This window comes from Microtus pennsylvanicus, chromosome 1 (assembly GCF_037038515.1).
Source record: "Microtus pennsylvanicus isolate mMicPen1 chromosome 1, mMicPen1.hap1, whole genome shotgun sequence".
Lineage (NCBI taxonomy): Eukaryota > Metazoa > Chordata > Mammalia > Rodentia > Cricetidae > Microtus > Microtus pennsylvanicus.
In genome coordinates, this window is record NC_134579.1 from 114,800,091 (window position 1) to 114,931,721 (window position 131,631).

The 131,631-nt window shown below is 44.4% G+C and overlaps 1 protein-coding gene and 1 non-coding gene across 6 annotated transcripts; one reads left to right on the plus strand and one right to left on the minus strand.

Annotated features, from left to right (window-relative positions):
• The first annotated feature begins 17,147 nt into the window (after nucleotides 1-17,147).
• Nucleotides 17,148-90,419, plus strand: Ift81 (intraflagellar transport 81). Of its 5 annotated transcripts, none has more exons than XM_075979857.1 (19): nucleotides 17,148-17,171; nucleotides 21,751-21,918; nucleotides 22,776-22,879; nucleotides 23,723-23,903; nucleotides 27,549-27,638; nucleotides 31,032-31,097; nucleotides 31,403-31,513; nucleotides 33,250-33,334; nucleotides 39,059-39,222; nucleotides 40,416-40,511; nucleotides 43,028-43,174; nucleotides 66,020-66,169; nucleotides 70,149-70,277; nucleotides 71,721-71,810; nucleotides 78,925-79,011; nucleotides 79,923-79,994; nucleotides 80,424-80,509; nucleotides 85,497-85,542; nucleotides 89,694-90,419. In XM_075979857.1, exons 2-19 carry the CDS (start codon nucleotides 21,775-21,777, stop codon nucleotides 89,874-89,876), a joined length of 2,031 nt encoding a protein of 676 aa, XP_075835972.1. In that variant the 5' UTR covers nucleotides 17,148-17,171; nucleotides 21,751-21,774; the 3' UTR covers nucleotides 89,877-90,419. The 5 variants fall into 5 exon arrangements, with proteins under 5 accessions (XP_075835972.1, XP_075835991.1, XP_075835964.1 ...); XM_075979849.1 differs by lacking the exon at nucleotides 17,148-17,171 and adding an exon at nucleotides 18,084-18,164; XM_075979839.1 differs by lacking the exon at nucleotides 17,148-17,171 and adding an exon at nucleotides 18,308-18,434.
• Nucleotides 90,420-127,114: 36,695 nt separating this feature from the next.
• On the minus strand, nucleotides 127,115-127,221 carry LOC142842791 (U6 spliceosomal RNA). Its single transcript, XR_012909461.1, has one exon. It is a non-coding gene; the product is annotated as a U6 spliceosomal RNA (small nuclear RNA).
• Nucleotides 127,222-131,631: the final 4,410 nt, after the last annotated feature.

A 131,631-nucleotide genomic window follows, 5' to 3' on the forward strand; every position in this document is an offset into this window, starting at 1 on the left:
TTAACCCCAAAGCTGCACTCTCAGGGAAGGAAACACCCTTGTATTAGTGAGCACCATTAAAACCGAGCTGAAAAGACATTGATTTGATTCCAGTTAGGCATTCTACCTCATAGAACATAGGGGAAGGCAGCATGAAGTCATACTGGATAGATGACAGTTCAAGGTGGGAGGGGAGGGAGAGAATGGCAGAAAGAGGGAAGAAGAGGAAAGAGAGAGGGAGAGGCTGTGATGTAAGCAGCTACCAGCTTCCAGCTTCCATCTTCCTGAAATAACCCCAACAGAGACTTGTGCCCAAGCAAGCCTGACCTAATTGTGACTTCCCACCAAGTCCCATCCCCCACCATTCTTCCTTAGCATAATAATAAATCCTTATTGTGAGACATAGCCTTACTGTCAATTACTTAGAATCAAACCACACGAACTCATTCTGTGTAGACAGAGGGCACCGTTCTACCAATGGCTTGACTTTCTTGGGCCTGTGCTGTGAGCCTTCATCAGGGAAGTCTCAAGACCAAAGGGACCAGGCTGCAGCTAGGAGTGAGTTCCCAGACCATGGTACTATAGGAAAAGGCAGGGTCAGCAGACAGGAAGCAAGATGAGAGCCAAGGAACAGGTCAGGGAGCTAAGCTCAGGATTTTTTCTGGGGGGGTGGGCGGAGTAAGAAGGGGGAGAGAACTCCTTGTTTCTCCCCATGCTGAAAAGAGGAAGGCGTGGCTGCAGAGCCCAGGATTCAGGCTCTCCTGTCCAACTCATTGCTCTCATTAAAACTTTTCTTCTCGCCGGGCGGTGGTGGCTCACGCCTTTAATCCCAGCACTCGGGAGGCAGAGGCAGGCGGATCTCTGTGAGTTCGAGACCAGCCTGGTCTACAAGAGCTAGTTCCAGGACAGGCTCCAAAATCACAGAGAAACCCTGTCTCGAAAAACCAAAAAAAAAAAAAAAACCACAAAAAACAAAAAAAACCAAACTTTTCTTCTCATTGCCCATCTTATCAAGTCAAGTCATTCTCCTGGTGCTTACACTCCCCCCCCCAACAGTCCCCCACTTAGCATCTACATGCCCCTGCCCCTTGCCTTCCCTTAAGCTCCACCTACCACGTCTCTGGTTAAGTGCCCCCTGGGGCTGTCATTCAGGAAGAAAGAGCTCTGATTGCCTGATTCTCATTAAGGGAATTGTGAGCTTGTTAAGAATAAGCACCATGCTTGAAGTCCAATGAACCACAACTGTTAACATGATGATGGTGGCGGTGGGGATGATGGGGATGATGGGGAAGATGAGGATGATAATGGGGAAGATGGGGATGATGATGATGGGGAAGATGGGGATGGGGATGATGGGGATAATGATGATGATGGGGATAATGATGATGATGGGGATGATGATGATGATGGGGATGATGATGATGATGGGGATGATGATGATGATGGTGGTGGGGATGATGGGGATGATGATGATGGTGGGGATGATGGGGAAGATGAGGATGATAATGGGGAAGATGGGGATGATGATGGGGAAGATGGGGATGGGGATGATGGGGATAATGATGATGATGGGGATAATGATGATGATGGGGATGATGTTGATGATGGGGATGATGATGATGATGGGGATGATGATGAAGATGGGGATAATGATGATGATGGGGATGATGATGATGATGGTGGTGGGGATGATGGGGATGATGATGATGGTGGGGATGATGGGGAAGATGAGGATGATAATGGGGAAGATGGGGATGATGATGATGGGGAAGATGGGGATGGGGATGATGGGGATAATGATGATGATGGGGATGATGATGAAGATGGGGATGATGATGATGATGGGGATGATGATGATGGTGACAGACTGTAAGTTCTTAGAAGACAAGGATAGTGGCCACTCTATATCCAGGTTCAGAGCCACAATATTTAACTGTTTAATTGTTGCAACGATTATTATTTTTTTTCACGATGAATGCCTATGGTGGTTTGAATAAGGATGACCCCTTATAGACTCATATATTTGAATGCTTAGTCACCAAGGAGTAGAACTCTTTGATAGTATTAGAAGGATTAGGAGTGGCCTTGTTGGAGGAAGTGTGCCACTGGAGTGGGTTTTGAGGTTTCAAGAGCCCATACCAGGTCCAGTCTCACTCCCCCATCTCTGCTTTGGGATCAGGATGTAGCTCTCAGCTACTTCTCCAGCACCACACCTGCCTGCCACCATGCTTCTCTGTCATGATGATAATCGTCTAAGCCTCTGAAACTCTAAGTGAGCCTCTAATTAAATGCTTTCTTCTTCCTTCCTTCCTTCCTTCCTTTCTTTCTTTCTTTCTTTCTTTCTTTCTTTCTTTCTTTCTTTCTTTCTTTTTCAAGACAAGGTTCCAATATAGCTTTAGAGCCTATCCTGGAACTAGCTATTGTAGACCAGGCTAACCTCGAACTCAGAGATCCACCTGTCTCTGCCTCCCAAGTGCTGGGATTAAAGGTGTGCGCTACCACTGGCTGGTGCTTTTTTTTTTTCAATAAGAGTTGACTTGGGCTAGGTGGTGGTGGCGCACACCTTTAATCCCAGCACTCGGGAGGCAGAGGCAGGCAGATCTCTGTGAGTTTGAGTCCAGTCTGATCTACAACAGCTAGTTCCAGGACAGGCTCCAAAGCTACAGAGAAACCCTATCTTGAAAAATGAACCCCCCCCCCAAAAAAAAGAGTTGACTTGGAATTTGAGGCCAGCCTGGTCTACACAGCTAGTTCCAGGACAGCTAGTGTGGTTACACAGAGAAACCTTGTCTTGAAAAACAAACAAACAAAAAAAAAATTGACTTGGTCATGCTGTCTCTTCACCACAAAAGCAGTGACAAAGGCAACGCCCTGCTTCCCTTTCTAGCTTTATTCTGAAGTCAACGGCCCTTTGTGCCCTTAGCTGTAGCTCATTGGATCAAGGAAGAACTCTAGCCAGGAGAGTCAGACTGTTGGCTGGCTAGTGGCTAGTCATGACTTCTTTATCAAGAATATGAATAAGGGCGTCAGAAGGATGACCCAGTGCTTAAGAGTACTGGCTCCATCTCTGGGTCATCGGGCACTGCGCTGCTCTAGGCAAGTTCCCTTTTGCAAGGACTTGAGTGCCTGCTTTCAATTCTTTGGAGGTAAAAAAAAAATTCTAAGAGCAGAATTGTTGCACCGTAATGTCACCAGTACACAGTAGGTTTTCTAAAGACCTTCTCTCCGTCAAAGCTTCATCACAGTTTGCCCAGCAAATACCATTTTGAGTATGTAGACATTCAAATCATATTAGTTTAAATCATATTTTTCTTTATTTGATTTATTTATATTATTTGATTTTTGGAGACAGGGTTTCTCTGTGTAACAATCCTGGCTGTCATGGAACTTCAAACTCACAGAGATCCATCTGCCTCTGTCTCCCAAGTGCTAGGATTAAAGGCGTGCGCCACCACTGCCTGGCTTATTTATTCATTTTTGAGACAGGATCTCCCCATGTAGCTCTGGCTGTCCTGGAACTTGCTGTATAGACCAGGCTGATTTTTCTTCATCTAAAAAGAATTACCACATTTATTCATGTGAGTGTATGTGGCATGTGTGCCATGGTGTGCAAGTGAAGGTCAGAGAATAATGTGTGGGGACCTGGGGATTGAACTCAGGTCTTCGGGCTTGCTAGCATATACCTTTCGTCACTGAGCTGTATCAACCGGTTCTTGTATAATATTTTCAAGACAAGTCACCATAATGGCGTGCTTTTATAGCACAATGTTTACTCTAGGGTGGAACCCAAGTCTGGCATCTGCATTTATTGGTTTTTGGATCCCAGACACGTGTTTTAACCTCTCTGAGCTTTGGTTCTTAGCCTACCTTACAAAAGATCCCAGATAAATAGGTACCCAAAACTCAACAGACCTTAGGGCCTCCCTCTGGTCCATAGGCACCTACTATATGAGTAAAATGAGAAGAATGTCAGTTGGTCTGGGGGCTTCCCTTTCTCTAAGAAAAGCAGCTCTGGGGAGAAAGGGTTTATTCGGGTTCATAATTCAAAGTCCACTGCGGCAGAGAAAGACAAGACGTCACATTCAGAAAGCGGAGTGAGAAGAATGAATGTGCCTAGCTCCCTTTCTTTTTACATGGACTATGAGCCCAGCCCTGGGAATAGGTGACACCCACAGCGGGAGAGTGTTCCCACATCAGGGAGCCCAATCAAGAAAATCCCTCCCTCAGCCCCTGGGGATGTGTGCAAATACATCTCTTCCAGGTGATTCTAGATTCTGTCAAATTGACAGTTAACACATTAACACAGGCTGCAAAGGAGAGAGAGAGAGAGAGAGAGAGAGAGAGAGAGAGAGAGAGAGAGAGAGAGAGAGAGATTGATTCCAGGTTGTTTGGAAAGCCTTGAGAGCCCGAGAGGACTATAATGTATAGGTTTCCGGTCCTTTACTCTCTCTTTACTCAGATCGGAGGAGTCAGTAGTCCCCAAGTCCACCGTCTGTCCAAGGATAGCTCTGTGACCTCAGACAGTCCCTTCCCCTTTGATGTGCCTGTTGGCCAGCGGCCAGGGATGTGACCAGCAGAGGGCAGCAGTGCACCAACATTCACTATGGAGTCTGCGCTGCTTTTGTCTGACCCTGGCCTGGAAAACTGCTGAGATGAAATACGTCACTCTTTTCGAAGAAGGTTATTTTGCTCTCAGTGCACAGTTAGAACAAGGTCTTCCCACTGTGTACGGATGAAAATGGTGAGTCTCCAACGCGTAAGAAATGTAACAAGGCTACGTATAAACAGTGGACTAACAGTCGGGGTCACAAGTGTCCTACATTTAGACCGTTGGGAGGTGCTACTGCTGTGTCTGGGCCACTGAGCACTGAAGACCTTTCACCCGCTTTGTTTCATGAAGGTCTTTCTGAGACTCGATATGAGAGAATTCTCATCTTAATTCCCCAGTTTACAGCTGAGCAAACTGAGGCCTCTAAAACTCATTTGGTTTGGCACTTGGCTTAATCTTATAGGTTATTGTAGAACTCGGGACTAGGAGCCCAGTAACAACGCAGTCTAGGCACTCTGCAGCGTTGCTGTTTTTAAATTTAACTTTGCAGGTGTGCATACCTGTGTAAGTTTGTGTGCACTGTGTCTGTGTACCATGTCTGAGCAGGTGCTGGGAATCCAGAGAGCATAAGATCCCCTGGAACTGAAGTTGTAGATGGCTGTGGATTGCCTGATGTGGGTGCTGGATATTGAACTTAGGTTGTCTGCAAGAACAGAGAGCTTTTAACTACTCTCCAGACTGTTTGTTTTTACTCGTACGTGTGTGAGTGTGTGTGTGTCCATTTATGCATGTGTGAGTGCAGGTATCCTCCGAGGCCAGAAGGTGTGGGATCCCCTAGAGCTGGAGTTACAGGCAGCGGCCACCCAGTGCGGGTACTGGGAACTGCTCTCAGGTCCCCTGTAAGAGCAGTAAGCGTTTTTTTACCCACTGAGTGGTCTCGGCCCCCTCTGCAGTTTTGATGCCACGATGCAGCATGACTTCTAGTTCACGTTCTCAGTCCTGACTTCAGACAGTAAGGCGAGCTGCTTCTTTGGCTTAGCACCTGCACCAGGGGTTGGCCAGCCTTCTAGAACTGGAATGGCTTTTGATCAACAACGGTCCTTAAAGGACTATCAGAGGAACCCGGCAGCAGGTGCCGCTCCCCACCCTCTGCGGCCCACTCCCTTACTGATGGCTGTTGAGCCAGTTTGCGTGTGCAATGTCTTCAACAGACGCTTGGGCTGGACAAGATGATGTAATACGAAAGCACGACTCAAATTAGCTTCAACAGAAGGAACATGTAACTTGGGTTTAACAAGCAAATTGCAAGATGGTGCGGGCAGACGCTCACCAATCTTCGAGGGTCTCTAATTTCTTAATACCGTCCCTTGCCCTCGTCTGAGCGTTCTTCCTTGCCAGGTCCTGGGAACAAAGGACTGCAAGACCCTGAGAACAGTGACTCTGAGCCACCATTTGTCTCCTTCGAAAAGAAATCACCCTCCACCCATTTGCTCTCATTTCATTGGCTAGAAGTGGGTCACATGGGCTCACCTAACCCAATCCCAAAGTGGAGCAGTGAGATTGTCATAAAGGCTTAGACCAGGTTACCAGTTTGAGATTTGGCTTTGTGGGAAGGTAATTAGCAGTGTCTGTGGTAATCCCCGGTGTAGTTACTCTGGCTCACAGGGAACAATATCCAGCTCAGACACTGTGGTGCCTGCCTTTAGGAGTGAGGAACTGCGAGGGAACCTCGTCTGGGTCCTGGTCTCCCATGGCCCAGCCCGGGGTGTTTATACCACTTCCTTCTGTCTTCTACTCATGGTGGAAAATATGACACGGGATAAAAAAAAAAAAGCACAATCCCGATTGCCCAGACCCCACCCCTCAGATTGCGGCTACCTCCGGTTTCCCTCCCAACCCCGGACTAAAGTCCTAAAGACTGAAGTTCAAGTGCAGTGTCTCCACAGACTTCCTTTCAGCCCCAGTGCTGCGGTGTGCGGCTCGGGTTCTCTGCATCCCGGGACTTCTCAAACAGTTTCGATGAGCCCAGGGAGGTTGAATATAGGAGGTTCAACTTGGACACCAAAATCTAGTTAAGTGGAGGAAGGATACAGGTTTAAAAAGGGCGGCCTTGCCCAAAAAGACGGCGGGCAAGCTTCAGGAACACTGCAGGTGGGGCAAACATCTTTTTTGCATGGGAGGAGAGGTCACCCAGCACTCAGTCCCCTTTTCTGCTAACAGCACCCAACTGTCCTTGAGATGAGTCACTGTTAATCCTCCGTCCTTTCCTCCAGTTCCACTCTGCTCCCTGAGTCGCAGTGATTGGTTCGCGGAAGGATGGGCACATGACTAGATCAGGCCAATGAGGCTCAATTCCTGTTGTTAGGACAGCCCCGTTGGATTCCACAGCTGAATTTACCTTGCCCTTATGAATATAGAGGTGGTTTAAAATAGAGCCAAGGACATGGAGGTGTGGTTCAGTTAGTAGAGCGCTTGCCTAGCGTGCACAGGGCCTGGATTTGTCCCCTCGCATGCAATAAACCCGGTGTGGTGGTACATGCCTGTAATTCAATACAGGAAGTAAAAAAAGTACAGAAAGGGGTACCGGAAGTTCAAGGTTGTACTCAGCTACATAGCAAATTCAACACCTGCCCATATGAGGTCCTGCCTTACAATGAAATAAAGCCAATATGGTAAAGAGTAGACGTAAGAGACAGAGAGGAGACCACAACCAAGGGCAACTTTGCAACTCCTCCATTTATGTTGAAATCCATGGCCTCTTTGGATTTTAAATTACATAAAGTCAATTGCTGTTTATCTATATATGTGTGGAATTTTTAAATAGGTGCTTGCCATGTAGCTCATATGTCACTGAACTCATGAGCCTCTTGCCTCAGCCTGCTGAGTGCTGGGATTATATATGTGCCCTGATGACTAACTAGTCAATTGCCTATCTTCGCATAAGCGAGTTTTAGTGAATTTCTGTCATGTGGGTTGCAAGGTGCTCTGTAGATAAAAGTGCTTGCTGCACAGTCCCCTTGGCTCCATCCCCCCAAACCCACAGCGGGAGGACAGAGCTGACTCCCAAAAGTTAGGCTCTGGCCCCACGCACATGTTGTGGCATGCGTGTTCCTGTACACAACCCCCCCCCACACACACACGGTAATTACAAGTGAACTAAACATTTCTGCCTCGCGCAACAAAAGCTCGAATCCATTTTGTTGCTAAAGGGAAAGGAGAAAATGTCAGGCCTGAGGGTCGGGGGGCTTCGCTGTGCCACAATGCCATCCTGCTTGGGATGTGGGTTAATTCTGCTCACCTCTCCCTACGCAAGTAGAGATGATCTGTCCCTTTTGGGGGAGGGGTAGGAGATGTGATTGACTCTGTAGCTGACAGAGCTTCATGGAAGCCCTGAGGAGTGAAAATGAAATGTCAGGATAATTTTAGCAATCCCAGAAGGGCTTAGACGGGTGGAGAATTGAGAAGTAAACACATATGCTGTAGGAGCTAAATGGCCTCGGGAAGGGATGAGGTGACGATAGGGATGAGAGCTGGAGCTGGGCACGCTGGTGGCACATGCCTGGCACACACCTGTAACCCCAGCACAGAGGCAGAGGCAGGTGGATGGCTGAGAGTTCAAGGCCAGCCTGGTCTACATAGGGAGTTCCTGGCTAGCGAGAGAAGCCCTGTCTCAAAAACAAAAGCAAAGAGGAAGGAAAGATCCTGGGCTTTCTGGTCTACCCTATCCTTCCCTTTTTGATAGACAGGAGAGACAAAGGGCTATTACCTTAAGAAAATGCCAGCAAACTGGAGATGTGGCTCAGCTGAAAAAGTACTTGTATAGCATACAGGAGACCCTGGGTTCAATCCCTAGCGCCATATAAACCAGATGTGTGGTGCATGCCTCTAAGCTCATCGCTTGAGAAGTAGAGGCAGAGCGATTAGAAGTTCAAGGCTATCCTCAGCTGCATATGGAGATTGGTGACAAGTGGGATGTATGAAGCCCTGTCTAAAAAAGGGTAGGAGGAAGCTGGGCAGACGGCTCAGTCAGGAAATTGCCTGTGATGCAGGGGTGGGGACCTGTATTCTTATCTTCAGGACCCACACGAGAGCCTCCCCTGTAACCTCAGTGCTGGTGCTGGGGTGAGCCGGGCAGAGACAAGTGATCTCTGGAGCTCACTGGCCAGCAGCCTAGACAAATCATTGCGCTCCGGGCTCAGTGTGAGGCATAGCCCAGATGGTAGAGCGCTTGCCTAGCATGTGGGATGCCCCGGGTTCAAGTCTCAGTACCACAAAAACCAAACCTTTGAGAGCCAATTAGAATCTGCCATACCGCCGGGCGATGGTGGCGCACGCCTTTAATCCCAGCACTCGGGAGGCAGAGGCAGGCGGATCTCTGTGAGTTCGAGACCAGCCTGGTCTACAGAGCTAGTTCCAGGACAGGCTCCAAAGCCACAGAGAAACCCTGTCTTGAAAAACTAAAAAAAAAAAAAAAAAAAAGAATCTGCCATACCCTTCAGAAAGGACTTCACAGAAGTTAGCGTGGGCTTCTCCATCCCTCTGCCCTCCTGCCCATTTCACCCACTTGCGTTGCTGATATCTTGGTGCTGGGAACCAAACCTAGGGCTGCCTGCACACACTCTGCTTGCCCATGCCCCTACCTCCTTATGGTACCTTTTTGATCTCTTTCCCTTACAGTGACTGTAACCACTGGGCAATGCTAAATGACACGTTGGTTGTGTTTCCTCCTGAAATTCTGTTTCTGAGAGTACCTCTGCCTCTAAGTTCATACTGAGGCCAACCTTCGTCCCCCTTGGGGACCAACCATAGTGGCATCCCTGTGCCAGCTCTTCTGCTGACAGATAGTTGATACCTTTTCCCGCCTTATGCAGGCACCCCTAGCAAGGAGGCCGAATGTCTTTGGCCAATGTGACTGAGGCCCCACTCACCCTGCCCTTGCACTGCCCACAGCCCCATCCTTCTTGGTTTCCTGTGTTTGAGCACTTGGTCCCCACGCTGGAACATCTAAGAGTCGGAGCATGCCTTGAGGAAGTGTATCAATGGAGGCAGGCTCCCCTCTAGCCTCGCTCTTCCTGATTGCAGGTGCAATGTGACCAGCTGCCTCCCCAAGTGGCTTCTCGTCAGGTATTTTGGTCACGGTGACAAGAAAAAGAAAGAATACAGCGTCTATCCCGTCACTGCTCACTTTCAAGTTTGCTCCTTCCTTGGGGTTTGCTTCTCAGAGGATCGAAATGTCCAAAGCTCTTTGGGAAGTGAACTCATGGGGGTTTCACCCAAACTCATGACCATCTATTGTTAAGGAGACAGGGTTCCACTCCGTAGTGGTTAGGACCACAGGCTTAGGATCGGGTGAGCCAACTTTCTCATGACTGTTCAAAAAAAGAGGTAGTTGCTACTGGCATCTAGCAGAGGTCTGAGATACTGCTGGATGTCAACAGTATAGACACAGGCCTCTACAACAGACTATCCAGCCCCGATGTTTACCATGGCAAGGTTAAGCAGAGATACTCATGGGACCACTCAAAGAGCTGTCTTTAGAACCTGGGGGTCAACAGTATGTCACTTCTGCTGGCTTTTAGCCTCCCGAGTCCACAGTGGCAGAGGCCAGAGGACTCCCAACCAGTGTTCTGTGTCATCAGGGGTGAAAAGAGCACAGTGAAGAGAACAGTTATTAATTGTTGAAACCTTAGTCAAGTCTTTCCAGCCCCTGGTGCAATGGCTGCAGCACAAATGAATTCTGGTGTTTGTTGAATGGCTGAATGATCAATGCAAGGCTTTTAAAACTCATTACCCACTAATTTATGTGCATTGAGGGAGTCACTGGAGACTCTTAAGAGACAGGCCTGGTCTCCTCCTTGTGCTCTGCGACAAGGACTATGATTCGTCAAAGAAATGACTTCAAAAGATTGGGACCTCTGTCGCCAACCACGGAGCAGGGAGCCAGAAGCAAAGTCATGGGAAGTTTTGGATGAAAGTCGCGCTCCATTTAGGCAAGAAAAAAAAAAGAAAGACAGAAAGAAAGAAACCCAGCCAGGCTTTGTGCAGCCTCGCTGTGGAACAAGAGCTGTTTTCTGGGCCCAGAACCTGCTATGTCCATGTTTAATTTCTTCCATCTGTCTGGTATCTGACCTCTGCTGCCCTCCAAACCATTGCCACATATTGTCTGCCTATGTTCCCATATAAGGCGATCTCTCTCTCTCCCTCCCCCTAGTCCTCTCCCTCTCTCCCTCTCTTTCTCAGGGTTGGTTAACAACACAAGCTCGCTTCCTCCGCCCTGCTCCCCCCTCCTTCCCTGGCATCCTGCGCTGCCAGGATGGAGGGCTGAGCGGGAAGGGGCAGGGGGCTGCCAAGGAATGCGGCAGGTTTATTTTTACTCAAGCTGCATTCTTCGCCTGCCCTGCAGGCCTCAGCCACTTGGGGATGTCACATGCCGATAAGCTGGGGGGTGGTGGTGTGTGAGTGAGATCTGTGGCTCAAATCTACAACACCCCAGGTGTGAGCCATCGTCATGGAGTTGGGGTGGAGGGGAGGGGGCAGGCAGGGACACCGAGGTCATGGGATTCGCCTGTTCCAATTGCTCTGGCACCAGTTCCCAGAAGTTTGGTCTTTTTGAGAAGCAATGGCAGGGACTGAGATCTGTTACCACCAAGGCCCCCCTCTGGTACAAACTCAACACCTGCTAGGACATGGGGTGGATTTAGGTATCTGAGGGAACTGAATAGCCTTGTGACCCTTTGTGACCCCGCTGTCACTTTCCTTCTCTATCAAAATAGTAACATCTGTTGGATACTATTCCATTGTCCTAGAGAAAACCACACTCTACCCGGCAGGGTTTTCAGTCTCTCTCGTTCCCGATCGTGGCAGTGGCAGTTGTACTAGTGCCCGGCACACAGGAGGTGCCAAATATGTGTAGAGCAACTGGGTGTAACAATACTTTTCAGTTTGCATCAGCCACGAAATGATAGCAGATTTGCCTGTAGCCTATTGCGTGCCCACAGGCATGTGAGAGACACTAGTTAAGAGTCAGGTCAAAATATGACAGTGAACAAGGCAGAGAGAACTGGGGGGAGGCTCACTGGTTAGAATGCTTGTTAGAATGTTTGCCTGTTCAGGATGTGTTCTTTGGGATGGATTCTGCTTTGTGCACCCTGTCCTCCAGGCTCATTCACGGCGCAGCGTGTATCAGTGCTCCACTTACATTTCTCTGTGTGTGCATGCGTGTGTGTGTGTACAGATTGTGCAGGTTCATCCATGGTACAGCACTATTTTATTTCTCTGTGTGTGTGTGTGTGTGTAGACAGATGTATGCAGGTTCATATGTGTGCCCATGCTAATGGAAGCCAGAGGTCAATGTCCGGTGTCTTTCTCAATGACTTTCCACCTTATTATTAATTTTAATATGGTCTCTCACCGAACCTGGTGCTCACTATTCTGACCTGGACTGACTAACCAATGAGCTCCAAGTGTCCTCCTGACTCTGCCTCCTGATGCTCCCTCGCATGCCTGGCATTTTCACAAGGATTCTGAGGATCTAAATTGGGTCCTCATGCCTGTACAACCAGCACTTTACTGACTGAGCCATCCCTCCAGCCCCTAAGTGCTTTGCTTCTTTTTAAGCCAGACTCACATTTGACTGCACACAGACACCCTGGCTTCCTTGTCCGTTTGTCAGCTAACCCATTGTTTGGTTCCATCATTCCATCTGTGACTCTATCAAAGACCTTGACTTGACATCATCACTTCATGGGGCTAAGAAGGTCTCAGGCACGTGTGCTCTTGGCCTTCTCTCACCCACTCCCACCCTCCCTCCAACCTTTTCCTGCATGGTTCTGCGCTTTCTGATGGCCCCAAATGCAGCTCTATTGCTGGCTACCCTTAAATACTCCCCCTGAATTCTATAAATACACCAAACATTCAGCTCAGGCAAAGAAGATGAGGAGAAAAAAAATCATCCAAAACAAAAATACACTTTTTCTTTCCCATCAATGGCCGAGGGTTTCTGATTCACATTTTCTGCGTTGACTCCGAGGTTTGTGCTTGGATTATTTTTCAACCATTAGCTCTGTATGGGTAGGAGACTAGGCCACTCGGCTGGGCCTAGCAACACACACCTGTCCTCAACTACTCAAGAAGAAGATCATGAGTTCAAGTTCAGCCTGGATTCTGGGGTTCTATCTCCGAAAAGGAGGGGAAGCTGGGCAGGTTAAAGTGCTTGTCACACAGGCCTGATGACCTGCGTTCAGTTCTCAGAACCTACAAAAAGTTGGATGTGGTGGTTCTTATCTGTAGTCCCAGGACTCCTGCTTTGGGATGGGAGGGGGAGACAAGAGAGTTGCCCCAAAGTCCACAGGTCAAGTAGCCTGGAGCGTGGAACAATAAGAGACACTGCCTCACAAGGTGGAAGGGAGGAACAGACTTCTCAGTGTTGGTGTCTGACCTCCACATGGTGCCCATATATGTGTACACATGAAGTAATATCAATAAAAGTTAGAATAAAAGACAGAGTGAGAGATTGCTGCTTAGAGACCCCCAGAGCCAAAGAAAGTCCCGCAATGAGTTCATGTCAACCCTTGTAGAGACCTTTGACTACCTACCTTAGTAGTCTGACTGTGGCCCTTTCTTCTGTCTATTCTAGGCCAGTGTGAGGCAGTTTAGTGGACCGGTGAAGATGGCTTTGGGATCGGATAGATTGGTGTCTGAATTTTGGCTTCATCAGCCATCAGCGACATGGTTGTGGGCTCTCCGTTAGCTCAGCAGGCCTCAATATCCTTCATCATAGAATGGCATGAGGGTGAACGACTGGCCTCCAAAAGCCTCTTTGCTCATCATTTGGTTTCAGAATTCAATCTACAGAGAACCAGTCTGCCTGTCCAGGTCCCCCTCTACAATCCATGGAGGATGAGTTACATGGTTATGAGAACCTTTACCCTTTGGCTACCTGTTGGGGTCAGCCTGCTGGGAGATCAGGCAGGAGACGAGGGGTTGGAAGAAGATGGAGCTGGGACCGTCTGCCTACAGACACTGCTGGATTAGCAGCTCCTACTAGTAGCCCTCTGATCCTTTCTTGAACTTCCTGCTTTTGACTCAGGGACTCTGCGACACCTTTGTTGCTGGTCCTCTGTAGGGCCACTTAAATCCTGCTCGGACCTTTGTGTACAGTCCTGTGTGGTACTCTAGTTGCGCAGGGTGAGCTGTTTCTATTGATGGACTTGCCCACTGACAGAAGTCCTTAGTCCGTGACTCAGATCTGACAGAATTACTTTATTTTGTATCCGGTGAAGTCTGACCTTGAGCCCCTCTCTGTTAGGTTGGAAGGCAATGCAATCTCATGGTTGAGTGTCCTCCCATCGGCACACACGCCGAGGGGTACCAGCTCCCGGGGCTTTTCTGGGGTAATGAGGCTTTGGGGCATCACATGATTGCTCACTCACTCATCACCCCACCCTGCAGCTCTGTTCTCTTACAATGGCGCTGCTGCCTCTGTGCGACAGACTCCTTGTAAAGCCCAGGACAAGGAAAATGTCACTGACCATTGGTGTGTCCTCCGTAGAGTATGATCACCTCCTCTTGGGCTCTACGGCTGGCCTGGGTACCTCAGAGCACCTCTTGTGCCTGCTGATCCCCCTGAAGGAGGTGTCATTGTTGTCTGTGTCCTCCCCTCCAAAGACTTCACAGCTTATGTAGCAAATGCAGGTTTACTTTGGAAGCGCAGCTTGCTAGTAACAATTGGGATTGCTTCTGGAGGAAGGGAAACAGACCACATCACACATGTTAATATCAGGGTCAGTTCTGACCCATTTGTATTTCTCAAGGCTGCTCAGAAACAGTAAGCTCTCAGCAAGGGATGACTTGATGGCAGCTTGAGCTGCTGGGAGAATGTCCGGCGAGGACTATGTTTCAATCCAAGTGGATTACCCAGGAGTCTATATAAATTGTAATAGAAATTTGGCTACTTTATATAGCCCATTAATCTCATTGGTGATTTTCAGAGTTTGAAAACTGTAGTCCATTTGGAAGCAAAATCCATTACCAGGAAAGCCTGAGAAAAATGTAGTACCAGGCATGCATTTAATTAGGCCTCTGGAATCTCATCCATTTAGCTGAATGTTTCACAGGATATTTATCTTTCTGCCTTTTAAGAAAGCACATCCTGCTACCAAATGTGCCCACAAGATCCAACTGCCAGATCAGAGCGAGCTTGGGGTATCTCCAAACCTCAAACCTCAATTCAGGTTTCTATTTAAACCTAATGGCTTTCATCTCAACATAGCCTAAATGGCAAGGGGGTTAAATGACAATTAATGGGTAATGAAATGACCCACTTGTGAGCACATTCCGGTGTCTGGGTCATTTTCCCCCTGTTTTCAAAGGCTGAGATAATGTGGGCAGCGTGCAGAGCTACCCCAGATGGGATGGCATCTTGGAAACTGGCGTTCACTGAATGCTCGCTCAGGATCCAGAAATATCTCCTGGTCAGGATGATAGGTCTAAATTTAATACCCCAAACAGAAAATTAGCTTGGATTCCTTAGATTCTGCACAGGAAAGTTTTTGTTTGGAAGTTCTGAACTGAAAGGGGCTGGGGACATTGTGTTTGTGGCGTCCCTCTGATGGCTGTGAGGATCTCTCCTGGCCCATAGTAAGAGCCTGCACTAGAGACAAATGATTTGTTGGGAGGAAGCAAAGGAGCAAGTTCCCATCGACACAGACACTCCACACAACGAATATCTGTTTGTTTCTTTTTTTAAAAAAATCATTTTACATTTATTTGTGTATTTATGTGTGTATGTGTGCATGTGCACTCGTGTCCATGTGTGACGGTCAGAGGACAAGTTTCACCCCCCTTCTACTCTGAGGATTCTGGGATCCAAGCTCAGGTCATCAGGCGTGGCAGTGTCTTTACTACCGAGTCATCTTGCCCTACCCCCATTTTTTTTTTAAGATAATGTTATACCTAGCACAGGCTGACCTCAAACTTACTATGTAGCTAACGATGACCTAGAACTTCTAGTCCTCTTGTGTCTGCCTCCCAATCTGAGATAACAGGCATGTACTACCAGGTAAACATGTACCACATGGGTTTTATGCGGTACTGGGGATCAAACCCAGTGCTTTGTGTGTGCTAGGCAAGCCCTCGACTAACGGAACCACATGCACAGCTTTAAGACATAGCAGTCTTTCCGGCCACAACTGCCCTGTGTGGCTCCCGTTGGCACAGCATCTCCCCCACTGCCAACAGGCCCAGCCCCTCCTTCTGGAGCATCCTCGCCACTATTACTGCTGCTAGAAGAAAAGAACCGGAAGATTCAAGAATGGTTTGAAGTGGGTGTGGTGCACATACGTGAGGTGGAGACAAGGCAGAGTTTGAGGCCAGCCTGGGCCACACAGTGAGTTCCTATATACTAAATACCCTGTTTCAAAAAAAACCAAGCACACAGGATGGAGTGTGGCTTGGTGGTGCACACTTGTAATCCCAGCTACTCAGCATGCCCGAGACAGGAGGACTGAAAATTCAAGGCTAGCACAGGTGATTTAGCAAAATAAAATATGGCCAAAGAATTTTTTAAAAATTTAAAAAGAAATTGTCTAGGAGCTGGAGAGATGGCTCAGCAGTTAAGAACACTTGCTGCTCTCCCAGAGAACCCAAGTTTGATTCCCATCACACAATCTCACACACACACACACACACACACACACACACACACACACACACGTTACAACCATCTGTAACTCCATTTCCACGAATCTGATGCCCCTTATGGCCTCCATGGGCACTGCATGCACGTGGCGTACACACGCAGGCGGAAACACCTGTACATGTAAACCAAACACGAAAGTGAGAGTGTGCAGCCCGTCTGACGGACTTTGTGCTGACAAGAGTCTGCTCTGGGACCGTTCTGAAACATGAGGCTGTCACTTCTAGCAGCACATTCAGAGCAAAGTGGAGAGGAGCCAGAGAGGTGGAGGGAGGAAATCAAGCTGACAGTGAGCGCTTACAATAAGTCACACCCGAAGGTAGTGTTATCCTTGAACTTCACAAGTACACAGTATCTAACCACCTGCTCTAATTTGCTTCTCTGTGACTGTGATGAAATACCACAACCAAAAACAAACCGGAGAGAAAGGGGTTTGCTTGGTTTAGAGATCACAGTCCATTGTCAGGAAGTAAAGGCAGGAGTTTAAGGCCAGAGCTTGAAGCAGGAATCGCAAAGGGATACTTCTTACTGGCTTGCTTCTCCTGGCCCACATGCCCAGGGATGGCCTTGCCCGCAGTGAGGTGGGCCCTCCTACACACAATAAATAAATGATATAATAAAAATTAAAAGAAAGGGTGACGATGTACCTTCCTAGCATGCGCAAGGTTAACAGCAAGAGGTAGAGGAAGAAGAGGAGGCGGAGTGGGAGGAGAGGAGGTAGAGGAAGGGAGGGGTGACGTAGAAGTGACAAGCCTTCAGAACTACTGTCACATAGGGTTAGAATCTATTAAAAATCTCAAATATAGTTCAGTTAAAAGGTGCCACTGGGAGATTACATGCAAGACTTGACCTGGCATCTGGGGAGTGGGGTGGGAGGGGCTAGCTTGCTTCAGACAGAATCAGCAATGCCTGCCTGTTGTGAATCTGTTATCGGGAATGTCTTCCTAGGTGAGTCCCACCAAGGTTTTATCTTGCGTCCCAGAGAGGAATCCGTTTTCTCTTAGGTCTGTCGACAGGCAGTCTGTCTGCATTATTGTGGTTCCCGCCAAGCACCTTTTACCAGCTGAGCCGTCTCACCAGATTCTTTTACTGGGCCTTAATATGGCTCTTTCGGGTGGAGGTTTGACAATATGGCTCCTTCAGCCCTCCCTGTCCCCCAGTAAGCGCGGGGCTTGTCTTCTGGGCTTCATCATCACCGGAACATTTTGCTACATGTCTCTCAGTCCTGGCCTAATTTGCCGTCTGTCTTACCCCCTCACTCCTACGGGGACAGAACCCCGCTGGGTCTTGTTCTCTATTGAATTCTCTAATAGTCAGCAGTATGGGGCATATAAGAAAGGTCTAATTTATCATTTGTTAGTTTTAGGTTGTGGTAAGTTTCTCCAAAGATGGCTGATCAACTAACCCAGTTTTCAGAGTGGGGCTCCATTTGTCGGTCTGTCTGTCTGTCTCTCCCTCCATGCGTCTCTTAATCTATACTCTATAATTGTTCCCATGCATGGTTTAATCTGGAGATACTTACATCGAAAACCTAAACTTGAAAACCATGCCCAGTGCTTCCTGACCCCAAACCCCATCTAGCCCTGCTTCAAAGAAGTTGTCGCCTCAAGTTTGGTAAGTAAATAAATGTATGAAACAGCACACGCAAATAGCACAGGTTAAGTACTTTGTCAAGTGTGAACTGTAGAGGGTTCGCGACGGCGATTATCGCCCAAAGTGGGACCGGCAGCCCGGGACACTCCAGGCTTTCTGCAGTGATTCAGAACTGCAGGCAACAGGTCCAGCTTTCAAGCCCGAGGCCCCGCCCCCGGTGCGCGCCCTGAACCATGGGAAGTGACGTCACCGCATGGCAACCGTTGCCAAGGAGCAGTCTCTAGGAACCCGCTAGCGCCCGGGTGCCTCCGGAGGGGTGGGGAAGTGGTTTCGTGAGGAGAATTTGAGGTAACCCCGCCAACTCGCGGTCGGAAACTCGGAGAACCCCCAGTCCCCTCGAACTGCGCCCGCTCCCGGCCGGTGGCGGCGCCAGGGCCTGGTCGGGGGTCGGCCGCGTGGGGACCGGCGGGAGCGGGGTCCCTGGCCCCCCTCGGCCCCGGACTCTGTTCCTGGGACTCGCGGGAGCCAGTGGGCCTGCGCACGCCGCCCCGACTTGTGCCAGATAAAACGCGCGTCCTGGTTTTAATTCTTGCCCCGGCCCCCTGGGTGCTGCTGTGGGTGAGTGCTGGTGAATTAGCGCGGCCAGTTGCGCTGGAAGAGGGATAGTAATTGCTTTTGCTAATTTTAGCGCGCAGCGCCCGCCGGGCACCTACAGCCTACCTGTTCAAGAACATCCTTGTCCTCTGAAAGCTGGTGGGCGACCTGGGGTGCGGGAACCCCGACCGATTTCTTTCTTTAAAAAAAGTTTTTTGGTTGCCATATATTAGTTATGCATAATGGGTGCCATTATGCTATCTTCATCTTCATACATGCATACAGTGTCTTTTGATTATACTGCTCCGACTTCCCACTCCCCTGATTCCCTTTCCATTTCCCAACTCATCTCCCTTCTACTTTAATGATCCCCCCCTTCTTTTTTGGTGGTCCTGTGAGTTTAATTATGGTTTCTTTCAGGAGCATGGGTTACTTATCAGTGGCACACCATAGAAGAAAATATAGATCCCTCCCTTAGCAACCATTACCTGTCTATAAATACTCATGAGCCCCCAGAACCCTGCTTTTCTTCTCTCTTTTTAGCAACATTTTACTCATTTATTCAGATATTTGGTTTGATTTCGTGTTTCTGAAAGAGAAAAAAAGACCTGATAATTTCAAAATTGTTTTAAATTAAATATATGTGGATATGAAGATGTGTATTAATATATTTTTACAGCTGAAAACTTGAAGCTCCACAGTTTTAAAAAATAAAGATAATTACTTTTATTTATTTTTGGTTTGTGTTTTGAGACACGGCTTCTCTGTGTGGGTTTCTCTGTGTAGCCCTGGTTGTCCAGGAATTCACTCTGTAGACCAAGTTGGGCTCCAACTCAGAGATCTGCTTGCCTCTGCCTCCTAGCACTGAGATTAAAAGTGCAAACCACACTTCCTGGCTAAGATATTTTGATATAAGCTTAAAAGAAATCTTAAATTTAGAAGCTATGCTGGTTATGCCATCCTTTTCTGACTTTTTACTGTTTTATTTACTCATAATGTATTATTATGAAATAGTAATATCTTTAGTTTTTTTAAATGTTTTCTAAACACAAGCTTCACCCACCCAATTAAGGAACCCATTTCACGCCAAGCTTGGTGGACCTTGATTTTAATCCCAGCATTTAGGGAGGTAGAGTCTTGGTCTACATAGTGGGCCTGTAGCCCAGGCCACTTAGGCCTACACAGCGAGATCTTTCAAAAGGAATTTTTTTTTTTTTTAGAGCAAGATGCTCATGGTTTCACTTTATATCTTGAGTGAAATAGTATCTATTTCATAGTTTTAACTAAGAAAGCATTAAGATAACTTTGGCTTCCTTTGTCTCACTTATCTTTCTTTAATCGGGTCTTATGTAGCCCAGGCTGGCCTCAAACTCTGGCTCCTTCTCTCTCAGCCTCTGCAGTCCTAGGGTTATAGACCAATATACAGGAGTAGCAGTTCAGTCTGGGGTGGTTTTGATAAGGTCTCAAGTGGCCTACGCTGCTTTGACCTCACTGAGTAGCCAAGGTTCACCTTGTACTTCTTTTCGTTTTATTTTTTGAGACAGAGTTTCCCAGTAGCTATGGAGCCTGTCCTGGAACTCACTCTGTAGACTGGACTGGCATTGAACTCACAGAGATCCGCCTGCCTCTGCCTCCCGAGTGCTGGGATTAAAAGCATGCGCCACCACTGCCCGGCCCACTTTGCATTCTGATTGTCCTGTTTCCATGTGCAGCCACTTCCAGTTTAGTCAGTGCTAGGAGTTGAATTCAGGGCTTCCTACATTTTAGGCAAGCCCTCGACCAACTATGCCACATCCCCAGCCCAGTTCATTTTAGTAAACAATTTCCCGTGGTAAAGCCTTTTCAGCAGTTGAATCAGATACATATTTTTTTAGTTTAGAATTTAAAAAATAATTTAAACTATTTATTTTAGGTGTATGTTTTGCCTGCATGTATGTATGTGCACCACATGCATGCTGATGCCCGTGATGTTCAGAAGAGGATGTTAGAGTCCCCGGAAATGAAGTTAGGGATGGTTGTGAGCCACCATGTGGGTGCTGGGAACCAAACTCCAGGTCCTCTACAAGAGCAACCAGTGCTCTTAACTGCCGAGTGTTCTTTCCAGTCCCAGAAACTCAGGTTTGTTTTTTTTTTTAAATAAGGTTATGGTCTTTCATAAAGTCCTTATTTCTTCTTGACTTAGGCTTCTGTGTTTTATTTTTTTTAAATTTGTTTTGTTTTTTGGCTTGAGGCCTATGAACGAGTTCATTCAGTCATTGTTTCCAGCTCAATGTGTATTCACAATGGAAATGTGATTCCTCATGGAAAGTACAGTTTTGCAAAGCAAGAAACAATGTACACCTAAGAAAGTAGAACAACATAAAAAGTAGCCTAAGGAAAGCGAGTAGCCCATATGGTGGGGGTGGGGGACAGACTCTGTTTCTTTGCTGCATAACTTGAGGGTTTCCTGAGATAACTTGAACCTGAGCTTGGTGAGAGACACCCAAACAAGGGAAGCAATCCTGCCAGGCAGAGAAAAGTAGGTGGAAGCAGGGAGTAGTGACTGGGCCGGCTTCAGAGTGAGAGGCTGAGCTAGATCATAGAGGATCAGCCCTCAGTCCATAGGAAAGAGAGCTTACAAGTGATTTGGGATGAGAGGTGGCGGCCAAATGCTGGAGACAGTTTTCTCGTTGGAGGTAAAAGGAAACCGGGGCCTGGATTACCCAGAGTTGTCTTCTCCCAGGCTAATTCAGTAATAGCAATGGGTGGAGAGCGTGTGCTGGAGACCTTAACAGCACTAGAGAACATGCCTGGGCTGTATGTGGTGTGTGGGCCCTGCTTGCACTCTGTGGGTAAGGCTAAGCACAAATAGGGGCTCCATCGCCAGATCTGCTTGCCAAAAGGAACAAGATCTAGATTGTTACCATAAAAATCTGATATTTTAATGTGAGTTACCAATTTAAAACAAAAACTAAAATTTTGCCTGTAATTATTTCTTTAACTGTGTAGCTGGACTGGAGAGGCTTTGCCTGTAATTCTTTCTTTAACCCAGGGTAAAAACTGTGTAGCTGGACTGGAGAGGCTTTAGTGTAAGTGGACTGTGTCCAGGTGACTGCTGCCAGAGCTGATGTGTGTACAAAAGCAGTCCATATTAAATGTTAACAGCATATATAGATTCCATTAGAAATTTCATAGTTTGATTTCTTCCAACAAACTGGCCTTTCCCCCACATTTTGTATGCTGTACAGACCTCTCTCTACCCCTCTGCCTACTTCCTATAATCTTAATTCTGATTCTCTCCCAACACTTTCTTTAGCTATCAAGATTAAGGAATCCCCTCCTTTTTTCCCCCACTTTTTAGTTTTAAGCTATAAAAGACTTAATCATGAGTGACCAAATCAAGTTCATCGTGGATAGCCTCAATAAGGAGCCTTTTAAGAAGAACTATAATTTAATCACATTTGATTCTCTGGGACCAATGCAACTATTACAAGTTCTCAATGATGTTCTGGCTGAGATCGACCCCAAGGTAAGTTTTCTCTTCAGTTCCATTTTTTATTAGTTTTTTTGTTTGCTTTGTTGTTGTTTTTTAATACAGCCCTGGTTGTCCTGGAACTCACTTTGTAGACCAGGCTGGCCTCACTGAGATCTGCCTGCCTCTGCCTCCTGAGTTCTGGGATTAAAGAAGTGGCTAAATTTTCTCCTTCTTTGTAAGGAAAAGTCTGTTAGGACAGCCCGCCTTTGCCTCTAACTATTGTGGGTCTGCAAAGCCCTCCTCAGGCCTTGTTTACCCTGCTTGTAAAGCAATAGTAAATGATCCCTACTAACGCACATTTCAGTTGTCTACGAAAAAAAGTTTGTTTGTTTTACATTTTATTTATTTTATGTGCTTGTGTATGGGCATGTACATGCTTATCAAACCCAAGAAAGAGGACAACTTTCAGGCATCAGTTCTCGCCTTCTACCATGTGAGTCCCTGTGATCAAATTGGGGTTGCCAGGCTTGGTGGCAGACCCCTTTACCCATTAAGCCATTTCGCTGGCCCCTCAATTTTCTATTCAAACCTTATTTAGACACTATTTCTCTACTTTTAGACACAAATAGCTTTGGTCCTGGAATAAAGATGCATTTTACAAAAGGTTTTATTGTACTGCAGGTTAGCTCATGTCTTTTATCCACTTTCTGTGAAGCTTAACTTTGTAAACGTGAATCCTGACCTGACTTGTGTGCTCCCTCACTTGGAATCTGAGCCCTGCACTTACTCTGCTTTATGAAGAGACCATTGTGCCTGTTAGCTCCACCAGAACAAGCTTGTCAATGAGTTTAAATATTTTTCTTTGTTAAATATACAACAATGACATATTTTTCAATTTATTTATTTGTTAGCAAGATGTTGATATCAGAGAGGAGATGCCAGAGCAGACAGCCAAGCGAATGTTGAACCTTCTTGGTATCCTTAAGTACAAACCTCCAGGAAATGCTACAGACATGTAAGAATCTGCTCATATATCATGTTTTCTTAAAGCTCAAACCTCCAGATGCTGTAGTTGGTCTTTTTAGATAACACCTGGCCCTCCCTCTTCTGATTGCCTTAGGACATTACAGAATTTGAAAACCATTTTAATCCTTCGAATGCTGTGTTGTCACGTAGAAAGTCGTAAGTGGGTCAGTTCTTCCCCTCTGGCCAAAAAAGTCAGGCAAATATCATTTTGTGATTTATGCCATTCTAGATAAAATAACTGGGGCTGGAAAATGGTCAGTGGTTAATAATGTTTGCTGCTCCTTCAGAGGACCTGAGTTTAGTGGTCACAATCATCTCCAGCTCCAGCTCCAGGTATCAAATTCCCTCTTCTGGCCTCTCAGGGCAGACACACACACACACATGCGTGCGCACGCACACACACACCTGCACATACAGCATGTACTTACACAAATATACACATACATATAAATAAAAATCTTAAGAAACCAAAACAACTTAAATGCTGCCCAGCCAGCATTAAGAATTAAGGCTTTGCTTTGGAAACTAGCTCTTGTAGACCAGGCTGGCCTCAAACTCACAGAGATCCGCCTGCCTCCGCCTCCGAGTGCTGGGATTAAAGGTGTGCGCCACCACTGTCCAGCTATTTAGTTTTTTTTCAACACAACTTCTTGGATACTTTAGTAATATATTGAGGATTTAGTTTTCTGACTAATGTAAGACTGACTTTAGCCTCGTATTCATATTTTAAAAGTAGTTCTGTAAAGCAATAAGGACCCTGTAAGTTACGCTGTGAGTCAAGGCTGTCTTTTCCAGTTATGCTGACTGCATCTGCGGTGTGTTTTCTTCTTAGGAGTACCTTTCGTCAAGGTTTGGTGATTGGAAGTAAACCTGTAATTTACCCAGTGCTCCACTGGCTTCTTCAGAGGAGTAATGAACTAAAGAAAAGGGCATATTTAGCTCGTTTTTTAATAAAACTGGAGGTGCCAAGTGAATTTCTACAAGATGAAACTGTGGCCGACACCAATAAACAGGTACATATAGTGAACAAAGCTGCTTGGCTTCAGTGATAATCTCTCTCTAATTGTTACTTTAGGATTCCAAGTGACACCAAAGAAAATGGTGTCCGCTGATGGTCAGCTGTGGTCATATCTTAAACAGTGACTTTCACACACAAATACTATTTGGTGATAGGAAATGGATGGTCAAGAGCTTTCTGTACTAGGTCATTCTGGGTAGATGGACTCCTGGGCTGGAGACTGCCGAGCACTGTGCTGATCAGTAAGGTAATTATGCAATTTGCCATCCAAATGAGAGAGAAGCTGCTGTCGTGATAGTACACCAGGACAAATGATAGACTTGTGGGCCCTGCAGCTGATGCAGGCTTGCAGTTCTTTCAGGATAGAGAGAGTGGATGTTTGCAGTGCATTTTTCTCACCATCATTGGCTTCTGGCCTTGAATCTTTCTTTAAGCTCTTGACTACTGAGGTCTAATTCCTGGGTCCTCTTGTCAGTACCTGGCTGACCACAGACGCAGAAACAGAGAAACCAGGCTGGATTTAAAAGAATTTTAGTTTTTTTATACTTAGATTGATTTTGGGGTCAGTTTGTTATGAAGTTTGTAATTCTGTCTTTTCCAGTAGACTATGAGGTCCATGGAGACAGGTGTGTCTGTCTTTGTTTTCTTCCAGGATTTAGTATAGTGACTTCTGTATATTGGTTGCTTAGTATTTGGGCTGAATCAAAACAACCAAATATTTTTATTTTTCATCTGTGTATTGTTATAGCTGTCATCAAAAGTAAAGATAATATTGGTCTCTTAAAGCCACGGCTGTATGTACATAGGTCAAATGCCATAGTAAGCACTTATGTGATAAAACAGGGATATGTAAGTGTGAAGTATTTCTACTCCCTTCTCACCCCTTCATAATGGGTTCATATGTATTGCATAGATCACTAGCAGTGATTTTAAAAGATTGCATTTTGGATATCTGTTTGATATGTTTTGGTAATGTCAATTCCTTTAGAGGAAGTTTATTAATAGTATCTCTTAATATACTTAGCTAATTAAGAGGATAAAAGGCAATAAAGATGTTGTTCTTGAAGCGTGTCTGAGAGGTATGTGTATTTAAAAAGAACACATTTAACAAAGATACTAATAAAAATGATGCCAGGTGGTGGTGATGTACACCTTTAATCCTAGTACTAAGGAGCAGAGGCAGGAGTATCTCTGTGAGTCTGAGGCCAGCCTGGTCTACAGAGCGAGTTCCAGGACATCCAGGGCTGTTAAACAGAGAAACAGTATCTCGAAAAACCAGTATATGTATGTGTATATATACATACATATATTATATGTATATGTATGTATATATACACATACATATACACATTATATGTATATGTATGTATATATACACATGTATATATGTGTATGTATACATATAGAGGGGAGGGAGAGGAAGAATGTTGTCTTTCTGAATGAAAAGTTTTAGAATGAATGATTTGTAGATTTATAGAATATGATCAGTCAAAAATATTAATTTCTTGATGTTATCATTTAAAAAATACTGTGGTGTGTATGTGTGTGGTGCTAGAGATTGAAACGGTCTTTTTTTTTAAAAAGTAATTTTTTATTTTATGCGCATTGGTGTTTTGCTTGCATGTATGTCTGTCTGAGGGTGTCAAATCTTGGAGTTACAGACAGTTGTGAGCTGCCATGTGGGTGCTGGGAATTGAACCCAGGTCCTCTGAAAGAGTAGTTATAAAAAAAAAAGAGTAGTTATTAGTGCTCTTAACCACCCAGCCATCTCTCCAGCACCTGAACCTAGGGTCTTATGCATGTTAGGTACATGTTCTACCACTGAGCTATACTTTCAGACCATAAACTACTGCTCATTTAAAAATTAGGGTAACAGCTATGGTATTTTTCATTAATCTAACTACTGTTTATTACACGCCTGTGAGGATTATGTCCTATAGTAAGCCCTGGGGTTCTGAAGATATTCATACCAAATGCATTCTAGCCCTCTTGGCTATTGCTGTTTCCTGGAGGGAGGCAGACAAGTAACTACTCTGTTATGACATGATCTCTACTCTGATAGACAAGGGGCCAAAGCAGGCTTCGCTGAGAACAGTGGTAGCTATGCTCAGACTGTGAATCTGTTATCCAGGTTATCAGGGATGGTGTTGCAAGTGTTCTCAGAGGGAATAGGATGGGTAACCTGCAGGTGGGAGCCAGGGCTGTTCCAGGGACAACATAGCAAGAGTTGAGATCATGAGAAAGAAAATAGCCAGAAATGGAGCCAGAGAAGTATTTAGTGAGGAGACCATGCAAATCTTGTTTTTATATGCTGTATGGATTGTAAGAATATGCAGGATTTTGTTTTTGATTTTTGATATGTAGCCCATTCTGACCTTACACCCCTGATCCTTCTGCCTCAGTCTTCAAAAGCCTAGAATTACATTATGTAATCGAGACTGCTTTTTTTTTTTTTTTTTTTTTTTTTTTTGGTTTTTCGAGACAGGGTTTCTCTGTAGCTTTGGAGCCTGTCCTGGAACTAGCTCTTGTAGACCAGGCTGGCCTCGAATTCACAGAGATCCTCCTCCCAAATGCTGGGATTAAAGGCGTGCGCCACCACCGCCTGGCTGCTTTTTGTTTTTTAAGGCAGGGTTTCTCTGTGTAACTTTGGAGCCTGTCCTAGAATTTGCTTTGTAGACCTGTAGACCAGGCTGGCCTCAAACTTACAGATCCACTACCTCCTGAGTGCTAGGATTAAACCTGTGTGCCACCACCACCTGGCAGTAACTGTTTTTTGTTTTGTTTGTTTTTTTCAAGACAGGGTTTCTCTGTAGCTTTGGAGCCTGCCCTGGAACTAGCTCTTGTAGACCAGGCTATCCTCGAACTCACAGAAATCAGCCTGCCTCTGCTTCCTGAGTACTGAGATTAAAGGTGTGTGCCACCACCGTCCGGCTCCAGTAACTGCTTTTAAGAACATGTATTTAAGCTGGGTGATGGTGGCGCACGCCTTTAATCCCAGCACTCGGGAGGCAGAGGCAGGCGGATCTCTGTGAGTTCGAGACCAGCCTGGTCTACAAGAGCTAGTTCCAGGACAGGCTCCAAAGCCACAGAGAAACCCTGTCTCAAAAAACAAGGCCAGCTGGACTGTGACTGAAAAAGCAGGGGATAAAACTGGACTCTCTGAATATGGCAGACAATGAGGGCTTCTGAGAAGCCAAGGACAATGGCACTGGGTTTTGATCCTACTTCATGTTCTGGCTTCGTGGGAGCCTAGCCAGTTTGGATGTTCACCCTCCTAGACCAGGATGGAGGGGGGAGGACTTTGGACTTTCCACAGGGCAGGGAACCCTGACTGCTCTTCAAACTTGAGAGGGAGGGGGAGAGGAGTGGGGGGAAAGGGAGAGGAGTGGGGGTACGGGGAGAGGATGGGGGGGAGGAGTGGGAGGCTGGGAGGAGGCGGAAATTTTTTTTTCTCAATAAAAAAAAAAGAAAAGAAAAAAACAAAACAAAACAAAACAAAAAAACCCCCAAAAAACCAAAACATGTATTTAATGTTATTTTTCTAAGGATTTAAGTGATTGCAGCAAGTTAGTGGGGAGCTTGATGAGAGAACACGACTGGATGTAGTCATAACTGGTAACCTGCTAACTTCCTCTTTCAGTATGAAGAGCTGATGGAAGCTTTTAAAACTCTGCATAAAGAATGTGAGCAGCTCAAAACATCTGGATTTTCTACAGCAGAAATAAGAAGGGTAAAGAAATATCCATTTGGACTTGAATGATACCTTATTCAGATTGTTTGACTTTAGTTAATCCAGGCTGAGTTTTAACTGTATGAAAACTAGTGATGATAAATGAGTGCTTTGTGGGCTTTAGTATTGGTGTGCACATCAGTTGGTGGTGTGCACATATGTGTCTGTGTGTGCACATAGAGGCCAAAGACGTCTGGAATCTTCCTTTGCTTTCTATATTAGTTTTTGCAGCAGAATCTCTCACTGACCCTGAAGCTTAGGTTAGCCTGACTGGCCAGCGATAGCTGTCTGTGTCTAACCCCAGCACTGGAATTCCAGGCACACTCAGTCATGCCCAGCTTTTCCTTTGTAGTTCTTTACTGAAAAAAATCAGCGAGGGCTGTCAGTTCATGTTTCATGTTGACAGCTAGCCGGGATTTAGAAATACTTCATTTTGACTCTTTATTTGGTATATGTTCTATATATGATATAGAAAATGCAGAAAAGAACAAAGAAGAAAAAGTTGTGTTGTGTGTATATGAGATCATGCAATACATTATTACCCGTCTTGCTTTCTTTATGAAGGCTCGAGGACTACCTTAGGTGTCATCATCAGGATGCCGTTATCCTCCTTAGAGACAGGGTTTCTCTGTAGCTTTGGAGCCTGTCCTGGAACTAGCTCTGTAGACCAGGCTGGCCTCCAACTCACAGAGATCCGCCTGCCTCTGCCTCCCGAGTGCTGGGATTAAAGGCGTGCGCCACCACCGCCCAGCTAAGGTTTGTTTTTATGATTTTTAAAATGTGTCTGTGTGTGTATCTGTGTGGGAGTATGTGCATCTGTGTGGGAGTGTGTGCATCTGTTTGGGAGTGTGTGCATCTGTGTGGGAGTGTGTGCATCTGTGTGGGAGTGTGTGCATCTGTGTGGGAGTGTGTGCATGTAAGTGCATGTGCCTGCAGAGTCCAGAGATGGATGTTGGATCCCCCAGAGCTGGAGTTACAGGCATTAAAAGCGGCCTAACATGGATGCTGGGAGCCAAACTCAGGCATACATGCTCTTAGCCCACTGGACCATCTCTCCAGCCCCTTGCTGCTTTTTAATTATTACTTTGTGAGTGTGTTTTCATTGTTAGCTTTCTATGAAATTATAGCAATGTCCAAATTAGTTTTCTATAGTACATATACATTAATCATATTTAGGTTTTGGCTTAATTTTTTTTGCTATTATAAATAATGCCATGATTATCAACATAATTTTTGTATGGCTGTGATAGTTTCTTTGCAATATTTTTTAGATATATAATTGCTTGTTAAAGCACATAAATTATTTTAGGGCTTTTAATACATGTTCTCCAGAAAATATTTTTTACTTTCTGCCCAGGCGTTTAGGTACTTTCCTAAACTTGCTATTCTGACTTGCATGAGTCTTGTATTTTTAGAATTCCTGAGTTATGAGTGCTATCTTTATATTCTCATTAAATCAGAGACATCAAAGTTTCTTCCTCAGGGAAGCCGTCCCTGACTCCCTAAATAGATCACTTTCCCTAGTTCTTTTCCTGTTATGGCATTCATTGCCCTTATAATTGCCTTAATTTCTGTCTTTCTAAATGCATGAAGCCCTAAGAAGGGAAGGGATATGCCTGTGCATCTTCACCACTGTCCTCCCAGTGCCTGACATGGGGCCTGGCATTTGGCAGGCCCTCAATAGGAGTTTGTTGATTAGAAATGGAAGGTGAGCTGAGCTCCGGTCGATAAGAAGGCCTGGTGAGAGAGCCTTTGCTGTGCTCTGGGAATGATGACTCAGAATGCAGAGTCTGATTTTAATTTCATTCATTATTACTAAGTATTCTTGAACCTCTTCTCTGTAGTAGATTTAGATAATATGGTTAAAAAAGAAATAGAAAAGAATTCACTCACAATCATGTGCTCTTGAGGTACCTATTGTTGACAATTTCCCTTGGAATTGAGCTATATATAAGTATTGTAATTTGCTTCTTTCAAGGAATGTCATTTCATGCCTTTTCCATGTCATTAAACACTCTTCTAATGACTTTCATTTTGCTACACTATAGTTAATCATTGTCAGACATTTAGATCCTTTCAAATTTGAGCTTCATCGGCATCAGTAGAATCTTTATAGAAAAGTCTGGCTTTAAGTGAACATTTTTATTACATTTATGTGTGTGTGTGTGTGTGTGCACGCACCAGCGTACATGTGGAGAGAGGTCAGAGGACGGCTTATGGGAGTTATTCTCTCCTTCTACCATGTAGGTCCTAAAATTGACCTTAGGTTTTTCAGTGCCCTTACCCACTGAGTCATCTTGCAGACCTTAGCGAACATTTTATTAGGATCCCAAGTGCAGTGTCTCTGATGCGTCTTTATTCTCACATTATCCTTTAACACAGCACTGTCAGTAGTGAGAGTGCCCATGTCCTGAAGTCCTACCAGTTCTGGCTACCATTGTTTATGTTACCTAGTATTAGTGAATAGGTTTTTGGTTTTTGTTTGTTTGTTTAGGAAGGATGTTAGTTTTTCTGTTTTCATTACCAACTATTGTAGAGCTGATTTAAGAAAGAAGGCAGTTTATTTTTAAATTTTTTTTTCAGAGAGAAAATTGGTTGACAAACCCATATACAATTTTACTTTTTTGGTTTTTAGACACAGGGTTTCTCTGTAGCTTTGGAGCCTGTCCTGGAACTAACTCTTGTGGACCAGGCTGGCCTCGAACTCACAGAGACTCACCTGCTTCTGCCTCCTGAGTGCTGGGATTAAAGGTATGCGCCCCCACCGCTTGGCTCAATTTTGCATTTTAAGAACACCAAATGGGTCAGACATGGCTGTGCATGCCTTTAGTCCCAGCACTCGGGAGGCAGAGACAGGTGGATTTCTGGGAGTTCGAGGCCAGCCTGGTCTACAAGAGCTAGTTCCGGGACGGGCACTAAAGCTACAGAGAAACCCTGTCTCGAAAAACAAACAAACAAAAAGAAACAAAAGCCCACCATAACCTTAAAAGTAATTTTGATGGGAAATCAGCAAGATATATGGTTTGTTATTTAACAAAGTAGATGGGATGTCAGCAGCTGTTCATGTATTTAGGCCTATATACATTTCATTATGGAAGATTTTTGAAGAATCATGTAGCCGTATTTGGAATCAGAACACAAGTGTGCTGGCTGGCAGCTTTACCTTGCTGTGCTATCACCTGCTTTAGTTGCTTTTCTAGATGAATGCCAAGCTGCCAAAAAAAATTCTCTTGCATAAAGCCCGGGGGGAAATGGAGATGCCCTTAAATCAAAAGAGGATCTTTGTTTCTTGCTGCTCTGGTTGTGATGGGATAGTAGAGCGGGGCTTGTGCAAAACCCACCTCAAACCTGTAGACTGAGAGTGTTTTTAATGGCCTCTTTACTACTGTTTAGGACATCAGCGCAATGGAAGAAGAAAAAGACCAACTCATGAAGAGAGTTGAGCGTTTGAAGAAAAGGGTAAGTCAGGAATTAGCCCCATAGACTTCAGTGAGTCCCAAGGACTGGCAGAGATTTAGGAATGCAAATAAAGATTAAGTCAGGCATGGGCATCCAGGGGAGGATGGACTCAAGTAACACTGGGGAAAGGGAATCTCCCAGGCAGTAGCCCAAAACTTTCAAGGACCTGGAGTTGAAAGCTTGGCTGTCATCTCGGGGAGTACTGTTTACCAAAAGGAAATGATGAGTGGATGTGGGAGTCACATGACTTGCTAATGCCTTCCCAAATGTGACAGTAACATGTACTACTTATTCCTTTACTGTAGGTGGAGACTGTTCAGAATCATCAGCGGATGCTTAAAATAGCAAGACAGCTTCGGGTTGAGAAAGAGAGAGAAGAATTTCTTGCACAACAGAAACAGGAACAAAAGAATCAGGTATCCACAGAAAGTTTATACTCAGGATTACAGAAGTAGCTCCTCTTAGTAATTATATATATATATATATATATATATATATATATATATATATATATATATATAAATTTATATATATATATATAAATATAGGAATGAATTTTAGAATTTCGTATTTCCTCTTGGCAGCATGATGGACCTACTCTTTTTCTTTAGGACTTTGTGTGTGTGTGTTTTGCTGGGAATCAAACCAGGGCCTTGCTTGTGCTGCGCATGTACTATATGACTGAGCTTTATTCCTAGTCAAGACTACTGTTTCTTCTTTCTTTCCCTTTGTTTTTCCCTTTTGCAGTATTTGAGGATTGAACCTAAAGCACATGCTAGACAAGCACTCTGCAATTGAGCTATATTCCCAGTTTTCTTTTTACTTTTAATTTTGAGGCATGATTTGCTTATTTGCCACTGGAGTAAAATGTGCAGGGTCCTGTGATCTCCGAAACCAAAAGAGCATTTTTAGTGCCTTAGATGTAGGGTGCTTTGTAAAGATTCTGTTCCACTAGCAGCTAATCTTCCTGCTGCACAGTAGAATAATTCTCTGCTGTGTAGGAACAGCATGAGTCAACTACAGTCAATACTTAACCACATAGTATGGAGCCCCAAATAAGGTGTTGCTGCTGTTGACAATGTCACAAAATACTCTTAATTAAAAATACTCTGAGTCCTCAGAATCACCCACACTGTCATGTTTTTAAGCTTCACCTTAAAGAAGAAATTATTTGGCCTGAAAATTTTACTTTAATTTATTAAAATCTGCCTTAATCTTTAAAAATATATTTCAAATCAGTGTAATTTCTAAATTGCCAATTTAAACTGGCAGCTGAGTGATTTAGTTCCATGGGAACTTGACTTGGCACCACAGCAGCTGCCCTGCAGCGGTGAGCTCTGTTTGCTGAGCCTCGAGTGGTTATTTAATGTCATTCTCTGATGCTGTAGAGTCCTGAGAATGGTAACATCTCCCAAGGCCAAGGAAACCACGCTACACAGGAAAGGCTCTGCACGTATCTCTCCAGTGATTAGTTAGTTAGTTAGCTTAGTTTTGGAAGCAGGGTCTTTTTATGTAGTCCTGGCTGTCCTGGAGTTTGGTATGTAGACTGGCCTTGAACTCACAGAGATCTTCCTGCCTCCTGAGAGCTGGGATTAAAGGCAAATGCCACCATACCAGCCACAAAGATTTTTCTTTAATCACCAACTGAAACAGCAACTAAAGAAAAATGTGGAAGCATGTCTTAAATTTTGTATGAGGGACTAGGTAGATGGTTCAGTAGATAAGAGCACCCGATACTCTTGCAGAATATCTGTGTTTGGTTCCCATTACCCACATAGGATGGCGTACAACTTCTTATAACTAATCCCATGGGCTCTTCAGACCTGCATGCAGTGGCACACACACACACTCAGGTACACACACATTTGAAAAAACTAGTTTTTTGATTTTTCGAGACAGGGTTTCTCTGTGGCTTTTGGAGCCTGTCCTGGAACTAGCTCTTGTAGACCAGGCTGGCCTCGAACTCACAGAGATCTGCCTGCCTCTGCCTCCTGAGTGCTGGGATTAAAGGCATGTGCCACCACTGCCTGACCAGTTTAATGTACTTATTTTCTTAGTATTTACCTGTTTCTTCTATAATGTGAGAGTCCCATGTATCCCCATTGCTTGCCTATGTGAGCATTGTTTCACTAAATCAAATTGTTGTTTAAAGCTGTTTCACGCGGTGCAGAGATTGCAAAGAGTGCAGAACCAGCTGAAAAGTATGCGGCATGCAGCAGCAGATGCGAAGCCTGAAAGTAAGTGAACTTTATTTAGATGTTTTTATGATTCCCTGTGGCTTTTTTCTTTTACATTTCTTTTATTTATTTTTATTTTATGTGCATTGGTGCTTTGCCTGCATGTATGTCTGTGTGAGGCTGTTAAAGACAGTTGTTAGCTGCCATGTGGGTGCTGGGAATTGAACCCAGGTCCTCTGGGAGAGCAGTCAGTGCCCTTAACCACTGAGCCATCTCTCCAGCCCATAAGTGAAGTTATTACATGATGTAGAAGATTAGAAAATAGTAATTTACACCAGGACATTCCTTAAAGTGATTAGTGGGAATTAATTATCTCACCATTTTGGAGCATCATTTCCTAGCTGATTAGTAGGAATCAATAAAAACATCCATGGGTTTTCTGCCTGTATACAGAAGAGGCACCAGATCTCATTACAGATGGTTGTGAGCCACCCTATGGTGGCTGGGAATTGAACTCAGGACCTCTGGAAGAGCAGCCAGTGCTCTTAACCTCTGAGCCATCTCCGCAGCCCCCATCCATGGGTTTTCAAAATCATTTTTGGCCTCCTATTTCAGTCAAAGTGTAAAAGTAACATTAGCTGTGGAAGTAAATCCTCCCCTGTGTGCTTAGGGTGGGCGCTGTGAGAAAGATGCAGGGAAAAGCACAGATCCCTGTCGAGGCTGTAAAGAAAAAAATCAAATACTAGACTTTAGTGTGAATGTTTTCTATGGTCTGGTTTGTAGAATTACAGGGTTAATGATGCGGATGTCCCTGGCTGAGTTCTATATAGCTTTGCACAAATGAATTGTACTCATAACCCACTTAAACCCATCCCAGGCATTTTGAAAATGTTCTTGCACATCAGCAAGGAGATTAGCCAAGCTAAAAACAATATAAAGCTCTCATTTGTGTTAGAGAAATATTACAATGTAATCATCTAGCTAAGGGAGGGATAGTAATCTATGGATAGTGCATGCACATAGAATGACGGGTGTGTTGGCAAAAATGTACAGAAATTTGGACTCTCATATTTGTTTGTGGAAATGTAAAGGATATAACTGCTTTGAAAAACAGTTGAAAACTTATCAAAAATACTAAAATTTGTCACCATGTGAACTTCTATTTCCGTCTTTCAACATTTATCTGTGAGTGGGCACAGGTGTACGGTGTGAGTGTGGAGGTCAGAAGACAATCCGTGGGAGTTGCTTTTCTCCTTCCATCACGTGGACTCGAGAGGTGAAACTCAGGTCATCAGACCTGTAGGCAAGCACCTTTGCTAAATGAGCCGGCCCACCAACTCCTGACTACACCCTCTAATCTTAGGCACATACTAAGAGATCTGAAGCACCTATTCATACAGAAACTTGAACAGACATGCCCATAGTAGCATTATTTGTGAGAAGCAAAAGAGTTGCAGGAACCACCTGTTCCTAAACTGATGTATATGAACTAACAAAATATGCCATATCCATACATTGGAAGATTATTCTGCCACCAAAGTGAATGAAGTACTAATATATACTTATGACATACATGAGCCTCAAAAACGTAACTGTAAGTAATCAGCCATAAAAGACCACAATATTGTACAGTACTATTTATAAGAAATATCTAAAATAAGAAAATTCATAGATAGAAATCAACTCAGTAGAAGAAACTATGGTTGGGAGAAGTCCAAGTAAATACCTGTGAGTTTAGAGACTTTTTTGGGAGCTGATAATAGTGACCTAACAACTGTTCTGGTGGTGGAAACTTGCTTATTTACTGAAACCACTGAATTATACCTATAAATGGTTGAAAATGCTAGCTCAATAAAGCTATTAAAAGAGATAATACAGGGGCTGGAGTGATGGCTCATTAGTTAAAATGGCTTAGCTCTTGCAGAGGACCCAGGCTTGGTTTCCAGCATCCCCATGACAGCCTACAACCATCTGTAACTCTAGCTCCAGGGGATTGGATGCCCTTCCCTGATCCATGGGCACTAAACACATGTGGTGCACAGACATAGAATGCAGGTAAAACACCCTAACACATAAACTAAACACTTCAGACAAAAAGATAGGAGTACAGAACTCCTATTTACAAGATGAGTAACTCATACGTCTAGTTTCCGGCTTTCCAAATCACCTCTTGCTCATCTCAATCTAAATTCCAGTTTAAGCAGTAAGCACACATTTAGGTACTGGTGACCTTTAGTTCTTTGTTTACTAAATTTTACTTTTTCATATACTAATTTTCAGCAGGAAGATTTTTGTCTTTATGTGGGACGTGTTCTTTATGTGTTTCTATTATAAAAGGAAGATGAATGCTCAAAAGACTCCACTGAATTACAGCTATTAAATGATTAATATCAAAAAGTAATTTGTGTGTACAAAAATTTACTAAATACTCTGCTTTAGTAGTTGGGAGGTGTTGTGACATACACTTGTCCTGGGGAGATGCAGTACACATCCAGACAGGGAGCCCACGACGGACTAAAACAAGGGCACCAAAGTCCATGAGTTTTATTGAGGTTGCTTAAGAGGAATATGAGTGAGGGGTTACTCACAGGAGCAGAAATGACTCAAAGACAGCTGCATCACCACAGCCCACTCCAGCTCACAGAACTGGGAACCTGCAGCATACTCCACAGCCTGCAGGCAGCTCAACAGATTGGCAAGTGTCCTTTCCAAGTGACTCTGTTCTAAACTTCCTCCAGGAAGCGAGGGAGAGCTTCTCCTTCCAGGCAGCTGGTCTGTCTCAGTCTCTGCAGCTTGGCCAGTGCATTAGTCAGGGTTCTCTAGAGCAGTCGTTCTCAACCTTCCTAGTGCTGCAACCCTTGAATACAGTCCTCATGCTGTGGGGGCCCCAACTATAACATTATTTTATGGCTCCTTCATAACTGTAATTTTGCTACTGTTATGCATTATAGTGTAGATATCTGAAATGCAAGATATCTGATGTGTGACCCCCAGAAAGTGTTGCAACCCACAGGTTGAGAACCACTGCTCTAGAGTAATATAACTTATAGAATGAGTACATGAATGTGTGTGTGTGTGTGTGTGTGTGTGTGTGTGTGTGTGTGTAGAAAGGGGATTTAAATTTTTGGGCAGTGGTGGTGCACACGTTTGATCCCAGCAGTTGGGAGGTAGAGACAGGCAGATCTCTGTAAGTTCAAGGCCACCTTGGTCTATAGAGTGAGTTCTAGGACAGGCTCCAAAAGCTATAGAGAAACCCTGTCTCGAAAAAAAAAAATAGGGACTTTATTAGAATGACTTACAGGCTGTGGTCTAGCTGTGAATGGGAAGTCCAAGAATTCAGTAGTTGTTCACAAGGCTGATGTCCCAGCTGGTCATCACTATATGCTTGAATCCCAAAGAAATAGGTTCTAATGCCAGTGAAAGAATGGGCTTGCTAGTAAGGTGAGAGCAAGCAGGCAAAGAACAAAAACTTCTTCTTCCGTGTCCTTATTTAGACTTCCAGCAGGATATGTGGCCCAGATCAGAGTGGGTTTCTCCAGCTCAAAAGATCTGGAATAACTCCTGATCTCTCTCTTCCCACCCAGGCTGGCCGGTCTTGGCCTCTCCTCTCCCCTCTCCTCTTCCGCCCCCCTCTGTCTCTTTGTTTTTTTGTCCTTTCTCATTCTCTCTTCCCTCCCTTTTAATAAAACATCATATTCAAAAAAAAAAAAGGATCTGCAATAAAGGCATATCTTCCTACCTCAGTGTCCAGATCAGAAGTGGATCTTCCTACTTCAAATTAAGATAAAAATCCCTCATAGGTGTGGCCTATATTTTGGGTTCTAGTTAATATCAGATATAGCTAGGTTGACAACCAAGAATAGCCACCACAACTAATCTAAGAGTAACTCTCAGCAGCTTTATTGATTTCTTTGGGAGGGAGGGGCTTAGTAAATCTGATCAGTTCCAGGAACATCCTGAAGCTATTTTGGGTTATCTTCCAGTTTAAAGAGCCTCACTGCAGGGTGTCATGCTTCTAAAGGACAGTGTCTAGTAAACTGCTAAGCAACAGGAGGTGGGGGTTGAGACTTAAGCTTGAGTAAAAAGAACGCAATCTTTTCTACAGACAGGGAGGAAAAATCAAGTCAGGAAAATGGCTGAAAATCTAGATTAAAATAAAATATTATATATAATGCATACACTTTGTGAGTGGGCAGGAATTGGTGCCTGGGATTCTCTGGGATTCCCTGGGCTTCCCTGCTCACAGCTCATGCATGCTGGTCAGACACTGTCTTAGGTCTGAACTCTAGTCCCTGACTGCCCTCAGCCTTTGATGAAGATAGCAAACACGCAGCTTACCCTGAACTTCCTTTGTAGCCTGTGTCTCAGGACCCTCCCCTTTCTCCAAGCAGTCAGTCATCCAGCTGCTTTTTGTCACTGTAGTGGTAGTGTTTTCAAAACTTTTTAAAATAGAAAAATATTTGAGAATTTTATATTCAAAAATTATTTTAGGCTTTGATTCCATGCACCTGTTATGGGAAGTGTGTAAGTCCTGGGGATGAAGGTCCTCACGTAGCCAAAGAAGAAGGGATGTAGACTTAGTGAGAAAATGCCTGGGAATGAGTGCCTGAGTGGACCGCTCTTCATTAAACCTTCTTCTCCAAAGGGGCGGGATGGGAGCATTAAAAGGATGAATGGGAAATTTGTGGATTTGCATTAATAAAATTTTGCATGTTCTATTTGTACAACAGAACTAAAAATACATAATTTTAAAGCTCTGGGCCATATTTATCATTCAGTCTTCATCCATAGATGACTTAAGCTGGAAACTTAAAGTTTTTAAAAGTCAAGCCAGAATTTGTAAATGTGTAATGCAAAGATCAGAAATAAACTATACAAATCTCTTCAGGCTGGGGATTTACAATAAAACCATTATTCACTGAAAATCTGTGTATAGTTGTACATTTGCTAAAGTAAGAAAACTATTAAATCTTAAAAACATTCACTATAAACTAATACTTAGGAAAAATCAAAAGCAACCAGATGTAAGATATTTATGGAAGTGAGCACTCACTGTCTATTTTTTGGATCTAAATTTGTTGACCCCTAGCATCTTCTTCACTGGTTTGATGCTGACAAATTATTATGTGTTACTGTTTATGAGATATTAGAAGTAGAGATACCATAAAAAAAAAAGAAAAAGAAGCCAGTCAAACCTTTAATCCCGGCACTCAGGAGGCTGAGGCCGACGGATCTCTGTGAGTTCATGACTAGCCTGGTCTACAGAGTGAGTTCTAGGGCAGCCAGGACTGTATAGAGACACCAACTAAAAAAACAAACAAACAAACAACAAAAGAAAAGAAAGATTAAAATGTCTGTTATATAGGAGAGGACCTGGGATAGATTTCATTTGTGTTTTTATTTGGCTCACTGGCTTCTTAAATACTTAGAAGGCAAAGAACAGTGGTAGTTTTGATTCTGCAGCTGTTACTTGTATGTATGTTGTGATTTAAGGAATTAGGTTATGAAATCAAAACGATCATAATATCACTTTTACTATAATTCTCTAAATATTCCTCTATGTAAATTGTGATTTGTGGTCATACTAATTAACCTGGAAGGACTTCTGTGGACTTTTACTGCACTCTGTAAGTGCTTTAACCCCGCCCCTGTCTCTGCCTACTCATGAAGCACCACACACACTGTTGGGCTAACCTGTCTTCTTTTTTAGTTTTTCAAGACAGGGATTCTATGTGTACGCCTGGCTGGAGCTTAACTTACATTTCCTTTTTTTTTTTTTTTAAGGCTTAATGAAGAGGCTAGAGGAGGAGATAAAATTTAATTCATATATGGTCACTGAAAAATTCCCAAAAGAATTAGAAAGCAAGAAAAAGGAATTACACTTTTTGCAAAAAGTGGTTTCTGAGCCAGCTATGGGCCACTCTGACCTCCTAGAACTTGAGTCTAAAGTAAGTAAAGATCTTCTAGTTCCCAACTCTGTCTGTTTTGTGAAGAATACCTGCACTGTTCCTACTCGTGGCTCTAGAGCTAGCCTGGGCTAAGAGCTGACGCTTTGCTGATGAGTTGTCTCAGTGAAAATTCTAGAATGTTGTGCTCCTACTTCAGAATAATCATAATATCAGATTTTAAGTGTAATAGGACAGCTTCCAATTTAAAGTTTTTCTTGTGTGCTTGGGCTAGACTTTATTTCAGTGCTCACTGAACCTGGTAACATATTAGAACATTTTGTTCCCTATAAATAAAACACTGCTCATTTGTATATTTTTAAAGTTATGAAAATTGATTGAAAGGTTTTATTTCCTGGTTCCTTAATTTATTCAATAGCTTCGGTAATTAAATATCTAATTCTAACCATATTGCTTTTAATTCACTTAGACAACGTAGATGTCCAAGTCAGATGTGGCTTAAATTTAAGGACCTCTTTGGAGGGATGGATATACTGGAATGTTTTCTATTTCATTTTGTTTTCCTTGTTGAGAAGCTGGTGGTATTCAGTTTTATTACTTTACAAAGGGTTAATGAACAGTATAAATGCTATCTATCAAAGGGCCACAGACATTAGAATAGTAAAGTTTTGGATATTCCACATCAACTTTCTCGACTGGGTTTCTGAATTCCCTTGGGGAATGTCTGTCTGGATTCACACTGTGCCTTAGTGATTTGTAAGTCACAGTCAGGTGTGTAGAAAGCGGATACCACATTATGGTGTAAGACTATTTTCTCCTAAATACTTCAGGACTGTGTAGGCCTGTCAGATTCAATCTATAGAAGCAATCAAATTGTACAAATATTATTAAAGTTGTTTCTAAAAGCACTCATAAAAGTCCACTCATACAGTAGTTGGAACTCTGCTCCTCGTGACTTCAGAATTGGTAAAAACTATAAACTCAAGCTGAGTGTGTCCTGGAGTCACTACTGAGGTCACTAGTTTGTGTAATCATTTGGAGAGTTGTATGCTTGTCTGTTTGATTGGTCAGTCAGTTGGTTTTTTTTCAGAGGATTCCACTATATAGCAGAAACTGACTTTGAAGTACCTATCCTCCTGCCTCAGCCTCCCAAGTGCTGGAGTTTCAGTTACACACCACCACTCCTAGCTCTCATAGGGAGAGTTTTAACATGTCTCACGTTTACGGTCTTTTAGGTCAATGAAATAAACACAGAGATCAATCAGTTGATTGAGAAGAAAATGATGAGGAATGAGCCAATTGAAGGCAAGCTCTCACTGTATAGGCAACAGGTAAGGCCTTTCTCTCACTCCCATACTTAAGTCTGTAGTTTATGGGGAAGGCTGTGTTATCTGAAAGGTGAAGAGGAAGTAAAGAACAAAGGCTTTTCTGTCAGTGCTAATCCCCATGTTATAACAAAGAAGTAGCAGACAGCAGGAAGGCCGAGTTTGAAATGCAGTGTGCCAATTTCTGTGAATGAGGAATTCTGTCTTCTAAAATGGCAAGTTTATGTTAGGAGGTGTAAGTCAAAATACAGCCAAAATATGTGTACACTCTCAGATTAAAGTATTGATTTGTTGCCGGATGGTGGTGGTGCACGCTTTTAATCCCAGCAATCTGGGAGACAAAGACAAGTGAGTCTCTGTGAGCTCAAGGTTAGCCTGGTCTGCGGAGTGAGTTCCAGGGCAGATGCTAAAGCTCCGCAGAGAAACCCTGTCTTGAAAAGCCAAAAAACAAGACAAACCAAAAAGAACTGATTTGTTGACTGTAATTTTGCTACCCATTTTTCAAGAGATATAATTATATGATATACAGGTTCCAACTTTCAAATTCTTCTGCTTCTTGTCTGTTGGAATTAATTAATAGCATCAACATAATGTTGGCTATAGGAGATGGTGGGCACTTTGATCTTGAGGGATACTCGCCTTTCTCCACTATGTGAGCTCTGCCTCAGCTTGGATCAAAGTTTCTATTTATATTACCTGCCTACACCGCAGTTCCACACAGAGTGCTGCTTCACTCCCTTGTCTGTTAACCTGGAATACTTGCAGATGGGAAGACGCTCCTTCATTGCTTCCCTTTTATACTAAGAAAATAGACTTTGTAAAGGGTTTGTACTAGAGAGTGCTCTTCTGTCACAGTTGTTTGACTCTGTGCTGTTTGTGCTATGCCACAATTTGGCTGATAGCTCTCAAAAACGTGAACATTGTGATTCAGCTGAGAAAATTCCCCAAGGCTGGGTATAGTGGTGTTGGTCCACACTTTTAATCCTAGTACCCAGAAGGAAACTGCCAGAGGATCTCTGTGAATTCAAGGCCAGCCATAGTGAGCTTCAGGATGGCTAGGAGTACAGACAGAAATTCTGTCTCAATCAATGGAAGAAAGGAAAGAAAGAAAGAAGAAAGGAAGGCAGGCAATTTTTCAGAGTTCTAGCTCACATAAATGCTCATTCACCTTTAAGAGCAGCTGCTTGGATTTTGTAAACTTGTACAATTCTGATGATTCTGATGTTTAACTTTAAAAAATATTATGTTTATAGTGTTTTGTCTGCATGCATGCCTGCTCACCAGAAGACGGCATCAGATCTCATTACAGATGGTTGTGAGCCACCATGTAGTTGCTGGGAATTGAACTCAGGACTTCTGGAAGAACAACCAGTGCTCTTAACCTCTGAGTCATCTCTTGAGCCCCCTGATATTTAACTTTTGACCTACATCTTATTTATTAAAATGCTGAAGAGATGGCTCTGCATTTAAGGGCAATTGCTGCTCTTGACCCCAGCCCTGTTCCCAGAACCCAGGTCAGGCAGCTCACAACTGCCTGTGGCTTCAGCTCCAGAAAATTTAAATTCAATGCCTTCTGGTCTCCAAGGGCATCCACATACACACATTTTCTCTCTCTCTCTCTCTTTCTCTCTCTCTCTCTCTCTCTCTCTCACACACACACACACACACACACACACACACACAAATAAAAATAAATCATGGGCTGGAGAGATGGCTCAGTGGTTAAGAGCTCTTGCTGCTCTCATGGAGGACCCCAGTTCAGTTCCCAGCACCCACATGGCAAATGACAACTTCTTGTAACTCCCATTTCGACGTCCTCTTCTGATCGCCATGAGTTCATGAACACACATGGTGCCATGCCAACACTGAGGCAGACACATATATGCATAACAAATACTTTTTTAGCCGGGCGATGGTGGCGCACGCCTTTAATCCCAGCACTCGGGAGGCAGAGGCAGGCGGATCTCTGTGAGTTCGAGACCAGCCTGGTCTACAGAGCTAGTTCCAGGACAGGTTCCAAAGCCACAGAGAAACCCTGTCTCGAAAAAACAAAAAAAAAAAAAACAAATACTTTTTTAAAAATATTTTTTTTTCACCACTATACTAACGAGGATAAAAATATTTTTAAATGTACCAAATGTGTTTGATATCTTGGCTTTTCATTTTTAAAATATTGGTATTGATTTAGTGAGCTAAACTGCCTTGCAGTTCTGAAAATAGTCTTTTTGTTTTGTTTTGTTTTGGTTTTGGTTTTTCTAGATAGGGTTTCTCTGTAGCTTAGATCCTGTCCTGGACCTCACTCTGTAGACCAGGCTGAGATTCGCCTGTCTCTGCCTTCTGAATGCTGGGATTAAAGGCAGAAAAACCCTGTCTCGAACCCCCTACACACACAAAAAAAAAAAGAACAGCAAAGTTCATTCTGAAATTTTATGTTGCTAAAAATTCCAAAAAGTAGATAATTTTACAAGATAACAGAAAACTGAATGTATTTCTTATTTTATTCTCTTTAAATATTCAATTAGGCATCTATCATTTCTCGTAAAAAAGAGGCCAAGGCTGAGGAACTTCAGGAGACCAAGGAGAAGTTAGCCAACCTAGAGAGAGAAGTGTTAGTAAAAACAAACCAGACCCGGGAATTCGATGGCACCGAGGTTTTGAAGGGAGATGAGGTAAGCTGAGACATCTCATGGATCAATGTTATGACACTGGGGTTTTGTGTGAAGTCACTGACGTTCAGTTTTCTTAAGTTTATGTTGATGAGAAGTTAGTCTCATTTTGTAAGACTTACTGAAAGCTAAAATATTAAATATTAATTCTTTTTGGGGTAATGTTGAAACATTCTGGATGTAAGATACAAAAGACTGGTGTTCTGTGAGATAGTATTCTAGAATTTCACTTGCCTTTTTAAAATTGTGTGTGTGGTGTGTGCATGTGATTGCAGGTAACTGCAGGGGCCAGAGTGTTGGAGTCCTTGGAGCTGAAATTACAGGTGGTTCTGAACCACCTGATGTAGATGCTGGGACTTGAACTCAGGTCCTCTGCAAGAGTAATACATGCTCTGAGTCATCTCCCCAATACTTTCACATTTTAGTTAAATGAATTTATATTGGATTTATTTAAGTATTAAATTATGGAAACAAAATGAAACGAGTAGAATCAAATAGATAATAAAATTTCATCTTTGTTGATAAATGATCTTTATATTTCTATAAAGAACTAAGAAAACATCACTGAACTACTCTGTCATGGTATGTATTTGAGCAGCATTCATCAAAATGACCTCATCTGACATGCTCACAAGTTTTAAAATATTGCATTTCTTTTTTCTTTAAGTTTATTTTATTTTATTGATATTTATTGAGCTCTACATTTTTCTCTGCTCCCCTCCCTCCCTCTACCCTTCCCTCTTCAATCCTCCCCCAAGTTCCCCATTCTATAGGCAAGTTCTAGTCCTTAAAAGTTTTTATCACAGCTGGGCGGTGGTGGCGCATGCCTTTAATCCCAGCACTTGGGAGGCAGAGGCAGGCGGATCTCTGGGAGTTTGAGGCCAGCTTGGTCTAGAAGAGCTAGTTCCAGGACAGGAACCAAAAAAGCTACAGAGAAACCCTGTCTCGAAAATAAAAAAAAAAAAGTTTTTATCACAAACTAATTAGGATAATAAATGCAGATTAGTAGTTATTTATCTATAACAATCAAATTTGTAGCCATGTTAGGGATGTTTTCAAGGTCAAATATATATTTTAGGTAGATGGTCTTCAAATTACCTCAGAGATATACAGAATATGACATTTAAGATGTTTTAATAATATATGGCCTTGATCGACTGCTGACAGTATGCTGTCCAAATTGGACAAGCATGAGACAAAAGAAGGCGACTGCTGAACTTTTCCAAGACAAGGTAGGATAGTCTTTCAAAATTCCTGCTTCACATGAAAGTCTGTCTGGTATTCTAGGCGTGTAAGCTGAAGATGGATGCCCCAATGTTGCAGAGGAAACTTGGGTAATTGTCCAGGCAGCTAGATGCTTCTCATTTCTATAGTTTGGGAAGTTGTTTGCTCTGCTCTTCTTGTTTACTCAGGTAATATTATATCCTCCTCTGATCCTTGATAAGGTTGGAGACTAGATAGTTATACAGTTTTCCTTGTTACCAAACTCAGAAAAGAAACTCACAAAAGAGATGCAAAGGGTATAAGGTTGATAGATGTAAAAGCTTAAGTCATTTACCTAAGAAAATGCTTTAAGGTCTTCTAGAAATATATTTCTAAGTTGATAATAGAAGTCATGATAGAAAGTGAAGGGGGGGGGCTGGAGAGATGGCTCAGAGGTTAAAAGCATTGCCTGCTCTTCCAAAGGTCCTGAGTTCAATTCCAGCAACCACATGGTGTCTCACATCTGTAATGGGGTCTAGTGCCCTCTTCTGGCCTGCAGACAGCCATTTGGAAGAAGATGCTAAAAGTCAAAGAAATTGGGTTCCCTCCTCCCTCCCTCCTTCCCTCTCTCTCCCTTCCTCCCTCTCTCCTCCTTCCCTCCCTTCCTCCCTCCCTTCCTCCCTTCTTCCCTTCCTCCCTCTTCCTCTTCCCTCCCTTTCTTTCTCTAAGATAGAGACTATGTAGTCCTAGTTGGCCTGGAACTATGTAGCCCAGGCTGATCTCAAACTTTTGGCTAATTCCCTGCCTCAAACTCTGAGCTGTATTTAGACATCCCAGGTTTGTGCCACTATTTCTTTTTCCTTCTTCTTTTTTTTCTTTCTTTTGGTTTTTTGAGACAGGATTTCTCTGTGTAGCCCTGACTGTCCTGGAACTCAATTTGTAAACCAGGCTGGCCTCAAACTCAGAGATTTTCCTGCCTCTGCCTCCTGAGTGCTGGGATTAAAGACATGTGCCACCTTGTCCAATATGCCATTATTTCTTAACACCTTCTCACTACGTGCTTTGACAATTAATTTTTAAAGTATGAGTTGGTTTTTCTTTTTGGTGACTACCATGTGACACCAGATAAGAAACTTCAGTGAAGGCCAGATATCTTACATAATTTTAAGGAGAACAAACTTCTTCCTTTTGCCCATATGGCCTATCACTCTATCAAAGTTGAAAATAAAATTGGTCTACTAAGATTTGTTCTTTATAAAATTATGCATAATGTTCCCCAATACCTTCTGTTCTTTTAGGTAATTGCCAAATAATTTACTTGATTTGTTCTAGTTTTGATCAAAAATTAAGTTGACCATAGCATTTCCAAAGCTATCTTTTCCACTTAATAAATATTCTTAGTCTGCCATAAGATACCCCTGCCCAACATGATACCTCAAAAATAAAGGCTTACAGTTTGCCACTGGGTTCTTAAACCTCACACTTGCATAGAGAATTCAAAGCATTACCCATGGCCCTGTGGTCACAGCAGTTAGATTCTCATTCACTTAGAAAAAAAAAACAAAACGCTAGCAAGCAGCACAGGCCCCCCTGTAAGCAAAACTGATGTGTAACTAACCTTTTTGTTTCTTGCACATCAAAGATGCCATGAAACACATGTTCTGCTTCCAAGAATCATTTAAAATATGCGGTGTCTGACAGCCATTTGGAAGAAGATGCTAAAAGTCAAAGAAATTGGGTTTTGAGGGTTTTTTGTTGTTGTTGTTGTTTTGAGATACTGTAGCCTAGGCTAGCCTAAGAGTCCCGTCATTCCTGTTGCCCAGGGCCTCCCAACACTATGATGATAGGCACAAGCCCTATGTTGCCTTCCCAAAGTCACTACTTCCCCTTGAGACTAACTGCCAAGCCACACTGGCAGGTCACACGCAGACACACTGGAGAAAATCATCTGCAGTAGGGGAACAAGTCACTTGTTTGGCACAGTGAAGGAACACTGCCAGTTTTTCACAGTGTGAACTCAAGAACTTTTCAAAGTCCAAAATGAGATATGGACATGAGCAGCCTTTGTTGAGATACAGGAGATGGGACAAAATGCAATTGTTTGAAAGAGTAAGAAGAGCACAGGCAAGGTGTCAGGACCCAGGTATGGCCATCACTTGAACTGCTAAGTAAGAAAGCAGTGGGCTGAGACAAGACTATCTAGGCTTTATTCATTCCTTTATCTAAGATGTCTGGCTTTACCCTTCAGTGACTCTTAGCTAACTTTATGAAAGAGGATCAAGAACGAACTTTTGTTGCTTGAGGTTGACCATCAGTAATCAGTATTATTTGTCCCATTCTAACTGCGAGTCTGATGCAATAAATGCAGTTATTAAAGCATTGCTCAAAACTTAAAGAACAACCAAAAGCAATTTATAGATTCAACACAATACCCATCAAAATCCCAGTAAAATTCTTCAAAGACCTCAAAAGAACGGTACTCAACTTCATTTGGGATAGCAAAAAACCCAGGATAGCCAAAACAATCCTGGGCAATAAAAGAACTTCTGGAGGCATCACAATCCCTGACTTCAAACTCTACTACAGAGCTACGGTACTGAAAACAGCCTGGTATTGGCATAAGAACAGACAGGAGGACCAATGGAATCGAATAGAAGACCCAGATATCAATCCACACATCTTTGAACACCTGATCTTTGATAAAGAAGTAAAAAATATCAAATGGAAAAAAGAAATCATATTTAACAAGTGGTACTGGCATAACTGGATATCAACATGTAGAAGAATGAAAATAGACCCATATCTATCACCATGCACAAAACTCAAGTCCAAATGGATCAGAGACCTCAACATAAAGCCAGCTACACTGAACCTCATAGAAGAGAAAGTGGGAAGTACACTTGAACGCATTGGCACAGGGAACCACTTCCTAAATATAACCCCAGCAGCACAGACACTGAGAGAAACAATTAATAAATGGGACCTCCTGAAACTGAAAAGCTTCTGTAAATCAGAGGACACAATCAAGAAGACAAAACGACAGCCTACAGAATGGGAAAAGATCTTCACTAACCCCACATTAGACAGAGGTCTGATCTCCAAAATATACAAAGAACTCACAAAATTGAACACCAAAAGATCACAAAATCCAATTTTAAAAAAATGGAGTACAGACCTAAACAGAGAACTCTCAACAGAGAAATCTAAAATGGCTGAAAGACACTTAAGGAAATGTTCAACATCCTTAGTCATCAGAGAAATGCAAATCAAAACAACTCTGAGATTCCAACTTACACTTATAAGAATGGCCAAGATCAAAACTATTCATGACAACTTATGCTGGAGAGGTTGTGGGGGAAAGGGAACACTTCTGCATTGCTGGTGGGAATGCAAGCTAGTACAACCCCTTTGGGTGTCAGTGTGGCAATTTCTCAGAAAATTGGGAAACAACCTTCCTCAACACCCAGTAATACCACTTTTGGGTATATATCCAAAGGATGTTCAATCGTGCCACAAGGACGTGTGCTCAACTATGTTCATAGCAGCTTTGTTTGTCATAGCCAGAACCTGGAAACAACCTAAATGCCCCTCGTTCGAAGAATGGATAAGAAAAATGTGGTATATTTCCCAATGGAGTACTACACAGCAGAAAAAAATAACACCTTGAATTTTGCAGGAAAATGGATGGAGCTAGAAAACATTATTTTGAGTGAGGTAACCCAGACACAGAAAGACAATTTTCACATGTATTCACTCATAGGTGGTTTTTAAACATAAAGCAAAGAAAGCCAGCCTACAAACCACAATCCCAGAGAACTTAGACAACAATGACGACACTAAGAGAGACTCACATAGATCTAATCTACATGGGAAGTAGAAAGTAGAAAAAGACAAGATCTCCTGAGTAAATTGGGAGCATGGGGACCTTAGGGGAGGATTGAAGTGGGGAGGGTAGAGGCAGGGAGGGGAGCAGAGAAAAATGTAGAGCTCAAAAAAATCAATGAAAAAAGGACTAGAACTTTACATTCCTTTGTTAAATGAGCTGCATAGGTACAAGATCTTAAATAAGAGTAGAAATATATACAGTAGAACAAAAGTTACCTTAAATTTTATCAATATACAAAAATCCATACTAGTGTAAAATATTTGAGACTAGTAGTTGCTATTCAATAATATACCCTTTTATTATTACCCTATTATTTCTGTATCTGCCCTTTGTCTTTTAAGATTGAGATTTCTGAATCTAATCTTTGCTTAGTTTCCTTCTTGACCATGACCAATAACAACTTGAGATCAGCCTGGGCTATATAGTTCCAGGCCAACTGGGACTTCATAGTCTCTATCTTAGAGAAAGAAAGGGAGGGGGGAGGGAGGAGGAGGAGAGAGAGAGAAGAGGAGAAGAGAAGAGAAGAGAAGAGAAGAGAAGAGAAGAGAAGAGAAGAGAAGAGAGAACACCCACCATACCTTTTGGGAATGTGGATGTCGTGTTCTTAAATTTACTTTCTGTTGTCTGAAGGACAATAGCATCTTTAGGGAACCCCGAGGAAACTGAGATAATGGTCAATTCCTGGGAGAGTTAACTGTTGTTCAGTCTCAGTGTGATGGGAAAGTGCAGGGCTTATCTGAAGTCCTGACTGGAGTACCCTATGAGTCTGGACCATCTTAACTAACCATTTTGAAGTTGTCCAGAACAGTTTATAATCCAAAGCTGATATTGGGTGATGTTTATCACAATTCAGGTGAATTTATTGTTACAAGGTCCCATCATCATCTTAGAGACCTCAAAGGTTTACCTGGAATGGTTATGGTTCACTGTAGAAATGTAAATATTTAAAATTCATATGCAGCCGATATTCAAGAGGTTAAAGACCACAATTTGTTAAGTATATACTAGGTGCACAAACGTAGTTACTAGTTACCTGCTTCAGACTCAAGCCCAAAATCACATACAAGATGTTAAATGAAGCCTATTCCTAGATTAGTTAGTACTCTATGAACATTAATATCACAAGAGAATGTTTATAATTTTTGAAATATTATGTCTTAAGAAAAGTTTTTTTTTTTTTTTTACATTTTTCGAGGCAGGGTTTCTTTGTAGCTTTGTTGCCTGTCCTGGAACCAGCTCTTGAACTCATAGAGATCCACTTAAGAAAAGTTTTAAAGTGCCAAAATAAAAGCAAAGAGTTATGAGATTAGTGGCAATAGAATGGTCCCCTAAATTTGGCTTTTCTATTTCATATCAGGTAACTTTTCTGACATGAGACAGAGATTTTGGAATATTCTTTAGCAAGCATGCTTGGGTTTAGAGAAGGAGAGAGCCACACTCCAGCTCCAAAGCCAGCTTTAATTTTTCATTGAATTGGGACTACAAAAAGACCATTTGCCTTATATGTCTGTAGAGAACAGCAGAAACAAACAATTGGGAAGATTTATGAAATTTTATCCTTTTGGAGGTGTGCTATACCATTATTTTAATTGATCCCTTTTCTTGGGACATTTTCTCTTGATATTTCATCCTTCTTCCTCCGATTTCTCATTTGCCCAATGATCTTCAGATTCCTTGGTTGAATGCTTTTCATCTCCTAGAAAGATAAAAACAAAATCCAGCCTAAACCCTAACTCTGAAGAGTTTCCTTTTTTGGCAGGTTATATCTGATCACATGAAAGACTTTTGTTAGTCTTGTAAGTTAGTTTAGATGGAATGGTCATGCTTTTGATGAACTATTACCTCTCCTAAGCAAGAGGTCTTCTTGTTCAAATCTAATCTTTATTAATTTTGGTAGTATCCATAGATTTTCTTCTCCCATGATTACAAAAGCAAAACCTCTTCCCCAGTGGAACACATATCCTGGTTTCCATTCTGAGATCAATGCATCTTTAAAGTATACAGGGTGTTTTCTACTATCTAGTGTTTCCACAGCTGTCATTCCTTTCTCATTAGCATTTAAAAATTTAGTTAATAAGGCATTGTGTAATCTATCTCTGGGGGTCTTTATAATCCCTTTCTGTTTATTAATCATATCTTTTAAAATGCAATTGGATCTTTCTATAACTGCTTGTCCTTGATTGTGTGGTATGCCTGTAATATGCTTTATATTGTAATATGCAAAACTTTCGCTTTACTAGAAACATCTGCTGGAGCAATGTCTGTCTTTACTTAAATGGGTATTCCCATAATGGCCATAACTTCTAATGAATGTGTAATTGCAGAATCAGTCTTTTCAGAGAACTCAAAGCAGTTGCCCACTGAAATCCTGAAGATCTATGGTATGGTACACATTGAATTGAATTGAATTTTCCAAACTCCACAAAATGAAACATATCCATTGCCAAATTTTATTTCATTGATTACCCTTTGGATTACTTCCCACGGGTAGTGGAGCTTGGTTATACAAAGAACAAGTAGGACATTTCTTTATAATTTTCTTGACTTGTTACCAAATGATAGAAAAATCTTTCTTCAAGCCTTTGCTATTGATATGGTGTTTCTTATGAAATTCTGAAGCTTCTAGCATATTTACTACCAATAGCTGATCAATTTCATTGTCTTGTGCTAGAGGGCCTGGTAGACCCATATGAGATCTGATATGTATTATATACAAGGGATTATTTCTATTTCTTATTATTTCTTGTAATTTAAAAATAACAAAGTTAATTCTGAATCATCCGGAATAAGTTCAGCAGTTTCAATATATAAAATAACGCTTTCTGCATATTGGGAGAGAGAAACTATATTAAGAGGTTCTGAAAAATCTAATAATACCACGAGAATAGCATATAATTCTGACTTTTGAATGAAATCATGAGCCACTTTACTTATCTTTCCTTACTTATAACATGCCTTTCCTGATTTATTTGCATCCGTATAGAATGTAGGGGCTCCAGAAATTAGTGTTCCTCATACAATGTGAGGAAGGGTCCAATTAATTCTTTTTATAAACTGAAGTCTCTTGCATCTCTCCCAAATTACTGCAAGCTCTTTGCCAGTGTTCATTTTCTGCCCGTAATGAGGCAATTTCAACATTAGTTAAAGGAACCATAGGTTCTGTTGGGTCTATTCCTGTTACTTAGCAAAGTCCATTTTCCTTTCAGAATCAATTCAGAAACTGTTTTTTATATAGGTCTTTAATATTTACTCTTTGTGTTAAAAAAAATATCGATTCTAAGATACTATCTTCTCTCTGCATAAGAATTCCTGTAGGAGATGTGTAGAAGGCAGTATGATGCAAAATTAAAAAAATCAGTAAAAGCTTCTTTGGGGCTTGTATAATTTTAATAAATGACTCAGTCCTCTTTCCTGATTCTTCAACCCTGTCTCAAGCAGTCAAGGTTGTTGTATGACATAGGGTCAAGGTGTGATCATCAAATACAAACTGTCTTTGCAAATTAGCAGACTGACCTTCACTGAGAAGCTTTCCACTATGTTTACCATTGTAACTGTGGGTCAGCTTCCAGTATTGCTGTAGCTAAATGTTTTCTATCTTGGGGGATAATTCTGTCCCCGTGTTGCCCATGAACTTAACGTCTGCTTCACACAAAGTGAATGCATATGAAATGACTTCTTCCTTAAATTTCCTCAAAACCAACACTTCTACAGGATTCCAGTTAACTTCTGCATAGCTTTGGGATTACCTATGATCTGGTGGTCATTTTTGTATGGTAACCAGATAAATTAAGGTTGGTTTTCTGATAACCTTTGGCCTCTCCTCTTCAGTTTCAACATGGCATGGTGTGGTAGGTTCTGCTCTAAATTCCTCTGTCTGTGTGCGAATACTTTTCTTAGTTTCATTGGTAGGTCTTTCTAAGACTTGTATCTTATCAATCAATATTTTTATTTGGCATAGATATCAAACCACTATTTTAAGGATAAAATATGATTACCAAACTGATTATAATTATAATTCACATTATGTCCATCCTAGCTATGTTGGTTCTTCCTTCATTTATTTTTAAAAATTTTAAACCATCCATTGTGGAATCACATAGAATCCTAACTCCCTTCATTGTAACATTCCCCATTCTTTTTTTTTTTAAGATTTATTTATTTATTATGTATACAACATTCAGCCTCCGTGTATGCCAAACGCCAGAGGAGGGCGCCAGATCTCATTACAGATGGTTGTGAGCCACCATGTGGTTGCTGGGAATCGAACTCAGGACCTCTGGAAGAGCAGCCAGTGCTCTTAACCGCTGAGCCATCTCTCCAGCCCCAACATTCCCCATTCTTAATGTGGGAAAGATTTTTCATTTAAATAAAACCTAATTCCCTTCGTAAGAATTCCCAGGTGTCTCACCAGATCTGATAACTTTTCAGTTTGTCCACAGGGGCAACTGTGGTGATACCAGAGCTCTGTGTGGTGGGTGTGGGCAGCTGTAGTGGGGGTCCTGTGTGCAGGAGTGGTGACTAGGCAGCCAAACTAGCTGCAGCGGGCTGCCACTGTGCTTCACGGGCTGGCCACGCTAAGGGCACCTGCAGCTGCTTGCATGGGGGCCGGGGCTGAAGGTGTGTAGAGGTGACAGTGCAGCAATAGAAGCCTGCTGTTGTAGCAGCTGAGCTGTTGCAGCAGCAGCAGCAGCCCAGGGAGTGGGTCCAGGGAAAGCCTGCTACCCATAGGGAGAGGGACAGGGGGACCTGCAGGAGAAACGTGTAGCAGAAAGTAAGAGCATGGGCTGCCTAAATGATAGAGCTGGCTGTGACTACAAAGCTGGTGGTGAGTGGCTACCGCATGGTCTCGTCCCCCAAGTTGGATACCAGATGAAGTGTGTACTTATTTACTCTATATAAATAAAACTCGGGAGTCAGATATTGGGGTAAAAACCTGATTGATCAGAGAAGTAGCACAGAAGAAACCAGTGATCTCCTCTCTGTCTCATTCCATGATCCAAAAGGGCCTACAAATCTTTCTAAGCCTCTCCCTACTATTTCCTGTGTCTCTATATGTATCCTGAGTCCTCCAAAACCTCTATAGCTAATCCTGGTCCGCTAGTTGCTAATCACCCTCTGATTCAAAATAAACTTTATTGGCAGTCTCGGAATATCAGAGCAAGCAAATATCCAGCAACAGGGTGCCATTACATATAGCGTGTGGAGTAATCATTGTGTGCAGGAGCTTCTACATGTGGGAGGAACATACAGTGTGCAGGAGAGGTTAAGAACACGGGCTCTGGGATTCGGTCCTTTGAGCGTCCCTCGTCAACTGAATGGCCTTGGGCAGATGTCTGCTTCTTTTCCCACTCAGCTATAGACTGTGGCTGTGCAGAGTGTGTGGAATGAGAGCAGTAGCCAGCAGTACTTGATATTCAAGGACGAGATGTGTCTCCACAGTGACTCTGAGGACTGTTCGCATTAGTCCCTGTGGCATTCTCAGAACACCAGTGACTGTAGGAGAAGCTCCAGGGTGTTGGTTCCGGATACTTTTATGTTTTTGTTATCACTTAAGTGGAGAATTAGAAAGCTAGAACTATATTTACAGCTTAAATTTGAAACCAGTGTTTCTCAGACCGGAACTATTAGAAATAAATAGGAAATATTTTCTTCTTCTAAATAACCTAGATTCAGGATTGAGTAAGGTAGTGCAGGTAAGAATTATCTTAGTAACTATTCACTGAGCAGTTACCATGGGCTCAGTCTTCAAAAACCTAGTTTCGGCATGGTTGTCCAGCGGTAGGAGTATACTTTGTGATGGTAATCTTGTTAGTGTAATTAGAGTATGAGACATGTATATCAGGGAAGCACCTATGAGCATGTCTGTGACGGTACCGTGCCCATTTAAAACTTTTTTATGTGTATGAGTGTTTGTCTACATGTATGTCGTGTGTCATGTGTACACCTGGTGTCTGTGGATTCCAGAGGAAGGAGTTGGAGCCCCTGGAGTTACAAAGGCATGTTAGCCACCATGTGGGTGCTGGAAATTGAATCCAGGTCCTCTGGAAGAATGGCCAGTGCTTTTAACTCCAGAGCTGAGACATCTCTCCAGCCCCCTGATTAGATTCTTGTGGTATGAAGATTGGACTATTTACTATTGGACTGTTTCCCATCTCCAACCCAACCCTCCCAGAGAGAAACAACTGACAATATAGGATTAAGCCATTTTAGGTCTGTCTCTAGAGACAGAAATAATGTTGCTCTGTAAGTCTGAGAACTTTGAGTAGCATTGTACCTTGTTGATTGTGCATTTTGCTTCTGAAAACAAGTCTTAGAGCCGGGCAGTGGCGCACGCCTTTACTCCCAGCACTCGGGAGGCAGAGGCAGGCAGATCTCTGTGAGTTCGAGGCCAGCCTGGTCTACAAGAGCTAGTTCCAGGACAGGAACCAAAAACTACGGAGAAACACTGTCTCAAAAAATTTAAAAAAAAACACAAAAACAAGTCTTAGATCTTTCCATGTTAGTACAGAAGAGAAGCCAAAGAATATCCCAGATCACCTATGTGTAGATTCTAAAAATAATAATTCCATGTGTTTTTGACATATTCTAATGTAGTTTTGTTTGTTTTAACAATGGAAATAGCTTTATCTATTTAGTTCTTTGAATTTAAAAATTCTTTATGGTGTTAGCTTTTTGGTATTTTTCAAATGTTTATAATTTAGGTTATATTTACAGTTTTTGCTGTTACTTTTAAGGGTTTTGAGAGATTCAGGGTTCTTGTGTGTACAGCCTTTCATCAAGCTCAGACTTCTCGGTAGTGTTTTTCACACACCCAGAGTCTGAAGAAGTGTCTCAGCAGACAGTTGGGGCATGTCCCCATCCCTCTTCTGCCTTCAACTACCCTAGTTCTGGTTTTATCTGAATGATATATTGGGACTTCAAGCAATAGTTTGTTTGAGAATAAAATTTCGCTGTTAAAAATGCTTTGAAAATCATCAAATAAATGGGACTTTGAACCTCCCTCCCTTCTTCCCTTTACTATCTAATGATCTCACTATGCAGTCTGGAACTCAATATGTAGACCAGAGTGGTCTCAAACTCACAGAGATCTGCCAGGTCAAAGTTGGTTGTTGTTTTGTTTTTGTTTTTTTGTCATCAGGATTTTAATATTTTAGAAATGTCTCGGCACTATTTTGCAAGCTTCAGTTGAGAAAATTAGTCATATGTAACTCTTCACCCTAACCTTTACTGTTTATTTTCTCACAGTTTTATGTACCTGATCAAAAACTGAAATTTGCTATTTAATCTGGTAACCTGTAGTCAATTCTTTTGTATGATTTTTGCCATTTCTTAGTCAACAACCTAAGCTTGTACACTGTGTTCCCAGGGCTCATTCAAATTGATGTGTGTCTTCTGGGTCTGAATTTTTTCATAGCAACAAATGAACCTCTGGTTACTGTTCCCTTGGTCCGTGGGTTGAGAGGTCACCCTGGTTTGCAGCCCATTGCACTTTTTCCCCTCACCATCACAGGAAGCTTAGCAACTTGGAAAATGTGCTTAGTCAAATACTATTATAAGTGGCTTTAAACACAGCCAAGCATTTCATTCTGCAGCTACCACCAGAAATCCTAGCGCTAAATAGGGAAGATTATGAAATCTTCTTTAACGACTTCAAAGAGAAGCAGCGTGGAGATAAGGGAATCCTGGCAAGATTTGCTGCAGCTGTCAGTTCCCGGGGAATCAGGAACCAAAATTTGACACTTGGAGTTGACTCATCCACCATTCCAAGTGAGCCTAGGCAAACCTGAGGTATTTTTAGAACCTTTCAAATCACGTTGTGCTCTTTATCATAGCAGGGCTGCGGGGCCTCAAATTTCCCAAGAGATAGAACAAAACAGGACCAAATAAATTTGGCTCAGCCTACTGTAATAGCAGTAGTATTTGATGCATGCAATTGTAGATGTAAAACTTTTCATCTTTTTTCCTGGGGCATTAAGACCACTGGGACCCGACAGCAGCTGAAACATTCATAGAACAGTGACAGCTGTGAGGTGGTCTGATTCTAAGACTCGCAGGGACTTGGGAGGGTGTTGTCAGCCCTCTTTCAAACAGATGCTGGGCCAGCATTTCCCTTAAGGCTGATTGCTACCAGCGTGTATCACACTGTTCATTATAGTCTGCAGAGCCGGCACAGTTAACTAGCCACTACCATATGCACAGAATTGTGTTGTTCATGCTCAGCTGCCGAAACTTCCTAATTTAAAGTTAAAAATGTAATACGAACAGGTTGGGAAAGGTTGGGATAGAATTTGTGTATGTGTTTATGTCACACTAGTTATGCTGGGTATTGTGAACAGACGGCCATTTTAGCAGAAAACAAAGGCTGCTTTGAAACATTTTCTTTTTGCTTAGACCAGGTAGCAGTTCTGAGAGCAAACTTCAGAGCCTGTGAGTCATCTGCAGAAGAAGATAGCCTGAATTCAGACAAAATGGCAGATACTGACCAGGGAGGGAGGGATGCTGCCTCTGGACGCAGCCATGCTGCTTGTAGATGGTGGCATCTTATCTCTTAACTCCTTAGCTCCCTCAAGTCCATGTCTATAGAGTTTTTAATTTAAGTATCAATTGACAAGGAAATTGACAAAGATATGATTTAATTGAGACATGGAAGATAGCATTGATGTTGGACTAATAGGATTTGAGAACAAAAGGTACTTATTCTGGTCCAGTTCTAAGAAGAAACTTGAGAGTTTTGGTGAAATTATTAATTTCTCTTTTAAAATATGCATAGCTCTCCATAGTCTTGAACAGCAGAAATTACTTACTGTGCAGTTGTAAAGCCCTTCCAGCTAATTACTTGGAAAATAACTTTCATGCTAGATCTTGAAGCAGAAAGTTTACAGCAGAGACAGAGTCTGTTTTCCTATGAGTGTGCACTGTAAGCTTGGGAGTCCAGGAACAGCCCTGTCGTTGCCAATAAGCTTGAAAGGTGTCAGGGAGATAGGCTAGCACAGACTCTGATCATTGCTGTAAAAGGCTAGAAACACAGTGAGTAGAAAAAGGAGAAAGAACATTTGTCAAGTTCCATTTTAATCAGAAAGGAGCTGAGTCTGTAATAGTGTTCCTAAAGACATTAATCCATTACCCACACTCATTGCATGCAGAGAGATTAAAGCTTCCAATAATAGAGTGTTTACTGAGCACCCTATGGCCCAAACCATACAGCATTATTTCTACTGACCTAAGCATGGAGAATGAGGGCTGACCTTTCAGAAATGACAGTGTTAGATTCCATATGTATATTGGTACACAGGATGACTGCTAGCTGCTCTAATGCACTTTTCATCCCAATGGCAAGCTTTGTATTTTACTTTAATGGTGGCACATGTGTTTGAATGACCTATTATAATGCATAAAAGGAAGCTTTTATCTTAATTTGCAAAGATTTATTGATTATATCCTATGATCTTTTTTTCTCCCTTTAAAATGATTGCTTGTTTTTTTTCAAACTCCTGTTGACTGGTGAAATGGCTTATCAGTTAAGAGCATTTCCTACTCTTTCAGAGGACCAGCATTCAGTTCCCAGAATCCACATCAGGCAACCCACAACCACCCACAACTGCAGCTTCTGGCCTCTAGGTACCAACTTACAACACCAGCTGCAGAAGCAGCAGTGCTAATAAAATGTTTTTAAAGAGCCTGGAGCTGTAGAGCTGGCTCTAAGTTTATGCACACTGCTGCTCCTGCAGAAGACCCAGCTTCAGTTCCCAGCACCCACACAGTGGTTCACAACCATCCATAACCCAGCTCCTGGGGATCTGCTGCCTTCTTCTGACCTCCTCAAATACCAGGAACACCTTTAAGATTATTTTTGTGGCTGGAAGGGTGGCTGGATCAGTAGTGCTTGCTGTGCAAAATAAGTGTCTGAGTCAGTGTGATATAATCACAGACATGTGCAAGTTCACACACATAAACACACACAACAAAACACTTTATCTTTTAAAATTGTTTCTTTTAAAGTCATTCTTTTAAATTTAAATTTCCATCTTTATTTATATGTATGTATATTTGTGTGCTACAGTGCACTATTGGAGGTCAGGCATAGCAAGAGGGAGTTGGTTCTCTCCATTCACGCTTAGGGTCCCACATGTTTGAATGTAAGAATGCACATGGCCAACATATGGCAAACATATGGAAGTCAAAGAATAACTTTTGGGACTTGGTTCTCTCTTCCTGCCTCATTCTTGCATAAGGGTCTCTGGTCTCTGTGCTATGTACACTGGTGTAGCTTAGGGTCTTTCCTCTGATTCTTCTGTCTCTGCCTCCTGTCGCTTTACGAGAACGCTAGGATTACAGATGTGCATGGATACATCAGGCTTTCTACATGAGTTCTAGGGACTGAACTCAGATCCTCAGGGTTGCATATCAAGGACTTTAACCTGCTAAGCTGTATTACCACCCGCTTAAAATTATTGTTATAAATATCTAGTTCGAAATTATTTTCTAAAATTATTTTAAATATCCTCTTAATTTTTTAATTTTTAAAGATTTATTTAATTGTATAAGTGTCTTGCCCACATATATGTATGTGTAGCACATGTATATGCCTTGTGCCTTCAGAAGTCAGAAGAGAGCCACAGCTCCCCTAGAACCTGACTGGAGATGGTTGTGAGCAAGCACCATGTGACTGCTGGGAACCAGGTCTCTGCAAGACCAGCCAGTGCTCTTCCCTCTGAGCCAGCTCTCTAGCGCTCCATGAAATGTTTTTTAAAAACTTTTACAAGAAAAAAATGTTTAGGGGCTTTTTTTGGAGGGTTTTTTGTTCTTGGGGGTCTCTATGTAGTCCTAGTTGTCCTGGAAATCACTATGTAGACCAGACTGGCTTCAGATTCAGAGATTTGCCTGCCTCTGCCTCTCTAGTGCTGGGGTGAAAGGCATAGGCTACCTCACCTGACCAAGGTTTTATCTTTCAAACATAATCTAAGAATAACATTTTCAACTAATTTTTAAAATTAAGTTGCTTTATTTCCTGAGTGTAGTGGCACACACCTTTGATCCCAGCACTTGGAAGGCAGAGGCAGGCAGATCTGTAAGTTTAAGGTCAGCCTGATCCTATATAGTGAGTTTTAGGACCACTAGAGCTACATAGTGAGACCCTGTCTCAAAACCCAACAAAACAATATCAACAAAAAGATTCATTTATTTACAATAATCAACATAAAAACATCAGTCCTTTCATTTAGGACCAAGGTGTTCGTGTTTAAACAATAGAATTGCACTATTGATATTTTAACCTATGTTTGATGATAGAGAAATAAATGAGTCATATAACTTTCATTACCACCTCCCTTTCCTCTAAAGTTCATATACATACTTACCTCTTCGGTTAGTCTGAGACTTGTAGAATTCAGTTACATTTTGAAATGTGTCTACCATTACTTTAATGAGAACATCTTTGAAGCATTTTTTTTTCTCAGTGTTCACAGACACAGAAAGTAGTGATAGCAACAACCTCAGCCCACCCTCCCCACCTTTCCAGCCCAGAAATGAGAGGATTATCACCCAGCAAGGAGAGGGCCGAGTAGCTCAGAATAATCCAAAGACCTGAGGGAGGAAGGCAGACCCAGGTACACTGTATGCAGGGACTGGAGCTTGGGCCACGGTGCCAGGCAAGAACAGGGTATAGGATCTCAGTTTCCTAGCCAGCCATTTTCATAGAAGAATGCATTAATGACTTCCTTCATGGCCAAGTTGGAGATGAGGTATTCCTGGGTCAGAGTGGCCCAGGACACAGATTCAAAGTGGTCCACACCTTCAGTTTCTCCTCAGTGTCCTTTGCCATCATAGATGCTGCCACGGGGTGTGCTGCAGGCTTCCCGCATCCGTTCAGAGCTGGACTTGCCACACCACCAGTCAGACATACTTCCTTGTTTCCTTCTTGTCCACCCGAGAGAAGAACCCATCTGTGTGCCATCTATCTGCTGTATTTGGCCTCAGTGTAGGTCTGCTAGGCCTGAATGTGGCTGTCGTTCTTGCCTCCCTCATGGTTCCCAGGATACATCAGTTCCCTGTCTGGCTCAGCAGCAGTGAGTCTGGTGAAACAGAAGTGCAGCTCACTCTCTTGGGAGTTGTGCTGTTCCTCAGGACTGTTCCGGTGCTGCTTTTGATGCAAAGGGGTTGGGGATGTCATCTGCATGAGCCACTGCTCCTTGTCTGCTTATGGTGGCTACTGAATCTTCAGGGAATACAGGGCCCAGTTAGCATAGTACATCATCACTGGTGTGTTGCTGGTAATGCTCCAGCCAAAGCAGGCCACTGCCTCCAGGTACTTTCAGGGCCCAGCATCAGCACCTCCATCCTTTTCCTCCTGGCCCAGTTCCCGCAGCCTGTAGAAATAGTTCATACAGTGAGCAAACACCTTAAGGTAATGTTGAGGTATGTTCAATGGTTAAAGTTCTAAGAAAGATGGAATACAGGAGATTATATAGTTCCTAGTTTAAAGATGGAATACAGGAGATCATATAGTTCCTAGTTTAAAGATGGAATACAGGAGATCATATAGTTCCTAGTTTAAAGATGGAATACAGGAGATTATATAGTTCCTAGTTTAAAGATGGAATACAGGAGAATTATATAGTTCCTAGTTTAAAGAAACTCTCCAGATGAAACATTCTTGCTCTCCCCTGTCTGTCACTAGTTCCTCCTAAATTACTTACAGAGATGGATTATGGGAAGCAGAGTGCACCAGGCTTGGGTTCTCACTTGCAGCTGCCAGTTTAAAAGTTTCTGACTATAAATATAAAACAAGATATGTTGGAGCTGGAGAATTGACTGGTTAAGGCCTCTGTTCTTCTAGAGGATGTGGGTTCGATTCCCAGTACCCACTTAGCAGCCATAATTCCAGTTCCAGGGGATCAGGTCCCTCTTCTGGTCCACAGGCAGTACACATACATATGTGTAAACAAACTATTCATGCAAATAAAATTTAAAATTTTATTTTTGTTTGTTAGAGACAGGGTTTCTCTGTGTAGCATTGGCTGTCCTAGAACTCACTCTGTAGACCAGGCTAGCCTCAAACTCACAGAGATCCTCCTGCCTCTGTCTCCCATGTACTGGGATTAAAGGCATGTGCTACAACCACCTGGTACAAATAAAATTTTAAAAGAATTTTTAGCTCCTCAATTCTATCCATAATTATGGAAGTGGTCTCGTTCCCATAAATACCCCCAGCCCCTCAGTTATGACCCACTGGTCCAAGTCTGTGTATTTCTCCTCTCCACTCACCTCCCTTTGGTCTCTGGATCCTCCTGCCACGCCACTTTGCTGCTGAGTCATCCTCGTTGGCCGCCCAGGTGCAGCTGCCGCTCCTCTGCGGCAGGAAAGGGGGCTAGTTCTGACTCTGACCCGGCAGAGTGGACAGACAGAGAATGCGCTGGCTTTTCTTGAGTTTTAGAATCTGTGCTGTACCACGCTGCTGATTTTCATTTCTAGTATGGCAAGTATCAATAGATAGCATCTACATAAAATCTTCACATCTTTGATAATCCTAAAAGGTTTGTTGGGCATGGTGTGCACTTCTGTAATCTCAGCTCTTAGGAGAGCAAAACAAGAGGATGATAAATTCAAGACCAGGCTGGGCCAAATAAAAAAGACTCCATAAAGGGTATTTGAGAGTAGATAGTTTGAGAATCTCTGCTACAGAGGCACAGTAACACAACAGGCAATGACAAAGGGAAGCAAGGGCAAGCCAAGTTCCGTAAGATCCCTGCAGGAGCTCAAGAAATGATGAAAGGCCAAGCTTCCTAATAAAGAAGTACAGGGGAAGCCGGGCTGTGGTGGCACACGCCTTTAATCCCAGCACTCGGGAGGCAGAGGCAGGTGGATCTCTGGGAGTTAGAGGCCAGCCTGGTCTACAAGAGCTAGTTCCGGGATAGGCACCAAAGCTACAGAGAAACCCTGTTTCGAAAAAAAAAAAAAAAAGAAGTACAGGGTTAAAAGGATGCTTGCATCACTTTTTAGATCAACTGTGAAAGCATTTAAGAGCAGTTTGGCAGAATATCAGAAACGCGTGTCCCTTTTGATAATTTCTGGAAAAATATCCTGCAGAAATTATGAAGTGTGTATTCAAGGCTGGCATGTGACACAGAGTTGTAATCTCACCACTGAGAAGACAGGAAGATCTGGCATTGGAGGCCAGCCTATGTCACATAGCAAGATCTTTGTTTCCAAAGAAATAGTGTTTGAAAAATCAATATATTTGTATTGTTTTATATGATACTTAAAAGCCCAGAAACAACCTAAAGTCCAAGTGGTGATTTCAGTGTACTGAAAACATGAGTGATGTGGTTTTTCGCCGTAATGAGTCAGAACCAATAGAGTTGTTAGAGGCCTCGATGACCACCTATTGCATCTTTGTGTGGAACTGTGGCTCATGTGACCCTGACTGTATACCTTCCCCTAGGTAGAATGTGTAGTGAATCCCAAGTAATAAGCAGCTCTCGTAGAGTCTGGTGAGCAACATGTGGGGTTGTTCTCCCAGCAAACCATTTCTAGCTGTTAGCTTTTAAAAATAGTCCTGGAGCTCAGCAAGATAGAGAAGGGAAGCTGGCCTGGACGTTACAAAGGAGAGCAGATGAGCAGGGCTGATTTCATGTTGGGCACTTTGCCCAGGACACTTTTAATAGACTGTATAGTTAGTTACTCTAGGGATTCTGAGTCGGTGGTTATATCAGGCTTACACATTTATGCTTTAAAAGGAAAATTAGCAAGTTATTAGACTCTAGGTGCTTTGCTATGGCTCATACTTTTTGAGCAGCTTTCGCAACCCAGCCATTGAAAATTTGCAGTGTGGGGGCTAGATTTCTGAGTAGCAAGACTAACTTAATTATAGAGAAATATTTGGAGAGCCAGCCATAGTGGTGCGTGCTTGTAATCCTAGCCAGGGAAGGATCAGTTCAAGGCCAGCCTGGCTATAAGAGACACTGAGACTGTCATCTCCCCACTTCCCAATATAAAATTAAACCCACTGTGGTGTCACGTGTCTTTGATACAAGAACTCTGGATGCCAAGGCCACGTGTCATGTTCAGGTTCAGTCTAGCCTGGACTACCTAGGGAGACCCTATCTCAAAAACCCTTGACAAAGAGAAGGAAAGGTATTCTGAACTTCCTTCATCTACAGCTCATTTTCTGAAACTGTGGGTGGCAAGTTCTTGGGGTGATGTAACAGAGTTGGGAGTCGCAAAAAAAATTGACAGCAGCAAAATGTTTTTGAACATGCAATAACCAAAATTAATTCAAAATCAAATATGTACAAACGAAATGAATTTGCAGTATTCTGGCAGTGCTCACCCATGTTGTGTGCAGGACCTCGCTGCAGCCTTGTTTGGAACACAAACATACACACCGCACTGCACATACCAGCACACCATGACTCACCTTCTACACCATTGGTCTATTAGAAATTGTAATGGTTTTACTGTCCATACAAAACTTTCTGCTGTTATAGAAACATAGTGGTCTGATTATAGAAAACAAAGACTTCATATTTTCCCACCATCATTTCTCAGTGTGTAAGTATCAAATTAGTTTACCTTTGGACTGGATTGTGTTACAGTGTTTGATCTTAAAAATGGCTGTGTGACTTACAGTCTTGAATTTCATTGAAAAATACTGTTAAATTAACTTTAGCCTAGGATTAAGAGAAAATTTTCAACCATTCTGTGATGGCCATAAACATACTGCTAATATTTTGTCCTATGTGTTTATGTGAAGCAGCATTTTTAACATTAATGAGTATAACATCAAAATATTGTAGAGAGTGGATCAATAGGTAAGAGCACTAGCCGTTCTTATAGAGAACATGAGTTTAACTCCCGTGGTGGTCACAACCATCTATAACTCTAGTTCCAGGTGATCCAGTGCTGTCTTCTGGCCTTCACCAGCAGCAAGCACACACAGTACACAGACATACATGAAGGCAACACATCCAAACACATAAAATTTTTAAAAATCAAATATTTAAGTGGTGCATGGTGTTACACCACACACCTTTAATTACAGCACCAAGGAGGCAGCCTCGTCTACAAGGCAAGTGCCAGACCAGCCAGGGCTACACAGAGAAGCCCTATCTCAAAATCCAGAAACAAAACAAAACAAAAAGAAGCACTCTGCTTTTTCTCCAGTTGCTAATGTATTACCTGTTAGGTAATACAGGGGCTTGTGTAGCGGTTTACGGCAGATGGAATCCTTAAGATAAAATATTTCATTATTGTATATTTAATAAAATGCTACTTAGAGTAGAAAAAATATAGTTAGAAAATAAGAAATGAACTGAGCAGTTATGGTGCACACCTCTAATCCCAGCAGTCAGGAGGCAGGGGGATCTCTGTGAGTCTGAGGCCAGCCTGGTCTCCAGAGCAAGTTCCAGGACAGGCTCCAAAGCTACGGAGAAACCCTATCTCGAAAAACAAAAACAAAACAAAGCAAAAATTAAACAAAAAAAGTTACTTGAAAAGAAAAGTAGAAATGGTGTATCATAAGACTGTTATAAGTGTTCCTTTTCGGTAGTTTCTCGACTTCTTAAATTTTAGGATGAGTCCCTATCCCGTGTCTGAGGTGTTTCCTAAGGAAATAGCCACAGTTCACTCCGCAGGAGACAGTAGTCATTGTTGCCAACCCTGGTTTTCTTTCTTTTTTTTTTTTTTTTTGGTTTTTGTTGTTGTTATTTTGTTTTTGTTTTTTTGAGACAGGGTTTCTCTGTAGTTTTGGAGCCTGTTCTGGAACTGGCTCTGTAGACCAGGCTGACCTTGAACTCAGAGATTCACCTGCCTCTGCCTCCCGAGTGCTGGGATTAAAAGTGTGCACCACCACAGCCCGGCAACCCTGATTTTTCTGTATTGAGCCCAGCAAATTGAGTGCACTTCTAGCAGAACACAGTCATTTGTAAAACTCTGTTATAAGACCAGTCTAGAGCTGCTCATGGCCTCTTCCTTTTTCTGTAGGCCTTTGTACGGTTACGGGGTTTAATTTCTGTTTTGTTTGTTTGCTTGCTTGGTTTTGTTTTTCCTTATTTGTAAAGGAAAAGACTTTTTTGTTTTAGTTTGTTTTGGTTTGGCTTTTTTCGAGACAGGGTTTCTCTGTAGCTTTGGAGCCTGTCCTGGAACTAGCTCTTGTAGACCAAGCTGGCCTCTAACTCACAGAGATCCGCCTGCCTCTGCCTTCCAAGTGCTGGAATTAAAGGCATGCACCACCAGCATCCAGGAAAGACTTTTATATAGGGATTCAGAATATTTGAGTTAAAAATGAATATGTATATAGTTTAATTAAACAGTTAGCTTGATGCTGGAGAGATGGCTCAGTGATTAAGACACTTGTTGCTCTTACAGAGGAACCAGGTTCATAGCTGGGCATGGTGGCACATGACTGACTAGTCTGGTCTATGTAACAAGTTCTAGGACTGCCAGGGCTGCATAGAAAGACCTTGTCTGCATAAACAAAGAAGAACCAGGTTCAATTCAGAGCACCAGGTGGTGGCTCACAACAACCATCAGTAACTCCCGTTCTGAGGAGTCTGTCACACTCTCCTGACTTCTCTGTCTCCTGCGTGCATGGACTACATACACGAGTACATTAAATGCATAAATATTAAGCAATTAGTCTTTCCTGGTTTTCTAAGAAAACTAGGAAACTGTGTATTTGTGATGCATAGACTGTCAGGCAGAGAAGAAAAGCTTTCTAATGAGATGAGTTCATTTATAATACTTGGGTTCTTTTTTTGCAGTTCAAGAGATATGTCAGTAAACTTCGAAGCAAGAGTACAGTTTTCAAAAAGAAGCACCAGATAATAGCTGAATTTAAGGCTGAGTTCGGTCTCTTGCAGAGGACAGAAGAACTTCTTAAGCAACGTCAGGAAACCATTCAACACCAACTGGTAATACAGCTTTATCTTGGCTGCTAAAATACAAATGTCAGGAGGTTTATAGCTTGTAACTTTATGCTGAGGTCATTGTTTTTACTGGAAAAATCATACAATTATTAATTTTCTTTGGCTAATTACAGAGATGTCATGTAAGCTGATTTATTTAGTTTTTAATACAGCAGAAAGCACTGCCTTTTAAAAATATGTGTGCTCACTTGGGGGTTATTAATAGAAGCTGGAAGTCCAAGTTGGTTTTTCTTTTGGTTAGCTAGTTAATATGAGTAAAATTATCATTCCAAGTGAGTAACTGTAAAACATTATTTACCATGGACTACGCATGCATTTCCAAGGAGCTTTGGAAAGAAATACCCAGGGAAGGCACTATGTGGAGTTTGCCTGCAGCCTTGTTCTGTATGCTTGTGCTGTAGGTAGGAGCTGAAGCTTTGCTGTGGAGCTTCTCTGAATGCCAGGTCCCTGCAGTTCTCTTGGTGTGACATTTCCCCTCCTTTTCGCCATGGAGAAGCTATTTCATCAGGACACTGCTCTGAACTGGCAGTGCTGGTAGAGGTCAAGGGCATTTCACATGTTGCTGCTGACAATATAAACTTTTCAGTTCAGTGATGAAGAACCTTGACCCAAACGTGGGTCCTAACAACACCAGTTTCAAAATTGGCAGTGATAATTGCATTATTGTTCAGATTATTTCCTAATTTCCACTTGATTCCCTTGGCCTTGACTTAAAATCAAACTTCTGGGGACTTTTCAGGTTCTTCTTCAGCTGTGGACTTCTAATTCTACTGTGGCTATACCAGTTATCAGTGCCTCTCTTCCCTTTTACCTGGACTCCCCTTGCAGCTATGTTAGACTTAGTCACTGTAGCACAAATTCTAATTGGTCTTACTAATAAAAACTTAGAGTCAGATTGTAATGCTCAAATGGCATAGCTGCCGTTGGACAGAGCTGCCAGAGACTCAAGTGGCCCACGAACCGGGCACCAACTGTAATTGTTTCCTCGATTTAGGAAATAACCAGGCCAGCTTAAAGATAAACAATTATATTTTTAATTGTTATAAGGGGAAACTCACACCACAAGAATGGGAAGTCCGAGTTCCGCTGTGTCTTGCAGGAATCATCCAGAGAAAGGGAGCACCTGGTCCAGTTTTTCTTCCTGGGTTCCAGGTAGCCACACCCTAACTAGGTTCCATGTCTTAAAGGTGATTGGTTAACAGAGCTTCCCCCATCATCAGATATCAGAATAAATGCTAAAAGATCAGAGAGGTAAAGGAGCCAACCACTAGAGAGACCTTTTACTTCTTCTGAATCCTCAGACCAAAGTGGGTGAGATCCTGTCTCCATGAATCCTCAGACTGAATGCACTGAGCTTCTGCCTGCACCTGCCTTGTATTCCTCCCTCTGCCCAGCCATATCCCTTCCCTTCCTGTCTCTACTTCCCTAGTTGGGATTAAAGGTGCAAGCCTCCCAAATACTGGGATTAAAGGTATGAGCCACCACTGCCTAGCTCTATTTCTCTTTTAGACTGGATCAATTTCGCGTAGCCCAGGGTGGCCTTGAACTCACAGAGATCCACCTGCCTCTGACTCCTGAGTGCTAGGATTAAAGGTGTGAGCCACCACTGTCTGCCCTCTATGGCTAACTAGTGGCTATCTCCACATTCTGATCTCCAGGCAAGCTTTATTTGTTATAGCACAAACAAAATATCACCAAAGTCACCATTCCCCATGGTCCTTCTTTATTGATATTACATTTGTTTGTTTGTTGTGTGTGTTCGTATGTGTTTTCATTTATCACTGCGCATGTGTAGGTCAGAGGACAACTTCTAGGAGTCTGTTCTCTCCTTCCACCATGTGGGTCTCAGGGATCAAACTTGTCGGGCTTTGCAGCAAGTGTCCTTACCCCTGAGCCATCTTATTGGTCCTTTTTTTTTTTATTGATTATGTGTTTCACTTTTTCTTTTTTTTTTCATTCCATATTACTGTTTCTCATAGTGATTCACTTTGGATTGTCTATTGTTTTATGTTTTGCTACCTTTTATTCTTTTAGATTATTTATTTGTTTTGTTTGGGTTTTGGTGGGGTTTTTTTTGTTTGTTTGTTTGGTTTTGGTTTTTTTTGAGACAGGGTTTCTCTGTAGCTTTGGTGCCTGTCCCGGAACTAGCTCTTGTAGACCAGGCTGGCCTCGAACTTCCAGAGATCCACCTGCTTCTGTCTCCCGAGTGCTGGGATTAAAGGCATGTGCCACCACCGCCCGGCCTTTATTTGTATTTTTATGTGTATAAATCTTTAGTCTGCGTATATGTATGTGTACGACATGTGTACCTGATGTCCACAGAGGTCAGAAGAGGGCATCAGATCCCCTGGAACTAGAGTTATAAATGGTTGTGAGTGGCCATGGAAACCTGGATCCGCTATCAAAGAGCAGCAAGTGCTTTTGACTGCTGAGTCATTTTTCCAGGCCTGTTTTGCTACCTTTCCTTATTTATCTGTAATTTTTATTGGATGTCAGGCTTCACATGTGATATTTTCATGCTCCTGACTATATTTTTATTTTTCTTTGAAGTGGGGTCTTCTGTGTAGGCTAGGCTCTCCTAAAACTTACCATGTAGTCTGAGCTGGCCTTGAACTCCTGATCTTCCTGCATCAGTCTTCTGAGTGTTGAAATTACAGTCTTGTGCCACCATCCCTGGCTTCCAATAGGTTTTAAAACTTTCCATGCCACAGAACCCTGTCACTAGATCACAATTACCTTTGATTTTGAATCCTTTTCTTACTCAACCTTTTAGCAGCATTTAGCATAGCTGGCCATTTCTTCTTCCCTGTAATGTTTTTCTACAGGAACTGGCAGATGGCTCAGCCAATAAAGCGCTTGCCGTGTAAGCATGAGGACCTGAATTAGCACCCATGTAAAAGTCAAGTGCACCACTGCAAGCCTGTTACCCTGGCTCCAGGGAGACAGAGATAAGACCATTGCTGTGGCTTACTGGCAAGTCAGTCTAGCCAGATCACTGAGCTCCAGGTTCAGTGAAGAACACTATCTCAAAAGAATGGGGTGGAGAACAATTGAGAAAGACACCTGGGGTCAACCTCTGGCCTCCACACAATGCAACCTCACACACATGCGTGCACAACACATTTTTCACTTGTCTTCCAGGATGTTACATTCTGATATTTTCTTCCAAGCTAACGCTGCTACTCAATTGTTGGGGTCCCACTTTCATACCTCCTCATAGCTTTGCACGGATGTCATACATTTTCTCGAACAACTTTATGATTTAAGTTTCCATATCTAGGGGCTGGAGAGATGGCTCAGAGGATAAGAACACTGGCTGCTCTTCCTAGAGGACCTGAGTTCAATTCTCAGCAACCACATGGTGGCTCACAGCCACTTGTAATGAGATCCGGTGCCCTCTTCTGGCATGGAGGCAGAAGAGTGTGTACATAATAAATAATAAATAAATAAATCTTTAAAAAGAAGTTTCCAGATCTATTCTCACCTTGAATATATTCTACTTACTTGTCTTTGTATTGCGTATTTAATTCCACTATTGCTTTTTGAGGGAAGAGTACCTGTCCTTTTTTGTTCACTATTCTACACTGGTGCCCAGAACTGTGCTCAGAAAAGCTAGTATATAAGAAATACCAGAGGAGTGAATGAATACAACTTGTCACTTACGAGTGCATGTGCTCACCAAATGTTTACTGAGTGTATCATGCGCTTTAGGTTTTATACTAAGAATTATTTGAGAGTCTGAAATTAAATATACTTCCTATGCTTCTGAAGATAGCATGGCAACTTTGAACACAGGTTTATAGTGTATAAAGACGAGTTCCTGGATGAAGTAATAGCTGAAGTGAGTGCAGATTGTCTTTTGGGAGTTTAAACAAATTTATTAATTACAACTTTTCAACAGAAATAGAAAGTATTTCCTATGGGAAAAATATGTCAACACTCATGGTCTTTTTGTTTCTTACAGCATACTATTGAAGAGAAGAAGGGTGTGTCTGGGTACAGTTACACCCAGGAAGAGCTAGAAAGGGTGTCGGCCCTCAAGAGTGAGGTTGATGAGATGAAAGGCCGAACCCTGGATGACATGTCTGAAATGGTAATGACACCTTCTGTCTTGTTTATTTTATTAACTTACATGGTTAGAAGGCAGGTTTTTATGTTTAATTTTCAGTTAAACATTTAAATATTAATCTCTATTCATTATTTACTTTATATTCTTTTAACACATGCTTGCATGACTCTAGAGGTTGACCTAACTGGGGCAGCAAGGGAATGAAGAAAGGACGGACACACAGGCACATGTACGGAAAAGCTGGGGTCAGGTGGTCTGAGCGCATGGACAGGGCAGCTGCAGCCCCACCCCAAGCGTAGTGTTTATTACATACCACTGCACAAGCAGGCTGGTCGAGTCTGTCTGCATAGGAGCAGTCTCCGTAGGGCTTCAGGCTGTACACAGCTATGGGGAGAAAGCTATGGTGGGCGTGGTCTGCTCTCACTGTCAGCTTTCGCACTCAGACCAGAGGAAGGCTGTGCCGCTCCCTTGGGACTCAGGCGCTGGTCCTCAGCTCGTGTCAACAACACACATTCACTCAAACCTCACTTTCTTCCTGCATTCTTTTATCTGTTTTTTTAATCTATCTCTTGAATATTTCCATTACAATATGATTGTTCAACTTAAAACAGTGTATACTTTGAATCTTAATATGACATTAAAGAAGTGTTTATGGTAAAAGTAAGTACTAGAATTATTTCATCTTTGTGTATGTCCTGATGTTCCTCCAAGTGTACTGGGACACTCTCAGAAGGCATCATTTATAACTTTGAAATCTTTCCTTATTTGTTGGTAAATAGTTGTTGCCACAAACCCAAAGACTACCCTGAGTGTTCGCCTAGAACTTTCTGGATTTTGCCCAAATCTAGTTCCTAAAAATGGTTAGTATTTAGTATAGAGGAGGCCTTCAGGACCCCTGTTCTGTCAGGCCATTCAGGTTAAGTATATTGAAAATCCCCCATGCATTGTGTGTATTTCCTGTGACCTGAGTTGTACGTGTTTTAACAGACTATATCTTATAGTGGTAGACAAGTAACTGTATTGTTGCGTCATGCATTCAGTGTTAACAAACATTTCCTCGTCATGGTTCGCAATCATGATAATTAACATTTGAACCAATAAATGGCATTTCACCTTGCTAAAAAGTTGACATCTACTGGCTTAGTGTAGTAATACATAGCTTTAGTCCCAGCACTCGGGAGGCAGAAGCAAATGGATCTCTGTGGGTTTGAGCCCAGCCTGGTCTACATAGTGAGTTTTAGGACAGCCAGAGCTACATCAACCCCTGAAAAACAAAACCAAAAACAAACAAACAAAAAAAGTCAAGAAAGTAGAAATTAACATTTGATAAATCCCTTTTCTATTGTTTGGCACTGAAGTAACTTACAGGTTTTTTTTTAATCTTTTTCTAACTGCAATAGTATTTTTATGTAAGTAGCATTTTTTTTTAATTTTTGTAGATGTCATTTTTTTTTTCTTAAATGACAGGTAAAAAAACTGAATTCCCTGGTATCAGAAAAGAAGTCAGCTCTGGCCCCAGTCATAAAAGAACTCCGGCAGTTACGTCAGAAATGTCAGGTGAGTTTGACTTTGAGATAGTTTTAGCTCTGTCTTGCCCAGATGAACTAGGTGGGCTCTAAGTGTTCCACTTGGGAGAAAATGGAAAGAAAATGATTGTGACTGTGTGCTATGACATAAGCCAGTGGTTATGTGGCCACAAAGGCTTTACTGAGTTTATGCTACCCACTGTGTTATAATTTAATGAGGGTTCGGATGGAGGAGAAGGAATTTAAATGGGAGTACAAAAATGCAGCCAGATGAAAATTTTCTTTTAAATCATCTGCATTTATTAGACCCCATTCTCTGTGCCTGGGCACCACTGAAGCCAGCTGTAGAGGGTAAGCTGACTGTTGTGCAGGCATGTGGGGCAGAGTACAGTAGGAGAAGAACAAGTGCGTTACTGGGAAGCTAACTCCCTCCACAGCAGGATCCAGTGGCCTCTACCAGTAACATTAGCAGCTGCTACTTCCTCTTTCTCTGTAGTAATTGGAAGTTTGAGTGCGAGCCATCTTGCCTGTGCTTGGGGATGGAACTAGAAAACTAGTTCCACGTGAACACCATCTGTCAGAATCAGCTCTAGAGCAGAAAATCACATAGACTTTGGAATCAGTTAGACATAATTTCCTTTTTATAGAAAATGCCATGCAGTCTGAGACAGGTTTAGTAACGTAATGGCTCCGGATAGACAAATGGGATACAAAAGTAGCGGTCTGACTCTAACCTGGAAATTCTCTCTCTCTCTCTCTCTCTCTCTCTCTCTCTCTCTCTCTCTCTCTCTCTCTCTCTCTCTCTCTCATGGTCTTTCTCTTCTATTATGTGCTATTATGTATCTCTATATTACGTATCCCTGGTTATTCTGGAACTCTCTATGTAAACCAGGCTGGCCTCAAATTCACAAAGGTCCTCAAGCCTTTGCCTCCCAAGTGCTGGGCTTAAAGGCCTGTACCACCATGTCTGGCCTAAGTTGTCTTTATTTTAATGTCTTATTACACACTGCTACCATCACAGAGGAGATGAAGTGATATAGTACCAGCCTGTAAAGAAACTGAAGCAAGATAAAAGAAAACACATGGTATCATGGAGCTGGTCGAGGGACTCTAGGAAAGTTTGAACCAGAGAAGTTATAGGAGCATTGGGGACTTACGGGTAATGATGATATTTGATATTAATATTTATTAAGTACTAACTATGTACTCACATTTTTCATTTGGGCCTTACAACTACCCAAAGACAGAGACTTCCTTTATGGGAGGGGAGGGAAGGAAGGAGGGAAGGAAAGAGGAAGGGAGTGGGGGAGGGAAGGGAGGGAGGCAGGCACAGAAACTAGGGACTCGTCTAAATCGTGTAGTGGAAACAGAGAGCAAGAGTCTGTATTACAGTATACTAGTGATGTAATGTGACCCCCCCACATGAATCTCTTTGAGATCTTTCTATATTTCTGCCACCTGTGAACCTTTTTGCCATCGTTTCTTTTTTCCACCTCTGGCCTCCCTCCTTTTGTGGGAGGCTAGTTATGCCTTGTAGCCTCAGCTTCTACTACTTTATGGTCTGTATCTCACAGTATGGCCTTTCTACTCCTGTTATGCGAAAATGTTCACTATTAACTTCCCCGTTTTCCTTAATTTTATTTGCATGTTTTACATTGCTAGAGGTGGAATCCAGGGCCTTCCACATGCTAGACAGGCGTTCTTTGATCTCCTGTTGAGATGCCCTAGCCTTCCAAAAGTTGTTTTGTTTTTTAAAACTTTTATGGTGTTGCCAATGGAATCCAGCATTACATACGTGCTAGGCAAAGCATTGTATCTGTGAGCCACGCCCCCTCTCCTATAAACCATTGTTTAAATTCAAATTTTTGTTGTTTGGGAAAGGGTCTATTGCTCATAACTCTTGAGCTAAGAGAATCCCTCAACTTTTTAAGCCATACCTTTTTATTTTATTTGTTTTAAATCAAGATCTTACTATGTAGTCCTGGCTGGCCTGGAACTCACTTTGTAGAGCAGGCTGGCCTTGAACTCAGATCTGCCTGCCTCAGTCCCCACGTGCTAGAATTAGAAGTGTGTGTCGTCATGCCTGGTGACACTACCATGTGTTTAAAGACCAAGAGTAATTTAAAATATGGTATCTTTTTCCAGCTGAGGAGTTAGTAAGGTTAAATTTGGCTTTTGTTATGTCAGATCTGGACCACAAATACCAAAGTTATGACTGCTTGACTCCATCTACTGTAAGAGGTTTTAAAGGATCAGTTGATCAGGGTGTTCACTGCAGAGTCACTGGTCTGGCTCGAGGTCTCTGGTTTCTACTACCATATTGATGCTGAATCCTCGCTAGGGCTCCCCTGGGTATCTTGTTGCTGCCCTGTGGTGTGGAGATCCTGCTGCTTTGGGTCTGCAGGGTCATCTCTGCTGTTGCTGCTGGTCAGGGTTCAGTTCCCTCACCATCTCAGCCCACTCCCTTCCTCTCTCTTCAGATTTACCTCTGTCCATAGGACCTGAACCATTCTGGCTCTCTCTCTCTCTCCCATGAACCACTGTACGATACCTCTGCTCACACCAATGGGGTTCATTTGGCTGGTACTGCAAGGTACCAGGTGGGCCCGTCCTGTCCCTCTGGAGCACAGAGTGGACCGTCCCAGACCTGTGCAAAGTTCTCCTTGTTGAACTCAGGTTGCCCTGGTGGGTCATGCTTCATCACAAAGAGATCACCATAGTGTCCAACCACCCAGCGCCTATGGCTCCTGGTTGATGCGTTTGGTGTTATACCCCATTTTTAAAATGACTTATTTGTTTTCTTGATGCTCAGGTTTTTTTTGGGGGGGGGGAGTCTTTGTATAGTCTAGATACAAAGCCTCTGTCAGATGTAGAATTGGTAAAAAAAAAAAAAAAAAACCTCTTCCCATTCTGGAGGCTGCCTCATTCCTCGAATGATGGTATGCTTTGCTGTACAAAGCTTTCACCTTCACGAGGTCCCATTTATTAATCATTGCTCTTAAATGTCTGCACTACAGGGATCCTGCGCAGGAACTCCTCTCCTGTGTCAGTGAATTCAGTGTACTCCCCACTTCTTCTTCTGTCAGATTCAGGATATCAGGTCTTATGATGAGGTCCTTGATCCATCTGGAATTTTATGCAGGGTAGTAAATATGGGTCTATTTTTATTCTTCTATATGTAATTATCATTTTGTGAAGATGCTGTTTTTTCTCCAGTATATATTTCCTTTTTAATAAAAAAAAATCAGGTGTCTGTAAAATAAAAATATTGAATGAATACTTTTTAACTTTAATGGGCTACCCTCAAGTATTTAGGGAATTTTACAATTAACTATTGCACTTAGAATACTAAAACTATTTAAAATTAAGACTATCATCAATTCAAGATTTGCAACTTACAATTTATTTAAATTTTTTATAATCATTTGCAGCTAGAACAGCATCTCGAGGTAATTCATAGCTGTGTAATTAAGTGGAATAATTACATGTAATTACTAATATATCAGTTTAAAGTATACAGTCTGGTTGTTTAGTCTTCTTGAAGTACTTTTTACTGATTGTTTGCTTTTTTTCTTATAAAAGTAAAACTAAGCTGAATGTGGTAGAGCTAGAAGGTTCAGAGGTTCAAGGTCACCCTTGGTTACAGTTGCATATTGAGCTTGAAGCCATCATGGGCTCCATGAGATCCTATCTCAGAAAACCCCAAGACCCCAAAACTGTACATAATTCAAGCTGCACAGATTGTCTAAGGAAAAGATAGGGATTGGGGATGTAGCTCAGCTGGTAGAGTGTTTACCTAGTGTGCCCATACCCTAGGTTTAGTCCCCAGCACCACATAAAACTGGGCCTGAGGCCAACACTTGTAACCCAACACTTGGAGTAGGATGGGATAGAAGGGAATTGAGGTCATCCTAGGCCGCAGATGCTGCTGCTATAGAGGGGGTAGCTACACCTCTCTGCAGCTCTCTCTATCCCAGGCCTAAGGTTCCTTCACTAAGGTGCTAAATCCCTCGTATGCAGAAGCCATGCTACCTTAGTAGTAAGGCCTTATCTCGCGGTACAGACTTCTCCCCATTAAAATCTAAAAAGTGGACTGGAGACAGAGGTTTCGAGCACTTGCTGCTTTTCCAGAAATCAGTTTGGCCCATAATACCCACATAGGGTGGCATACAACCTCCTGTAACTACAGCCCCAAAGGATCTGATACCTTCTGGCCTCCATGGGCACCTGCATGGATGTGACAGATGCTCACAGAGACATACATGTACATTTAAATACAAATAAATCTTTTTAAATCTATAAAGATAAGACTTTGTTCTGTGGGTTGCTGTTGGGTCTCTTGCCCCAGCTGTGAGTGAGCTGAGTTCCTGAAGCAGGACTTCTCTTTCCTAAACCCAGAGGAATCTTTGTTATAGAAAAAAGTTCAAGGCCAGCTAAGCTATCGGAGACCTTGTCACAAAAATAATATTTTTCCTATCTGCTCTTCCATCTCTCTCTCTCACATACACTACACACACACACACACACACAATAAGGACAACAACACACACACACACAAATAATAATAACAATTGATAGTGTTTTAAATACTTTCCAGGAATTTTGTGATATAAACCCCCTATGTTTGCTGCTGGGGTCTCTCCTGAGCTAGTCCTATTGCTGCCCTGCTTCAAACAAATGGAGGACCCGAGTTAACTCACAAAAAAAAACTCTTTGCTTTTGCATCAGATACGACTTCGTGGTAATGTTTTGGGGATCTGAACTTTGGGCATAATAGTCCTCTGACATTTTATTTTCTTATTTCTTCATCTCTGAGAGCAGCTGTCATGGTATTTTTACTATCATAATTCCTACTTTATACAGCCATGTCTGGTTTATATTCACCTCATAGCTACCAGTGCTCACCATTGCTGCCTGTATTTCACACCTTCCTTCCAAGCAGCCACCCTCCCTGAAAGTCATTCATTCATTCATTCATTCCTTTGTTTGTTTGTATGTGGGCACAGAGAAGCCAGAAGAGAGCCATAGGTGCACTGGAACTAGAGATAAAAGAGGTTGTGCGTCTCATAACATGGGTGCTGGCAACTAAACTCAAGTCCTCTGCTTGTAAGCCTAGCTGACCCATCTCTCCAGACCTCAAATTCCCTTTTTTGGGGGGGGGTCATTTTATTTTTTTTATGTGTATGTATGTGCACACCAATGTCTGTCTATGCTGTTCTGTGAAACAGAGTATGGCTGTGTGACTCACTCCTCCTCTTCTGTCAGCCTCTCAAAAGCTGGACCACAGTCATGTGCTCTGTGGATTGTTTGTCTCTTGAATTCTGGCAGCAGGGAGTGGTTATTCAGTTTTCTGGCCTAAGGTTTTAGAACTGTCATAAGCTAGAAGCTAGTTTTGAGCTACTATCTCAGCTTGCAAGTTCTTAGACCATGTAGGTGGAGAAATCTAAACCCATTGTCAGCCTGAGTTTAAGCTGTATCTTGATTGGTTTAGATTTCAGATTCACAGGTCAACAAAAGAAAAAAGAGAAGAAAAGCTGTCACTACTGTGACTCAGGCCTTCAATCTCAGCGAGTTTGAGACCAGACTAGTCTACATAGTAAGTTTTAAGTTCCAGACCAGCCATGTTTGTGTGTTTCATTTCTCTTCGTTTTTGAAGAAGGCTCTGTCATCAACTGTAGCAAGTTCATCTTAGTGAGAAGCTGTCTAAGTGCACACAGCTGCTGACCTTTCCTACTTATGGGACATACGATTGTTATAGTCATTTATTTTGGTGTGTGTGGGGTATGTATGTGTGTACATATACGTGCATTGATGTCAGAGGACAACTTGTGGGAGTCAGTTTTTTGCCCACTGCGTGAGTCCCAGGGATTGTCAACAAGCGCTGTTCCTCACTGAGCCATCTCGCTGGCCTCCCGTTAGCTCATTTTAATACATAAAGCCATAATACTCTCTCAGTCTTTATGCCATTCTAGTTACCCCAAGCCATATAGGGTCTGCACAACAGAGACAGCCCATACAACATTCCTCTTCCATGGTAATGCTCGATTCCAAGAGTGCTACTATGTAGAACCAAGGTCATTTCCAGGCTGATTTTACTCTTACTCTTTAACCACGGTCTACTATGGGGTCCTCAGTTCCAACTCCTCACCCTCATTTCCCCAGGAGAGCCACTGTCCGTCTCTTGTTTCTGGTCCTGATGATTCTGATTCCTTGGCGATTCAGTTCAGCTCTGGATTTTAAGAGACATTTGCTCTTCCTTAACAAGCATTTGCAAATACTTAGCATCCTTGTATATTTGCAGCAGGTTTTTAGATTATATCTTTCAAAATATGTGACTAAACTTTGAAGCTCTTAGAGGAGCCTGAGTTCACTCTGACTCTGCCCTTTATTGATGCATAGTCTTGGCCAGGACCTGGCCTTTCTGAGTGTTCTCTAAGCCTCGCGTGGAGGTAACAGTGAGTACCTCCTTCAGGATATTGTTGTAAGATTTAATTGTTTATGTGCCCTGGTAGGATTCACAAAGTTCTTATCAGACACCCACATTCATCGTCATCCTTCTCTCTGGATATTCTCAGATACACTGATAATGGGCTACTCTTACATTCCTGAATCTTTCATCTCCTGTACTTCCCAATCCTTTACACACGATGTTCCATTGTTGTTGTTGTTGTTGTTTGAGGGGGGAAAAAGCATCTTCTTTCCCTTGCTTCCCTTTCCCTAACCATTCTTACTAATCCCCCATTCTCAATTTAGATATCAGTTTCTCCAGGAAGTCAGCTCCACTGGTCCCCAAGCCTGGATTAGGTCTGAGAGTCCTGCGTGCTGTTGTGCAGGTTGCATCTGTCCGCTAGAGCTCTTACTGCCTGTGCACTCTGAGCGTTACTTAGGGGAATGCTGTTTTGCTCGCTGTTGTAGCCCCAGCTCCTAAGCAAGAGCCTGGCACACAGATGAGTACATGGTAGCTATTATTCTTATCAGCACCCCCATCTGTCATAATTCTCAAATGTCCAATTGTTGTATAAATAACTCATAAGTATGCCAAGAAGCTTAGACTCAAGTTACAAGACTGACAAGGCCATGCATTGTTTCAGAGCCACATTTTATGCGTTTATTTTTCACTTAATCATTTGCCCTTTTCAAACTAGGAACTAACCCAGGAGTGTGACGAAAAGAAAGCCCAGTATGATAGCTGTGCAGCAGGCCTTGAAAGCAATCGGTCCAAATTAGAACAGGTAAGAATGGAGTTTTTATTTCAACAGTTTAGCGAAAGCTGCCTGTGTGTGCACATTCTCACTCAGTGTCGCGAGTTCTTACATCTTTATCGTCGTCTCCTAGACTGCCTCCAAGGCTCAAAGACCTTTATTCCTTTGAACTTTATATTTATCCACTGAATTTTTCCATCTGTACCACTACCACCGAAGCTTAAGGTCCATACTCTCCTGCCCAGACTCCATAGTAGCCATCTATCCGATCTCTTGTCTTCTGACATTTAATCTCCTATAACAGACCAAGAAGCTAGTTTCTGATACAGGCCACCCTCATTGGCTTCCCACTACACTCGAGTGAAACCTAACCTCCAAATTCTTTTGTGTGGGGCTCCTCCTACCTTGTCAAGGTCATACCGTGTCCTGCAGTCCTCCTTGTCCAGCACTCCAGACTGGCCAAGCTCAGTTCCACCTCCAAGCTTTTGTATGTACTCTTCTCTCTGCCCAGGACACTCAGTGTCTTCTCTCCCCTTTTATTTTTATCACATAGATCTCCACCTGAAGGTCATTGCCTCCTCACAGACTTTCCTGATTGTGCTCCTTAGTATTTCCCATTCTCCTCATCAGCCTGGCCTGCTGACTGAGCCATCTACCCACATAACACCGTACCCATCACAAATAGTCTTCATTCCTGTTTTCTTCAATGCTGTGTCCCTAGCTCCTACCAGAGTCTAGTCACGTAGAACTTGGTGAGTGAGTAGCTGCGCCAGCAGGTTAGAAAGTGCCAGGAGTCACCTGGCGGCCAGCGGTACTACACTGTTACTGTAGACAAGCTTGTGCTGGGATGGTTCTGATGACCATTCTTCTGTTGTGCATTTAAAGCCAACTTCTCTTTTATTCTTTCAATAATTTGTTACCCACTTAACATTATATTGTAGGAAGTACGAGGACTGCGTGAAGAATGTCTTCAGGAGGAGAGTAAATACCATTATACAAACTGTGTGATTAAGGTGAGACAAAGAGTATGCAGCAAAGCACTCCTGGAGATGTTTAAAATGGTTATTTTTTGTTCATTTGGTTTTGGTTTTTGATTTTCAAGATGGGGGTCTCTTAATGTAGCCTTGGCTGTCCTAAAACTCACTATGTAGACCAGGCTGGCCTTGAACTCAAAGAGATCTGCCTGACTCTGTTTCCTGAGACCTGACTAAAAATTATTTCATTGATGGATGGATTGATTGATTGATTGATTGTGTGTATGTGTGTGCCCTGGTGTGTCTGTGGAGGTCAGAGAGCAGCTTGCAGGACTCAGTTCTCTCCTTCCACTGTGTCAGTTCTGGGGATGGAACTCGGGTTGCTACACTTTACCTGCTGAGTCATTTTGTAGACCCTTCTGAGGCCCCCAACAGTAAAGACTTCCTGAAGCCTGTCTTTGCATTTAGAACCTGGAAGTTCAGCTTCGCCGAGCAACTGATGAGATGAAGGCTTACGTCTCTTCTGATCAACAAGAAAAAAGGAAAGCAATCAGGCAAGTTACTTTATTTTTGAATTGACTTACTCAGTGTTTTCAGCTGTAGGTTTATAAATAAGATAGAAGCTTACAGAGCATTTGAGCTATTACTGAACCTTAGTGATTCTAGCCCTCCTAATGGGGTACAGTTGTACATCTTGTTTTCTTTTCGTCATGTAATAAATATATATATTTATGTAAATTATAAAAGTTACACTTTTGCCACCTCTAAGCATGTAGTTAGTGGCACTGATTACATTTACAATGCTGACTCATCACCATTATCTGGTTCCAAACCCTTGCACCTTCCATTAACCATTAACCCCACTCCCACCTCCAAAAATATGTGACTTGTGTATTATTAGCTCTGTGTAAGCGTGAACGCTTTAATGTTGTCTCCGTAAGCACACATGGCTGGGACTCTGGCCATCTGCCTGCTGATTGTACGGTGTGACTTCTGCCTTAGCTAGAAACCCTGTGACTGCAGCATTGCCAGCCTTTGAAATGGAAAGGGTGTGCAAATACTGCTTAGTCTTAAATGGCGACTCTCTGTAGTCTCCACTTGTGGCATACTGTACTGAATCAACTCTTGCCTTAAAATGCATTTATAGCTAAATTGCAAGTTGTAATAAAATGCAGTAATGGAGGTTTTTTTTTTCTTTCTTTTTTTCTTCGTTTTTTTGTTTGTTTATTTGTTTGTTTTTTAAGACAGAGTTTCTCTGTAGAGTTTGAGCCTCTCCTGGAACTAGCTCTTGTAAACCAGGCTGGCCTCGAACTCACAGAGATCTGCCTGCCTCTGCCTCTGAGTGCTGGGATTAAAGGGGTGCACCATCATAACCCAGCTCAGAAGTTTTCTTTTTACTGTCAAGTAAGAACACAAAAAGGTAGGGGTCACACTGCGGCTGCAGTTGAGATTTTGAGTGTCTGTGCATTGGTGTTCCCAGGGGGGAGCCTAGGAAGTAGCCTGTAGCACTGTCCATGTGGTACACCAGAAGGCACGGCCGACTGGAGCTCCTCTAGGAATAGGGCGGCTTTAATGCATGCTCTCCATCTAAACTATAAACATTCTTATCAGATTCTTTCAAAGAATGTAAACTCTCTTAGTCTGTATTGTCAGTGGTAAGAAATGAGAATAGTTGATTTGTTCTTGAAAAATAGACATTTTAGAAATTTTATTCACTTCTTCAATGTTGTCAGTCTAAAAAAGGAAGAAGGAAATAATTGCTTCTGAACTGTTAAATGTCCAGTCATTTTCTGACAGGATGTACTTCATCACTAAAACATCCAATATGGGGCTAGTGGGGTAGATTAGTGGGTAAGGGTGCTTACTGCCAGCCCTGACAACTGGGGTTCAATCCCCAGAACCCATATAGCAGAAGGAGAGAACTGAGTTCCACAAGTTGTTCTCTGACCTCCACGCATGTGCTGTGGCACAGGCATTTGAATGTGCATTCACATACAAAATAAGTAAATGTAAGATAGTTTTTATTTAGAACAAAGTCCGTATGGCTGAGGAGTAAAGCACTCACTGTACGAGCATGAGGAGCTGAATGTGAGTCCCCAGCACCCACACAGAGCAGATGTGATGCAGGTGCCTAGAACCCCAGCACTGGGGCTCAGACAGGCACTTCCCATGGAGCTCACGGGCCAGCCAGTGAGGCTCAATGAGAGAGACTGCTTTAAACATGAGGAACAGAGGCAAGGGAGGAAGCTAGTTGAAATCAATCTCTGGCTTCTGTACGGCCCACATGGGTGAGTGCACCTGCATGCATACATTAACACAATCATAATAAACTTGCATATTCCTCGAGTTATTTTGTGGAAAAAAATTGTGCCATGACTATAGCATTACATTCGAATATTGTAAAAAGGGGTCAGCAAAATGACTCAGAGGGTACAGGTGCTTGCCACCAAGCCTAATAACCTGAATAACACCCCTGGGATCTACACTGTGGAAGATGAGGACATACTCATGCAAGTTGTTCTCTGATGCAAGTGTGCATATGCAAGTGCACACACAGACATAATTGTAATTAAAATAATTCTGAAGATTATGTGAAAAAATAGTGTTGGTTACATTCTAAACTCACAGATATGTTCTTACAAATATTATTACAGAGACAAAACTTATTGTCATTCCATTTTTAATATTGGTTTCTTTTTAATTAGCCCAAAGATTTAGGAAATAGCCTGCATTTGTTGTTGTTGTTGTTGTTTTAACCTCGCCCCCGACCGCCATCTCAGCAAAGTACCAGGTACAAACCTAGAGCCTTGTGCATGTCAGGTTGGGGCTAGCATACTACTATAATAAGCCTGTTGGTTTCCTGAGAAATTGGTATGTAAATGAGAATGCTAAAACATTGTGGACAAGTCTCAGACCTACGATACTAGTACATTCCTTAAAGCCATCTGAGCTCTGACCATACTCTCCCCCCACCCCTACTGTCCCCACAGACAGGGTTTGTCTGTATAGTCCTGGCTATTCTGGCACCTACTCTGCAAACCAGGCTGGCCTCAAACTCAGAGATCCGCCTGCCTCTGCCTCCCAAGTGCTGGGATAAAGATGTGTGCCACACCTGACTCCATACATTCTTCTTGGGTTACGATGTCCTTTAGCTCATCCTAGCATCATTTGGAGATCGTGGACAGCAAGCAGTTGGGCCTTGTGTTTCATGAGTAAGGACAAAATGAAGGCTCATGGGACTGTTGGCCATTTTCACCCTTGTTCCTGTGTACAAATACTTCCTGTGCTTCTCTGCAGGGACCATGGGTGCTTTCTCTGCCGTTCCCCTGTCCTAGCCACTCATTTCCTCGCACTACTGAGGTGTGATCTTTCTCTGCCGTTCCCTGTCCTAGCCACTCGTTTCCTCGCACTACTGAGGTGTGATCTTTCTCTGCTGATGCTGTGGTTTATGATATCCTCAATTCTTCATCTTTTCTTGTTTTATTCTTATAATAGTATAATCTAAGTTGGCACAGAGAAACAAAGACAATGTTTGCATTTAAATATATGATCTAGCCAGGTATGGTGGCGCATGCCTTTAATTCCTGCGCTTGGGAGACAGAGGCAGGTGGATCTCTGTAAGTTCAAGACCAGGGCTGTTATACAGAAAATCCCTGTCTTGAAACATCCCTCCCCGAAAATAAGCAAACAAACAATTTTAAGATCTAAGATCTCCTCCCATTCCTTATTTAATTAGGGTTTCTATTGCAGTGATAAAAATCCATTGACCAAAATCAGTTTGGGGAGGAAAAGGTTTATATCAGCTTATAAGTATTTGGAACAGGACAGGAACTCAAGTAAGACAGGAACCAGGAGGCAGGAGCTGAAGCAGAAAGCATGGAGGATGTTGCTCACTGGCTTGTTCTTCATGGCTGGCACAGCCTGCTTTCTTTAGAACCCAAGATCACTGCCCTGGAGTAGCATGACCCACAGTGATCAGGGCTCTTTTACATTGATTCTGGATTAAGACAATGCATTACAGACTTATCTCCAGCCTCATCTTAGGGAGCATTTTCTCAATTGGGAATCCCTTTTCCTACGTGACTCTAGCTTGTGCAAAGTTGGCATAAATTAGTCTGGATACTTGCCATCTGTTCCTTAATCTTTACCTTCAGTCTTTTGACCTTAACACGTCACCTACTTTTAAATCTTGCTTTTAAAAAAAGCAAGCAGCATTAAATATATTTTACATAGCATTAAAATATACTTGTACTTTGATTTTTTAAATACTTTTTTTACTTTAAAATGAGTTTTTTATCTTATAAAAATATTTGTAAAACCAAAAAGTAATCATTTGGAGTAGCATACACAGATAATGAGTGCTTTCAAGATGAACTTGATGATACACACCTGTAACCTGGGCACTTGGAAGACTGAGATTAGAGGATTATGGGTTTAGGACTGGCCTGAGATACCTGAGTTTGAGGCCAGCCTGAGAAAAATGGTGGAACCTCATTAAAGGTGTATGTATGTGAGTCACGCCTTTAACCCCAGCACTCGGGAGGCAGAGGCAGGCAGATCTCTGTGAGCTTAAGGCCAACCTGGTCTATCCTAGGTGAATTCAAGACCAGCCAGATATTTAGTCAGACTCTGGTGGTGGGGGAAGGGGGTAAAGAGGGTGGAGAAGGGAGGAAGGGGGAGGGAGGGAGGGAGGGAGGGAGGGAAGGAAGGAAGGAAGGAAGGAAGGAAGGAAGGAAGGAAGGAAGGGTGGTGGCACCTCTGTAATCACCAGCACTTGAGAGGTAAAGGCCAGGCAGTCAGGAATTCAAAACTGGCTTTGGTTATACACTTAAGTTTGAGGCCATACTGAGCTACATGAGATCGTTAAAAAAAGAAACGCAAATATGTCTGCATGTGTGTATGTTAGCAAATGCATGAGAAATGTATGTAGACATAAATGTGTATATAAATTATCTTTATTTACTTAGAATTTCCCCTCTTCATTATGTGTAGACTTGTCACATTCTTTGTCACAGCTCTGCATCATTCCTTTGAATAGACAGACTGTAATCTCCCTCAGCATCTCCCTGTCTACATGCCTTCAGCCTGTCAGTCTTCAGGGTTCCATGCACTGGTGAACCAATAGTATTTGCTTGGTTTCCTAAGTGGTGGGAGTTCCTCTGAAGGGTGACTTCCTGGAAGCACTGTAGAATCACACACTGTTAGCATGTGTTTAAAGTGCACCCTTCTCTCTGCAGACTCTAAAAGGCAATGTGTAATTTAAGCACATGGGTTGCCATTGTTTTAAGGATAGATTAACCAAAAATAGTACTTAACATCTTAATTTTCTTAACTTAATTTCCCATGTAATGCTCTGCCCTCTCCCTTTTAAATTACTGTTCACTGGAAGAAATGACTGAACATGAGGAAGAACAAAGTATCCAATGAGTTTCATTCTGATTCTGCTGAAACTGTAAATGTATATAGCTTTGCTAATATATAGTTTAATGGTGTGTTTAACTCAATTCAAGTTGAAGTTAAATCATTGTGTTGACTCCCTAGGGAACAGTATACCAAAAATATTACTGAACAAGAAAACCTTGGTAAGGTAAGAATTATTTTTTAATGTTTCTAATTCAGACTATTGCACAGTTCTGACATTGTCATTCTTTTGGAAGCCTACAGTTTTTGGGGTGCTAATTCCTTCTTAAGAATTTAAAGGGGTAGGCCAGGCATGGTAGCTCACACCTGTAATCCCAGCACTCAGGAGGCAGAGGCAGGCGAATCTCTGAGTTCGAGGCCAGCCTGGTCTACAACGTGAGTTCCAGGACAGGCTCCAAAGTTACACAGAAAAACCCTGTCTTGGAAAAAAAAGAAAGAAAGAAAAGAAAAAAGACAGAAAAAATATAGTGCTGAGTGTGGTTAGCCTGGTGACCTGAGTAAATTCTCCAGAACTCACACTAGAAGGAGGTTCTCTGACGTCCAAATCCATCTCAAGTGTGCGAGCACTTGAGTATGCACGTGCACAGGGGTGTGTGTACGTGTGCGAGTTCACTTGCCAGGTGGTAGTGGCACACACCTTTAATCCCATACTTGGAGGTAGAGGCAGGTGGATCTCTGAGTTCAAGGTCAGCCTGGTCTACAGAGCAAGTTCCAGGACAGCCAGGGCTACACAGAGAAAGCCTGTCTTGCAAAGCCATTAAAAAAGAAAAAGGAAGGAAGGAAGGAAACAAGGAAGGAAGGAAGGAAGGAAGGAAGGAAGGAAGGAAGGAAGGAAGGAAGGAAGGAGGAAAATAAATTAATACATTTGAATTAGTTTATATAAACATTCATTTGTAAAATACATTAACAATAGATTGTTTAGATTTTTAGAAATTAGTGTGATTGTCAATAGACTTTAAAGATTCCATGTTATATTAATATGAAACTATTCCCCTGTTTCTCTTGTTTAGGAAAGTCCTAGGGCACTGGAGAGATGGCTCAGTGGTTAAGAGCACTGGCTGCTCTTCCAGAGGACCTGGGTCCAATTCCCAGTACCCACATGGTAGCTCACAACTGTCTATGACTCTAGTTCCAGGGATTTCAAAGTCCCCTTGTGGACTTTGTGGGCATTAGGCATGCATGTGGTGCGACATACATGCAGATAAAAGTATCTGGATGGATGTTTATGTGTACAGAACTGTTTATGAAACCTTAAGTTCCTTTACAAGCTTAATTTCTAAGTCATTTACGGACTATTCTTCGGCTGAGGGAAGCTCAGTAGTAATACATATGCTGTTCGTGTACAAAAGCCTGGTTTCAACCTACAACATCAAGAAGAAATTCTTGCTCCTTCCAGTATAATTTTTTACTTAAGCAAGATCTCGGAGAAAGCTGTAGGAGCAATGGGATATAAAGTATTTTTAAGCAGAATGAGCCAGACTAACCCATAACACAATTATCCTCACTCCTCATTTCTAGAGAGAATCTAAACAGCCAAGCCAACCCCGAGTAAGCTAGTGTTTCCAAGTGTGTGTTGTGCACACACATGCATAGGCCAGAGACCCATAAGTGCCCTCTTCTAGTCCTTTGAGAGGGGTCACACTGAACTGTGAGATCTAAGGTTCTCCCTCACCAAGGCCCTGGGATCCTCCTGTTTCGTCCCCTTCCCAGTGGTGAGGTTACAGGTGATGGGATCCCAACCCAGATCCTCAGGCAGCAAGCATCTTACCCATGGAGCCATCTCCTCTACCCATAGTTGCTCCTTTAAATAATTTTTATAGGTTGTTAGCATTTCTGGTAAAGAAATTGTTTTAATAATATAAGAAAAATTATAATTTAAATTTACTATATCTGAAAAAGTCATGCTCAGAACTCTTAAAATTCCTAACATACTTTAATGGTTTTTCTAGATACTTTTAATTTGTGAACATAAACATGTTTGTGGTGAGATACATCACACACAACATAAAATTTTCTCACTCGGGAGGTAGAGGCAGGCGGATCTCTGTGAGTTCGAGACCAGCCTGGTCTACAGAGCTAGTTCCAGGACAGGCTCCAAAGCCACAGAGAAACCCTGTCTCGAAAAACCAAAAAAAAAAAAAAAAATTCTCATGCTAATCCTGTGCTTTCTGTATTGTATAAACATGTTACATTAGAGTTGTATCTGAAAATTCTCCTGTGTGTTCTCTCATTGTTTTCTATTATATTTACTTTTAGTAGCCATAACTGGGGTGGGCAGTATTTAATCAGTGGTTTAAATCTCGCCTTCATCCTGGTTTATCCTCTTATTTGGGCAAGCATCGGCCACCGGCATTCTCATTTGTCCTGACGGTGGATGATGAGCTGTGTCCTAAAAGAGGAAAGATGAGTGTGTTCCTGTGCGGTGGCTGCTGTGTCTCGCTTGCCTCTCCCTCCTGGTGTTCTCCTGCCAGCGTCCCTCGGTTTTCTGTCATACTCTTCCGTATTTGTACACTGCCAGCCCCACCTTGTTTCTCCTGTCTCTTCACTCTGGCTGCTCTTTTTAATCAGCCTTCCTTGGTTTACAGAACCCATGTTTATTTTTGCAATTAGTTGAAAACAGTTTTTACTTCTCTCTATAATTATAGTCAGTAAGTAAACCAGCATTAGCAGGTGAAACTTTGTAGACTGTTAGTAACAAAAGTAATTGTGGGGGCTGCAGAGATGGCTCAGTGGGGAAGAGCGCTGTCTGCCATCCCACAGACCCTGATTCAGTCCCCAGCACCGGGCATGGCAGCTCACATGTCTCTGTAACTCTAGTTCCAGGGGTCCAGTGCCCTCTTCTGGCCTCCATGGGGACCAGACAAGCACCTGGTGCACAGACACATACAGTCAAAACACCCATACACAGAAGTAAAAATAAAATAAATGGATTTTTGGTTTTTTTGTTTGTTTTTTAAGACAGGGTTTTTCTTTGTAGCCCTGGATGTCCTCACTTTGTAGACCAGTCTGGTGTTGAACTCACAGAGATCCACCTGATTCTGGTCTTATTTATAAAAGATATTTCTCATAAAAAATTTTGGCTTATTAAATAGTAAACACCTTTTTAAAAAAAAATCACTGATTGCCTGGTGGTGGTGGTGCACGCCTTTCATCCCAGCACTTGGGAGGTAGAGACAGGCGGATCTCTGTGAGTTTGAGGCCAACCTAGTCTACAGAGCAAGTTCCAGGACAGGTTTGATAGCTACAGAGAAACCCTGTCTTGAAGAAAAAAAAATCACTGATGTCTCTGAAGAATATATGCAAAAGTGGTTTGATAATTTGAATTTACATAGAATGTACGTTATTTCAGGGTAGAATATAGCATCTATTGATAATAACATGCACAACACAGCCTAGGTCAATGCAATGTTCCGGTCTGTTATCAATGAAAGAGGGTAGGAGGCACACATTTGCATTGCTCCCTGTTATTCCCTGCAGCTGAGAATTGAGAAGGCTAAGGTCTGGGGACCTAAGCGCCTTGCTAATAATGGGACAAAGCCACAGCTCAACCTCCGGTCCCTTGATTTCAAGTCCTCTGTATTCTGTGCTCAGACCAGACTGTTCCCTCCTCCCTTCTCTTCCCCTCCATTCCCCTCTGTTACCCTCCCCTTTTCCTTCCCCTCTCTTCCTTTTGTTTTTCTCATAATTTTTTTGTTTCTTACACTTGATCTTGCCAAAAGGCTGAGAAGCAATATGTTTGTTTGTAAATGTGTGTGTCTATTGCCTGCACATATATAAGTGTTCCACATGTATGCATCAGAGCCCCTGGACTGGAGTCCAGCACCGTGTAGTTCTAAGAATCAAACCTGAGCCTTCTGCAAGAGTAGCAAGTGTTCTTAACCTCTGAGACATCTCTATAGCTCCTTTTTCTGTTTTTTTTTTTAACATCAAGTTATTTTACATATATGTTAATTTTAATTAACTTTTAAAATATTTTTAGTGTAAATGTTTTAGAGAACATAGTTGCCTCTTAATCCTCATAAAATATACAAAACATATCATACGTCTCTGCCTCGTGATGACAGAAGTAAATCTCTTTCTTTTGGGTTTTTTTCTTTCTTTCTTTCTTGTTTCGGTCTTTCAGGACAGGGTTTCTCGGTAGCTATGAAGCCTGTCCTGGAACTACCTCTTGTAGACCAGGCTGGCCTCGAACTCACAGAGATCCACCTACCTCCCAAGTGCTAGGATTAAAGGCGTGCAATGCCACCACCACCAGGCGACAGAAGTAAATCTCTTTAACTAATACTTTATTGTTACTTTTTCTGTTTTTAATGATAGAAACTCCGGGAAAAACAAAAAGCTGTACGAGAAAGTCATGGTCCAAACATGAAGCAAGCAAAGATGTGGCGTGATCTCGAACAACTAATGGAATGTAAAAAGCAGTGCTTCCTAAAGCAACAAAACCAAGTTTCCATCGGTCAGGTAATTCAGGAGGGCGGAGAGGACCGGCTAGTGCTCTGAGCCTGTGCAGGCTGTGCTTAGCCGCGCCGCTGGCTGCGAGTGCATGGCCAGCAGCGCATGCTTCCTCCCTGGAAGGGATTCGTTCATCCTTTTGCTTTCAGACTCCTTTCTCCTAGTCTTGGAAAATGAAGAGAAGGCGGATCAGGTTAGAAGTCTTTTTAACATGAAGAAGAGGCTTGCGTTGTTTGTTTAGTTTAGACGTCAAGTGGTGTCCTGAGTTTTATGAGAAAGGGACTCCGCTTGCTATCTGTAATGTAAACATATGTCCATTAAGACCCATGCCGTTTTTAAAGCTGTAATAACTGGGGGATTAATGTTTTTCTCAATCTTTTTTCTGACGTTAGAGGACTCTGAGGAACTAGTATCTCTTGTTTTGAAGAAATATTTGTCTGAAGTCAGCAATCCCTGTGGTTTCACTTCAGTTTCTTTCTCCTCTGTTAATGCAAACCAGTTTAATATTTTGAAAAGCGTTTGTTCTCTTCATGTGATTTAAAAGCAAATAAAGCTTGGTATCCATATCATGGCTGTTGATCTTAAATAATAGAGCTGTGTTGATCTTTTCTTTTCAATGTGTTTTCTAATATTCACTTCTCATCTCACAGAATGTCTCGCCAGACATCGAATGGAGAGCTAATAATATAATCATATGCTTGCCCTGAGGACTGTTATTATAAATATTAAAACTGTCCTAAAATGTAGATGCTACGTGGGCTAAAAAAGTTAATACAGGATTCCTAGTGAAATTCAGGAATCCAGAGTGCATCCAACCTCTGCTTTATTTGAGCTAGGTACATAAGGATTTCTTTGGTTTTCCTTAAAGAAAGATATTAAACTTGTATTCTCTTTCACTTCATTTTGGTTTCAATCTGTTTTCAAAATTCTTGCCTTTAAATTTGAAAACTCAGATTTTAAATTGCTAGTCTGGCCTTTGTAGGCTAGTGCTTTTTTATTTTTTTCGAGACAGGGTTTCTCTGTAGCTTTGGACCCTGGCCTAGAACCAGCTCTTGTAGACCAGGCTGGTCTCGAACTCACAGAGATCCGCCTGCCTCTGCCTCCCAAGTGCTGGGATTAAAGGCAAGCACCACCACCACCTCCTGGTCAGGCTAGTTCTTTTTAACTGCCCTTAAAAAAAGGAATGAGCGTCTGTGCTGTGTAAACTATACAGACATGCATCTCTTTGTCACAGGTCTCGTCTGCTCTTGATATTGGAAGCCTATTAGTGGTCAGAATCGCAGCGTCAGCCTCTGTTCCACACACGGACAGACACTTGAATGCATTCCCACACAGGTGTGCACATGGGCACACTCATACACACTCACACTCACAGAGAAGAGAAAGGGAGGAAGGAGAAGATGAGCATTCCAGCTCATGGTTGAGTCTGGTCACTGTCTTGGCTGGGCAGCTGTCAGCTACCAGCACTCTCATGCCTTCCTCTGACAGATGAGAAGCCAAAAGAGGCAAGACTATGCATTGGTGTGTGGAAAGAAACCCTTCTTAATTCAGTAATAATTTTTGGACACTGAAGTATATATAGTATGTTCATGCCAGATTAGCTGTAAGCTTGGTGTTTTCAGTAGTATATAATGCTTCATTAGCCAGAATATTAATTCTGCAACAAATATTTGAAAGACTAGGTGGCTTTTACAGATACCACATTTATTCCCCCAGAGATAATCTCACAAGATTATAAACCTAGAGGCTACTGTGTTCTAGCCCTACACTCCCTCTGGGACTCCTTTTAAATTCTGGGGTTGTGAATGGCAGCCCGCAGGCCTGCTCCTCTGGGTTCTGATTGATTATCACCCGCCATCTTTGCTCAGCACAGAACAAGTGTGCAGATTACACACAAAGGCAGCTCCGAGATTGTTTCATTCATTGAGGCAGAGCATCGCTATTACTTCAAGAAAAGCAAATTGAAAAAAGAAAAAACTCTAAAAGAACAAGTTATATATAGCTTTTATGTAACATTGGACACTTAGTAATGCGACTTAATGGGTTTCATGCAGACTTCCTTCCATTCGTCCATGATTTGATTGGAACATTAACAAGCCTTAACTAACCCTGACAGGTTTTGACAGCTGGCACTTAGTAAAGAAGAGGTTGCTCCAGTTTTTCCTCCAAGGTTAATATTCTAACTGGCTAATTGATGAGAGTACTTAATCATTTTAGAAAATAGTGTGTCTTTCACGTGATGGCCCAAATAAAGGAGAAAAATGTAGCCCGTGAGTCTGCCTCTGCAGTCAGATTTCCTTCTCTGGGGCTGCTGTTGCCAGCTGTTGTGAGGACTGACTGTCAGCCGCAGCTCCCTCCCGCTCACTCTTGGTTAAGGAAATAATCCTGGAAAGGTTACCCTTTACAAGAATCTAGAATTAAGACGTACTTCCTGTTAGAATCGGCTGGATTCGAGGTCACATTTTCCAGAGCTGGGGAGCAGCTGGAGGAAAACCAGACCGGAACTTGCTGCCCCTCTAGCTTTCCCCAGGCTGATGCTTCCTGCTATGCTGCTCTAACTCAGCAGGCAGCAGTTCTGAAGATGTCACTGAATCACATCTGCCTTTATTTGATGCTTGTTGTTCTGCTGGATTCTTAGCGTGCATGACATTTATACACCTTTGAGAAATTTTTAAGCTCTGTGCACTTTCCAAATGTTATTTCTCAAGTTTTTAATGCTAAAACGATACCAAGCATTTTTTAAAATAATTTGAGTAAAATAAGAGGCTCTATATGCACTCCAACTAAAAATGTGTAAATTGGCAGAATTCTCTGGATTTGAATTTGGAAAAAAATGCATCATGAGTAATGCAGGCAAAGCTGTCTTTACAGAGGCAAAGTTTGCATTGAAAAATAGCTGCGGAGGTGTGTATCTCAGACAGCCCTCATCTTACACAGGTCTTGCCCAGTGTGTGCCTGAGAGTGTGAACAAGAGGCTGGTTTCTGCAAAGAGTTCTAGGCGCTTACATCATGCCTCCTGCTTGGCAGGAAGGAGTTTGCCTCGGGAGCAGGTAATGGGCCCTGCGGATTAGCCTGCCCTGAGCTTGCTTGCCCACAGCTTGGCCGTGTTGTGGTGAGGTAGGTCTGGAGTATATGTACTGCACCGTCTTCCAGACAGCCTCCAGCAGCCAGAAAAGGGCAAGATCGGCACCTTTGTCACAGGCGGCATTACCTCCCTCCCTTGCCCTAAATGAGGGCAGTCTAATTAGAGCTGTTCGCTGTGGTGGCCAGGCATGAGGTGAGTGTCTTGTCTGGGGAGGGCAGAGAAGGATCATTAGAGGTGATCTGTGTGTTTTGATGTCTGACTTTGTAGTCTTTAAAAAAAAAAAAAACAGGTTTGTTGTGTAAGAATATGGTTTATTCTTACCCAGGCCTTGCAAAAGAAATAAAAAAATAAAACTAAGAGTCCAAATAAGTAGTTTTTGAGAGGCCTGAACAAACACGTGCTTTCTGCTCCCATGCTCCCTCTTTTGGCAAACTGGAAGTACTTTCTTGGTCACTGCTGATTTCACAATTTCCGTCACTGAGCTGGTTACTGTTACGGAAGTTCACTCTTCAGAACACAGGGAGAAATGGCAGGGTTCTGTTTCCCACTCCAGCCGAGGATGGAACTGCTGGTCCCTGTGAGGAGCTACTTAGGCTGCACTTGGGAGCTAGCATAGACATCAGCAGAGTCCAGGCTCTGGTACCTGAGAGGAGCCCGGGAATGGCTGACATCGTCCTCTGCTAGGACCTCTGAGGGAGCCCTGCCAGCCGGTGCCCAGTCGGTTTGCTCTGCTCCTGCAGCCACAGGGCCACTCACTCCTCACAAGGGAACCTGCTCCCTCCTTAAAGAGCTCAGGCATGTGGACTTCTTTAAAATGCGAATTAAACAAATGAGCAGATTTTATCTCCCAGAGCCTGCAGACATGATGATAAAGAAGAAAGTACTTGAACCCTTACTGAGTGCCGGGGATATGCCCTGCAGAGTCTAGAAGCTTCTGTGCGGGAACCAAGGTGATTCTCAGTGAGGTAGGACAGTCTTCCATGTTTATAGATGGAGAAGCTGGCGCACAGGGACTTCCCCAGTATGACTGACCAGATAATAAGTGGCAGAGCCGGCGTCCAAAACCTGCGCTCCAAACTGCTGCCTCAACAAGTAACCCATTCTATACACGGTATTTATTTGTAAAGAAGCTGGTGTCTGTTTCTGAACTATCATCTGCGTTAAATTCTGCTTAGTGCTGCCTTTTTAAAGAAAGTGAGAGGAGGGCTCCATGAGTGGCCTGGCTGCCACTCCCATGATAGGGAGAGAAGGGGCACCAGTCTGTGCCCAGCTCCTTTGCTCTGAGCACTGGCCCCTGCTGACCCACAGGTCTGCTGTCTGGTGCTTCACTTACCTTTGGTCAACTCTACTCCAAAATTATAAATGAAAAATGTCATCTAATAGTTCATAAGCTTTAAATAACTTTTATCACAGCATATGACTTTAATTATATTTTGTTACTGTATTAAGTTAAAATTTACCATACGTATGATATATAGAAAGGACACAGTATACAGTATAAAGGATTATTTGGCACTCCTTGGCTTCACGTATCCGCAGGAGACCCTCAGCCTGACTATGAAAAGGCGCGTGAAAAGAAAATGTGTGGCTGCTGGCTTAAAATACACTAAGCATCCAGACCTAATTACCAGTGTTCAGAATGCTGGTGCTGTGGAAGGCCAGCCAAAGCAGTGATCTGGAGTTCTTTCTCACGTTTCCTAAATCTATGCTCACTCTGAAAAAAAAAAAAAAATCTGGGATCTGGATCTGGCGCAGTGGCTCATGCCTGCTGTCCTGGGTCTTGAGAGCTGGAACAAGTGAGACCAGAGCGTCCATAGCTCAAGTTCAATACCACCCTGGGAGTGAGGAGGAGGCTAGTGAAGAGAAGAGAAAAGAAGAAACAAAAGCAGGGATGTAGGAGAGACCAGAAGATGAAAGAGAAGTGGGGAGGCTTCAGCCGAGAGGCGGGATTGACTTGGGCCTGGAGGATGAGAGAGACAGTGAGGACAGCTGGAGCCAATGTACTGCGGTGCCCACTGCCCCATGAGCCAAGGGAGCAGGAGAAGCATGGCGTCTAGACACCAGTGTGAGCGACGTAGCCAGCGATAGAAGTGCTTGTAATGCTGCCCTCGCCTATAAGCAGAAGTACCCCAGATTTTCTCAAAGTTTATTACAGAGAGCAGAACTCTGTTGGACTTCCAGACGCTTGTTTTATGATTTAGTTTATTTCCTTTATGTCGTGTGGAGGGCGCTGCAGTCCTTTGGGGGTTAAAGATCAATTTAGAATTCAAAGGGAAGAAAGCCCTTTTGGGTGAGTGACCTAGGCCAACCCAATGAAGAACAATGCTCGTGCTTCGGCCTCTCCTGGAAGCACGCGTAGAATCTGGCTTGGAGAGGAGCTGGGACTCCATGGGGAACATGAAGCCTCCAGAAGAGAATGACCCGGGGTACAAGCCAGCACCACTGGGCATGAGGGAGGGCCTTCTGGGGTAAGCAGCAGCTGTCGGCATCTTGGTTCTCACTGTCCAGCTTCCTTGTGACTGCGGACTGAACGAGAGGGTCACTGTGTAGAGAAGAGCACATGATCATCTCTGGGCTTAACTGGGGGTGGGGAGGAGCTACAGACAGTCGGCCAATTAATTTGTTTGTTTGTTTGTGTTTTGGTTTTTTGAGACAGGGTTTCTCTGTAGCTTTGGATCCTGACCTGGAACTAGCTCTTGTAGACCAAGCTGGCCTCGAACTCACAGAGATCTGCCTGCCTCTGGCTCCCGAGTGCTGGGATTAAAGGTGTGTGCCACCACTGCCTGGCTAATTTGTTTTTTGTTTTTTGTTTTTGTTTTTGTTTTGTTTTTTTTGGTTTTTCGAGACAGGGTTTCTCTGTGGCTTTGGAGCCTGTCCTGGAACTAGCTCTGTAGACCAGGCTGGTCTCGAACTCACAGAGATCCGCCTGCCTCTGCCTCCCGAGTGCTGGGATTAAAGGCGTGTGCCACCACCGCCCGGCCGCTAATTTGTTTGTTATATTGGGAGATAGTTTTACACCCAGACAAAGATCCAGCCTTCAAGGAGGTGTCATCTACACTTTTAAAAAAATCGTATATAACCGTTTTGGGTTTGTGAAAAAAGATTTGATAATGCTAAAGAATTTAGCTGAGGAACAATATCTTAAAGAGATATTTTTGTTGGGAGAGATTTTTATAAGTTTATATGATTTCCTGTGTTTAAAAAAAATCAAAGCTGGTGTTTCACAGTGCTTGGTTTCTTTCCCTTGAGAGCCGGGAGAGTTTTCATTGGAACAATTGCCCAGATGCCAGGGAGAGCCTCAGCCATCAAGAAGACCACTTGCCAGGAACTTGGCCATGTCAAACAAATGTTCGGCTTTTATTCTGACACTTCTTGCAGAATTTGATTGAAACTATATATGTCCAGATAACACTCAGCAAAGTGCCCTTCTTACATTTGTTTCAAGATATATTTGGAAACACGAGAGATGACCTTGGGCCCAGCTGCTTTTCCAATTTAGGACTTCTCCCTGGGTCTACCGAATGATACTCCCCAACACTGCAAAGTCACCGAATGGAAAAACATTTTAGTTACTTTTTGCCGTAAGTCCTGGAATGGAGGACATTTTTCCCCCAGCAATATGTTCTGCCTTTAAAGGAGGATTATATTTAGCCATACACTCTATATTAGCTTCCTAACCATCTACTTCAAAATACAGTCCGGAGCACATTTGCTTTTCATCAGAGCACCTTTGGTGATCTAAATTGAGCTGTCCTTGGTTTTTAAAATATTTTAGCTTCTAAGAAATGAAAAACAGCCAACCTTAACCCTTTGCCTTTGCTTTTTGGCATTCAAATTTTGGTTTGAAGCCAGAGTTCACTGTGGCTTGATGTAAGGTCTAAAAGAAGACTTTGGAGGCACCAATGTCCCCTTCTAAGGTTAGTGCCACCTGTCCCAGATGACAGTAGAAGCCCTGCTGGTCCAGCCCCAGCCTGAATGCCAGTTGGCATTCAGCTGTACCTGCAGTCCGCCCATGGAGGGGGATGGTTTATACTGTTGCTATGGTGACATCCTTTCAAAGGCTATTTTGTGTATTTTGAAGGCATTTTTAGTTTGTTATCATGGCCTTTACATTCTTTTCAGATTTATTTCTTTTTTATTTTATGTGCTTTAGTGTTTATCTACATGTATGTCTGTGTACCACATTTGTGTCTGGTGCCTACAGTGGTCAGATGAGATTGCTGGGTCCCCTGGTACTGGGGAGTGCAAACCTACATGTGGGTGCTGGAACTGTGCCCATGTCCTCTCCAAGAGCAGTAAGTGCTCTTAGCCGTGGAGCCGTCTCTCCAGCCCCCATCATATGATGTAGACATATGATGTAGACATGATATAGACATGATGTAGACAGCCTTCTTGAGAAGGTGTGTTTACCTTTAAGCAAATAAGAATCACAGTTTGATTATTGTTTTATCCTACTTAGCATATCACCAGGGGACAGTATTATCTTCTATTTCATACAGTTTCCTAATGTGTTACAGGCAACCAGAGCATTTACAGAGATGGTTATGTTGTGAGCAACAGTCTCCCGCACACACAGTACATTAACTTCCACTCAGATGCTGTGCACACCCATACCACACATGGAAATAAAGACGCCATATTGCAATACTTTAAGGATAGCTTGTGTTCAAGAATTCCTTGCTGTTTGCTTTGGAATCGAGCTTTACGTCAATTGTTAGCCACAAGGTAAATGATCTCGACCGGATATAAAGTCAACACAGAACTCATACCTACAGTACTGTTACAGATGACGCTTCCTGTCTGATGACGGACTCATCCCAAGAGTTTAATTATTGCAGATGGTTACACCAGCGTTACTTTGTAATTTTTGTAATTTCCTGACTCAGAAGCTGAAAACATTTCTTCAGTCCTTTACTTCTTTATAAAAACAGGCTGTGCATGGTGACTGCTCTGTGTACATTTCCATGATTGTATTGATGTTGAACCAGGGCCGTTGCTAAAGTCACAATGCTGACCCGATTAAGCAAATAAGAGCTCATGGTGCCCGAGCTGATTGATTTGTAGGGGGGGGGGGCAGTAAAGTTTGCTTTTCCTGGTTCGAGAGACTCCTCCGGTTGCATAACTTTGGAACTGTGATTTTGGTAATACGGAAAAGAAAATAAAGAGGTAATCTACAAAATGTCCCAGGACCTGGAGTGCTTAAAGGAAATTTTTCATAAAGAGAATGCCTCAGAAGAAGAGTAGATTTTATTCGAAGTGAGAAAAATGTAAATTTGCCAAGTGTTTTCAGAAAACAGTGTTTTCAGAAATCTATTTTCTCACTGAACCCAGGGCCTCACAGCCACTAGGCAAGTGCTCTACAGTTTGAACCACGTCCTCAGTCCTTATCCTTTCTCTGGGAACACACACAGGGCTGAGAATGTGGCTCACGGGTGGGGGCTTGTTCTGCTCGCACAAGGTCCTGGGTTCCATCCCCAGCACTGGAATAAACAACAACAGAACTTTAGGCTTGAGACTTAGGACACCCTGGGCGGTTTGTGCTTATGAAGCTGGTTTCAGAGCTTTTTTCTCTAGCTCTCCTGTTTTCAGATTCTCATGTCCAACAAGTGCTTGTTGCTTGAGACCGAGCACCTCTCTGTCAGCTTTCTTACAGTGGGAGAGTTCCAGAAACCAGGGATGGGACCCACCCAATTGCCTGCAGATTGATGGAGAATCTGGTTTACCTAAACATCCAAAGCCCTGTCCAACAATGATTTCTAAAACTTTCCTTTAGATTTATTTGATTTGTTTTATGTGTATGAGTGTTTTGCTTGCATGTTTGTGCATTGTGTGTGTGTCTGCTGCCTTCAGAGGTCAGAAGAAGGTGTTGAATGGTTGTGAGCCATGACTGGGCGCTGGGAATAAGAACCAGGTCCTCTGGAAGGGCAACATATGCTTTTAACCACTGAGCTATTTCTACAGCCCAAAGGTTTTTATTTTTCTTGTTGTGCCTGTATATTTTATCTCAGCCTTTTGATGCGAAGTTCGTATTTATTTACTTAAGGAGGCAGATATTGCTTGCTCATTTAGAAATTAATTTTTCAGCACCTTTTTATCTTTTTTCCTTAATTGTATGGGTGGATATAGGCTTGGTCATGTTGGGGGGGGGGTGCACATGAGTGTTGAGTGCACCTGCTCTTGTGTGCATCTAAATTGAGGCCAGAGGTCAACCTGTCTCCTCATGTCTCCTCAGGTACCTTATTTTTTGAGATAGGGGTTTCTTGATGGGACCTTCGACTCCCCATTTTCAGGCTAGCCTGGCTGCCAGCAAGCCCCAAGGAACTGCGTCGCGCTCACTGCCCAGGTGCCGACCTTACAAGTGTGCACCACCACACCCTACTCCTTACCTTACTATTTATTTGTGTGCTGCAGGCCACACTCTGGTCCCCGGGCTTGCGGGGCGATCTCCCAGCCAGGGCATCTTTTGTTGGTGGTGGTGGTTTGTTGTTGCTATTGTTTTGCTTGTATTTTTCCTCCCTGTCCATGTGTCTTGACTGGTTCTTACTCAGACTTTCCAGAGCTTCTCCCATGTACATGGCTCCCTACAGCTACTCTGTGACTTTGGACCTCCTCTCAGAAATGTTTTCTAGTTTTAAAAACAACGAAGCCATATGTGGTGGTGTGTACCTGTAAGCCGGCTCTGGGGACCCTGAAACAGAAGGACTAGCAGTCTGAAGCCAACATGGGCTACATGGCAAGACCATGTCTCAAAAACAATAAACCAACCCCCAAAAGGAGCAAAATCCCCGAGGATGCCTGTCCAGCTCTGAGTGTGTGCAAGACCACAAGACACGTGCACATTAACAACCGATTTCAAGGGTGAGTCCTGTGAGGTGAATGAAACTTTGAAATGCATGTTCTGTGTAACCAAGTCCACATAGCAAAGAATATTTTATTAAAAAAAACCTGTTGGGTCATAGGCCAGATATGGTGGATCTGCGTCGCGCCTTTTATCCTTGCACTGTGGAGGCAGAAGCAGAATCTCTGTGAGTATAAAGTTAACCTGGTCTACAGAGCAGTTCTACGACATCCAGAGCTACATACCATGCCTCAAAAAGCAAACAAACAAAAAACCAGGGCCAGCAATATGGTGGAGTGTGTATAAAGTGTTTGCCACGCCAGCCTGGTAGCTCCAGTGACGAGGTAGGAGAGAATAACTCTGCAGAGCTGTCTTCTGACTGCCAGACTTGTGGCACAGCACCTATTCTGCATGCACACACACACACACCAATAAAGTCCAAAACTAGTGCAGTTCTAACAGAAAGGAGCATGGCGATACATGCCTGTATTCGAGAGGTGAGGCCGGTGGACTGATCATAGGTTCAAGAGCATCCTGTTTGGATGGGTAAGGAAGGAAGCTGTAGCTGGATAGAGCTGGAGGAGGAGTAATATGATCAAAACAGGTATGTAATTCCTAGAGAACTAATAAAAATATCTTAGAGCTGGGCAGCGGTGGCGCATGTCTTTAATCCCAGCACTCGGGAGGCAGAGGCAGGTGGATCTCTGAGTTTGAGACCAACCTGGTCTACAAGAGCTAGTTCTAGGACAGGCTCCAAAGCTGTCTCGAAAAACCAGGGGGGGAAAAAAAAGGAAAATTTAAAAGGAGCATCTTGTCTCAAAATAATAAATAAATAGGTAAATAGGGCCAAATTACTACTCCGAAACTGATACCAATTTGTATTTCCATCAGCTGAGTACAACAGTGCCCCGTTTGTTTGTTGTCAGCTTGCCCCGGCAGGTGTGAACGATACAGTATCTTTGTAGATAACATAGGTTTAAAGAATTTGTAGTTAGCCAGGTGTGAGAGTGTATGCCTTTAAGCCCAGCTCTCAAGAGCTAGTGCCAGGCCTGGTCTGCATAGCAAGTTCCAGACCAGCCAGGGCTAAACAGTGAGACCCTGTCTCAAAAAACCAAATAAACAGATCATCTATAATCTCACAGATTGTCATTATCTGCAGTTTTGCTCCCAGTATCCTTTCTAGAAAACTTATATATAATAAACAATGAAAGACAGAGGTTTTGTTTTTCTAAGTAATGTATTCTTCATAACAAAGCTAAGAGGCTGAGCATGAAGCAGCCAGTGGTAGCATGTGCTTAGCATGTGTGAGCGTGCAGCAGCCAGTGGTAGCATGTGCTTAGCATGTGTGAAGCCCTAAACTTGATTCCGAGCGTCAAAGGGAGAAAAAGGATTACAACGGAGCTACTTGGTGAGCTCTTTTAATCAGGGTGAGTATAAATATTCAGTGGCCTCTGCTCCCTCTGCCAAGCTTTTGAGATCAGCTTCTGGAAAAAGCATTAACATTCTTTCCTGACACCTTCCTTCCCTCCCAGGTCTCAGGCTGGAGGAGATTTCCTAGGAGCCAGTTGGACCCTCAAGGGGGTGGAGCTGGGTGGGTCCTGTGGGTCCCAGGACGACGGAGGACTCTGTACCTCATCACGTATTCCTGTCAGGTGTCCATTTGTGACTATCACGCACGGTCGTTACTATCGTATGCACACAGATGCTCAGAGCAGTGGATGAGCGAGCTAGGACTGAGTCGTACAGTTTGGGTGTCACCTAGGAACAATCAACAAGTGAAAACGAAGTCAGCCATCCCCAGTCCTGTTCCGTGTGCTGACTGCATGGTTATCTGACCTCTTGGATTACAAGCACAGGAAAAGCGGAACTGAGTCCCTGGGCCTACTAGGCAGATGAGCCCCTTTGGTCAATAAATATTGGTAAAAAGCAAAGGAACAGCTTTCTTGAACAAATCTTTCTATGGCCAAGGAGTCACTGACAGAATTAAATCAGGGAACATGATCCTTACTGGTGGGTGAGGCCGGGAGCCCTGTCCAAGCAGACTGTAGTTATCCTGGCACAGCTGCGTGCGGCCCCAGTTGGTGAGAACTCACTGCAGATTCCCTAACAAGCAGTTTCTTGGCTAGCCTGATGGAAAGTAAATGTAAGGTAGCTTTATAATTAAAATGTTATTATCTTAGGACCGGGCATTGGTGGCGCACACTTTTAATCCCAACTCTTGGGAGCCAGAGGCAAGCAGATCTCTGTGAGCTTGAGGCCAAACTGGTCTACAGAGTTCCAGGACAGCCAGGACGACACAGAGAAACCCTGTCTCAAAACAAACAAACAAAAACAAAACAACAACAAAATCATCTCTAGGTTTTTTGTTTGTTTGTTTGTTTGTTTGTTTTTTAGGTAGGTGGGGAGCTGTCATGCAGCCTTGAACCCACTATGACTTTGAGCTGTTCCTCTTGCCTCTACTTCCCAAGTGCTTAGGTTTCAGACTTGCTTCACCACGCCTGGTTTATGTGGTGTTGGGGATGCAACCCCAGGGCTTCATGCATGCTAGGCGAGGACTCTGTCAACTGAGCTACATCCCCAGCCCAATTAACCCCTGTTATTTATAGGGAGTTTGCATCCTACATGGAAACACCTATCTATATCTACCCTCTGCCATAGAGAGAGGCAGCCAGTGATCTTACCACAAAATTTACCAAAAAAAAAAAAAATTGAAGAGACTGTGACTGTCGTGGTAAAAGTTGATAGAGTTGATAGAGCAATGGTCCCCAGCCTTCCTAACGCTGCGACCCTTCAATATAGTACATCTTGTGGTGACCCCTAACCATAAAATGATCTCATTGCTACTTGATAACTATAATTTTGCTACTGTTATGAATTATAATGTAAATACCTGTGTTTTCTGATGATCTTAAGTGACCCCTGTGAAGGGTCGTTTGATCCCGACTCCCCCAAAGGGGTCTCGATTTCTCTGCAGAGGAACCAAGTTTGGCTCCCAGTACCTACATCAGGTAGTTCACAACTTTCTGTAACTCCAGCACTCTTCTGGCCTCTGGCAGGCACCTGCACACACGTGCACATGCTGATTTAAGAACATACACATAGCTAAAACTAAAATATCTTAAAAATATGTGTAAATATAACACTAGAACAGCCATGAGGCTTAGGAGGAAGTTCACAGACCGCGAATGTGACTGTGTCTTTAAGACACTTGGCAGTGCTCGGATGGTTATTGTTCAAAGGCAGGGTGGCAACTCAGAAGCCACATGGTGTGTTATGTGACAGAAAGTGGCTGTTCCCAGAGTTCACCTTCTGCCCTGAGTCTCGTGAATACCTGTCCTTTGGGAAAATGGTTACATTTTGGGGACAATGTGACAAAAAAAAAATTTAATCTCAGCAAGATTTTGTGTGCTACTTAAGATGGATTCTGTGACCTCTTAGCTTTATTGAAAGAGGAAATAGTTCAAGGGGCGGGAGAGGTGGCTCAGCAGTTAAGACTACTGACTGTTCTTCCAGAGGACCTGGGTTCAGTTCCCAGCACCCACATGGCAACTCACAACTGTCTGTAACTCCAGATCTCCTTCATCAGGGGATCTGATGCCCTCACACAGACATACAGGCAGGCAAACACCAATGTACATAAAAAGCAATAAATTGTAAAAAAATAAAAATAACTTCAGTTAATATGTCTGAAGTACAGTAAGAAAGAAGATACCTTACCTAGTTGTGAATCCCCCCAGATTCAAATTTACTTAAAGAGAATTTTTTTATGGGAACATTATGTAGACCATAGGTGGTACTCCTGTAATCCCAGAACCTGGGAGGCTGAGACAGGAGGATCACATCAGCTTCTAGTCCTGCCTAGGCTATGGAAGGCCAGCCAGATTACATAGGGAGACCTTGTCAAAAGTTATCTTGATGTGGGAGCTGGAGACGTGGCTCTTTTTTTTTTTTTTTAATATTTATTTATTATGTATACAATATTCTGTCTGTATGCCTGAAGGCCAGAAGAGGGCACCAGACCTCTTTACAGATGGTTGTGAGCCACCATGTGGTTGCTGGGAATTGAACTCAGGACCTTTGGAAGAGCAGGCAATGCTCTTAACCACTGAGCCATCTCTCCAGCCCCCGAGACGTGGCTCTTGAAGAGGATCTGAGTTGGGTTCCCAGTACCCACATCAGGTGGCTCACTGCTGCTCCAGTCCCAGGACACCCTATGACCTTTGACCTCCAGGGGCACTTGCACACACATGGTACACATAACCTTATGCAAGTACAGGCATACATAAATATTCTGCTTTAAATCTTCATTTAAATGAAAACATTTCTCATTCCTCTTTAGTGCAATACCATGAAAAATATCAGGCTGGCACACAAACTTTTCCTTTTTACCCATTTGTAACCCCAGAATTGCATAATCAGGAGGAACCAGGAAGTAAAAAATAATCACAAAATTAAACCAAGTGGCCTATTTCCATAGCTCCATCACGAGTAAAAAAAAAAAAATTTAAAAAGATAAACACATCAGCAGGGTCATCACACTTAAGAATTCTTTCCATGGCAGTCATAATGACAATAAAGTGAACTCAGGCTTTTAGCTCGGCGCTTATTTTAAATCTTGTTAAAATGTGGCAGAAACGAAATATCCCAGGCATATCCCAGGCTGGCCTCAAAGTCTGTCCCCCAAGTGCTGAGCTAATGAGCCTGAGCTCCGACCGGGCGGCATCTCCCCTGTCTCTCGGTGTCCCCGTCAGCAGTCTCTCATGAGCCCGTTTCAGCACGTGAACCCTGCAGACTCCATCCTGCAGGAGCGAAAGCGCTGAGATCGGTCCAGCAGCCCTTTCCTGCTCTCCTTCCCTGCTGGCACCTACCCTGTCGGTTTCTGTCTTCCTGATGTTGACCGCAGGCACCTCGCAACCGGCATCCTCTGTCTTTCCTGGCTGGTTTCCTTCTCTCAACATACTCCATTTCATCCGCGTGAGGCCGGATACTGCCCGACACTGCCCGTTCTATGTCTGTTCTATCTGTAAACTCCAACCGCCAGGCCTAGTGCTCCGAAAGTAAACGCTCTGATGATCGCATCTATCGTACTCCCCCAGCGTGTAATTAAGTTATGGAAAAAGAAACCAAAAGGCACGTGTGGGTCTCTAAAATGCCCCTAAATCAAGAGAGATTTATAAAGTGATTAAGCAGTGTAGAACGTCCTGAAAGTCCTTTGGTGGGCCCCTGCATTCTGCCCAGGGCTTGGCCCACCCAACTATTCTGGAAGCTTCTCGCACCACGGCTCTGGCACTGGGCGTCATCCCTTCTGCAGTCACTCTTCTGAGTGCTTCAGCTGAGGTAGCTTTATTCCTGTTTGTGGAGAGCACGCCTCCCCTTTCTGTGACGGCAACAGCCTCATGACCCCTTCACCAAGAGGGAAAAGTACCAGCCTAATAGTAACTGGGGTTTAAAAGAAACAGACTCCGTTCTGTTCTGGGCCTCTAAGCGAGTGGTCCGACAGTTCTCCTTCCCCCGACCCCCACTTATTTATTTATTGTGAGGGATGGGCCTGTGCATTACAGCACTGCTGTGGGGGCCAGAGGACAATTTCAGTTCTAGCGGGTGGTCTCCGGGGGTCGTGCACAAGTCCAGCCGCAAGCACCCACACCTGCTGAGCCATCTAGCCAGCCCCCAGTCTGTTGAGTGTTGTGCCACCATCACTACATTCATTTCTAGAATATTCCACCACCCACCCTGAAGAGAAACCCGCGGCCGGCAGCTATCCCTCCTGCTTCTCCCAGTTCTCCCCCCCTCCCCCGTATTGAACAACCGCTTACTTTCTGTCTGCACATTTAAATGATAGGACTGTGTGATGTGCGTGTTAGTGCCGGTGTGCACATGCCGCAGCGTGTGCTCGGAGGTGGGGGGTAGCTCTGTAGAGTCTCTTCTCTCCTTCCACCTGTGTGGTCGGGCATTCAAACTCAGGTCTTCAAGCCTCTTAAACACTTTTTATTTTATTCTTTACTAATTTAATTTATTTATATAATATATAATATGTAATATTATGTATAATATATAATACATGATATCTCACATATTACATTGTATATTATTTATTTTTATTTTATTCTTTAAGACTGGCCTTCAACTCACCAAGAACCTCCTACCAGTGCCTCCTGAGTGTTGGAATTAAAGGCCTGCACCACCATGCCTGGCCCCTTAGCTACTTTGAAGTTAGGGTTCAGGGAAGTACATTGCTTTGTTTTGCAGGCCAGACCTCGTTTCCTCTTGTTAAAAACTGTGTATCCATTTAAATAACCAATCCCTGCCTTCCCCTCACACCACCCCGCTGTGTTCTCTCTCTGTGTTAGTGTGGTTGTTTTAGGTACTCTCTGTAAGTGGGATCTCACAGCCTTTGCCCTTTTCTGAATGGCTTGTTTCACTTAGCAGGTTGCCCTCTAGGCGTGTAGCATTTGAGCCCTGTGGTAACTCTGTGTTCAGTTTCTCAAAGCTACCCTCTCACCAGTGAAGCGCTCTATAAAGATTGCGATTTCTCCCACCTCTGCCAGCAGGCCTTGTGTTTTGTTTGTGTTTGTTTGTGGGGGGGGGTTGAAGTTTTGATTTGGGTGTCTGGTTTGGTTTTGTCTTTTCAAACAAGCAAAGTCTCATTTCATGCAGGTTAGCTTTGAACTGACCTTGGGTGTTGGATTTTCCTGCCTCTACCTTCGGATCCCAGGCTTGGGGCACCAACCCAGGCTGCCAACACTTGCTGGTTTATTTTTCTTGCCCCGGCTAGAACCTGCAGAACAATGTCAAGCAGAAGTTTTGAACTTGGATGTCTTTGTTCATCTTTCACTGTTAGCTAAGATGTGTGTTTGGAGTGTCTGGTAGACATCCTTGAGTGTCTCTCTCCTAAAAGGGTGTGCTGTATTTTTTTCTGCATCTTTTGAGATTGAGTCTTGGTATCATTTATTCTGTTATTGGGTGTGTGCATATATGGAATATGTGTGTGGTCATATATATTTATGCATATATTACATACTCAGCTACTGATTCCACCTCTGCCCAGTCCAGCTGTGCCCACTCTGAGCCCCCGGGGTGACTGGCACACACGTCATACTTATGACTCACGGTGTCTTTTGAAATCAAGTCCATTCCATTCTCTTGCTTTTACAGGAAACAAAGGGGCATCCTTTCGTGAGAGTCAGAAATGAGTGTCCCTGAAGCCTGTCTCTGAGAAAGGTCAGCAGACTGATGGCCTTGAGCTGAGCTGTTCTGCCTGTGTGCCCGGCTCTGGGTGCTGGTTGCTCGGGTAGCAGAGGCTCAGCAGCTATTCAGTCTTAGGCAGTGCAGTCCTTGGCGATGACTCTGGGGAGTCTATTAGCATCGCTCCTGAAGTTAGATTCCATGATCTCTCAGAAGAACAGTAGAGGAGGAAAAGCCAGGAGCGCTGAGAGAAGCTAGGGAGGGAAGTCCATTGACACTGGTGGGAGCTCCTTGTGGGTTTGTGTCTGTGTGTAGAGCACACTTACCCTGACCTGATGACATCACTGACTACTTTCCAAACACACGCGCACGTGCACACGCGCGCGCGCACACACACACACACACACACACACACACACACACACACGCACACACATGCGCGCGCGCACACGCACACACATGCACACCTAGACACAAAGCAATGTAGAGCCCTCCCAAGACTGGAAAATCTTTCTGCTGGAACATCAGTTGCTTGCCTTGTAATGACAGGTTTAATGATTTTTTATATCTCTGCATTCCACTGGGACCGCTTACCCGGAGGCCACACCCCACTGACCTGTACAACCAAAGCCCAGGATCGAGCCTGAGCCCCGGGTCCTGTGGGGCTGCTTCGGTTCAGTCTGACTTGCTGCGTGCCTTTGGCTATCTACTCACCCTTTCCACTACTCGGGGCGCCAGATTATAAAAGAGGACTGATGGCTCCCGTCTCCTAGCAATGTAGGGAGAACAAAGTAAATTATGATCCAAGACAGGGGGCTCCAGACAGCCAGTGTTTTCCTCTTGCTTTGGATGAGATGGTGAGGATTTTATGGGCTCTCTTATGCAAGTCCTTAGGAGGCATTTAGTCAGCGAGCAGACTGAGAAAAGGTGAGCCTGCTTCCGGAGAAGGCCTGCAGGTCTCCCTCCCATGGCTCCTTCCAGAGAGGCCCGGGAGAATCCGCAGTGACTGCTGGCTGGCAGCCTGCAGTGGAGGTGGAGCTGATGAGGTGACTTGTTTTGCTAACTTCTGGTTTCCCTTTCCAGTCTGATCTGTTTCTGGGTCACTAGTTGGATGGGTCACAAGTTATGGGAGAAAATACAGCATCCCAGCTGCTGAAGATAATCTATTGACCAGCCTGCCCTGGCAGCCGGTGAGAGGACAGCTGTGAGGTGGAGGCAGAAGAGAGAGCATAGCCTCTTTATTACTGTAGGTGACTGTTAAAGCATGGTTGCCCGGGGCCAGTCCCTGGGGGTCCACCTGCTGTAAGGTGCCAGAGGTGGAGGACAAGTTTTGCCTTCCCGGTCTGGTCCTGAAGTGTAGTGTCCTGAAGAACAAACTGTGGGTTTCTTGACTTCATCAGAGTGCCACGGGTTCTATTTTTTGTTTGTTTGTTTATAATTAATTTTATTTTTATTTTTTTTTAAAAACTATCTTTTCTCATTTTTGGGAAGTGCCAAATCCACTTCCCACTCCCTCCCCTCCTCCTGCTCCCTCCACCTTCCCCCTCCTGCCCCCCATCTGGTTCTACTTTTAACATTGTATTGTCTCCTGACATTGTATTTGTCTCCTGATGTTGCCACACAAATTATACCAAACTTGACTGTTTAAGACATTGTTTTTTTTTGTGGGGGGGGGGGTGGCGCACACCTTTAATCCCAGCACTGGGGGGCAGAGGCAGGTAGATCTCTGTGAGTTCGAAGCCAGTCTGGTCTACAAGAGCTAGTTCCAGGACAGGCTCCAAAGACACTGTCTTAAATTTCTTAGGCCAGAAATCCAAAGTGGTCTTACCAACCAAAAGCCAGGGTGTCTGCTTGGCTGTGTTCCTTCTCTGGGCTCTGAAGGGCATCCATCTTGCTTTTCCAGCTTAAAGAAGCAACCAACCACATTCTTGACTTGAGGCCCCTTCCTCCATCCTCAAAATACAGAGATCCCTTCCTGACTGGAGCCTCCTGCTCTGGCCGTGTGACCAGTCACAATGAAGCTTGGCCTCGGCCTGTCCTACCTTTCCTTCTATCCAGCTTGAATTTCTTCCCTGTACTTCTTCTTTTTGAGCTTTCTCTTTTGCTTTGCTTTTGTCTGTATGGGTCTCAGTGTAAGTCCAGGCCGGCCTAGAAGTAGTGTTCCTCCTTTCCCAAGACCACTATGCTTCTCTTCCTTCTTAGGGACCTCCAAGGGACTTCTCGGGGATGGGAGATTACAGGACATGGCCATAGATTATTAATCTTAGGAACTTTCCCTAGAACAGAGAAGCATCTGAGGATGGGGACTGTGGTCACTGGGAAGACAGTAAGGTCAGGAATAGGAAGAGGAGGAGCCAGTGTGCCTGGGGTATCAGAGACGCAACAGTGAGGGCATAAATGGCTCACACGGTGATGTGACCTAGGCATCCACCTGACGGCCTTTCCCTGCGCCTTAACTGCAGGGTGATTTCACCAAAGCACCACCACGCTTCCCATGCCTTCACGGTCTTATTTTTAGTTTGGGGTATTTTCTATTGTTTGAAGGTTGCCTTGCAACCCGTTTGCCTGGAGGCTTTAAACAATATAGAGTTTCTTTGCTGAGCAGCAACAGTAGCCAAGAGAGACCGAATATAAACTTTTAAGTCTATTTTCTCAGCGTTTGTCCTCAGCGATGGCTTTAAACAGAGGAGTGCACGCCCCCAGCTTGCCTCTCTGGGGGGGGGGGGCAGAAGGGTGGCTGGTGGAGAACACTGTGCGCTCTTATCGTCCCTGCGAGTGCAGGGACAAGCACCGGAGTAGGAAAACAAAACATCTGCTATTAATACACCCAAGTCCTCAAGCATGGGGGCTGGATTTGGTTATTTGTGAAAGGGAAAGGTGCCCCCCTCTGACCTTCCAGAACTCTCCTGGCAGCCGAGCCAGAGCTGCCAGAGGCAGTGCCCTCCATGATACGAAGGGGATGGGAACCAGGTCTAGCTTTGAACAGGAAAGAGAAGCTCAAGAAAGGCTTCTCCCAAGAGAAATGGGCCGGCTCAATATGTCTGACGCCCTGGTAGCTTCATTCAGGAGAGAAGAGAAGAAAAAAAGCAAAAAAAAAAAAAAAAAAAAATAAGAAGAAGAAGAAGAAGAAGAAGAAGAAGAAGAAGAAGAAGAAGAAGAAGAAAAGAAAAAAGACTCAGGCAAAAAGCTAGGCAGGGAAGAGCAGAGCACCCCACTTTCCCATCAGACAGGTACCACCGTCTCCATGTTTGCGTCCAGCTCTGGGAACCAGAGGCCCAGGCAGCCTCACCGGGATCCTCAACACAACCGCTTACTTGGCAGCGAGCAAGGCTAAAGAGAGGACAGAGCTGGGGAGGGTCAAGAAGGCTGTGCAGTACATTCGCGGGGCCCCTCGGCCCTTGCTCCTCCCAGGGACAGTGTCCAGGTTGACACGGGTTACCTAAGTGACTAGTTAATGATAAGCCTTCAGCTGGCAAAGAGCCAGGGGGAAGGGATTCAGTGTGGGGCAGGAGCACACACACTGCGTCCAGTCCCTACAGTGTCTCCACAGAGGAGCCACAGTGTCCTAACTGCCTAAAGAAGTCTCTGTCACCCACCAAAGTCACACTGCTGCCTCAGGCGCAGAGAACATTTGACCAACCCAGAGCCCCAGGCAGACACCGGGAGAACAGGGCAGTGCTGGCACGGCCAGCCCTCTCCAAGAGCAAACAGGACAAAGGTCGCTGTGCTCATAGCCGCCTCTCCCATCCTGCCTGGCTCCTGTGCTACATGCGTCAGGTTGTCCTGGCATGGCTACACCAGGCAGAAACCTGCTGGTTCACCCCAGATCTCCTTCCTCAGTGGGACACAGTGCCGTCCTAGTGGAAGCGATGGTGTCCGATCATCTTAAAACAGGAAAGCCATCGTGCCCGGACATGTTTAGTTGGGGAGCTGCACTTGTTTGTGGGAGTTTTATGAGAGGGAAGAGTTTTTAACAAAAGTCGGCTCCCTGGCCTGCCAGAAAAAGTAGCTTTCTGTGGGAACAGGGCTCGCTGGGCGCTCTTGAGCTGATTGACAGTCTTCCACTGCCATCTGGGCTTGGATTTGACTCTCCTCCAGCAGGTCCAAGTCTCCACTGGGCTTCTCTTCGAGAATTCAGATAAGTTGGAGGCCACAGAGTTTGCCAGGAGTAGGCAGGCCTGGCACTGGCTAGCTGGAGACAGAGCAAGAGAAAGCAGGCTGGGCGTTAGGAATCGCTGAGGTCCTGGCCCACAGCCTTCTGGCTGGGATGGGTATCTGAGAGCTGTTGCTTTTCCTTATTTGTCTGAGGATGGCTCAGCCCTGAAATGATAAGCGTCTAACCACTGGCAGTCAGCAAACACTACGCAGAGCCACTACCTGAACTTTGTCTGTTTTATTCTTGTGGTAGTTGGGGTTTTTTGTTTGTTTTTGTGGTTTTAGGAGCCCAGGCTGGCCTCAAACTCCTGGTCTTCCTATCTCCATCTCCTAAGTACTGGAATTACAGACGTGTCCCATCATGCCGAGGGTGTCACCTTGTTTAACTCCCCCCCAACGATACCTATGAACTAGGCACAGCACTAATCCGCTCACAAGTGAGGATGGAGGTTCAGAGAAGTTGTGTGTGTGGTCGCGCACACTGCGACTATGACTTAGCCCCCTTCCCTGTGAGGTCAGGAGGGAAGAACCAGAGGACAAGTCTCACTGTGGGCTGTGGCTGTACACAGGCTTCTTAGACGCTGCGGCTCCTGATTTACACTCCTCGACGCTGTCTGAGGAAGTTGTTTAGCTTCTGAAGTGATAGATGAAGGCTGGGTCTCCTGTTTGCAGAGCATAGGGTGGAGGGTAAGTCAGGACAGCTTCTCTCCTCTGGTCCCCATGGGCTCCAAAGGCCAACTGCTGGGGCCATGTTTACATCGTCATTTTTAAGACACTGGTAGCAGCACAGCCACTCGGAGCTCTCCCTCCAGCCACCTTCACTGTGGAGAAAAGCCAACCGGGAGCAGTTCCCACCCGACCCCCTCCACACAACTGATACAAGTTAGAAACCCAAGACCTAGCTGGAGCCTGGCTAGCACATGTGTCGGTACACACACCACACCACCTCAGGCATGGGGTGCTCTGCATCTCTGATGTGAGGACACACACCACTCCATACCCCTAACCCCCCATCGCCCCACCCCGGCCACCCCAGGAGCCAGCTGGCTGAACTGCTTACTCTACAGGTTGGGATGGGCACAGCAGCTTGCTGGGAGAGTGGGGAGAGGATGCCTGGGGTTGGGGCATTTGTGTTCAGGGTTTTTCTTTTAAAGTCTCTTAGAGAAGCTGAGGGCAGGCAGGGAGGTGTTTCTACAGACGGGAGGAGCCTCCCTCGAGTGCAGCTCTGAAAGGGAAGTCCAGCACTTCATCCCAGTCAGGGAGTGTGCCACCAGCTGCCCCAGAGCCACTCAGGGTACTCGCCTCCCTTCTATGGGCATGCGCTGCTGATGGAGGACCCTGGTTCCCCTGGCTGTCCCCAGGAGCCGCAAGACCACAGTCCAGTGCCCCAGCTGGCTTCTCAGCCTTGCCCACACTGCTCCTGGATTATACTGGCTGGCCCTGGGCCCCAGCTCTCCCGTTCCTGTGCCCCGATGTCCTCTGGTTAATAAGCAGCTCAAATAAAGACACCGAGGACTGTTTGGAGATGCGGAGAAAGTCTGTGGTTCCCTGAGTGCAGGCCAGGAAGCCCTGGATTCAGCCCTGGATCTCGGGAGCCCTTTTGTATTTTCTGCCCTTTCTTGCCTTCCTTGTGGGCTACAGAGGATCCCCACCCAAAAGCCGCGGGAGACAGCGAGGTGAGGCAGTGAGGTAGTTATTAATCACGGGAGGCATGCTGAAGCCTGAGGTCCCTTCCTGGAAGAGCCTTAGTTCTCCTTTCCGAGAGACCAGATCCGCGAGGTCCCTGCACTTCAAGCCCTAACCTCACTCCTTTCTCCTCTCCAGGCCCTGGAAACTGTCCTGGTGGCTGTCTTCTCATTCCCTCCTCCTCCTCCTCCTCCTCCTCCTCCTCCTCCTCCTCCTCCTCCTCCTCCTCCTCCTCCTCCTCCTCCTCCTCCTCCTCCTCCTCCTCCTCCACCTCCTCCTTCTCCTCCTTCTTCTTCTTTTTAAGACAGGGTTTCTCTGTAGTTTTGGAGTCTGTCCTGGAACTAGCTCTTATAGACCAGGCTGGCCTCGAACTCACAGAGATCTGCCTGCCCCTGCCTCCCGAGTGCTGGGATTAAAGGTGTGCGCCCCCACCGCCCGGCTCCTACCATCTTCTGCATTGGGTAACCCCAGGACTTTTAGATATGACCTTGAGATGTCCCTATAGAAGGAAACCCTGGGAAATGTATGTCAGCCTCCTCATTGCCACTTGGTCCAAATCCAACCCACGAGGGGAGCTGGAGCCCCTCCTAGGACTTGCCCCAAGGTCTTGTTTACCTTTGACACCTCCTGCCAGCAGAACTGTTTTCTGTGGGTTTTTTTTTTTTTTTTTGAAGCCCAGCAACGTGACAGGTTGAACTTGAGATCACTGGACAAATGTTTCTCACTTAATCCTCCCTGAGTTGGCCTCAGGTTGCTTAGCCAAATTTATCAGACACCACTAGTGCCTGCAGGAAACATTGCCTTTGTTCCAGGCTTTGTGTTTGGAGGGAACGTCCAGGGTAAACAAGGTGAAGTCCCTGTCCTTGAGGACAGACTGCGGGTGAAGTAGTGGGAAAGCTCTCCTCTCCTCTGCCCTCCGCCCTGCTGCCCACCCCTCCTCTCACTCCACAGCCAGTCAGTGGTGGTAACTCAGGCCTGGAAATCCAGCACTGTGGGGGCCAAGGAAGGAAGACCATGAGTTCAAGCCCAGCCTGGGAAGCATAGACAATGAATCCTTACTGCAAAATGAAATAGAAAGAGGCTGGAGAGACGCTCCACAGGCAGACACTTGCTGCCAAGCCTGATGACCCGAGTTTGACTCCCCCAGCCCATGCTGGAAGGAGAGAACTGACTACCGAAAACTCTTCTCATCTCCATCCACGCACTGTGGCGATGCATAGCCAAACACATTCACAGGGAAAAGTGGGCTGGGGAGATGGCTCAGTGGTTAAACCTGACATAACGTTGTCTTCCAACCGCCACACGTGCACCGCGGCACATGCATGGACATAAACACGTGCCCAAGGGGAACTTAAAGGCCTGGGTTTGAAACCCACACTGCATAAACTGGATGTGGTAGTCCATACCTATGATCCCAGCACTCAGAAGATAAAGTCAGGGAAATTGGGAGTTCAAGGTCATTCTCAGCTTCATATCAAGGTGGAGGCCAACTTGGGATATGTAAGACACTGTCAATAAATAAATAAATAAAATGTCATGAGAATAAGGTTATGGCTCAGTAGTAGAGCACCGACCTATATACCGCATATGGCTGGGAATCCCATTCCAGCACCAGAGATGGACAGACAGACATACAGATAGCCATTAAAGCTCCCAGACTCTAAACAGAAAGTGCAGCCTCTGGGAAGCCTTGAAGCCTGAAGGCAGAGAGAGCTGGGAAAGAAGCAGGCAGGCCCTTCCCCTTTATTACTCTCTCCGTTAATCCTTGAAGCTTGACCTCCCTGGTTTGGTCCACATTCTCCTGGAGAAGAGCATACCCTGATAAAATGTTCCGTCCCTTGGTCCTCTGTGCCTCTTTATGGAGTGCCAGGAGGCACTGGGGCTGTCCACACTTAAGCCTCACCTGCCTGAGATGGGCATTCCGCTCCCTAATCACTGCGCAGCTCAGCCACCCTGTCCCGACCCCCTCCCACCTCCCCCATCTCGGGTTCTGTTCCCTCAGCTCCTTAATCAAATTAAGGATAGGAGAGGGTTTAGATAGGGTTGCTAAATATATTTCTGTTTAGGGGATAGAAAAAAAGAAGAGCTGGGAGGAAGGAGAGTGTGAAATTCTTTAATGGAATGTGTCCTGAGCCTCCTTTCCCTGGAGTGAGCCTGCCCGGATCACCTCTCCGTGGTAAAGTGCTTGGACATCTGTTATCTTCTGGAGATAGGCCAGTGGCATCGCGCCCACCCAGGGAAAGGTCTGCTGAGGCCATCAGCCCCTGTGAGCTGGGCTGACCCTGTCTATATAGCTCACAGTACACTCTGGCCCCACGGGGTGAGTGGGCTTTCTGTAGAGTGTGACACAGCAGAGAGACTGTTCACAGTTGGAGGGTACAGGTCACTGGGAGCCCTCTCCCCACATCACATCTTCTGTAACCTTCTTTTCAAGGTTGGACCTTTACCCCTCTGTGAAATGCCTGTCCATGCTTATGGACTATATATTTCTTTTATATTTACCTATGGCTTTAGTGTTTCAGTCCATCAACATTTCTTCAGAAATATCTCTTTCTAACTCTAATTTCTATTTGCGTTGATTTGGGGGCGGGTGGGTACAGGAGTCTCCGTGAATGTGTAGAGGTCAGAAGACAATCTGAGGGAATCAGTTCTCTCTTTCCACTATGAGGGTCCAGGGTATCAGACTCAAGCTCAGTAGCAAGTGTCTTCACCTGCTGATCCGCTTTGCCAAGCCCCCAAATCACACTTTGTTTGTTTGTCTGTTTATTTTATGTGCATTGGTGTTTTACCATGGCTGTCAGGTCCCCTGGAACTGGAGTTACAGACAATTGTGAGCAGCCATGTGGGTGCTGGGAATTGAACCCAAGTCCTTTGGAAGAGCAGTCAGTTGCTCTCAACCATCTCGCCAGCCCTTGGAAATCATTTCTAAAATAACGCATACCTTGGATTTATTGCTTATTTTAAAAGGTGTATCAATACTGAGGTAACTATTGCTTACACAATCTAGTCTCAGAAACCAGGGACTCTAAGGATGTTAGGTGTCATGTAACATTAATTCTTGTTGTTGTTGTTGTTGTTGGTTGGTTGGTTTTGAGACAGGGTTTCTCTGTAACTTGGAGCCTCTCTTAGAACTCACTCTGTAGACCAGGCTGGCCTCAAGCCCACAGAGATCCGCCTGTCTCTGCCTCCTGAGTGCAGGGATTAAAGGCATATGTCGGCGCTGTCTGTTCTGTGACATTAATTCTTATAGTGACTCATGTTAAAGGTAAGGATGGTGAATCCCAGTGAGGTGAAGGAACTTGTCCTCCGTCCCTAAGATCCTGCAACAGGGACACAAACATTTGTTTTGTTTTGCTCCCCCCACCCCCAACCCTGTGCTCGTAATGAAACTCATGCATGTCAGATAAGAGCTGTAGCATGGCTTTTGGTGGCCTTTTTTAACATCTAAGTAAAATTCTCCACAAATTTCATCACGATGAGTAACTCTTTGTTGGCCGTCCAAGGCCCACCTTCACATGCCCCTCCCACCGTTATGGTTATCTTCACTCTGAGCCACCTCGGTTCACATCTCTCGCTGTTACTTCGGAATCATTTCCTAGAAGTGAAATGGCTGAATCATCCCTTCACCAGCCTTGTTCCATATTACCAGTGACTTTCCAGAATGCCAGCCTGCACTCCCACGCCCGCGTGCGGAGGAGAGGGCCCTCTTTCAAAGCAATCCCATTTGGTAGGTGGCAGTTCTCTCTCCTGATGTGATTTGCATTTCCTTGATCCCTGGTGAAGCTGAGCTTAGTCAGCCTCTCATCCACTAGTCTGTGCCATAGGGCAGCTTTGCCACTCCTGGCCTGCCTCTCCCTCCTCTCAGCCGGCACCGGGTGGCTCCAGGGAGGCCTCTGGGAGGAGAATCTGTCTTCACGTAGGATACACCCTGCAGAACTTTGGTGGTAATGTGTCACTCTTTAGACTCCCGTCCCCGCCCCCCCCCGCAGCCACACCTACCTCACTTGGGGCTCCTGCACACCGCCACACCTCAGAGACCCAAAGGTCAGAGTGCAGCTTTTCTCTTCAACCTAATCTACCATCTCAGGCCCATTCTAGAGGGAGGATCTCTCTACAGGAAGTAACCAGGCTAGAGCCAGCAGGCCCATGCCCTTGGCTTTCTCTTCCCAGGAAACTTAAATTCCTCTTGCTCTCTGGGGAGGTGAGAGAGCAACAGGGCCAAGGAAAGGACCTCAGTTTCTCATGAGCCTGTGGCCTCAGCTGCCCGGCGTCCCTGCTGAGATTCTGATGGGCTCTCCTGATCTTTGAAGAAGCCTATCACCGTTGGCACTAGAGGGGTATGGGCCCTCATCTCCCGTGGGTGTGCGAGCCCCTTCCTCTGGCTGGAGCACGGTGGGTACAGAAGATGCCATCCCCAGCTGGGTGAGGCAGGCGCTGGCATTCTCGGGGTCCAGAAGAACATATGCAGGAATCCCCCCTCCAGGTTCCAGCTGCATGTCCCTGTGGGTATCTCAGTCACCAATTCCGCCTGCTGCGCCTGGGTTTGCTAGCCTCGATGTTGGACAACATGGCCTCCTCAACCTCTGTGGGCTACCTGATATATCATCTCCTCAGTTCCTCCTGAAGTGCCCAAGTTCAGCAGCAATGGCCTCAAACATCTGAGTCTGTTCTCTAGCAAAGCAGCAGTTACACATTAAGGACACAGAGGCTTAGAAGCCACATTCTGACCTCAGAGAGCCACACAGGGCAAAGGAGAGGTCCCAGAGCATCATGGGATGCAGACCACGGACTCTGCCTGACCCAAGGTGGCCGAGAGGCTTCACAGAGGCAGCTACTGCCGCAGGAGTCTGCAGGCAGGGATGTAAGATGTGGAGGGAATTTGTGGGATCAGCTGTCCTCACATGGCCAAGAACAGAGTCCCAAAGTTGGAAATGTGGCAGCCACGGTCAGGGATTGCTGGACTATTTGAGTTACTAAAGGTGGTTACGTGTACAAGCAAGCAGAGATGGGCAGAAACCGACAAGACAGAGGACCAGACAGAGATGGGAGGTCTAGAATTCTGGCAAACCATTCATTGGTTTTATGCAATCATGGCTGGGAAAGTCCAATCTACAGGCTAGCCTGAAAGCTCCCAGAAGCTGTATCACAGGTGAAATCTCTTCCACAGGGAAGCCTCAGCTTGGTGTCAGATTATCTAGAATAAACTTAAAGTCAAGTGCTTGTAGACATTAATCGTCTACAAAATAACTGCAGAGATGGGATTCTGGGTATTTGTGATTTTTGTCTCAACTAAAATTATGTGTAATTTCTCCAGGCGGTGGTGGTGCACTCCTCTAATCCCAGCACTGGGGAGGCAGAGGCAGGAGGATCTCTGTGAGTCGAGGCCAGCCTGGTCTACAAGAGCTAGTTCCAGGACAGGCTCCAAGGATACAGGAGAAAGAAAAAAAAAAGGAAGGCACTTGGTAGTACGACACAGCAGGTGGGAGCACAGTTCCCTCCAGAGGCAGGAAGACAGGACACAGTAGGTCCAAGAGAGCCACACAGAACAAAGCCACATTGTAGTGGAGGTCATTTTAGTGCTTGTTTCCACTTTGATTAAATGTGTCCTCACATTAACATTTAACCAAATGCTTCTATGACGGACACCATTGTTGTGTTTTTTAATATAGGTGAAGCTGGTAGGATGTGACTAGGATAAATCAAAGGAAGAAGCCAGGCTGTGTGTTAGAACCGCACAGTGTGGCCACCCTCCTGGTCCCTTCTGTATTCCCACAGTCCCCAGCCGGGGCTGGAGCTAGGGCTGTAACCCGCCTGGCATGCACAGAGCCAGGCTTGATATCCCCGCCCCTGTGTACACCAGCATATAACTGTCATCCCAACGATCTGGAGGTACAGACTGGAGAATCGGAAGTTCAAGGTCATCCTGAGTGCTGTAAGATGTGTCTTTAAAATATTAGAGTGCACCAAACTCTCCAGCCAAATGTCTCTTTGTTTTAACCTTGGGGGAACCAGGGAGGAAAATAGGTTTGTCATGAATTCCTTTTGGGGCAACATCTCATTTTCCCAAGACTGATTCAGGAGAGGTCAGTTCATTGACAGGTCTCTGCCTGCCCTGGTTTCCAGCAGACACAGCATCAACCAGCCTGAGAATTCCTGGGCTGAGAGGAAGACTGGGGTTTCTAGAACTTCTCTTCCCCTCTTCCTACCTCATTCTGTCTATCACTGAAACTACAAGGGAAAGTTCCAGAGGGAGAAGAAGACTGGCTGATGGTCTCTGTTGCTCCTTCCATGTCTGCAGCTATTCCAGTAAGGCCCAGTGGACCCCTGGATTAATGGGATGAACCTGGGAGGGGCTGGAGAGGCTACAGGCACTGGCCTGACTTTAGCAGATGAGTCAGGTCACCAGGTCAGGACTCGCCATGAGCCATCTGGCCTATCTGTGGGCACACTGGAAAGCAAAGGGTTTGATGGGACTCAAAGGGAAGGCCTGCCCCTGTCCTGTGTTTTGGAGCATTGTGTGATACTGCTTAGATCCTTCCTTGGAAGAGTGAGACACTGACCAACTAACTCAGAGTCACAGGTGACCTCAAGGCTAAAAGAAAAACAACAACAACAAAATACCAAGAGGAAGTTTCCACAGAAGATCTAGATTCCATGCACCTGCTCCCGGCAGAGCCAGTTCCATCCCTTCAGTGGCCCCAAGAACACAACGTCAGAATGAGGTCCATGATTCCTCCTGACAGTCAACTCTCCCTCTCCCTCCTGAGGAGAAAGAGGAAGGGAAAAGTGGCAATTTCTCAGTTTTAGGGAGTTGAAAACAGCCAGCTTAGGATCGAAGATGGTTCAAACACAGAATTCTACCCCGAGCCTGAGCCTGACTCTGTCCAGAACACCCTGAGAAGGCTACAAGGGGATGAGCAGGGTGGGGCTGCCAGGCCCAGAGTACCCTAAGAAGTTAGGGCTGAATTACAGGAAAGATGGGCTTGCCCAGGTGATGCGGGTAAAGGTTGGGGGCAAGGCTCATAGCAAAGGGTGGAGTATCATGGTAGAAATTAAGAAAGAAATATTGGCCTGGTGGCTCAGGCATGTAATCCTAGCAACTTAGAGACTGAGACAGGAGGATCACAAGTTCAGGGTTAGCCTGGGCAACTTTGCAAAGCCCTGTCCCAAAACATTAAAAGACAGGGTTGGGCTATAGCTCAATAATAGAGCACTTGTCTAACATACATGAGAACTAAGGCTCAATATCCAGTAGTGAAACTAAAAAAAAAATTAAATATATACACACATACACGGACCATCTGATCTAGCAACCCATTACCACATGCCTGAACAGAGAACCCAAAAGAACTGTAAGCTCTCCTGGAGATGAGTCTGCACGACTACGTTCATTATAGCACTCTGAGGCAAAGCAATATAAATAAATGCCCAGCAACAGATGAATGGCCAAAGAATAAACCCAGAAGCTTCCCTTAGGCACCCCAGGGAAACGTGAAGCTGATTCTGTTTGCCACTTTTGGGGGAAAGGTGCTGAGAGTGGAACCCAGAGCCATACTCCCCGCTTTTTGTTATCTTACTTTTTGATTTATGTGTGTATATATGTATATGTTTTTGAGGCAGCGTCTCTCTATGTAGCACAGGCTGTCCTTGAACTCCCTGTATAGACTGGGCTAGCTCCAAAGCCATAGAGGGCAGCCTGCCTCTGCCTGCCTAGCACTGGAACTAAAGGTACACACCACCATCCCCGGCTTACAAAATTTATTTTAATCCTTTATTCTGTGTGTAGGCGTGATGCATGTGGAAGCCAGAGGCCAACTTCTCACTAGTCAGTTCTCTGTCCACATTGCTTGTGGGGAGGGACCTCCTGTTATTTTGGCTGTTAGACTGAATACTCCAGCGTTCTCATCCTCCTGTCTCTGTCTCCGAGCTCACTTTAGGAGTGCTGGTATCACGTGGGCTCTAAAGACAAAAGCTACCTACCACAGCTGGCCCTTTGCATGGACTCTGGGCCTCGCTCGAGCTCGGGTGCACCCCAGAGTTGCTCCACAAGTGCTTTTTGCTGGTTTTTTTTTAAATCTGCTGATCTATCCCACTATCCACTTTTGACAAACAAGGGAGTGAGAACATGGTTTAAGTAGCTGCCCTGGAGTTGGTACAGTCAAGATCCGACGGCTATAACTCTCTCAATTTGTGCTTCTAGTTCCCAAAAGGTGACAGCTTGACATTAGGCCACACAGTTGAGGAATAGACAAATCACAAGATCACACAGCCCTTTGTACATGGGGGTGGCATCTCGTGAGGCTCTCAGTAGCCTGTTCTTGTTCTGATGCGCACAGCCTTTCCTGGCTTCACACTTGCCTTCTGGTTGACATTTAGCTGTCTGCAGCTGTATTTCTTCTGATCCCTTGTACTTAGGGTCTCTGACCTGGGGTCTGGAGGAGGTGGGGCTCTCCTTTCTTGGATTTTTACCAGTTTCTCATTAAGGTATTGTTCCTGGGTACAATGGACCCGCGATCACACCTTGATGTACTTCCCTTTTTGTGTGCACATGGAGCTAGCTGGGCATTCATCATGCCTCTTTTCCATTGTCCCTGGAGAGGGAGGTAATCAAATGCTCTACTCTAAACCCTGGGTGAGCCCAGGTCAGCAAGATATGTGGCATTGAGATGCCACCCCACGAAGGAAAAACGACTCCGTGGCGGCTCCCCTTGTTTGGGGCCTTGTTTGCGTTGCTGTGCCGTTGCAATGGAAAACGAATAAAAATAAAAACCCCAGGGCCCTTTTTGGCCAGCACTTGGGAAGCTAATCCCATTGTCCTGGCCAAATGCCAGCTCAGGTCCCTGCATTCTGTTGGCCTCTTCTTGCAGTTCGCTGGGGATGTCACTTTGCCCCTTTCCCACCCCCACCTCAAGCTGTGACTGGGACAGCTGTCTCTGCCCCACCCTGTGAGAGCCTTCTGCATTTCAGCAGGACTGGAAGGGGCCCTCTCTCCCTTGGCAGGCTCAGGGAGGAGCGATGGACCTGGGACCTGGGACCAGGAAATTGCTGTTTGCTACAGAGATGTGTGCCAGCCTGTCTGAGCAACTTCCACACACCACAGAGTCACCGGCTTCTGTCGTGAAAATGGCTTTCAGAAATTGCTAATGTCTTCCCAGAACTCGGCATAGGACCCCTCCATTTGTTTTAGGCAGATTTAAAATGTTTTTGTATCTAAAGTACTTCAAATTTATCTTCCTTCTACACCAGCATGCTGCTGTTGCTTCTTCTAATTGCTTCCCCTAAAGCTTCGCTCTCTTTCCGCTACGAGATTCAGTGCATTTGGTGATAAGAGGAATGGGTCTGTACAAATTCCATCCAAATAATCATCGCGTGTTCCCGCAATGGGACAGCCCTGGATGAATCATGAATAGAGAAATATTTTCCTCTCTAAAACACATTTACTTTTTCTTGTTTGATGTGTATGAGTTTTTGCTTGCCTGTATGTCTGGGTACCATACACTTGCTTGGTGCCTGCAGAGGCCAGAAGAGGGCATGGGATTCCCCTGGAACTGAATTAAAGGTGAATGTAAGTCATCATGTGGGTGCTGGGAAGGAAACCCAGATCCTCGGCAGGAGCAATAAGTGCTCTTAGCCACTGAGCCATCTCTACAGCACCAGCCCTCCTCCCAGTTTTCAAACAGGCTCTCATTCTGTAGCCCAGGATGGCTCAGAGCTCAGTGAGTAGTCTAGGCTGGCCTTAAGCTCACTCCAGCCATCCTGCCTCATCCTTTTGAATGCCATGGTAAGTGTGTCCCACACCACCACACCTGGCTTCATCAAACAGCAACCTCTCTGAGAACTAGTTACCAGATTCCCAGGGAGGGGTGGGGAACTGACACCTGACAGATAGGCTTGTCCTAAGGATGGAAGAAGGTGACCCATGACCCCTGAGCTCACTGCATGCATAGCAAGTTTGTCAAAGAAAGCTTCTGTCCTGTCTTCCATTTCTCCTTCTTCCTTTCGGTCTGAATTAGCCTGATTTTATGTGTGTGTACACATTGATTGTTTCCTATAACCGCTTTAGGTGCCATTGAAATCCTTGCTAAAAGCTCCCATGGTTCCCAGCTCAGGTTTTATGTTAAGATACTGGTAACTTTAAAGGATGAGTTTGGGGTTGGGGATCCAGTTGAGGAAGTGCTTGTGGAACATGGGAAGGCCTTGGCTCAGGTCCCAGCCCTGTATAAACTGGGCATGGTGGTGCATGCTTGTAATCCCATCACTGGGGAGATGGAAGCTGGGGGACCAGAAGTTAAAGGTCATCCTCAACTACATAGCAAATTCAAGGCCAGCCTGGGCTACTTGAAATCTTGTCTCAGAAAAAGAAACAATAAATACACAAATAAAATAGGGCTGGGGAAGAGAGAAGGGGAGCCGTTATTTTTCTGGAAAACACACACTTGTGAATGCTTGCCTATGCCTCCAGCCCCCTCTTGCCATTTCTTGGGTCAGAGAAGCCTCTTTCTGGCTGTCTGTGGCCTCGAAAACGTCCCCTTCCTTAGGCTGTCATGACTGATTTTGGGGTGATATCTGAGTCTTGAAGCAAGAGCTCTTTGTGAGGGCTGTTTACTTTTTGGGGTGGAAGGGTTGTAGCTGGCTTTGCTCTTACTGCCTTCCAGGAAGAAGGAGGGACTCCGCTCTCTTCTGATGAGTCATGGAGAGAGAAACTTCCAATGTTTGCAAACATCTTAGGCCAAGTCTTAGCTTCCTGGGGCTTTGCCCAGCCCCTACCAGGGCTTGTGGGACCACCTGAGAAGACTTCCGGGGAGGGGAGGAAGGTCATCTGGATGAGAGGTTCTCCTGGGATGGAGAGCAGCCAAGAGAAGGACAGTTGTGCATCTTGGGACCCCAGCAAATAAGGCATGGGAGAGGACCTTCTGCAGGGAGCTCTGTCTACAAACCAGGCTCTGCTCTGGTGATATAAGGTCAGGGACAGGAAGTGGGCTTTTGAAGCTGCAAGGCAGCTCAGTTGGTGAAGTACCCGCTATGCTCCGAGTTGGAGCCCCATCACCATAAATCAGAATCACAAATTACTCTGTACTTTCCCTAGAGGCCTGCCCTCTGCAGAGGGTCTCCCATGAACCCGGTCTCAAGGTGGATGCCCAGACCCATGGGTGAAGGGTGTTACAGGAAAGCAGGCAGGGACTAGGTGAGGAGAAGTTTGCAGGGGTCTTCCTGTCTAGGGGAGGTGAAGGAGGAGCGGGCTGGAGAGGGTTGGAGCTTGGGGTTTGCTGGGATCTGCAGCTCCTCAGCTCAGACTGCTGGAGCCAGATGGGACTCATGATGCGCCCAGATGGAACGGATCAGGCATGTCAGACACACTTCTCTCAGGATACACAGTGTTCCCCTCCTTCCCCCTCGCCAAAGTGAGGAATCACAAGGTGACTCAGGCGGGCAGCCAGACCCTGGGGATCTGTGGAGAGCTATCGGGTGGCTAGCGCGGGATCACAATAGACATCTAACTGTGCTCACGGGTCTGCCAGTCACCCCTTCTGCTATTGTGGGACATCAAGGGAGCGATTCTGTTCTAGGAATTTGTCCACAGCAACCCTATCTGCTGCTTGCTCTGTCTGTCCTTGGATTCCTGCCAGCCGGAAACTCTACCTGTTCACTGCTGCTGCCCCTACTGGGGAGCAGGGCCTTGGCATTAGTGTGGCCCTGAGCCTCTAGCCTGCTGGGGAGAGTCTCATCATTCACTAGTGAGCAAGTCTTCCATCACTCACTTTTGGGTTGGACTGGGAGACTGAGTCCTCTCTGCACTTAAGAGAGTCACTGTTTAAGGTCTAAGCACCTAGGGGAGTTGGTGGGGAAGAACCGAGCAGAGAAATGTGTCCGCTGGAAGAGGGGGAATCACTGCTGTATTTAAAGTGCATTTCCCCCATCAGGAGGCCACAGCTTTGAAAGCCCCTACGATACTTTGCTTTGCACTGCTATATGGCTTGCTCGCTCTCTTTCCTTTTTTCTCGCTTCCTGAAGATGGTGGTTTCCCCACCCAGAGCAACAATGGCAGAGAAAGAAAAGAGTTTCCTTAATTAATGTGTTTGATATGTGCTGGCGCCTGCAGCATGCTGGGCACTCAGCTAGCTGCTGGGGGCACGGGGAGGGAGGGCTAAAGGGACTCAGAGAAAATGATTATTACACATTTATCTGGTCACTTGTGATTTCCTGAAGATCACCGAACTCCTGGGGCTTATAATTTGTTGTAAGAAGGTAGGCGACCGTGAGAGCTAGGACTTCTTATCCCAGGTGAGTTTGCCCACCTGTCACTCCTTCCGCCCTGAGCCTGGACTGCTTGGCCCTGGATAGGCTGTATTATTTATGGCTCCCTTCTCAAAAGGACATGACCGTTCGCTGACCCTCCTCTTGTTACTCTCACACAGGAACCCACGGCTTGGATGGGTGGGGATGTGGGCTGGCGGCTGAGTTTGTTAGTCTGCTTGTGGAAATGTGTGTGTCATGAGTGTGTGGGTGGGGTTAAAGCAATGGGTGAAAGGAGAGATTGGAGATAGAGAAGAGTGGCAAGCCTTGGGACTCCCCAGATCCGGAGTTATGTAGAGAGAGGTGCATAGGAAGCGTTTAAAAAGGAATAGCAGGGAGGCCAACCGAGTTCCTGTGGCCGTGTGAGTAAGGGCTTCCAGAGGCACCAAGCCACGGCACCTAGTACTGTACAGGAGGACCTCTGCGAGTTCCAGGACAGCCAGGGCTACCTAGGGAAACCCTGTCTCAAAATCAGTAGATAAATAAATAAAACCGGCCTGCTAAACTGGTGAGTTACAGACCAGAGTGGCTAGGAACTGCGTCTGCCACCACCTGGGACAGTCGGGAGGCGGAGGTAACTTTGCTCAAGTAGCCATTGTTAGTCTGGAGTCAGCTCCCAGGAGTTGGAGTTTGACACAGTAAGCCATGTAGAGGACACTTACTGATGGGGGGGGGGAGGGGGTGAGGAAGATTCTAGAAAAGATGCTCTATTGAGCTGTTTGGGTTTCTCAGATGTTAGTTGTGAGGCACATAGAAACAACAATGGCCACAAAGTGCTAGTGTGTGTCCACGCCGCGAGTTCTGCTCAAGTGAACTTGTTCTCACACAAAGGCCAACAGCACAGAGATTTGGGGCCTGCTGTGGGCAAGGACTCCAGAACATAGCTCTCCCAAGAAGATGTGGGGCACACCTATAATTCAGGATTCTGGGGCAGAAGGATCTCTAATATGCAGCCAGCGTTTCAATAGCATGGCCCTTTCTGCCGTCATTTCCCTCAGCAAGCACGCGTCCAGAGCAAGCAAAAGGCGGCAGATGGGATCTTGTCAGAGGTCTTGGCGCCTTCTGGCCTCTCAGTGTAAGCATTTCATGATGCCAGATCTAGTCCTGTCGCTTAAATGGGTGTTTCTCTCTCATGGTACATGACCTTCAAGTCAGCTGACTACACCCATCAAAGGAAGGGTGATTCCAACACCAAATGACAGACTGTAAGGGGTAAGTAGGTGGGAACACCTTTAGGAGCTTTACTTCTTGACTTTGGAACCTCTGGTCAAAAGATCTATAACAGGGGCTGGAGATGGTTCAGCGGTTATGACCTCTGGCTGCTCTTCCAGAGGACCTGAGTTCGATTCCCAACAACCACATAGTGGCTCACAACCATCTCTAGTGGGAGCTCACAACCATCTCTAGTGGGAGCTGAGGCCCTCTTCGGCATAAAGGTGTATGTGCAGATTGAGCATTCCTACACAAATAATTAAATCTTGAAAAAAAGAAAAGATTTATAATGACTGAGAAATGACATCCAGCCAATTAGTGTTTTAACCCGGATGAGTCACTAGAAGGCCTGTTGGATAGCGACTTACACATTCTGCTTGTTAGACTGTGTGTCAGCCAGATCTGGAGGGGACCACATAAGCACTCTTTGGGGCCAGGGCTGGAGAGACGGCTCAGTGCGAAAGAGCATTTGTTGCAGAGGATCTGGGTTCAGTTCCCAGCACCCACATGGCAGAACCATCTGTAACTCCCGTTCCAGGATATCTGATGCCTTCTTTTGGCTTCCGAGGGCACTAGGGACACATGTAGTACACATACATGAGAGGCAGGACACTCCTACGCATAAATAAATCTACATTTTTTCTCTTATTGTAAATGGAGTCTTTTCTCATACAATATACCTTGATTATAGTTTCCCCTCTCTCCTTGCAGTTCCCCCATCTCTTCTTCCCTCCAGACCCACTCCCTTTCTGTCTCTCAAGAATGGGCTTCTAAGAGATAACAACCAAACATGACAAAATAAATTATAATAAGATGAAGCGAAAATGATCGGAGTATAGAATGCTTCACATATTTATTTGTGTGTCATCCTTTCACGGGGCAACCTAATCTTCTCTGTGTTGCTCCAGTTTTAGTACATGTGCTGCTGAAGTGAGCACAATCCTAAATGTTTTTAAAGGGAGAGAGAATTAATGTTCTTGCAGAGGACTGGAGTTCTTTTCCCAGTACCCATGTTGGATAGATAGCTCACAAGGAGCTATAACTCCAGCTTCAGGGGATCTGATGCCCTCTTCTGGCCTCCTCAGGCACCTGCACTCATGTGCACATACTCTCTCCACAGATACACACACAAATACACAGGTAAAATAAATCTGGGATCTGTAGATAGCTCAGTGGATAAGAGCACTGGCTGCTATTTCAGAGTAGCCAGGTTCTATTTTCAGCCCCTACATAGTGGCTCACAATTATTTGTCCCTCCAGTTCCAAGGGATCTGATGCCTTCTTCTGGCCTCCAAGGGCACCAGGTACACAGTGGTGTATAGGCACACATGCAAACAAAACACTCATTCACATAGAAAAATTTTTAAAAATGACTGTTTAAAGATGAAGACTCAAAAAGATCATAATAAGTCCAAAACCATCTCATTATAGGCAGGCTCGGTGCCTGGTATACACATAAATCAACAAGCTAAGTATACCATAAACAGATTTAACGGGACTGTGGTTCGCATGGAAAGGATTTGGTTTGAGTTCACTAACACTACACTGTGAAGTGGAAGGATACAGGGCAGAGGTGGGTGCTCAGAATGGTGTGCTCAGGACTGGGGTGTCCAGAGATGCCGAGGGGCTGAGACCCGCACTATAGGAAGACAGCGCCAGTGTCCTGCTGCTCTTTATAGTTAGGAAAGGAGACATTAATGCAGTAAAGATCTTGACATACTTAAAAGGATCACATACTCGAGGGATTAAGCTTGTTCAGGGTGGTTTTGGAGAGCTAATAAGAGTGTATGTAGCTAAGAGAAGGTGGATTCTGCCCAGAATGGGACTGCTTTAATGATTAGAGCTGTCCAAATATGGAGCAGACTGCCTCTTGTGGCCTCCACTGCTTCACAGGAGGCCTGCCGAAGGCCAAGAACTGGCTAGGCCTCTTTTGCAAGTCGCCTCTCAGCTTTTCTATCCAAACAGCTTTTTAAACTAACCCGCCTTTTATTAGCTAATGTCCTCTTTTATTGATGCTTCTGAAGGTCTTTGGTCACACTAAATCTTTCTGCATCCCAGTCTCTCCTTTCCCTTTTCTTCCTGTCCTCAAGTGATGGCGTGTGTGGCTGCGAGACTTGCTGGAAGACAGTGGCGAGTAACCTTGAAAACAAGAAGAGAATACAGCACTGTGCATAAAACAAACCGAACCCCAAATTTCTATTTTAAAAAAGGCAGGTTTGGGCTGGACATATGGCTCAGTGGTTAAGAGCACCGACTGCTCTTCCAAAGGACCTGGGTTCAATTCCCAGCACCCACATGGCAGCTCACAACTGTCTGAAGATCCAGTTGCAGGGGATCTGACACCTTCACACCAATGCACATTAAATAAACCATAAAAATATTTTTTAAAAAAGGCAGGTTCTTGGCTGACCTGGAATTCACTGTGTGGACCAGGTTAGTCTCAAACTCATATCCACTTGCCTCTGCCTCCTGAGTGCCGGAATCAAAGGCATGCGCCCCTACACCCTTCCTATTTCTTCTTTCTTTTTTTAAAAAAAGATTTATTTATTTATACAACATTCTGCCTCAATGTATGCCCGCACGTAAGAACATGGCACCAGATCTCAGTACAGATGGTTGTGAGCCACCATGTATTGCTGGGAATTGAACTCAGGACCTCTGGAAAGAGCATCCAGTGCTCTTAACCTCTGAGCCATCTCTCCAGCCCCCTTCCATCTTCTTTTTAACTGAGATAAATGCTTTAATTATTTAGTTTCTCCCAATCTTATTTCTAAATAAGAGTAACCAGGGATTCTGCCTTTGGGAGTCTGGGTTCCTGATCAGTTTCACCAACCTCTAAGCAAGGAGTCTCAGAGATAACAACAGGCAGAGGAAACAAAGGCCTATTTTGGTGTGTTAAACCAACAGCCTAGGGCCCCTGCTGAGATAAAAACAAAGTCAAACTGTTAGTTTAAGGGAGCATTCCAGACTTCAGTGAAAACAAACAAATAAACAAAACCTTGCAAAGAACATTCCAGAAGAGCACTGTGACTGGTAGCAGTACCTATGAGAATATAGGCCATTCTCATCGCTGACAGCCCTATAATGTAGTTTTGCCTTCTTTTTGTTTTAAACCTGTTTCATAGCCATTCTCATAAGGCAAGTTGTTTAGAGGTCTTGTTCATGAATGGAAAGCAATGACCTAGAGTCCAGCAGACATTTGCTGAGGCCTTGGCGCTGGCACAGCCCTTTGCAGGTTACTAATGGGTTGGGAAAGGTGGAACTCTCATTCACTTAAACTGCAGGTTCTCAATAGATGATGAGGGGATGCTGAAGACGGACAAGACAGACAAGCTGTGTCCTCATGGAGCTCATGTCTGGGGTGTCCCACCAGACACCTAGGAGAAAGGCAGTAAAGAGCTAAACAGAAAATTCGGGGTTCTGGGGGAAGGGGGACTCTGAATAAAATGATAGAGGGCGCACTGGGGAGGGGGGCTGCTTTAGATAAGGAAAGCATCTGTCAGGAGGGGGCAAAAATGAAGATGGCCTGAGGGAAGTACCAGGAACCTCGTGAAAGGCTCAGACAACTCCCAAAGGCGACCTTCCCGCCCTCAGTGCCTCCTGCTGTTGGTGTGAAACAACACGAAGCCAGGCAGAACTGGAACACAGGTAGGCCAAAGACCCACCAGCTCTCCATCACAACACCCCCACCTCGCAGGCTGTCACCCGATCCTTCTGAAGAGGCTGTGCCCTAACCAGTTTCCACCTTGCTTCTAGGGAGTGCATTGCTATACACTAGAATTTTTGTTTGTTTGTTTCGTGTAGGGTTCTGTTGGTCGTTTTCCAAGTATCAATCAGAACTGCATGCCAGCCTCCACTCCTTGGAAATAATTAAATGAAATGACGTACTTCGTTTTTTTCAGTCGGGTAAAGCACTGTGATTTGCATCTGTTGAAGGAATCTATCTTAAGTCTTGGGGCGGAGCCCTGTGGGACGACTCAAGTGATGGGGTGGTGGGTAGCGTTGCTAAAACACTTGAGTGCACGAAATGCTTTATTTTGCAACCGATTCCCTTCAGGAAGCTGCTCTTTGTGAAAATATTCGTGAATTCAATGCAAAGATTCCCTTCCCCCTTGTTTAGTATGGCTTCCCACCTTCCTCTGCTTTTTAAATTTATGTTTTATTTTTTTAGACACAGTCCAACACTGCGGGCTGGTTCTAAACTCAAGTGCCGAGAATGACCTTGAACTCTTGATCACATTGCTTCTTCCATCTCTGTGTGCTGAAACTACAGGCTGGACGTCACACCTGACTCAGTACGATCTCTTCATATTTGCAAAATCACATTTCATGCTAGGCTCTGAACAGACCTCACCGAGAGAGCAGATGATTTGTGGTTTAAGAATAGGTTTGGGATTGAAGGCTCCTTCTCTCTCATTGGGGAAAGTGGAAGTCTATATAGCAACCTTCATTTTAAAGCCAAAGCCAAGCACCTAGCAAACGCGTAGCTGCTACAGCATAACCTGTGACTTCTATGCAGACGTATGTCAAAGGCTGTGTGGGCTACTAAAACGAAATAAAACTTCCTCCTTCCTCCCCCAAGAGTGGGATTCCCTGTCGGGGTACAGAACCCGCAGGGGAAGGAAGGGCTGGTGTTGGCGTGCGATGGAGATGGGGCTCTCGGCTGGGGGTGTGGGATGCGGTGTTCCCGAGGCGACAGATGAGCGACTTTGGCTGTGTGGGAAGGGAACTGCGGAATTCCTCCCCTTGGTGGCTGATGGGGGTGGGGGGTGCGCTCTGAAGGAATATTAGGATGCAGAGCACGGCTCGGGCTGTCCAGGGTGCGGAGGCGAGCCAAGGACACCCGTCCGAGTGCGCCTGGGTCGCCCGCGTTCCGGCACCTCCCTGCCACCGCGCACCCCAGACAGTCCCCCAGCGGCGGGGCAGCGAGCGCTGAGCGCCCACCCGTAAGATCCGCGCCCTACTCCCGCGCTCGGACGACACGCGAAAGCCACGGCCGAGAAAAACCGAGCTCGCCCTCCGCTCGCCCTGGCCGCAGCCAGCAAAGCACTGCTGCGAAGGCGGCCTGCGCGCACACGCGTGCACGCGCGCGGTCTCGATCCGGGTTACTGGGGGCTGCGCGCGGGAGGGGGCGGGGCCTACCGGCGGCGTGGGCGCGCGGCGCGCGCGCGGGAGGGCGCCGGGGGAGGGGGCGGGGCCGCGCCGCCCGCGCCGCGCTGGGCGCTCTCGGCCAATGAGCGGCGTCCACATGCCGCGGCGGCGGCGAGAGGGGAGGCAGCGGCGGATAAATGCTATTAGAGCAGCCGCCGCGGAGCCGTCCCCGACGCCACCTCCCGTCTCCTCCGCCG

Excerpts from the sequence above, each read along its gene's own strand:
- Ift81 (XM_075979857.1), top strand. The coding sequence starts at position 21,775 with ATGAGTGACCAAATCAAGTTCATCGTGGATAGCCTCAATAAGGAGCCT. Across the intron at positions 39,223-40,415 it reads TCCTAGAACTTGAGTCTAAA|GTCAATGAAATAAACACAGA; the intron begins GTAAGTAAAGAT and ends ACGGTCTTTTAG. Across the intron at positions 85,543-89,693 it reads AACAAGAAAACCTTGGTAAG|AAACTCCGGGAAAAACAAAA; the intron begins GTAAGAATTATT and ends TTTTAATGATAG.